Raw genomic sequence first — 110,297 nt, 5'->3', positions numbered from 1 at the left:
CACAGTCGGAGGGACCGAGACAACTGCAAAATGACGCAAGAGTGGAGGGCGCCGCGAGGGGCGGGGGAGGGGGCCGTGCACCAGGCAGGCCTGCGACACACTTTGGATTTGGTCACGTCTCAGCCAAGGGTCCTCGAGCGAGTCCCCTTAGCTCTCTGAGCTTCGATTTTCTTCTCTGTCAAACGAGAATCGTTATAACCACTTCTCAGGGTTATTGGGGTGATTGAATGGCCGGGCAAATGAGTGGTCCAGAGAATTTAAAAATGTAATTATTACTATTTTTAAAATGTTAATCAATGCCAGGAATATTTTGACGATCCTCCTGGGGTGGTTTCAGCGTGTTTATTTCCTGGTCCTGCCCACTTCCTTCTGTCATCCTCAGCCCTTACCTCACCACCGCCCTCCCTGCCCTGCCCCTCAGCAGCCAACTCATCGCTCTGGCCCCTCCCCCTGCCCCTGAGCCAGGGAGCAGCCCTAGATGCAAAGGGCCAGGGGACACACTTTCTCTTTTTCTTCCTTCTGCTCTTTTGACCTCCGCCCTCTCCCTGACCCATCTCAGACCCTTTTTCTCACCTCTGCAGAAGGAGTGAGAATGAGATCAAACCAGCCTGTCACCCATCCCAAGCTTATTTGCATGTTACACTGGATATTTGCATGTTACACTGGATTAAGCTGAGACTTTACTGCTTGGGGAGCAAGCCGAGGTACAGGAGCCAGAGACCTGGATTCAAATCCTGAGTCTGTACTTCCTAATTGTGGGGCCTCGGGGGGAGTCATCGACGCCTCTCTGAGCCTAGGCGTCCTCATCTATAAAATGGAAGAATGATTCCTCCCCAGCGGAACTGTCGCAGATCCCCGATGACATGGCCCCAGGACCTTAAACAAAAGGCCTATGCCCTTTCTAGGACACACGCCTTGGTACAATTGTACGACAGTTTTTCTAGTTATATAATTAAGGATGGAATTACCGGATCGTGAATAAAGCTGGGAAAACTGGCGATTCAAATAGGGAAACAATACCCCTTAGCACGCATGAAAATCAATTCCAGGGGGATCGAGGCCTTTGTAGTGGAATAAAAGCCTGAAAACTCCTAAAAGAATTATTCAGCTATAAAAAAAGGAAATCCTGTTATTCGTGACAATATAGATGGATCTTGAGGGCATTATGCTCAGACAGAGGAAGGCAAATACTGTGTGATCTCATTTATAGGTGGAATCTTAAAAAATACCAAATTCATAGATACAGAGTATATTATAGTTGACAGGGTCTGGGGGTGGGAGAAATGGGGAGGTTTTGATCAAAGGGGACAAAATTTCAGTCTCAGGTGAATAAGTTCTGAGGATCTTATAGTCACTGCACAGTGACTATATTTACAATGTTGTATCTTATACCTGAAATTTGCTGAGAAAGTAGATCTTTCACACACACACACACACACACACAATGGGAACTTTGTGCGGTGATGAATGTGTTAACTAACCTTATTGTGGTAATCATTTCACAATACGTACGCGTATTAAATCGTCACATACACCTTAAACTTCCACAATGATATCCGTCAATTATAGCTCAATGAATCTGGGGAAAAAACTTTTAGAAAAAAATACAGACGATATTTGTGATCTCAGAGAAAGATTTCTTAAGCAAAATACAGAAAGTCCAACCACAAAGAAAAAGATTGATACATTTGACAAAATTCAAATAATTTCTGTTTACCAAAAGAGATGAAATGACAAACCATAAATTTGGAGAAGATATTTGTAACGTGTAATCAATAAATGATTAGTATCCAAAATAGAAAAAGTAGTCCTACAAGTTCATGGCTCCCTCTGGGTGGGTTGGGAGGGAGGGCTACACAGGGGCTTCTAAGGTAGTAATGATAATCTAGTTTCTTAAGCCGGGTGATGTGTTCATGAGTATTCTCTCTATAATTCTTTAAATTATACACTTGGGTTACACACCCTTTTTGGTGTATATATTACATAATTAAAAAAAAACTGTACTTAGAGAAAAGGCTGGAAGAATTCCAAATGAGATGGTATCTCGGCAGTGGACTTATTTCACTTTCTATTTTTCTGTATTTTTAAAATATTCTTCTGTGTTTTTATGGTAAAAGAAGTACTAAATTATAGCGAGACAAAAAGAGATGAAGAGAGCTTTTCCCTCAAATGTGCTCAGAGGAAAAGGAAGTGAGAAGAAATGGGTAAAAACTTCGGGCTTCCCCTAATTCTGATAGTAGCAGAAGATGACATTGGAATTTTGAGGCGAAATGCTAATGAAGCGATAATGAGTTTTAACTGTTATCCAACAATTCCTTTAAAAGGTGAGTTCCCGAGTCCCTCTTCTCAGGAAGTCCCTGCCAGTTTCAGGAGTGGGCAGCCGATGTTAATGCTTTTTTGAAATAAGAGAGGTAACCAAGGAGATGAAGCCACAAGGCTCAACCAGCTCTTAGCAGGATTGATTTCAGATAAAGACCTTGGCACGCACCCCCTTTCAGCAGCCTTAAAGACCAGATGAAAGAGAGGAGAAAGAGGAACATCTTGGAGTTAAGAGAAATAGTTGAGCTAGAAGATGGTTTGAGGAAATCGAATCCAATGTTTGCCATCCATTCGGATAATACGATTACCATTTAACTCATGAGGTCCTCGGTCCCTCTTTCGTATTGTCACGTCATTTGCCTAGTCCCTCTGCCATCATCACTGAAATGCCCCACACGAGATGAACTCGATCGTTCACTCTCGAAGAAACAGCGCTGGTTGTACTCCACACACCTGCGGCGGCACCCGCCATGTGGGGCAGGGTTTGTCCGGGGCCTGGAAACACAGGTGAAGGAGACGGACAGCTCACCTCAAGCTCACCTTCAAGAGTGGGAGGCAGGTAGAATGGAAATTAGAATGGGATGGGAAAATGCTTTGGTGAGACGTCGTGGGTCACAGAGGAGAGGCATCTAACCCAGCTTGGGGGTGACAAGGAGGGCCACCGAGAAGGGATGGCTTCGTGTGCCGAATCCTAAAGGATGAGTTGCGATCCACTAGGCAAAGTGGGAACAGGGCGAAGAGCCGTCTTCCGGGCGGGGAGGACCGTTGGGGTGAGGATGGGGAGGAGAAAAACAGCGAGGATGGGCGCAGTAGTGTGTTTTTTTCTGGAGTGTGATGAGAAAAATATATATTTGGTCTTCCGTTTCCGGCACAGAGGCACAGAGCTCTTAAAACCCTTGGAATTTTCTAAGTGATGAGAACAATAAAGGTGTTTTGCTATTCATAACAAGCCCCTTTCAGCTACACCTGAGTTTATGTATGTTAATAAATGACTTTTGGAAAGCCCCTAAGGATGGTTCCCTGGGGAACCAACGAGGTGATTGGAAGGTTGGAACTAAACCCCCACCCTCCCTCGCCTTCAGGAAGTGGAGAGTGTCCCGCCCGCGGGACCGGTTATTTGGTGGGAGAACCGAGGAGAACCCAACCTAAAGAGGGGTGACACGGACGAGAGAAAAGAGTGGAGGCAAGACAGTATTCTGATCAAGCCTCAAATTTTATTTTTGGATAACAAACATATTTATACGGCAAGAACAAAGGGGGGCAGGCAAAGGGTACCTGTTGCAATATGATTGGTCTTCAGCTGGTGGTGTGAGGAGCGGTAAGGACAGGGGGAAGTACGAGGTGGGGGGGAGAGCAGGAGACTATCAGCACCTTTGGTGGTCAGCCAGCTTCTCGGAAAGACTTGTTTATCATGGGTTTGGTTCTCACAGCCTGAGGGCTTGAGAAACCAAGGGCGCAGCTCCCAACATCTCCTCCCTTTCTATTTTAGAAAGGTGGGCCTTAACCGAGTGGGGGAACATTGACCTGGTTCCTCCTGTGGGCTACATGCGCCCATCTATTGTTGGCTCTTGGTATCTTTTGGGGAGGAGAGGCAGAGCCGGTTTTAGATTGTGATTTGGATACCAACCTCTATGCAAACCAGGTATGTTCTCAGGGAAGGACAGAGGGGACCCTCTAGTGGGTCTTCCCTTGCAGTAGCTTTGCATCTGCACCCATCTCGATGCCCATACCTTCCCTTGGTCTATCAAAGGTGAAGGTAGACATTTCTCTGTCCCTTATGTCGTCCCCGTAGGGAGAGGGGGAGGTAAGTGTCTGGCAGTCCCCAGTCTGGGGATGCTCCCGCAGCTAATCTGCAGAGGTCGACCGTGAAGGTGGGCCAAGGGGTGGTAGCGGCCGCCAAAGAGGACGTAGAAAGGGCAACATCGCCCGCCTCGTTAATGATTTGCCATGTGTAATTAAATATTTGATGAGTATGGACGGAGGCAAAAAGTCCGCAAAGCAGGAGTAGGCACATTATTATATGCAGGTGCAAAGAGTACACGCTCCTAAGAAGAAAAGTGTAAAGAACAGCAATCCTAATCTGTGGGTAAGGGGAATATTAGAGTCAGTGCAGAGGAGGACGAGAAACAGGAGGAAGAGCAAAATTCTCGTGAGGAGGAGAGGGGCTGGAGACTATCCTCTGCAATGCATCTCCGGAGGACGAGGCGATTATCTGTAAGAGAACAGAGGGGAAGCGAGGTCTCAGGGCTGTGGATCCCTGGACGGATTATAGAGTTTTAGTAGCCGGTCAGGTAACCACCGGGCGTTTTGAGCCTGATTATCATAGATGCAAGCGTGTCCCTTTCCCCAGATAAGGACAGGGTCAGGGCCCTGCCATTTATTGGTGAGGGGATCTTTCCAAAGTGCTTGTGTATAATCAGAAGCGGTGGCCGGGTGCCAGAGACGATCAGCAGCTGTTTTGCCGCAGGCGTCTAAGGTTAGGAAGTTAAGGACAAATAGGGCATGATTTATTAGGGTTTTAGGGCTGGCTCTTGTGTTATAAAGGGCAGTATTTCCGGACTGTATTTTAAAGAGCATATTTTTTAGCGTTTGATGAGCTCTCTCAACAATGCCCTGTCCTTGGGGGTTATAGGGAATACCCGTGATGTGTTTTATTCCGAGCTGCGCGCAGAATTGTCGGAAGGAGGCGCTAGTGTAGCCTGGCCCATTATCAGTTTTAAAAACTTTTGGCTGGGGGATGACGGCCAAAAGAGCTATGACATGTTGAATAACATGTTTGGTGGCCTCCCCGGTTTGGGGGGTGGCATAAATGAATCCACTATAGGTGTCTATAGAGACATGGATATATTTAAGTTTTCCAAAGGGAGGGTGATGAGTAACATCCATTTGCCAGAGTTCTCCAGGAACTATCCCCCGGGGGTTTATTCCCAGGTGAGGTTCAGGTAAAAGTGTCAGACAACCCTTGCATTGACGGACAATCTGGCGGGCCTGTTCTCTGGTTATGGAAAATTTTAGGCGAAGGGTATGTGCGTTGAGGTGATGTAGAGCGTGAGCTCGTTGTGCGGCAACAAAGGGGGTGTCTTCCTGGGCGGCAGCAATCAATTGGGTGGCCTGGTCTACTATATTATTTCCCTCTGTGAGAGGCCCAGGTAAGCCTGAATGAGCGCGAATGTGTCCAATAAAAAACGGAGCATTGCGATTAATGATTAGTTTTTGTAATTTGGAAAACAAGGGGGAAGCATTTGTGGAGGGACGTATGTAGGGGACTGTTTCAAGTAGGGGTACAGAGACAGCTACATAGGCGCTGTCAGTATAAAGATTGAAAGGAACCTCGCTTAGGAGTTCAAAGACTGTAATTATAGCTGTTAGTTCAACAAGCTGTGCAGATTGGAAGGCTGTCTGTATACGGGTAACCTGTCCATTAATACTAAAGGCTGCTATGCCTGAAGAGGAGCCGTCAGAAAACACGAGCGTGGCTCCCGCAATGGGAGTGGCTTTGGTTCTCCGGGGAAAAACAATGGGGGTTTTCTGTAGGAACTGAATTAATCTGTCAGCAGGATAATGATTATCAATTGTTCCTTGGAAGGAAGTGCAACTAATCGCCCAGTCATCATCGTTTTGAATTAGCCATTGTACCTGAGCTGTATTATACGGGGGGGTTATAGTGTCAGGGTCCTTTCCAAAGAGCTTTAAGGCTGACTCCCGCCGCGAGATTAACAGCCTGAGATACCTTGGAGGCAAGGGGGTCTATGGCCAGATGCATGGCTTGGGACATTTTAGAGGTGAAGGGATCAACGTCACGGCACATGCGCAACATTTCATCAAGGGTCTTATCTCGCGTCTTTCCGCGCAGCACCGCGCGGCAAGAGGCATTGGCATTTTCGTAGGCCAATTGTTTAACGAGCCTGTCATTAGAGGCTTCGCCCCCGAAGGTTCTTTCCGCCGCCTCTAGGAGCCTATTGACAAATTCGCTATAATCTTCTTGTGGTCCCTGAGTGATTTTTGTAAGAGGAGTAGTCGCAGCCCCTGAAATAGGGAGTGCCCTCCAGGCCCCAAGCGCAGCGCTAGTGGTCTGGGCGAGGAGTGCAGAAGGGAACCTTCTCTGTTTAGCCTCCGCGGAGGTGGCAGGGACCGCATTGGGCCCCTCCCTGTGGAGCTTATCGTTTAAGTTACGACCTACTTTCTGCCATTTTTTAGGGTGAATTTCAGGTCCATTAACAATGAACTAAGGGCAAACCTTGTCTATAAAAAGAAAACACTTAATAAGATCCTTTTTCTTAACTCTAACTCCTCTTTCCCTAAGAGATTCTTTTAGGTCTCGAATAAAGACCGCTTCTTTAGAGAGCTTGGGGCCCATTTTTCAGGGCGAGGCTCGTTCGAGGGCGGGGGCCCTTTTACTATGAACCAGGGACAGACTTCATCAATGAAGAGAAAAAATTTGACTAAATCCTTCTTTTTTACTCGGATTCCTCGCTCCTTGAATGAGCATTTTAAGTCTTTTATGAATTGTGCTTCTCTGGACAAGGTTTGTCCCATTTTTCTTTGTTTTATTTATCTAAAAAGAAAGAGGGATAGGAACTGAGGAAGTGAACATAGGTATCAAGGCAAAAAGGAGGAGAAGGGAACTTAACTTCTCTCCCGCGTGGGCAGCCGGTTAGTACAATCCGCTAACACGGACCCCCTGGGGTGCGATGCCTACGGACGTCCCGCCGGCTGTGCCTTTGGGCATAGACAAGGCTCTTTTACAGAGGCGGCAGAGGAGGGATTATACCAGAGGTCTCGACGTGGGCAGTCGGTTGGTACAATCCGCCAACACGGCTTCTCAAGAGGCGAATCGCAGACCTACAGCTCTCTCCAGGGCGGAGGGAGAGGTCTACGACCGGGATGCCCTCTGAGTGGACGACTTCTGCCTTAAAGTCGACTGACACACTGTATTCTCCCAACTCAGAAAAAGCAGCCTCTAACCTCAGGGGTGGATGGCTTGTGCCGAGAAGCGGGCTAGAGAGAAAAGTCCCAAATCCTTTGAAAAAAAAGGAAAAGACAAGAGGACCAAGAGAAGACAGAGGGAGTTTATGCTCAACTCTTTTCTCCGTTTAAAATTTGTTACTTATGATCCTAGCAGTCCGTGCCGAAACTAAACTAAGGCGGATGAACACTCACCGAAGACGGCGATCTCCGGTGAGCCGAAGACGAGGACCTTCCATGAGCGGTGAAAGGCAGTCTTCCCTGAAAAACTTCTTCTCTGAAAAACTTCTCCTTAACGAGCTGCAGCCTCTGTTATTTCGTAGTCCGCCTGGGTAAGGGTTCTGCACTCGGGCCCCACGTTGGGCGCCACCTGTCCCGCCCGCGGGACCGGTTATTTGGTGGGAGAACCGAGGAGAACCCAACCTAAAGAGGGGTGACACGGACGAGAGAAAAGAGTGGAGGCAAGACAGTATTCTGATCAAGCCTCAAATTTTATTTTTGGATAACAAACATATTTATACGGCAAGAACAAAGGGGGGCAGGCAAAGGGTACCTGTTGCAATATGATTGGTCTTCAGCTGGTGGTGTGAGGAGCGGTAAGGACAGGGGGAAGTACGAGGTGGGGGGGAGAGCAGGAGACTATCAGCACCTTTGGTGGTCAGCCAGCTTCTCGGAAAGACTTGTTTATCATGGGTTTGGTTCTCACAGCCTGAGGGCTTGAGAAACCAAGGGCGCAGCTCCCAACAGGAGAGGGGCTGGAGATTGATTTCGATCACCAATGGCCAATGAATCAATCAATTATGCCTTTGTAATGACTCCTCTACAAAACCCAAAAGGCCTGGGCTCAGAGAACTTCTGGGTTGGTGAACTCATGGAGAATCAGGGGCAGCAGCTCCCCATGGATGGGATGGACGCCCCACACCATTTCTCCCGTACCTCGTCCTCTGTAATTCTTCACCTGGCTGTCCATCTGGATCCCTTATAATCAACTGGTAAACAAACGTAAGTAAATGTCTCTCTGAGTTCTGCGAGCTGCTCTAGCAAGTCAGTTGAACCCAAGGATGGGGTCCTGGGAGCCTCCCATTTAGAGCCGGTCACTCAGAAGCACAGGTGACAACTTGGACTTGAGAATGGCATCTGAAGCGGGGCAGTGTAGTAGGACTGAGCCCTTAACCTGTGTGACCTGATGCTGTCTCCAGGTAGAGAGTCGGAATTGAGTTAACTGCTTGGAGTGTGGAAGACACATACTGAATGAAGCATTGACCACAAGGCAGGGCTTGGCCAGGGGAGGCCGGAGAAGTTTCAAAGAGCCCTGTCTAGAAGATTTTTTTCTTACTGGGTCGAGGGACTTAGACTCAGTCCCTTGGGTCCTGGGAACCATGGAGGTTTTTTTTTTTTTTTTTTTTTTTTTAACAGGGAAGGGAGGTGGCTAATTTGTCCTTTGCATTATGATCAATCTGCCATTTAAATGACACATTCGATGACATCATAAGCCAAAGAAAGTTTAGGGCACAAACCACAGGCAGATTAGGTAAAGGGCAGGTACGATTCAAACCTGGGGAGAGGAATCCACGTCTGAATCTTGCCCTATTACTCACCAGCGGTGGCACGCCACTTACATTCTCTGGGAGCAGAGGGGACAGGAGGGGGACTGAGGGGTGTGTCCAATGAGACACCACACGTGGGAATTCTGTGCAAATCTGTATCGGCTTGAAAAGAAATCCCCCAGGTATGTTGTGAATCCAAAAAAAATAAGTGGCAGAATAAGATGTATGATACGATTAATCCGAAAAGGCAAATAAAATCGAAACATGCGCACGAAGAATGCGGAGGGAAAACGTTGGAAGGATTCACACCAAGTTGAAAATAGGGATTACCTCCGGAGAGGTGGAAGAAAACCGAGATTGGAGCTAGAGGTCGGAGGGGGATTTAGTCTAATCTGTAAAGTTTTTTACACAGAAAATGTATCTCTACATTACTTGCATATTTAAAAATTAATTGTAAAATAACCTCACAGAAGCCCTTGACGGAGAGCTGCTGTTCAGGAGGCATCCTCTCCCTTCCGCTCACTTACGCGGTGAGACTCGGGGTCTCTCCAGGTCCATTTCCTAATTCACCCTAATTCCAACCCCGGTCGAAGTTCTCAGCTATTTCTGGCATGTCGCAGCCACTCAGGAAATATCTGTGGAAGATCTTCTCTGACACAGTTAGTGCGTCTCTTGGAAGTGGGTTAAAGGTCTCCACTTAGCCAACCCCCAACCCTGAGGTCTCCCCTGGGGGCCCCCTGAGGGACTGGACTCAGTCCTCAGTAGGGTCCCTGAGGACACCACGGCTCCTCTAGCCTGGTGGACACTCAGCTCCTTGGCATTATGCGTCTCCCATCTCCATTCCAGCCTCGGAGCTCCTGGCCGGGCAAGCCAAGCGCTGCCCGCCTCCACTGCTGTCCCGAGGAAAGGCTGGGTCTCCCCTGGCCCACCGAAAAGCCCAGGCCAGTGAGAACCTTCATCACTGGGGGGCGCCTTTGCTGGAGGTGGGGGAACCAGGGAGATTTTGCTCTCCGTTGTGGACCCTTTTCCCAGTTTAAGTCTCTCTTTTAATGTTATAAGTTAAATAACTACTATTGCTTTAGTTAAAGACTGAGTCCATGAAAACAAACAAAAAAGGTTTCACAAAAGCCAATTCTGTTTCAATAACTCCGATTTAGGCCAGACGAGCATTCTCGATGAATGTATGATTTGGGGGAAGGGGGCAGGGCAGAAAGAACACTGGTCTTTTGATGACTAAATTTAAGGGGTGGGCGTGTGACTCTTCTGGAGAGGAGGGCACAGCTGGTGTCTGCAACCAGAACGCCTCAGCACTTTCCGGGGCTCAGCGGGGATTTCTTAAATTTAAGTCATATAGGAAGTCACGTCTAGGGGATGCTAAAAATGCAGTGGTTTTGTAGAGGAGGCAAAAAAAAAAAAAAAAAGAAAAAGAAAGAAGAGAGAATAGAATAAACTCACAGAGCGACGGGAGGCCTTGGTTATTCTGACAGATCTCACTTTGATATAGACATGAGACCAGAGAGGGCAAAGTTGGTGGGGGAGGGGAGCTCTGATATGACCACAGAATGACCACTTGACCCTCTGATTATGCTGTGAAGTGGACACTATCGCTATTTTGCAGAAGCATCACGAATGAATGGTCCCCAAGTGACCCAGACAGGAATTGACCGAGCTTGGCTTGGGATCCTGACCTCTGACCCAAAGTTTTCTTTTATGCCCTGACCTCACCTCTTGTGAAGTTCTTAGGCTTACAGTAAGCCAGGTTTTTGTTTTGCCTTTTTCCATTTGAAGGCGACTTGGAACACGCGGGTCTGGCCGGAGACACCTGGAATGTATTATTATTGGGTGTATCTGTATTTATCATTATTTATGGGGTACCCAGCACTTATATGTGAATGGAGTTACTGTCCCATTTGCTGATGTATCATTGACTTGCAAATGAACGAACAAACACATGAATACCGACCTCTAATCCCCGTAGATGACCAATGTGTAGAGGAAGAGGCTGAGACTCAGGGAAGCGAAGGGACTTATTTCAGTGACTCAGAAATCACACCCAGAGATGCCCGGGTCTCCTTTTTCTGTTTCCTCTTCAGAGTCAAGGCCAGTTTGATACCCAGCCAGTCTTGGCCCACCCTAAGGAAGCACAGCACAGTCATCGGCCAGGAGCACAGACCCACCTGCCCCCGAACCCCCAGCCACACCTCTGCACCACGACCCACACACGAAGGCTCCCCAAGCTCCCCAGGTCCAGCCAAGGAGGAGGAACGGGGGGAAGAGCACATGCGGAGGGGGCAGCCCCAGAGCCCACGGCACGGACCCAGCCCAGCCCCAAGCCACACCACAGACAGTGGAGGAAGGCGTCCAGGTGAGCTCCAGGTGAGAAAGAAATGACAAAGGTGAGCAGGTGGAACTGAGTCACGCAGCCTGTGAAGCCGATGGCTGGAGGCAGAAGTTAGCCCTGTCTGGGCGACGGACCCCAAACTCCTGAGCGTCACAGCTCTTGGAAAGTATGGAGAAAATGCCACACCCTAGGCAGACCAGGGGTCCACTATCTGTTAGAGAAAAAGGCGCCCTTCCTGTATGCGCCCCCTCCCTAGAGTTCTCCTCAGAGTGAGAAAGGTGTGGACAAACTGCCATCGTATTGAGCATATTCTATGTGCCCAGTTCTGTGCTAAGCTCTGGACCTACATCGAGCCACGTAGGATATTAGCATTACTCAGTTTAGCAATGAGCAAACCGAGGCACAGAGCGGTTCAGTAACTCGCCCAGGGTCACACAGCCAGGAGGATGGAGGAGCCGGGACTGAAGGGCATCTCCACGTGTTCACCAACCCAGGTTCGCCAGCCGGGAGCTCTCTGAGCCCTGTCTTTTATGGGTTTTAAGTTTTGAGTAATTCGTTACACAACACTAGATAACGAAGGCACCCAGCCTGCCTTTCTCCCCCTGACTAAACACCTACTTATTCTTTCGGTCTCAGCCTAGACTCTTCCTCCTCCTGGAAGCCCTCCCTGACTTCCTGTATAAGATACCTGATGATATAGCCTCCGAGCATCCTCCCCGTATTTGGCAGTCCTCCCTTCTGAATCAGTGTGTGTAGGATGAAGCTGATTGTACCACGGGCTCTAGGGGTCAGCCAATCAGCACACTCCATTCTCTTGGAGGCCACTGTTCAGGGCGGTGACCCCAAGCCAGGTCCCTGGGGGTCAGCCAAGGAGTCTTTACTGGAAGTATCAGGAAACGGGTCATCTTTATCCGGAGTTGCCAAGCAGGAGAACGTCAGCCTGGAGCTGCAGGCAGACATTTATCCAGCATAAAGGACAAGGCTTGACAGGAGATCAAGCCAGAAGAAGGAGGAGCAGCCTAGGTAGGGATGGAGAGAGAGATTCCGATGCCATGTGAAGGTGCCTGGATTCAACTGTGCTTAAAAGCCGTCTACCTCTGGACTTTTCCCTTTTTCTACCCGAGACAGTGTGCCTCGACTTGAAACAACTTCTGTCACCCTCAACTGAGAGAGGTCAGACCAATTCATCCCATGGGTAGAATTAGGGACCCTCTCCTGGCCTCCTGGACCTCTGGTGCTGCCCTTACCGCTGTACTTAACATACAAAAACCGCAGCCCCACGAGGACTTGGTGCCCCGACTCTGGTTTTTGTAATGGCGCCAGGCTTTCGCCTACCTCCTCCCTCCTTCTTGCAAACAAGGATGCGTCATCTTCATTTCTACAGCCAGAGGATCTGTCATAAAGAGGTGTTTGGTGAATAAGTTTGAACGAATGAATGAACCTTCTAGTTGGTCAGAAGACTTTAATAGAGCAAGAAAAGAGAGTTTGGTCATAGGCCTATCTTCTGCAAGGCCCAAGTCACCCTTGAGGCCTCTCTGAGCAGACAAAGAATTATTATTTCTTAATCTCCCTTTATCCAGACCACGCCCATGGAACACAACCCAGTCTTCTATTACAGAAAAACAAACCCGAGCGAGCCATTCTTCTGCCTGAGACAACTTTCAGTGACGTGTTTGACTGGAGGGGGCGAAGGGGAGTGAGCGTTTGCATCCGGGGAATATTCTACACTACAGAACATGCCATTGTTTATTGGTTCATTCGGCAAGCATTTAACTAGCACCTACTGTGTGCTAGGCACACTGCGCATGTTACTTCATCTTCACAGCAAGTTTTCAGGGTCATGTATGTGTTATCTGTGGCCACATAACAGGTCACCCCAAACTCAGGGGCTTAAAACAACAAACATTTGTTATGTCACAGGACTCAGCTGTACAGCTCAGCTGGATGCTTCTGGGTCAAGGCTTCCCATGAGACTGCAGGGCAGCAGTCACCTCAGAGCTTAACGGGGGTGAAGTGTCCATTTCCAAAATCACTCACTTGCTTGTTGTCAGACCTCAGAAGATTCCCTCGCAGGCTCACACTCCGGGGCCTCTCCACAGGGCTACCTCACAACATGGCAGCTGGCTTGCCCAGGGCAATCGATCTAGGAGACAGTGAGAATGTCCAAGACACACTCCACGATCTTTTTATGACATAGTCTCAGGAGCGACGTGCCATCACTTCTGCTATTAGAAGTGAGTCAAGAAGTCCGACCTACACTTACGGAAGGGGATTACGCAAGGGTATGAATGAACACCGGGAGGTGGGCTAACCGGGGTGGCGGTTTTGGAGGCTACCTGCCACCTACCTGTGGCAGGTAAGGTATTATTATCCTTCATTTCACATGCAGACACCCAGCTAGTTAAGCAATGTGTCCAGGTCACCCAGTTAGAGTATTATCCGACTGAAGTGGTTTTCCATTTTACTAGACCAGCTGCGGGGAGGGTTTCTATTAATTACCTTCTGCTGTGTAACTGATTACCCACAATTTGGTGGCTTAAAATCGACACTTATTATCCCATAGAGTTTCTAAGGGTCAGGAACTCAGAAGCAGTGCGGCCGAGGCCATTCCTTGCCACACAGACCCCTCCGTAATGGTGCTTGAGTATCTTTATGACACAGAAGCTGGCTTCTGCCAGAGCGAGTGAGTCAAGAGAGCCTAAGCCTAAGCAGAAGCCTCAGTGCTCTTCATGGCCCAGGAGGAGTCATACATTGTCATTGCTGCAACGTCCTGTTCACTGTGGGAGGTGATTACAGAAGGGCATGAGAGTATCAGGAGACAAAGATCACCAGAGGCTGGCTGAGCCTATAATGGGGACCTGGCTCATGCCACATATAGTATTGGAGCTAAGTCAAGTAATCAACTAGTCTGGGCAGGTATACTAACCACTCATACCTGTTTCAGGTACGAGTGCGTGAAAATCCAAAATAACAGTAACTCAAACGAGATAGATGTTTATTCCTCTCTCGCTTAGATGTCTGGGTAGGTGTTTGAGGACAGGTACTGTGTAACAGTAACAGGGACCCAGGCTCCTTCCATCTCATTGCTCTGCTCTGTGTGGCCTCCACCACATGGTCCAGGAGGGCGGCGTCCACATTCTGGGCAGCCAGATGGAGAAAGGGACACAGAGGGTAATATACTATCTCTGAAGCGGCTATAAGATGCTTGCTTTTATGTCTCAATGGCCAGAACTTAGTCGAGTGGCCATACCTAGCTGCAAGGGAAGCTGGGACATGGAACTTTCGTCCTAAGCACACAACATGCCCAGCCAAACACTGGGAGCTGGGTCACCATACAAATATAACGATGATAGTGAACCCTATCTTGTTCGCTCTGTGCCAGGCGCTGACCTAACTCTTTAACGTACATCAGCACACTTCACATCCTCAAAACGGATCTACGGAGAAGGTATTATTGTTGCCCTTATTTTCCAGATGAGGCATGGAAGCGAAATAAATTAGTAAGTAAATGGACAAGAAGCCGGACCATGACTCCATGTAGTTTGGGTCCAGTCGGGGCTCTGTTCACATGGTTAACAGTAACAGAGAAAGGGAGAGGCATTATTGGGAGACCTGTATGTTCTCCGCCCATACAGCAGGGTGGGAGACAGAGAAAATGCTCTAGGCAAAAAGGACAAGTCATGCAAAAGTTCCTCCTTCTCCCATCTCCAGGAGCTAGGTCCTTCGTCAGAGCAGTGCCTCTCCAACTTAAATGTGCTGACGAGTCTCTTGGAGAACATGCGAGATGCATACCTACTTGATTAGATAGGTCTGGGCTGGGGCTGAGAATCTGCCCCATGATGCCCCAGCAGCTGGCCTGTCTGCGGACCACATTTTGAGGAGGGCTGGCCTGTGGTCAGATGCCCACCTCTGCGCAGGCCCCACAAACAGTCCTTCGGGCCCAGTGGCTGCTCGAGGCCGCTTCCCCCTTCCTGCTGACCCCAGGTTTCCAGTTAAGGCTGAGATTTCCTCCTCTCTCCTAAGAGAGTCAGGCCCCCTTGTTAAATGAGTGAATGAACGAATGAATGAATGAAAAGGGAAGGCCAGAGGTCAGAGGGCAGGAGAGGCCAGTGATGAGGCCGTGTGCATGCCCCAGCGGAAGTCTGGTTCTCAGCCACCACCACGTGCATCCCAGACCCTCCCAAAGGAACAGGTACCATCATTTCCCTCCGCTTACAGAAAAAGAAACCGCCTGCAGGCCCTGCTTTTCCAACACGGGCCCCCAACTTCCTCCCCTGGGATTTTTCAAGCCCCTGGTCACCTCGGAGGTGGGACCAGTAACAGACTCTGGAGCAGTTCAGAATGAGCTTCCTCTGCAGGGGTCTGGTGCGTTCCCTCAGCCATCATCGCCTCTCCTCCAGGGAGGTGTCGATGACTTGTGAATTTCGCAGAAGGGGGAAGTGGGCCCCTTTAACTGAGGCTCAGAGAGGTCCTCACAGGCCAAGTCAGAGCAGGTCACGCACAGCCTGTCTCTAAGACAACCTGCAGGTCCTGAATATGTTGCAAGGCGGAAGCAGAGGCAGCTACCAGGCCAACCACAAAAACTTCAGGTGCCCGAGCCCCTTCCCAGGTGCCGGACATGGCACTAAGCTTTCTCATTTGAATCTAGGAAAAACACCTTCTAGTCATCACCGTCTTCGTGCGGACGTGGGGAAGGGTGGGGTTCAGAGAAGCCAAAAGTCTTCCAGAGAGGCACAGCAGAGAAGTGCCACGTGCACTTTACACTTCTAGGGCTGCCCGATGCCCCCCCTTCTCACACCGTAGAGGCCCTGGCTCGCAGCCAGGCTCTGCACGGCCCAACCCGGACCGTTCCATTTAATCTACACAACTCGAGGAATCTGTGTTACAAATGCAAAGAAAACCCGGAGACTCAGAGAGAAAGAGGAAAAGAAGAGAGTGAAGGAAAACACGGCGCGGGGCTTGGGGGTTCCCAGCGCCGCCAAGAGCCCCTCCCCCCAAGGCCTGCCCCTCCCCCTCGCGCCCCGCGGGCCCCTTTAACCGGCCGGCGGAAGGGGCGTCCGGTGCCGGTGGCGCCCAATAGGCTGCGCGGAGCGTCACTTCCCGGCGGCGGGAGGCGAGCGGCGAGTGTCCGGGCCGCGGGCGGCCGGCGTGGGCGGGGCGGCCGGAGGAGGCGTTGGCAGCCGGCAGGGACCCACGCGGCGCCGCGGCCCGCCCGGCCTGCAGCGCTCCCACCCCGGGCGGTGACGGCACGATGCCCTTTGACTTCAGGAGGTGAGTGTGGCGACCCCCACCACCGGGAAGCCCCCTCCGCAGGCCCGAGGGGCGCCTGGGCGCGCCGCGGACCCTTCCCGCCGGGCACGCAGAAACGTACCCCGGCTCGATGCATGCCTTGGCAGGCCCCCGGGGACCCCGGGGCGGGCCGCCTGCCGCACACAAAGCGAGCCGGATTGGCGGGGGGGCCTGCCTCTGCAGCCTCTCACCTCCCGGGCAAGGCCACCCCACCCCTCCCTCCGCGGAGCCCCCTTCCCGGCCTGCTGCCTCCCCAGCCCGTCCTCACACCTCCACACCTCGCAAACCCAAACCCGCAGCCTCCTCCCCACAAACTGGGAAACAGACTTGCTCCCGCCTCCAGATGGGAGTACACAAGCCATCATCCCCATGCCCCCCTCTAGAGCCGCCCCTCCGGCTGACAGGTCCGTCCTAGGCACCTCGGATCAGGAACCCCAGGGGTGTTCAGCCCATCTCGCCAGGCAGGCGGCAGCTGGAGGGTTTTAGGGTTCCATAGGCTCAGGCTGCCCCAGGCGGGGCAGAGCAGGAGACCTCTCCCTCAGCCAGTCCTGGTCCTGTGCTCTGGGTATTGGGGTGCCATAGGGAAGGGAGGAAGCCGTGGAGCTGGGGACAGGAGTCAGCAGAGGGCCCAGAAGGGTCTGGCCTTGGCTTTCTGCAGTGATCACAATGGGTCTTTTGTGGATCCAACTGCCTCATGGTCCACGCTGTGCTGGGTTAGGCCTTCTGGAAGCCGTCCTCTAACGGGGTCTCCACCAGACTTCCCCTCAGAGCCTGGAGCCCCTGGGGATACCCTGGCCTGAAACAGCACACTGTGGGTGTCCAGTCAGGAAAACAGCTTTCGTGTGGGCAGGGACTGACTGAATCCTGGCTCCATCCCCTCCTCTGAGCAGCTTGCTATATTCAAGAAGTTAGCCTGTTCTAGAAGTTCGGGCGAAGCCTCTGGGTTCAGACCTCCCCTAAGCTGCTCAGCGGGGTGAAAGTGTCTGAGCCCTCTCAGAAGCTCCATGTCACCGCCTGTGGACTCGGGAAACATTAAGCCACATCCCTCAGGACCGGGTGCGTGAGAAGCCCGTAACTCAGCTTGCAGGGTTTGCAGGGTTTGCAGCTCAGAGGTGGGAGTTAGTGGACGAGCAGCTTTTCCGTGAGGCAGTTTCCTCATCCACAAGACAGAGATTCTGGTGCCCGCCTCACAGGAGGGGGCTCTCCATCCCCGCCTGCTCCTCCCCTCCCTCCAGGTGTGAAGTCAGGGTAAAGTGACATCCTTCCCAGGAAAAAAGCCTGGCAGTGACCCCCATGGCAGGTGGGCGCGGTGGGGGTTAGGCCTGGAGAGGACGTTGGCCTTGGACCTCTTGCATTGGCTGACGTGGTATTCTGCCCGTCCTGGGCACTGATGCCATGTCATACCCCTTCCATGCAGCCCCTGAGGCTGGCACCGGACAAAGCACTTGCAGACACAGGGCAGTCACCCCTCAGATGAGATTCGGGGGGACAGTCCTCATACTGGCACGTTGGTCCCTGGTCCTTCTTCCTAACCCCCGGCTTCGTCCCCATGGGATTCAGTGATTTTGACCTTGTCGGGGGGAATCACTGCTTTTGATCATTTAATGCCTTCAATCTGCCTCTGATACCCGGGTTTTAAGAGGAGGAAGTTGAGTCCCCAGGGCTGAGGGTCTTGCCCCAGACCTCAGGGAAGCCGGACTGAAGGCTGGGCCAGGGTCCCAGGTCACGCACAGCTCCTCACCTCATACCCCTTGAGTTGGATGTTGGAGTGTCCAGTGCCATAGGTACCCCAGCTTAATGAGGCGCTTTAATCAACTCCTTGGGGGTGTGGGCTCCCCACCTAACAGTGAGATTGAGTTCGGCACTTCACATTCACACCTTGGAGGATGAGCCGTTTGTGCCCAGTAACCTGCCCCTGAAGATCTGTTAACTCCAGGGCTCAGGTTCTAAGGAAGGTTCCACCGTCCCAGGTAGGTACCTTCCTCTTCAGTGTTCATTTATCAGACCTGTGCCAGGCTCAGCCCTGTGCCATGTGACCTACCTTGTGGAGCTGGGAGATGCATGGCCCCTCCCCTCTGAGCACTGGCAGGGAGAAGAGAGGGGGTATCATGGGGTCCATGAGTGGGGGGCCCATGTGGGGCATTCTCTGCTACGCGGGCACTGTGGGGTGCGGTGTGTCACCTGTGAGAGGGCTTTTGAATCTCAGTTTAAATTGAAATCATGGCCCAAGGCTGTGGGGAGCTGGTGGAGCTGGGATCTGAGTGCTGGAGGGCTTGGAGGTTCCCAGGATGCTGTCCCATCTCTTAAGAACCGTGGGGAGGGGCGTACTCTGACTGGACCCCTCCCCCACTTCAGGACCTGGAAGAAAACCAGACTTCCTGCTGGTTATGCTCTCCTTAAAACAGAATCAGGAGGCTTTTGCCCCTTCTTATCAATATGCTTTGGTTTTTTTTTACTGCCTGTGGGGCTTTGCCACTTACCTCCGGTGTGTTTTTCTGTCTGTGAATCCGGAGGTGACTCCAGTACCCACTGTCGAGAGCTTTAAGTAAGATAACAAGCATAAAGTATTTAGACACAGAATAAGCCCCCAATCCATTCTGGCCACTGTTTTCATTGTTTGTATTTTTTTCATTTAAGCAACTGTATTTCCTCACTCTGTATCATTCACTTAAGTATTATACTTATTCTCTTTCCCCCTCCCATTAAAACCTGAGCTCCCTCGGGCAAAGATTTGTATCTGTTTTTTTCGCTGGTGACTCCTAGAACAGGGCCTGGGCCAGACTGGCCCCTTGGAAATGCCTCTCAAGCTCAAGGACGCCAGAGGCAGGGTGTGCTTGGCTGGCCAACTCTCCCTTCACAGGGCAGCTTTTCAGCTATTGGTGGAGATTCCTCCGCTTCTTTCCTTGAATTCGCTGTAAATTTTGGGGGGTGGGGGAGGAGGCAGGATGCAGAGGGTGGACCCTGGACCTTCCAGGATGACTCGTGTTTGTTTTGCTCCTGTTGCATTGTCTCATTCACCACCGGACCTTGCAGCGTGGAACTGGCCATGTGACCCAGATCCGTGGGCGTTGGCCTGGACCAGGCCCAGTTCCGGCAGGCAGGGGGTCGTGTACCACCTGCCGCCTCCTGCCCCGCAGCCTAGGCCCAGGGGAGCCTCCGCACTGCTTTCTGAGAGACAGAGATGGCTAGCTACCCCACTACGGTGGTCCCCAAGTTGAAACCCCAAGACCTGGCGTGTGCTGCTACCTGCTACTGACCAGCTGCGCCCTGGGACCATTGACTTACCTTCTTAGGGCCTGTGTTTCTTCATTTCGGAGGGGGGCGTAACCTTCATTGCCTTACCTGGTAAGGTAAACAAACGTAGGGCAGATGCGATGGCCCTGTCAGGTAGGGCTGGCCACCTAATTTGTAGGGGCAGAGTGCAAGATGAAAATGCAGACCCCTTTGTTGGAAAAGTATTAAGAGTTCCAGGATGGTGACAGCAGAGAGTTAAGCTAAACACAGACCCCCTCTGAGCATGGGACCCTGTGTGACTGCACAAATCTCACAGCCATGATGCCAGCCCTGTTGCAATGCCTGTCACTCTGGCCTCCCTCCAGGAGACCCCAGCCCTCCGGCCCTGAGCGAGCTTTGCAAAACTGACCTGATTTTTGTCATGTCCTGGTTACAGCCTCAAGCTGAGCCCACTGCTCTGGGATCCATCCTTGCATTCTTTAGCTCCTCATGTGGCCTTGCTCGAGGGGACCTCTGCGGAGCCTTATAGCCCTCCGCCCCCCCCCCTCACTCCTTACACCAAGCAAAGCCCCAGCCACCATGGGGCTCTGCAGCCAGTATTTTGAGTTTACTGAGCACTTACTAGGGCCTGGCACTATTGAAAGGATCTTTATATGTACTTCAACTCATTGAACCCCCCAACAATCCTGCTGGGCACACTCTGTTCTCCGCCTTCACAGATGGGCCAGTCGAGGTGCAGCAGAGTTAAGGACATGGTGGGGAGCTGGTGCTGAAGGCGCTGGGGTTGGAATGCTGCCGTCTGGTCCCCAGCCCCACCTGCACCCCATTTCTAAAGCTCTCCCATGTCGTTCACTGAGTTCGGAGAGACTGCAACCTCCTCTAATTGGAGTCATTGACTTTTTTTGTCCCTAATCCTTTCCTAGCAGTGCTCATAGAGAAGCTTAAAGTCATCAACCTTTTTTTTTAAAACTAGCCTCGTGGTCGACACCTGAAATTTTCTCTAAAGGCCCCCCACTGCCGGCTCATACCAACTTAGAGCATCTCACTCAGGGGGGTCCAGGCTTTTTCCCTCTCAGGCTACGGGGGCTTTAGAGGAAGAGCGTGTGTTTACCTGCACATCTGGACCCAGAATGACGTGGAAACTCCTGAGGTGGCTTGGGTTCCTGGCCCTGATACCCTAGCATCCCGAGACCAGGCTCTCGTCAGCTGCAGCAGCCTTGTCAAGTTTCACTCCCCAGCTGGGAAACCTTCCCTACTTTATTTTGGAGTCGCCGTAGGCGGTTTTCCTCAGACGTCGGTGAGGCAGGCAGGGGGCGAGGAGGGCATTTGGGGTGAGGTTTACCGGCTCCCTCTGCATCCCTGGAGGACCACTCTGGCCGTGCATTAGCATCACTGGGGGAGTTTTTAAAACCCCCCCCCCCAGACTCAGGCTGCACTCCAGACCCAGCAGACGGGCTCTGAGGGCGGGGAGCCCAGGCCCCCCGTGATCTGAAAGCTCCTCCCGTGGTCCCAGCGCGTAACCATGACTCGGAGAAGATGGCTCAAACCGGGAGACCCGATAGCAACCAGAGCCGAGAGCGCCACGGCCGCCGGACTGGGGAGCAGGCCCTTGGGGGCGGGCCGGGGAGCAGAGTCTGGGTCCCGCGTCGCTCCCGCGTGCCCTTCGGTGGCAAGCCTGTTCCCTCCTCTGGGACGGTTCTCACCAGTAAAGTGGCCGATATCACGGTCGTCTCTTTTCATCGATATCCTTGCTCCCCAGAGTGTGGTCCCCAGACCAGCAGCTGCAGCATCACCCAGACAGAGCCTGTCGGAAAGGCAAACCCCGAATCTGAATCGAGGTTAACAAGGGTCCCCAGGTGGTTTGGATGCACAGTGAGGACGAGGCCCCTGCCCCGTGTGACTGTCTGGCCTGGGCATCTCTCTCATTCCGCACGCCGTCCTTCGGTGTCCGCGGCTTGGAGATTCACGGCGCATGCTCACTCACTAAAGGCTCTGAGAAGTCCTGCATGAAAGGACCCAGAGTCCCTTGGTTCATTGAGCTCAGCTTTTGCCAAACTCACCGTCTCAGCCACACTGGATACCTTTTCTCAGACTGTAGTTTGGGAAACGGCCCTAGCTGATCCATTCGGGAAGTGGTCATTAGTCCAATTGTCTGTTGTCAACTTTAGCATTTAGGTGTGTTGTCAACTTTAACATTTAGGTCTGTTGACTCAATGACACTGGCTGTATGTGGCAGGAAGAAGGACAGGACAGGACAAAGCCTCCAACACTTCTGTGTATTTGCTTTTGAAAGTCCCGACCCTGGGCTGGGGCAGGGAGGACTCAGGTTGGTCCTGTGTACCGTGAGCGCTAGAGGAGACGGGAATGCTGCCCCGATCTCCCGACCTCAGCGACGCTGGGTCCCCCCGAGGGTGCATCGAGGTCCCCGGGGACCTGCACATGCCTGACAGTGTAATCCTCCGCCCTTGAAGGCCAGCCTTTCTCCCGGAGCCTGCCGGGCAGCGTGGCTGGACAGGAAGCGAGATGGGTTCGAAGTAGATTCCTGTTCTGTTTAGCAAAAGGTGGGAACCCTATTGGAGAGGAGAGGCAGTTATTACCCGTAAGTCTCGTCACAGGTCCCTGAGACACGGGGGCGGCCTGTGTGGCAGCCCTCTGTGACTTAGACTTTCTTCGCTCTCTGACATTCTGGCCTGGGGCTTGAAGCTCTGGAGGAGGAAGGAGGCAACGCTATTCTTATTAGCATCGAACTTAAAAGTCGATCGAGCCCCACATGATAGATAGAATTATTAGGGATTTATTTTCTTTATTTTTTTTAAAAATTAACATACAGTAAGTAAAATTGACCTTTGCGGGGATATACTCTTCCACGAAATTTAAGACATCACGTAACCACCCCCCGCATTCTATTGACGGAATGGTTTTATAATCACACCGTTCCTTCGATTTTTTATAAAAACTGCGGCGAGCACACTGACAACGAGATCTGCCCTCTTGACAGCTTTTTAAGTGCGTCGGACAGTGACATGGAGCAGGTCCCCAGGACTGACTCATCCTGTGTGACTGAAACTCTGAGGCCGTTGAATAGCAACTTCCCCTTTTCTCTTTTCCCGCCAGGCCCGACACCCACCGCTCTGCTTGCCGTAAGTCTGACTGTTGTAGACACGTCACGTAAGCGGTATCATGTAGCATTCGCCCTGCGACTGGCCGACTTCACCTAGCGCGGTGCCCACCAGGCCCATCTGTGTCGTCGAACATGGCAGGGCTTCCTTCTTTTTTTTTTTTTTTCAAAGGTTGAATATGATTCCATTGTGTGTGTAGATCACATTTTCTTTATCCATTCATCCACACGTGGGCGGCGAGGCTGTTCCCACGTTACTGCGTACAATGCTGCGTCGAACGTGGGGGTGCGTGTCTGTCTTCGAGACTCCGATTCCACCTCTTTTGGATAAATACTCAGGCACGGGCTTGCTGGATCGCATGGCAGTTTTTAATTTTCGACAGACCTCCATACTGTTTTCCATCGTGGCTACACCCAGTTCACCAACGGTGCACGAGGCTTCTCTTTTCTCCACGTCTTAGCCAACACTGGTTATCTCTAGCCTTCTTGATGATGGCCGTCCGTACAGCTGAGGGGTGACATCTCATGGTGGCTTTGATTTCCCCCGACGATTAGTGACCAGGAGTGAGGCTGAGCACCTTTTCATCGGCATGTCTTCTTTGGAGAAATGTCTCTTTAAGTCCTTTGTCCAGTTTTTGATGGGTATTTTTCTGTTTGTTTTTTTTTTGTTTGTTTGTTTGTGTTGTGGAGTTGAAGGAGTTTCTTATGTATTTTGGATATTAACCCCTTTTCAGACATACGGATTGCAGGTATTTTCTTTCTTTTTACTCTGTTAATTGTTTCCTTTATTAATTCAGTTTTAAAAACAGGAAGCCCAGGGCACATAGCTGGGGAGGTGCAGGAGCGGGACTTGAACTTGGCGATTCCGGAGCCCAGGCGCCTCACCAGGGTGCTGTCCTTCCTCGCCGGTGCCTCGGCGTTGTTGATTTTTATGATTCCCCACCACCAGCAGAACTTTGTGGGACCCTGGTGGTATTTGGGCTGTTGTGATGTGTCGCTGGGTCCAAGAGCCTATTCATGGTATAGAGAAAGTGTCTCCACATCTACAGGGGAAGGTGCTCCGTGGGGGGGGGCCGACCCTGGCCACCCCGCAGAATGTCCTACGCGGCGAATCCCTCCCTCCGAGGGCTGCCCACGCAGACTGCTGGGAGGACACGGCCAGGCCGCCCTGGGAATGGCTCTCACATTGTGCCCATTGGGCAGAACTCTGGATTTGAATCCCTGGCCTGTGTTCCCTGGCCGTGGGCCCCTGGTCGAGACACGGCCTCCGTGAGCCTCAGTCATTGTCATCTGCAAGCTCGTCCTTTCCTTGCACGGTTTTTGTAAGGTTGGGATGGGCTCGTGCGGAATGCCAGACACATGTGCTTAGAAAGTGGGGGGAATACATTTGCCGCCTCCTGGCTTTGCCCCGCGGCCCTGGGAGACCTCAGCGGAGGATTCACCGGTAGGTAGATGTGGTAAAACCAGGGTCCCTCGGGGGTGCAGGACCAGCGAGTGACGTGAGGACACCTGGAGAGATTAGATCTGGAGCCAGACTCCCTTCTCAGTGTCATCCATATGGTGGGAGAGGAAATGGTCAAACGAACAGTTACCCAGCCAGACGCCGCATGGCCCAGGCAGGCGCCTCGGTGGGCGCCTGGGCCAGGTGCAGGCTGCGGCCCACTGGAGTACAACGCGCCGTCAGGAAGCGGGTGCTGTCATGCGGCTCTGTGGCCTGTGGCCGTGCACAGTCCCCAGTTCTTCAGGAAATGAGAACGCGGTTGGCGATCGCTTCGCTCCCAATTTCATTTTTGTTGAGCAGCATGCTGGGCCACACCCAGTCTCGCTGAGGGCGGACGATGACCTGTGTGTCACACAGGCTGGCCGGGTGGAATGGACTTGAGGCAGAGGCCACAGGCTCTCAGGAGGTGGTCAAGTGGAAACACAGACTTGGAGCCGGAGGCCGAGGGGCGAGGGACACACAGGTTTGGACAGAGGTGGCCTGGGGACTCCCCTGCTCCAGACGGCCTGGGGCTGGCGCTGGACCCCGCTTTCCTGTTCGACAGTCCCTGGGCTGGTCAGAGCCCAGCCTGAGTGACACTCTCTTGCACCAGACCCTTTAATAGCTTCAGTCCCAAGGGGGTCTCTTTCCCACGACTTCCCAGGACTGTGCCGTGATTGCGCCAAGGCCCACAGTAGCCCCCATTGAACGAGTACCAGGCTAAAGGCCTTTCTTGGATTCCCCGTGTTCACCCTCGCGTCAGGTAGGAGCCGGATGTCATTCCCATTCACGTGATGAGGATGCAGGGCACGGAGAACGGGCAGGACTTGGCCGAGGCCACGCACGCCGCAGGCGACGCAGCTGAGACTCGAGTCCGTGACGCCAGCGCTGGCTTCCTTAAAGACACTTCCGTGCTCACGAGGGGAGTGCTATCGCCTGGATTTTCTTGGGGCCACTCCACGGACACCCCTCATGTCGGCTGCCTGCCATCTCCTTAGTCGTATTTATAGTTTGTTGCCGTGGAAGCCCGGGGGTCGGGGCTCGGGGTCACTGGAGAGGGAGCCGGGCTGGGGGACGAGTTCCCGTGCACCGCGCACATCTGTGGGCAGGAGATGACCCCTGAGGCTCAGCTGGGGAGGGGGACGGAGGGGTGCAGCCCTCCGGTGGAGCGGTGGGGCTGGTCTCTGGAGCCCCCGTCAACAGGCCAGGAGCCGGCAGCAGAGGTAGAATCATCTGTTCATTGAACATATTCACTGAGGGCCTACTGTGCGCTGGGCACTGTTCTAGATGCTGGCGATGAAGCACGAAGCCAGACAGACAGCTCCTGCCACCCAGCCTCATGGGACTTACGTTTTCATGGTGGTATCTTGCCTCTTTCTCTCTCTCTCTCTCTCTCCCTTAAAAAATTAAGTGACCCTTTTAATTTAGAATAATTCAGACTTACCAAAAGGTGTAAAGATAGTGCACGTACCCGCATCCAGCTGTCCCTGCCGTTCACCGTGTATTACCGCATCCGTCACAACGAAGACCCTGACTTCGGCACGGTACTGTTAACTAAACGCCGGCGTTTCTTTGGCTGTCACTTGTTTCCCGTGACTGTCCTTTCGCTGCCTCAGGGTCCAGCCCCGTACCCCACACTGTATCAGCGGTCGCGTGCCCCCGGCCGCCCCTGGTCGGGGAGAGTCCCTCAGCCTTTCTCGTGCCTCGTGACCCGGGCAGTCTTGGGGAACGCCGTCCAGGCATCCCTTAGACCGGGTTATGAGTGGGGTGCCCTTCTTGGCACATCCCGTCGGGGGTACCTGGTATCCAGGTGAGGTCACTGGTGGCGTTGACCTTCAGCAGCTGGTGCAGGCAGCGATGGCCAGGCTGCCCTGCTCTGGGTCCCCTCCCTGCAGGGAAGGGGGCCGCCAGCTTCCAAAATCCCCGTGCGGTTTCACGTGACTTAACAGTGCCTCTTTCTGCTTCGTTGGCGCAGGACCCCCTGCATGTCACTTCTGAGGAGGGGTCCTCACGACTCAGAGTGGCCTGAGCCTGCCACCACTACCCGTAGTCATTCTGTACGCCCTGTGCTCTTTGAAAGAAGAGTCAACAGCAAGGCCCAAATGACTAGGAGTGCGTCACAGTGCAGGGAAGTGTCTTAAGGGGTGTGCGTGAGACTTGTCCTAGAGCCTTCTAGGCCCCTTACGGCAGACAGGGCGGCGAGCCTGTCTGTGCTGATTCCTGTGGATCCAGGAGATGGCTGTTGGCTCAGGACAAGACGGCATCTCCCCACCCACTGTCTCTACCAGCTGGAATCTCTCCCTCCCTACTCAGACAGCCTCAAATAACACCTCCTCCATGAAGCCCTCCCTGTTCTTCCTAGTGGGGCTGCACCGGGCTCTCCCGCAGCCCTCCCTGTCGGTGCCGGCCCTCCCGCCTCTGTCTGGCTCCGTGCCGCCCACCACCCTTGCTCCCTTCCTGTCTTGCTCACAGGACTCCCGGTTGTCATAAGATCGCACTCTGACTGTCTTCCGCAGGCCCAGGCCAGGGACTAGCACACAGTCACACAGTCAGGGCATGGCAGTCCCCGAGCGATGTGCTTAGCAGAGGCTCTGTGGCACTGTGGCAAAGCAAGGGCTTTGAGTATGTCCCACAGTCCTGAGTTCGAGTCTTGGCTTTATGACTTACTAAACGTGTGACTTCGGGTGAGATGCTTCCCCACTCTGGACCTCGGCTGCCTTATTGAAAGTCAAGCCTAATAACAAATCGTGCCTGGCTCCCAGGACTGTCATGGGGATTAATCGAGGTCACCGCTGCAAAGCCCTTAGGACTGTGCCTGGCATCTGTGAGGTGCTCAGTAATTATCTGTTACAGAGTAAAACATCAAGATATCCAGGCTATCACAGAAGATTACTGGGCTGGCAAGAAACTGAACTCAAGAGACCTCCTTCGTATTAGGCTAAGTCACCTAATTCTCATAAACCTGACCGTCTCAGGATCATAATGCAACAAACGGTTCATTTCTCACTCATATACAGTCCCATGGCGGGTGGGATGTGCTGTCTGTCACTGGTACCCAGAGACCCAGGTTCCTTCCATCTTGTGGCTCTGTCCTCCTGGTGGATAAGCTCATGGCCTGGCAGTGAGGGGGAAGAAAGAGAGGACACAGAGCGCTGGGTGGAGAGTCTGGATGTGGGGCCATCGCTTCTGTCCTTGAACTGGGGACCTGGCCGCACGCACCCTGCTCTAGAAGTAGTCAGGAGATGCGGTCCAGCCATGCGCCCGGGAGGAAGAGAGAAGGACGGGCTTTGATGCTCACATCACCGTGCCTACCACGGTGACCTCAGTCCCTCTTCAGCTTTCTGGTACCATCTTCATAATTTGGGGGCATATTCGTACATAACGTATCATTTAGTAATTTTTCTTTAGTCAGTTTTTGAAGTTAACACTTTTATTTATAAAAGGTACCTTTGTAACGTCTTTGACAATGGAAAAGCAGTATCGCTTGCCGTCACCAGATGCAAAGGACTGCAGGGTGTCCGGCCTGGCTCGCTCGTGCCCGCTGAGGCTGCCGCGTCTGTTAACGGGGTTATTAGCAAGCGCGGGAGTGGGGAGCCTCAAGACGGAACAGCACCGCTCTGAGACTGTCCCCTTATGTCCTCGGAACAGGTAAATGAGAAGGGAACGACTTTCTCACTGTGACGTCCAGTGTCATTTAACCACCAGGTCCCCAATTGCCCCAAAATCACCCACTGGTGACATCGGTGCCATGCTTTGGGAAATGCTGGCATAGGGGACAATGAGCTCAGAGTTTGGACGCAGACAAATCCAAAACTTGGTCCAGGAAGAGGTGGGTGACAATCACCCTTTCACCTGGGAGCACTTTACAGTTCGCACCTTGATCTGTCAGGGAGGACTTAGTGGTGTCACTTGACCAATGGGGAGACTGAGGCCCAGCGCGGGGCATGACCCCCCTTCCCCAGGGCCGTACAGCAGACGCGAGTGCCCTTTCCACTGTCCCTGGCTGCCGTCCTCGGTCTGCTGGGCGGTCTCCCTGCCACAGGTGCGACCACACTGGGCAGGGTCAGGTACATTCACGCTGGCCCTCCCGTCTCTCTCCCCATCACCATCACCTGCCTGGTTACAGGTGGCTGTGTTTGCACAAGAGTGCTGGCCTGCTTTGAGGAGCCAGGAAACCAGCAGGCGGCCCTGGGCGTGCTTGGGAACTTGTCACCCATTTGCTGGCCCCGTGGGTGACCCAAGATTTGTCTGGTGACAGCATCAGTGGCAACCGTTCAGCTGTGCGCTGTCGAAGGGAGGGCCGTGGGCGTCCGGCCTGCCTTCCCGACATTGTTTTGCACTCTTGACTCGGGTGGGGTCTGAGTGGTTTGCTCACGGGTGGAGGAGTCTGGCTTCCTGTCCCGCTCCTGGTTCCCATCCCCTGATTGTCCCTCCCACCCACCCCGACGGGTAACAGCACCAAGCCCCACCCACTGGAAACAGGCAGCATGCCTGGGCCCTCGCTCTACATAGCTGAAAGGTATTGTCATTCCTGTCGTGGGGACAAGGAGGAGGCTGAGGCCCGAGGAGGCCGGCCTTGCGCGTTCATCCACCCACTCATCCATCCATGCCATCCGTCCGTCCACTCACTCACAGATTTACTGGGGAGGTTTCGAGGGGGAAAACGAGGCTGACGTTGTCTGTGCCTTCACGGCATCTCCGGGGAGGTGAGGAAGATGGGCAGGTGACAGTGAACAGACAGTCGCACAGACGGTTCTTGTCTGTCGGGATGTGTGTGGAGAAAGAGGTCAAGGAGCTGAGACAATAAAGAGTTTGCGGAGAAGGCGCTAACCAGGCAGACTTGGCCGGCCCTTTCCCTCCCAGAGGGTCTCCCCAGATGACCTCTTCTTCAGTCTCACCTGGGTCACCCCCGGGGGGTCTCCCCGGACACGCCTGGGCCTGTCCTTCGGATCCCACAGCGCGAGTGCAGTGATTTCGTGTGTGCGGTTCATCACTGAACAGCGCTGCCTCAATGGAGGCTGAGCCCTCAAGAGCGGGGAATGACTCCAATTGGTCATCACCGGGTCCTGGTGTGGAGTCCACGGTTTGCACATAGCAGGTGCTCAGAAAATATTTAGGAAGTGAAGGAAGGAGGCAGGCAGGGAGGGAGGGGTCAGTCGAGTCAGAATCAGATCCCAAGTGTGTGGTTGTGGGGCCCACGCTGCCCCCACCTCACACCTCCCATGAAACAGCTCGGAACCCCAAATGAGATGGAACTCCGCCCACCGACCAGGACCTGGCAGAGGGTCCGGCTCCACCGGGGATGGAAATCGTGTGGCTGTACCTCTCTGTGTTTGGAAAATGTTTCTAGTTTTCTCCTAAGGGTGTGATGCATCGGAAAGGATTGATTTCTCTAGAGATGGACGTGGAAAGTGTTCCCTACGGACCGTGTCCTGAGGAATTGGGAAATCAGACTTACTCGGGCCCTGGCCGAAGGAACGGTGGGTGGCCGGCCGCCTGTCGTAATGGATGCTCCCAGGTTCCCCCCACCCGCCAGCTCCACTTACAGCGTGAAAGGCACGTTAGCCCCGGAGTCAGAAGAAGGGAAGCTGGGAGGGCGAGGACCCCTGCCATCCCACCCTCACCCCGACATGGCGGTTAGGCTTGATGGTTCGCATTTTGAGGAAACAGAGGCTCAGAGAGGTCGGGGGCCTGGCCCAGAGTCACGCAGCTGGCAGAGCAAGAGAGCCGAGCCTTACACTCAAGGCTTTCTCGCCCCCAGGAGGCAATGCTTTCTGTCGGGCCCCCTGTCCCTGGAGATCCATGTTTGCCTGTTTTTCAGGTTCAGTCCAGCAACTCTGTTCTCTCTAGAAGGGCAGGTTTCCCTAATCACCTCCCCCGCCTGACCCTCCATCCCCCAGCCCAGTCCAGTCGGCCCAGGATGGGCCTGGGAATCTGACTTTTCAAAGTGTCCTCGGCGATTCTAAGATCAGGGGAGCTGGAAGGGACCTCCCCATTATGACCCAGGTGTAATTCTGGAACTGAGTACCACAAATCTTAATTGACTTCGTAGCAGTGATCGCGAAAGGGTCACATGGGACTCAAGAGTTTAGAAAGGCCTTAGAAGAAGCGTGTGGTCTGGGGACAATCGTCTCATCTGCGGATGGGGACACCGAGGTTCAGAGGGGTCGCACAGCTGGGGAGGGCCCACAGGAACGCAGCCCCTATGCACTCGAACCCCATACCGTTTCCTCTTTACCGCGGGGGGCATTGGCCTCGGCGAGCGAGGTCCTCGGGTCCCTCCTAGGGACGCGGCTGTGGGTTTTGACCCCTTTCGTCACCGGTGCAGATAAAGTGGGCCTGACCTCTGCACTCCGAGAGAAGCGAGAAGCCACAAGGGCTAGGCAGTTGTGGGGCGGGCGGGGATGCTGGGAGTAAACATTTACCGGGTGTCGGGCGCAGTGCCGCACACTGGACATGTGTCATCTTATTCCGTTCTCGCAAGCCCAGGAAGCGGGCGAGGAAGCCAGGTGGACCGATTTGCTCCAGGGAGGGTGTGTGCAAGGTTCCAGGCTGATGAGAATCAGTAAATGCGGAGGGCCCGGGGGTGCATGGGGCCAGCCCCTCTCCTCCTTTAGGAGCTGGGGGGCCCAAGGCTCCGAGAGCCGAGGGTCCTGCGTGAGTTCGCCCAGCGAGCCGGGCGGCGGGGGCGCTGGCTCCCCTCCCCGGCCCTCTCGACTTTCCCCAGCTCGCCGCTGTGAAACTAGGTCATGCTTGAAGCCAGGTGGTTTGTCAGAGCTGAGTTAGGCCTGAGTCAAAGGAGGCGTGAGGAGGTGCACCCATCGGCCTCCTGCCCGTCCTGCCCCACCCCACCCCGGGTCAGGCTCCTCCAAGTGGGGCCGCACCGGCACGTCAGCCTGCTCGGAGCTCGCCCGCCCCGCACGCGCCCGAGCGTGATGAGTCAGGCTCCCGGACGCGGCTCGTCCGTGAGCTGTTGGGACCGACGGGCCTCGGAGCCGGGGCAGGTCCCCCCGGTCCTGGCGCCTCCGGCCACGCGCTGTGTGTGCTCGGGCAGCTCCCGTCCCCTCTCCGAGCCTGCTTTCTGGCCTCCGGATGGGAACATGGGCTCTGACGCCCCAGGGTGCCATGTGGAGTTAAGGAGCCTCCTCCCCCGCACCCCCCGCCCCAGCTCCGGGCTCAGAGTGAGCCCTCGTTCATTGTCACAGCCCCTCGACTTGCCTTCCGCCGTCTGTGAAACTGCCCGACAGGCTGCGCCTGTGGAAGCAGAAGTCGGCAGCAGGCAGCATCGGGTGTTGGATTCCGCCCCGTCACAGATGTGGTTATTTGGTCCTCACATTTAAAACAATTCTCTGCATTCAACGCCAGCATTTTCAAATGAGGAGATTTCACATGAAAGTCTGGATTTCCGGTGCTGCTAGGAAAATGGGGCTCCCCGGCCACAGGACAGCACACGGCCGTTGCTAAGGAGCAACCACGGCTTGTGGTTGGGGCTCACACTCTCAGCTCCCCTCATGCACAAGACCTGTACCCTGCTTCCTAATGGGCCAGTTTCTGGGGACAGGGTAGTTTGAGAGGGAGCATGGCAGAGGTTGGGCTGGACAGAGCCCTGGGACCCTACGACTGGGCAGGGAGGTTTGTGGGCCGGAATCAGAGGACCTAGGGAGGTGAGTCGAGTCAGGGGCTCAGGCACCCCAACAGGTGCCCTGTGTCAGCGGATTAGCCTACGGGACCTCGTTTCTGCTGGCTGATGTCATCTACCCCAGACCACGCCCTCTTCCTGGGGGCCACAGCCAGCCGTGGACCCCTGGGACCCAGGTAGGAAGGTGGTCCGGGAGATCTCCCTTTGGAAGGAGCCAGTGGCCCCTGGGACACAGCAGAGACCAAGGTTTGGAGCTCGGCATCCAAGTCCCCCACCATTGCTTGGTCACTGCTGGGTCCCCAGAGCCTAGGACAGTGCCAGGCAGGTTAAAAATGTGTTAAATAGCGAATGTGAGCAGCCTTCTTGGGTCTGAATCGCAGCTCTCCTACCCGTGGGCTCCCTGAGTTGCCGGCACCTTCCTCACGTCATCAGCGGGGGTGGCGATGGGTGCCTTCCTGTCCGGGGGACAGTAGAGCTTCAGTGAGATAGCGTGGGTGATCTGCTCAGCACGGACCCCGCCGTGCTAAGCACCTAGTGCGTGTGGCAGTGACTGTTACTTAGTTTGCACGGGGCATTTCTGCGGTTGCATCTTGACAGAGGCTCCCCCATGGGACTCTGGCCCTGCGGGCAACAGTGTCCCGGCTGTCGTTTGGGAATCTCTGAGCGTGCTGGCGGAGAGAGGGCACGCGGGTGTGACCTTGGGAGAGGACCCCAGGGGAGAGCCACCCCTGTTTGTGAGAGCAGGGCCCGTGTGCGTTTGTGGTCACGTCTTTGCTGAAGGTCCACGAGGTCAGCGCCCCAGCCTGCGTCACGCCGTGGGGCCCCCTAGTGAGGGACACGGGATGGGACTTGGTGTCCACCCTCTCACCAGGCCGAACCGGTTCGCCTGGGAGGAGAATGCACAGAAGACGGTAGGAATGTGCCCTCAGGTGCCTCGAGAGCGTCTCCTGGGCAGCGAGAAGTCGAAAAGGTCGAGAAGTGGTGCCTGCAGCCCCTTGGGGTATGCGCCGGCCCCCAGGAGCTCCCTCCCCCAGGAGCTCCCTCGCGGCCCCAGGGGCTCCTGCAGGGGAAGCGGAGGGGCTGGTTGGGCTGCTCTGAGGCACCTCCCTCGGTGGAACGTCGCCAGCTACCTCCTGGCTGTTTCTAGAACATGTACCCAGCGTTTCGCGGGCTGGATCTTCGTGGAAGGTTCTGGACGGAAGGGAAGAGTGGGGCAGTGAGGAGTCCCCTGCAGGTTTCGAGCGAGGGTCACGGTGGTCTGCACCACCCCCCACGCCGGGGCTTTTAGTCACGCACCGGAGGAGCGACAGAGGACTGGCACTTCGCGAGACCAGAATCCTCACATTCACACGGAGGAAGGTCGCAGGCACCGGCTTGGGGAGAAGCGGGGAGCCTTTGTGGAGCCCTCGGCTGCCGTGTGCCCGTGGGGACTGTCCTCCAGGCGCCCCCTGCGGACTCCAGGAAGAGGCCGTCGTCTTGGGCCCTGCCGTGTGCCCAGCAGATCCCGGCTGATACCCACCGCAGGACGCTGCACAGGGTCCAGGGAAGGAATAGGTTTGGGCGCTTGGGAGGGGCTTGCCCGGGATGACGCAGCTCCCGCCTGCCAGGTATTTGGGGCCAAAGTCCTTGCTCCCCTGCCCTGTAGGTTACACCAGGGAGAGCATGTCCCTCCATGTTTCTGAAGCACTTTGGATGAGTACCATCAGGACAAGTTTCACGTACAGCTCATAGGGCCAAGGGCGTGACTTCTGAGGCTCAGGTCACCTTCTTCTGCCCCCTAGTCCAGCCTCCCTTCGCAGCTTCCTGGGTCCCCCCAGGCCTGGGGTGGGCAGCACGTGGCCTTATGCAGGAGGGCTCTACTCCCCGCCTGTCCCCCCTGTGACCCCACGCCCCAGTCTATCTATGGGCCTGGGGTTGAGGCAGGGAGGGCCGTGCCTGTAAATACCAGCCTCCTTACATGCGCATTTTTCTTCTATGATTTTTCCTGTTTTGATGAAACACTGACTGCTCTTGGCTGTGCAGGTTCCCAGGAGGGGACCGAGGCCCTGGCCGGGCCCGCCAGCCGGCCATTCAGGAGCTGTGCTCCCCGCCCTGCACCCCGCCTGCATTCCGCTGGGGCCATAACCTTCCCGCTCTGTGTGAATGGGCCCACCTCAGCCTCCCCCCGCCAGTTCCCAAGGCTCCCAAAGCCGCCCCCGTTATCATTTTTCCCAGCTGACTGAATAAGCCTACATTCCAGCCTGAAGTTGGCCTCGCCCCCTTCCCTTCTGTTTTCCTCCTCACCCAGGGGTGTGGGATATAGAGGTCGCGGGCCCACCCCATGGCCACCTGGTACACAGGCTGCCCGTGGGGAAAGGACAGGGCTGGTGCCCATTGAGCCCATTCGCCCGTTCATTCACTCGTCCGTCCGTTCGGTCACTCAGCAAGTGCACCGAGCACCTGCTCCGTGCCGGCGATTGTTCTAGGCCCTGGGAGGAAGAAGAGTGGCAGCGAGAAAGTGTCACCAGAGTCACGGTAGCGTCCACCTGCCCTGTGAGGTGTCGTAGCCGCTTTCACCGGCTCCACCTTGCAGGTTAGAACCGAGGCTCCGAGGCGGACCTCACGCCTTTTTGGCCGAGCCGAGCGTGGGCTCTATGGCAGCCATTGCTCTCTGCCTCCGTCAGGTGTCCTGGGGCAGGGGACAGCCTGCCCCGCTGGACGTGGTGGCCTCCCCTGAGACCAGGGCACGGTCAGTAGATAGCTCCGGGATCTGGAAGCCAGGTGTCTCTTAACTCCACAGTCATTTCCTTGGGGCCCTCGGTGGCCCATTGGGCTGCTGATCGTGACTGCTTCCCCACCCCGCCCCCCGCTGCATTTCGGGCCTTCCAGCTGGGCCGTGCGCACAGGACTTGCCTTCGTCACTCCGCTCTGCCGGAGGTGCTTTTGTCGAAAGTGTCTGTCCTAAGTAATTCCAAGCTTCAGATCTCACCCAGCCTCTCCTCCTGCACATCTGTTCATTACTTATACATTCTTCCACTAAAAAAAAAAAACACTCATGCCGCGCTGGGCCCCATGACAGGGGACGGGAGGGGCAGGTGAACTGGATGTGTCCCTGTGCTCGGGGAGCTCACAGGTGTGAGGGGGAGGCATGAGACCGGATGGGAGTAGCCAGCGCTCAAGCAGCATCCTCAGGGCACCTGGGCCCCACCTCCTCCCACCTAGTAGCTCCTGTGACCCTCATGGACACCCCCTAGGAGGTGGGGAGGAGCTCTTATTATGCATAGTTTGTAATGAAGCCGAAGCACAGAGAGGTTGACCGACTTGCCCAGGGTCGCCCAGCTCGTGGCAGAGCTGGGATCTGAACCCGGGCTTGCTGGCTCCCGAGTCTGTGCTCTTCACTCCAGCCCCGTACTGCGTGGCCGTGAACTTGCTAGATAAAGAAATGGGGCCGGCACGTGGAGATCTGGGAACTGCCAAAGAAACGGGCCGCTCCGAGGCCCGTGTGGCAGGATCGCGGCTAGCCCGGATGGAGTGGTCCTGGGGCCGGCGCCGAGCGTGGGTCCCGGGGTCCGGGCAGGGCGAGGTGAGGGGCGGGGCGCGGGGTCCTCGGCAGTGCAGTGCGAGAGCCGCAGGTGGGGCTTCTGAACGGGCTCGTGTGAGGAAGCCGTGCAGGGCATGAGCCACCCCCGTGCTTCTCCGCGCGCATGAAAACATCTCCAAAGCCCGAGCCCGAGCTCAGCGGGGCCTGGAGTCCTTCCCGCCCGAGGGCCTGGGCCAGGCCTGGGCGGGGGAGGAAGGGCCTGGCCGGGCCGTGCTTAGGCCAGGCCAGCCTCGGCTGGAGTCCAGCTCTGTTGCTGGCCGCCGGCCGCGGGGGTCAATCTGGGTGACACTCGGTCCGCCCTCCTGGACACTCAGTGCTCTGCTTCAAACCCAGCGCGGAGAACAATCCAGAACCCTCCCCTGGGCCTGCAGCGCTCCGCGTGGTCAGCCCCGCCCCGCCCGGCCCGGCCACCTCCCCTCCCTGTGCGCCGGGCACGCCGCTGTCGCTACGCCCTGAGCATTGTCACTCCCTCCTCGGGGCCTCTGCCGAGCGCTGGCCGTCCCCTGCGCTTGGAACGGCCGCCCCAGCTGCTCCTGCCCTGGCCACCTCGCCCGAGGCGTCCCATGTCGCTCTCTCCCAGAGCCCCTGTGTGCTCCTTGGTTGCTCCGAGCACGCTTCAAAACAATCACGTCTCCTTTTTTTTTGTGAGTCAAACTATCTGTTCTGTGTCTCCTCCAGAGAACGTAAATTCTTCCGTTCCTGGGCCTCGCCTGCCCCGTTCTCGCTCCCATTTCTCCACCACCGTCCGTGGCCAAATGAATGAGTCTCTGTTTCCTCACTGGTAAAATGGGAAGCGTCTTGCCACGGAAGCTGCCGTAGAGATTCCACGTGTGTATTTAGGCGATGGTGCCTGGCGCAGCGCCTGGCGTATGTAGGTGCTTCGGACTGGCAAACGGAGACAGCGTCGAGGCCCGGGCGTGAGTGGCCAGCCCGGTTTGGACCCGGCGTGGACGGCAGAGCTGTGTTCCTTCACACTGCCAGGCCAGCCTGGTGCTCGCCAGCGACGAGGTGAGGGAAGGAAAGAGGAAAGAAGGAAAAAAGGAAAAATCCCGGTGTGCAGGGGGCTGAGTTTCAGTGAAAACAGAGAAAGAGATGGTTTATCTCTCTCAAGGCCGGCTTTGCCCACTGGGAAATTTGCAAGTCCTGGGGACTTTTATTTTTAAGACCAGGGAATAAAAGGCTGGGGTCACAGGTATTTCGATGAGTAAATGTAGAAAGAATGATGGAATTTAGAAATCCCTGTTAGGATACCACAATAATGATTGCTCCAGTTAAAATCCACTAGTAGTGCTAAAATTAGTGGGTGAAAGCTTAAGCAGAAATCGGATACCTGTATAGTCTCAGAGGTATCTCTCTCCCCAGATATTTAGTCATTGCAATGGAGAAAATAGTAACTTCCAACAGAGAATCCTGGTGGATTCCATATGAGGCCAGTGGTCAAAGCTAACATTGCCAGTCAAAGGCCATACAGCCATCGTGTCCCCCGATGTGGCAGCTGACAAGGGTACATCACTGTGGCATTCTTCCCAGAAACGCACATCCTGACGTAAGGCACCGGAAAATATCAGACAAACCCAGTTTTGAGGAAGATGCTACAAAATAACGCACACTCTTCGAAAGCGTCACAGTTACAACAGACAGGGGAAGACTCAGAGCTGCCCCAGAGCGAAGGAGGTGCAGGGAAGGACCCGGCGTTGACTTCTAGACCAGAAGAGGGTCTAGTGGAACGGCCGGCGAAATTCGAGCGACGTTCCTTACTTCGTGAGCAGCGCCATACCACGGTTACTGTCTTCGTTTTGAGCATTTTTCTATGGTTTTTCTGTGGTTCCGTGAGCTGTGAACATTTGGAGAAGCTGGATGGAGGGTGTGTGGGAACCTTCCATTCTATTTCTGTAGCTCAGACGATCGCGAAATAAGAAGCGTGGAAGGACGGCACGAGATTAAGGGCAGAGGGGAGGCTTCGTGACGCCCGCCAGCCAGGACACGCAGAGGAGCCCGTGTCCGTGAACAGGCCTGGTCCTGGTGACGGGAGCCGTCTCCATGGGGTTTTTAGCAGCTGGGCGGTGGGCTGGCCTTGACTTTGCTTTTCCATAAGGGGACCTGTTCCTCCCCTCCTGAGCTCTGCCGCCCCTTGCTGAGCAGGGGGGTGTGTTGTGGCCTTTCGTGACTCGTCGATGTGAGGTGATGCCCAACCAAGGCAGGACTCGCCAGCCACAGAGCCGGAAGTCCTCAGTGGCGTTTTTGCCAAATTTCAACCGCTCCTGGGTCACTTTCACATTTTTTTGCCATCTCTACCTCTGCCCATACTATTATAAATTTTATATTTAATTTACATGGGCCCACTTAAAAACAAAACTCGAATAGATGAGTTAAAAAATGGTAGACAGGTGACCTCATCCCTAGAAATGGAAAACCAGCATCGGCTGCTGTGAATTCAAGGTATCCGTAAAATTCAGAGCAGCGAGAAGAAAGTTCTAGCTCGGGACTATCGCCGGTGGCAGGTCCTGAGCTGGAAGCCTGCTCTTCTCTGTGTTAAAACGTGAGGTTATAGATGGTAAAAGACCTGCTAGCACCAAGTGAGACTTTCCTCTAGACTTCGTTCGCAAGAATTGAAGTGGGGCGGGAGTAGCTTTCTCACTGGGTGACCCGTGCTGTTTGCCGCCCCGGCTGGTTCCACCTAAAACCGTCTTGTGCAGGGCCACTGCAGAGCGCCCCCTGAGCCCCCCGACCCTTCCTGAGAGACAGGAGACAGAGGGCCCTAGGTCCAGCTGGCCACACTGTCAGACGGGGTGGCTCTGACTCCCCCACGCGGCCCGGCCCACCTCTGGCATCCAGCCCCAGGAATTTTAATCTGACCATGTGTACGTAGGTCCAGGTCTAAAGCCACTTCCTCTGGGCAGCTGCCCCTCACCTTCCTTCGACTTCAGGACACTTTGGCCCTTAAAAAGAAAAATCAAACATCCGACTTTCTTGGAAATATTAGAATTATTCTTATGGTGCATCACTGTTCCTACTTCATTCTAAGAACTGGGCTTTGTTGAATTGGTCCCCGCAATGTCACAGAGCTGTGGGCGTTCAGCAGAACAGAGCTTTTTGAGGTCTGCCCTTTGTAAGAAATACATTGTATCATGCAACCGAGCACATAGTGTATAAAAACTCAAGTGTTTCCTTTATTACAGTCTGTGCAAACAGATATTTTCTATTCTATTGTCTAATTTTTTTTTTTTTTAAGAGCTGGTTTGCAGCTCACTAGAGTGATTCCCCACTGATCCGTCATAACCTGCAGTTTGTAAAACATTGCTCTAGAGGGTTAAAGCGTGGATCGTATTAGCAGGTCCCATTATTTTGAGCAGCTGGTAGGTGCCAGGCACAGTGCTGAAAACTGTCCTGAATCCTGACCATGTTGGCACATCAGACCACTGAGTCTCAGAGAGGGACATCACTTAGCTTACCTCACGCAACAGGAAGGGGCAGGACGCGGGTTCCCACCTGGCTGCCCATGTCCTTTGGGCCTTGGGACACGTCCACTGCGTATCTGCCATTGCACCTTTCTCAGGATTGTCCCCAGAGGAGGTGTCAATAGGTACACGAATGACAGAACCAAACATCAAGTTGGCCATAGGAAGAAATTAAAAACGGCCTCTTTACTGTCGCCCAAAGCCTGTAGAAAGTGGTTCCCAAACCTGGCCGATGGTCTGACTTTTCTTCTTCTTGAAGCTTTAATTAGCTTTTGAACTGAGGTGTAGCTGGTCATAAAGTGCTCGCATCTGCAGCGTGCAGCTGGATAGCTTTTTACATGCGTACGCGCCCGCACGGCCGGCCCCAGATGGAGGCACGGATTCCCAGCCCCCCGGGGAAGCTCCCCTGGGGCCCACCTGGTCAGCACGTGCACCGTTGCTTAGTTTCGCCTGTCCCTCCGAGTGACGCGGGTGGAATCCTACAGTGCATGTGTGTGTGTGCGTCGGTCTTTTTTAATTCAGTGTGACATCTGTGCGTTTCACCCACGTCGTGTACATCAGTAATTCATTCTTTTTGGTTTTGTAGCATCTGGTTGTTTTTTTTTTTTTGGTACTTTTAAGCATTTTAAGAACGTTTTCGTAGACTATTCTAGAAACATCGAATAGCACAGAGAATACTCTCTACCCACCTGTCATTCTAAGAAGCCGACCGTAAGCCTCCGTTTTCCTCTTCCGCTTTGACGTTTCCGTCCTCGGCGCACCTGCACCCCACCCCACCCCAGGGTAACTAGTCTTCCAAATATGGCACCGATCCTTCCCGTGCACGCCAGTAAGTATTTACTACCTGGATAGTAACGGAGCCTTAATTCGAGTGTGTGTGTGTGCGTGCGTGCGCGTGCACACATGTGTACTTTTTCTTTTTTGCATCGCTCAGCCCAGATTAAAAAATATTTTTTTAAAAAAATGTTCCAAAGCTTTCTGGACTTCAGAAGCTCAGTTCTGGGCTATTGAGGTCAAGAGAGTTGGAGCGGAGTCCAGAAGGAAAGGCCAGCTGGGGAGAGGCAGAAAGAGAGAAACGGGGGGTAGAGGCTGAGGGGGGGGACAGTGTTTGGAGTTGGTGCCCCCAGACTGTGTGAAGCAGCTGTAACTCAGGGATCCAGAGGCCCTGGCCTTCGTATCTCAGACCTGCGGGGAGCTCACCGTGCCCCTCATTCTGCCCTGACTTCCTGGGTCCACTGGTACCACCTCTGCCAAGCCAGCCCTCAGAGGAAGCTCTGGGGGAGGCCACGCTTGTCCTCTGGACCTCACACCCTGCAGCCTCGATTCTCGTAGTCACAGGGAGTGGCGAGCACTCACTCACGAGCAGATGCTAGTGACGTTTGCAGAATTGATGCCGGAGGAATGAGTGAACGGGCAACAGGGCAGCCGCGGGGCGGTGGGGAGCCGTGCCAGGGGCATCTCTGCAGATCCCAGGCTTTGGGGAGTCGGGAAGCCAAGGGCTCCGGTCTCGGCCCCAGTGCTCCTTAGCCATGCCACCTCCGGGGACCTTTCTCTTCCTCATCTGGAAAGCGAGGACCGTGACAGTCCCTCTGGGGGTCACTGGTACTGCGTGGTCAAGATGTGTTACAGCACAGACCCGTCGGGGTACAGGTGGGCCTCCTCGTGGGCGGGTCCCACAGATGAAGGCGCAGGAGCTGTTGGACAGGGTCACACTTGAGCCGATCGCCTGATGCCACCCCTTAACCATCCCTGCCACCCCCCGCCCCGTGTGCCCAGTTCTTCCCTCAAAGGCCACAGGAGCAGTGCTGACCGGCTTGGCCACTGACTCCGCCTTTCAGCCCTCTGCTGTCATTCGACACCAAGAAGACAGCCAGCCAGGCCTTGGCCGGCTGCAGAGGTGCGACTGCCCCGGTCAGTCCTGGCTGACCTCTGCTGTGTCCTGGCTGGACACGGGCGCTCGCCTCCCCCACACTCACTCTGCTTTGAAGTCCGGCCTCCTGGCTGGTAGCGACCAGCAGGCCCTCGTCCTCCCCCCCCCCCCACACACACACACACTCTCACTGCTGAGCCCTGCGTTCCGCACTCAGCAGACCTGTTCGCAGGAAATCTGAGGACTCTTCCTCACAGCCTGGAACTAAGCTTCCATGAGTGCCTACTGGGTGCCAAGGGCTCTTTCTACATCGCAGTCAGCGATCACAGTTGTTTCTCAAAACCACGCAAGGGGGGAGATGTCATCCCTCCCCCTGCTCCCCCCTCCCCACCCCCATTTTACAGATGAGTAAACAGGCTGAGAGAGAGCTGGCCGGTTGCCCAAGCTCGGTCAGGGCTCAGCCCCAGCCTGCGTGAGCCCGAAGCCTGGGTTGTCCCCACTTCACATGCCCCGTGCTGCTTGGTAGAGGGAAAGCAGAAATGATCCCATGAACGGTAGTGACAGCCACAGAACTAGGGACAGATGATGACGGCCGCCAGCGTCTGCCACGTGCTCGCTGTGAGCCATAAGCGGTGCCTCGCGAGTGCGTCCACGGGTAACCCTCACTCCCCTGAGGTCGTCCGTCTTATCATCCCCGTTTCCAAATGAAAACCCTGGATGTTCACAGCGAAATCTGTCCCAAGGCGCACAGCTAATGCGTGAGGAGGTAGAATCCCGCACGCCACGCCCCGGGGACTGAAAACACCGGGTACACCGCGGGACATCCAGGCGCTGGAATGTGATTAGCGCTAGAAGAGCAAGAGAGAAAAAAATGAACTGCTAAGCCCCGAAAAGATAGGGGGGACCTTTCATGCATATTACTGAGTGAGAGAAGCCAGTCTGGACAGGCTGCGTACTGCGTGGTTCCTAGTATATGACATTCTGGGGAAGGCGAAGCTAGGGAGGTAATTAAAGGTCATCGGTGTTTGCCAGGGGCGGGGAGGGGTGGGCAGATGGCTAGGCGGGGCACAGAGGATTTTTAGGGCAGTGAAAAGCTGGACGATACCAAAATGATGGATGCATGTCATACATTCGTCCAAAGCCATCGAACGCAACGGCAACAGCGACCGACCCCTAATGTAAACCGTGGACTCTGGGTGATAGTGACGTGTCATTCTAGAGTCATCCATCGTAACGAGTGACCTGGTGGGGGATGTCGATAATGGGGGAGGCTGGGAGAATCTCTGTACCTTCCACTTAATTTTCTGTGAACCTCCAATTGCTCTAAACGATAGTCTTTTTTATTTTCAAAAAAGCAAATGGTGCACAAGGTACTTGGCACTTGAGCTGCCACCAGCCTCACCCCCTGGCCTGTGCTCTTCTCCCCCACCCCGCCCCCAGCCATGATGTGAAGGCGGGTGGGGCTCTGCAGGCCGGGGGGCTTCTCTGGCTGGGGTATCCATGGGCTGCTCTCTCTCAGGAGTTCTTCCAGGCCTGCTGTCTGTCAGGTGTGGTTTGACGTCCAGTCTAGGAGTGTATGCTGTGCAGGGAGGCTGAGGGGCTGGCAGGGGGCGGATCGAGGAAGGAGGAGGTGAGGGAGGCTGGAACCACATTCTTTGGTCGCCCATCCCCTGGGACAGCATGTGCTCAGGCTGGCCTCACCGCTGCCAGGGCATTGCAAAATTCAGGCCCCAGTTGAATCAATGTCCTTTGGAAAAGTACATTTTGCTCAGGAGCCAAGAAAAACTGAAGACTCTGCAGCCGGCACACTGAAGCCGAGGGCCAGCGGTGACTCACACCGCGTGGGAGGGAGGAGGGCTGAGCCCTGGGCAGGCCACGGCCCTCGCGTGGGCCCAGGCTCCCTCTGGCGCCAGGCCCCTCGAGGCCTTCCGTCGTCCTGTGGGCAGCACACGCAGGTGGCTTCGTTAGGGCTCAGACCCCCGTCGCTGTTCAGGAAACATTCTGTCCCTAAGAAGCCATGGATCCAGTGAATCACGATAAAAAGCAGATTTTCTCGTTGACTTGCATTATTGGTTTGGAGATGACTTCTCTCTAAGATAAGGCTTTGGTAGGTAACAGTTCCAAAAGCCTCAAGATTTAGGGACCCCTGGCTGTCACGGGCAGAGCCCCAGATGGAACTCATGGATAGCCTCACTTTGGACATCAGGAAATTCAGCGCGTGCAGCTTCCTGGACCTCAGTTTTTCTGCCTTAAGAGTGGGCCCGGACTGTGTCAGCTGTGAGACTACCCAGGAGGCGCGTTCATGTCCCCACTCCTCGGTCCTGGCAGACGTTACTGACCCGCCTCAGCCCTCGCACACTGAGTCCGTCTGTTCTCGGCCTCGGCCGCCGGCCACTGAGTCCACAGGTCAGACCTGGGCCGCAGAAGTGTTTCACTTGTTTTGCATCTTGTTGTGTTTAAACAGAAAGGTAGTTGCCATCATTTTTAAGTTGGTGACTTCCCTTAAGGCCCCAGATGTCTGGTTCCCGTGATCGGGCCACCCTGGGGTTCCTTGTTCCAGCCGCGGGCTAAGCTGGGAGAATTTCTACCCTCATTAGATGAGCTCCGGACTCTCCAATTTGCCGCAGGCCCCGCCTGGCTCACTGCTCTCATTTCCGGTACCTGCCTGGCCTCAGTAGGCATTTTCCTACTTGGGAGAGTGTTCTTCTTTCACTGACGTATAATGCCTGGCTGTCCCTCTCTCCTTGGGTAACATGAGCAGCTAGGTGATCAATGCCCGGGCCCATTAATTCATTTGGGGTGCTCCGTGCTTCCTGGAACCTTTTTCAGGGGGAATGGTATTTCCTATCTGTGAATAATTACTCCCTGGCGGTTTGGTTTTATATTTCCATTTTCCCACGTAGGCCTTTCTTAAAGCGAGGGCTCGGATACGCCGTGAACTGCTGAGGAAACCATAAATTGAGGCAGATGTTGGACGTGGGGCGTAGGTTGGAGGTCCCCACCCTTCCCTCTTTCCCCCCACCCCTGACCCCCCAGCTTCCCTTAAGCCCCATCTGTGAAGTCCCACTACTGGTGGGTGGTTAGGAAGCCCAGCGGCTCCCTCAGGGGACTCACCTGCACATACATCTCAGGTGAGCTCCGCCCAGGAAAGACCCACAGTCTTCCGTGGCTCAGTGGGCCTCATGTCACTTGAAGATGAGGCTCCTTCCTTAAGATTGTGTGCCAGGCACTGGGGACCCCCAAACCCATAAGACCAATTTCTGCCCTCGAGGAGTCCACAGCGTTGCGGGGGAGGTACCAGTGGTTTTAGTGAGACAGAGTGGGCCGTGCGGTCTGCACGCATTAATGACACGCACCTGTGCCAGGTGACGGCCGGCACAAGCTCGGGCTGTGGCAGCCCAGAAGAGGATTCCTCAGCTGGCCCGTGGCCTGATGGAGGCGGCTTCCTCAGAGAAAGAGGTGTGGGAGCTGCGATTTGAAGACCTGCCTGGGGCCTCTGACCTCACCTCCCACTGCAGCCGCACCAGCCTCGCCGCCGTCCGGGCAACCTGCCAAACACGCTCCCCGCCTCAGGGCCTTTGCACCTACTATTCTTTCTACCTCAAATGCTCTTCCCTGGACACCCGTGTGGCTGCCTCGCTCATGTGATTCAGACCTCCCTTGACGTGTCGCCTCATCCGATGAGCCGTCTCCGATTCCGCCTCATACCCCATCTCAAACAGCACCCACATTACATCCTGTCGCCTGAGCCGGTTTCATTCTCCTTCTTAGCGCTTACCAGCAGTGACACGTGTGAACGCATTTATCATTCATTCCCCTCACGAGGACGTGAGCTCGGCGGAGGCAGGGAGCTTCGTGTCTGACCACGCTGCAGTCCTAGCGCCCGGAGCAGTGCGCGGCCCACGGCCGGATGGACTAGCGAAGGCGAGACAGAGGTCACAGTGCAGTGAGGCCGGAGAGCGGGGACCGAGGCGACCCCTCCAGAGTGGGGTGGGTGGGCAGTAGCGTGGGGAGGAGGGGCACAGAACACGCGGGGGGCTGGCTAGGCGAAGACAGGACTAAAGACCCCCAACCGTCCTCGAGTTTTCATTTATGACGTGTTTATTACAGAACAGCAGAAAAGCACTGAGATGTACCCAAACGGAAGTGGCCACCAACTCGCCTCTCCCCCTCCGGCCAACGCGGAGGACACGTTCATCCCATTCCTTTGCCTTTCTGCATGGGCTTGTCGGGGGGCTCTCACCTCCTAATTTGTGGGCCAGATCTCGCTTTCTAAAGCACGCAGCTGCACCCAGCATGGCACAGTAACTTCTCATCCGGACTCATGAGGGCGCGGATGGCAGGTCTGCCACCTGCTGACTGAGGACCTTGGGCTTCGGGAGCCGTGTGCCTTAGCAGGGGCTGTCACCCCGCCACCCCCACCCCGGGTCTCCTTTTACCTTTTTCCTAGCCTCGTCTCTGCTTGTCTCCCTAGGCTCGGGGTCTCAGCCAGAGAGCCCCCGTCTCTACACAGTCTCTGTTGAAGCATCAGCTTCTTCTGTAAAAAAGGGAATGAACCTAGTTTGTGTGTCTTGGATGATTTTGAAGAGCCAGCGAGATGACATGAGCTAAGAGGCTGGCTCGGTAAATATCCCCTTTCCCTTTCTCGCGACACCAGATCCCTCTCCAGCTTTTTCTCTGTTACACTTTCCTCGCCCTGCGAACCTCCTCAAGCCTCAGTCCTGTCCGAGGCCTTCACCCCCAGGCCTACCCAGAACTCAGCCTCGATTTCTCAAGGTAGCCGAGAACGTTGTCCAGAAGGTGGTCTCATGGCACAGAGTAACCTTGAACCCCGTGGGCAGGTACGGGCAGAGGTCCAGGGACATGTGGGCTCCCCACCCGCCCCGGAAGCGGGCCCCTGCCCCAGGTCTCTTGTCCTGGCTGTCTTTCCCCTCAACACTCTCCTCTTATACTTAAAAACACTGGCACGAATATCTCCTTCCTTTTAAATCCGTGGAAGGCTGCGCCCTGGCGGGGAGCCACGGGCATGAGACTCCAACCCCCAGAATAGCTCCTGCTGCTCAGCGTTTAAAGGCCGTCTGTATTTTTATCCGACGATGGGTCACTTCTGACCCCCCTCCCCCCGGCTCATGTTCCACTCCTCTAAGAATACATTTCCATTTATAGCGTCAGCACTGCGGCCGTATCCGCGTCCTGTTGCGGGGCCGGCGGCCGTGGCCCATGCCAGCCATTTGGAAACACTCTGGGGACCTTGCCGTCCCTCAGCCTGCGCCCTCTGCGGCCTTGACAGCGGGACGCCTGACTCCCGGCCAAGCTCAGGCCTTTCCTCTTGCTGTGAGAGCCTGAGCCCTTCGGGCCGTCACGGGGGGGGCGCGGCACGTGGGGGCGAGGAGACCCCCTGTCCAGCTGTGCTCTGCCAGGGCCCCGGCGCGGCACCACACCGCAGTGCGGGACCCTTCGTCCTTCACTCGCTGACCAAGCGCCCGCGGCCTGCTGTCTGGCCAGGCTCTCTCTCCATGGGCACAGGAGGGCAGCGGTGAGCGCGGGCAGCCACGGCCCCCCGGGGCCAGCGTGGAGCTTTGGGGAGGCCGCAGACGGATGGCAGAGGGTCAGCCCAATCCTGATTCTGCCCCCTTGCTGGCCCTGCGAGCTCGGGCAAGGGGTCCAGCCCCTCCGAGTCTCAGTTTCCATCTTGGTCGCCGATACCCGGTAGGTGGTGGGAAGGACTCAGTGGGACAGGCTAGGTCAAGTCTATAATAGGTAGTGCTGGGCCGGGAAATGCCAGGCCCCTTTCCCACCCCTCCCTGGACCTGTGGTAGCTCAGGTGGGTACAGAGGCGAAAGTCTGGGGCAATAAACTTGCAGTTGGAATTACACACGCAGCTTCCACCTCTCCAGTTCTGGTGCTACATCTCCTGAGCCGCGCTTGGCACAGCACAGATTCCTGCCCGCCTCCCCCCGCCCCCCACCCCCCGGTTTGGTTCATCCCACAGTGGAGCCCTGGAAGCTGCCAGTCTAGCCAGCGTCCCGGGATTCCGAGGCCCGCGGGCCACGCTTTGAGAAACGCCACCGCCTGCTTCCAAGTCTCTCTGTAGACCAGCTGGTGCGCGGTGTTTCTCCAGGCCCTGGGGGTAGAGAGGGACTTAGAGGCAGGTCCTTGCTCTCCTGTACCTCATGTGCTAATGGCAGAAGTGGGCAGCGAGCAAACCCACAACGCAGCCTAACATCGGGTAGTGACCGTAAATGCCGTGAAGAACAAAGCAGAGTAAAGAGATCAGTGGGGCGTTTTCACAGGTGGCCAGGACAGGCCTCTCCGAGGAGGTGGCGTTTGAATACAGACCTAACGAAGTAAGGGGGCAGATCATGCAGATATCTCAAGGAAGAACATGCTAGATGGAATGGCACAGGCCAAGGGCCTGAGGTGGGAGCAAGGGAGAGATCATGTTACGACGCAGAGCTGGCAGGCTGAGTGTGCCTGGCCCGGCTGAGTGTGCGTGGCCTGGCTGAGTCTGCCCACTGCTGAGGGCACGAGGGCCCTGTGTCATTGTCCTTTGAACAGGATGAGAGTCTTCTGCAAAGCAAGAGCGATTTGTTACTCATCTCTGCTTCCGGTCGCTAGAGAGCTCTATACAGGTATTTACTATTGTGAAAAATCCCGAACTCTAACAGTTAGGTAAAGGGCGTGGTCTGGCCCGGGGGGGCCTCTGTCCTTCTGCCGACGGCCCATCTGAAACACGCCGAGACTCCCGATTCGCTGGGTTTGCTTCCTCGCTCGTCGCCGCGGCCCCAGAAGCCAGCAGCACAGGGCGTCCCACCGCTCCTCAGGCACTTGGGCACGCCAGGAGGACACAGACCTAGAAAAAACCCGGGGACCTCGTCTCATTCCGACACAAAATGCTGCTGCCCTTTCTGTGTTTCACTCCGTCCGCAGGTGGGCAGGTGTGGATTCCACAGCCCCCAAGGCGCCTCCGACCTCTGCCGTCTGGGACTCCGACGGCAGCTCTCATGTGGGAAGCCCGTCGTGTTTTGGTCTGGACGTGTGCAGTGTGATTGGCAGGCGGGGTGGGTGCCTCTGGAAACGTGTGAGCTCTCGGAGGACAGGGGGCCACAGCTGTCTTGTTGACTTTCTCCTGTCTCTCTGGAAGTTGGCACAATAAGTTAAGGGAAAGAGTCGACTGTGGGAGTTAAAAGAGAAGGGGCCTGGACACAGACCCCTGGAGGTATAGCTGGGTATTGGGGAGCAGAGGGACAGGAGCAGACAGAGAGGAGGCTGAAGAACGAGGCTGCTCTAGATGGTCAAGAGGAGAGAGATCCAGGTGACTGTCACCAGCTCAGTGCAGAGCCAAGGCTGAGGAGAGTCAACGGCTCTGGGGCTTACTGACTCCCGGGTGATCTTAGCTGGAGCAGGCAGAGAGAACGGGGGAGGGGAGCTGGCGTCAGACTGCGGTGGGATTGGATGGAAGGTGGGTGTGAGGTTATTCCAGGCCAGCCGTCGAGAAGCGTGCTGCGTGCTTCCTGTCACGTCACGTCGAGGTACAGAATAACTGGTCGTCTTCTCTTCGAGATGCTGAGATCGGTCATCGGGTGCAGGTGGCGGCAGCCTGACCCATGTGATACAGTTTCCCATCATGGCTGATCGTTGCCTGGATCCAGCCTTCTTCCCTCAGAGGATGCGCAGTGGTGATTTTTCTAATTCCATTAGTCCTTCCGTGTTAGTCTTTGAAATTATTTTATAAAGTAGAACTTTGCCCTCATAATTATTTGGTTACCTAGAAATACACTTTGCATACAAAATAAATTAGAATAAGCGCTTTCCATTTATTTTCCAATTTCAGAAAAAATGAGTTGGTGCCCTACTTTCTCCAAAGGTGTCCATGAGGCTTTTGTTTGTTTGTTTCTGAAAGTGTCAGGAACTCAGACTGCTTAATGTATTTGGTGTGTTTCAGTCATGGCAATCATTACAATGTTTCTTTTTCTAACAGCTTTACGGAGGTATAATTGACAGTGAGCTTCACATTCGTAAAGCGTACAGTTTGAGAAATTTGACGTACGCGTGCACCCATGAAAGCCTCGTCGCCATCAAGAGTGGTCATATCCATCACCCCCCGGAGTTTCCTCGTGTCCCCCACTCTTCCTCCCTCCCCAGGCAACTGACGCTCTCCTGTCCCTCCAGATGGCTTTGTGCTTTCTAGAATTTTATGCAGATGGACGCCTACCATATGTACCCCGGGTTTTTGTGTCTTTCATTCAGCCTAATTATTTTGAGAATCATCCCTATGATTGCCCGTATCAAGACCCCACTGCTTTGTAGCGCTCACAGCTATCGTGTGGCTGTGCCATAATTCGTCTACGCATTTGCCTGTACTGGAGATGGACGTTTGTGTAGCTTCCAGTTTGTGGCTATGACAGATCAGGCTTCCGTGGATATTCGTATCCACGCGTGTGGATGGGGGTGCGCTCTCGTCTCTCTTGGGTGACGGCTGGATCCGACGGCAGGAATAGGTTGGACTCGTGAAGAAACTTGCAAACTTTCTCCCGCAGCGTTTGTACTACTTTTCTTTCCCATTGGCGGTGTCTCGGCATTCCAGTCGCTCTGCGTCCTCTCCAACACTGGGCACGACCAGTCTTTACCGTTTTAGCCGTTCTAATAAGTCTGGAGTAGTATCCTGTGGTTTTAATTCACGTTTCCCCAGCGACCTTGATGTCGGTTAGCATCGTTTCATGGCGTCATTCACCCTCACTGAGTCTTTGGTGAAATGTCTGTTGAAATCTTTCACCCGGTTTTCAGTGGGTCATTTATTTTTTTTATTATCGAGTTTTGAGAGTTCTTTACATTTGCATGTAAGTGTTTTTATCAGATGTGTGGTTCACATCTATTTTTCCCCGTCCGTTGCCTTTCAAAGAGTAAAAGTTTTTAATCTCGATGAAGCCTTACTTATCGCTTTTTTTCTTTTACGGATCCTGCTTTTAGTGTCTTATCTTTAAAAAAAAAAAAAAGGAAAAGGAAAAGAAACTTGGCCTAACCTAAGATCATAAAGATTTTCTTGTTTTCTTCTAGAAGGTTTATGAAGTCAGATCCAACTTTGTTCTTTTTCAGAGTTGTTTTGACTATTCTGAGTTCTCTGCACCTCCATATGAATCTTTGAACCAGCTTGTCAGTTTCTACAAAACCACTCGCTGGGATTTTGTTTGGGATGAGCTGAATCTGCAGATCAATTTGGAGAGCAATGCCTTCTTAACAGTACTGAGTCTTCTGGCCCATTAACACAGCAGATTTCTCCCTTTATTTAAGTCTCCTTTAATTTCCCTCATCAATATTTCATAGTTTTCCATGTATGTGTCTTGTACTTTTTTTTTTTTGTCAAATGTATCCCTAAATATTTAATAGTTTTCATGCCTCTGCTGAGAGTAATAATAGGAGTAACCGTTTGTGTTAGCTTTTGGTCACACCTTCTATTGTTTCTTTCTGAAGATGCAGCAAGGATATAAATTTATTTTTATCCACTTCCCCCACCCACACACACACACGTTAAATTGAACAGAACGCAGCGTTCCCCAGTTCGCTTTTCTTTCTTTCCGTATGGAGACCTTCCCCCTTCCCCTTCACAGCTATGTCACCCTCCACCCTACGATGGTCTGTAGTCACGAGCTGGTCCCCGGGGATGGACGTTTGGATGGTCTCCATTCACTTGCTATTACAGCTGGCACTGCGGTGAATAGCCCTGTGCGTACGTCATTTTATGTTTTCACCTGGAATTTACTGAATTCCATTAATGGGCCCAGCCCCGTATGACCCACGGGGGATTCGGGAACAAACCTGACCCATCCCAGCCCAGCAGGAGTGGAAGACCCTGCAGCCATCTCGGAGCTGCGGCAGGAATATATATAATTCTGTCTGTCTGTCTGTCTGTCTGTCTATCTATTATCTATCTATCATCTATCCATCTATCTAATCATCTATCTAACCCATCTAATCTATCTATCTATCTATCTATCATCATCTATCTATCTATCTATCTATCTATCTATCATCTATCTATTTATCATCTATCCATCTATCTAATCTATATAATCTATCTATATCTATCTATCTGTCTGTCTGTCTGTCTGTCTGTCTACCTACCTACCTACCTACCTACCTACCTACCTATCTACGCCAGACTTGGTGGCTTTCATGGGAAGTTGGGGAGCAGGGAGGGCAGGTCTTTGTGGTCAGAGAGGGTATTCTGACATGGGAGAGGTCACAGGTGGAGGCGATTGGAGCTAGGAGGCTACCCTGTAGATAGAGACCTGTACATGGACACAGAGGTCTCGGGGGAGAACCGCAGAGGCTGGGCTGGAGGAAGAAGGCCATGCACGCGTCAGTGCTGTGTGCACTGAGGGTCATCACCCAGACCTGCAAACGAGGGCTTGTGGCGCAGTGGTTAGAAACAAATGCCGTGGAGCCAGGGTGCAGGAGTTCGACTCTTGATCCTGCATCTTGGCAAGAATGACGGTGCCGGCGGCAGGGAGGCCCTCACAGTGGGGGCAGCAGCAGAGTGGCTGATGTTGCTATTATTATTACCCCTCCCCCAGAGCTCCTCTGGAGACAGCCGTCTTTTCCCTCCCTTTTGACAGAGGGAGGAGTGCTGTGAGCTCATATCAGCAGTTTGAATGTCAAGGGCAGGATGAGGGGCGGGAGGTGAGCATTGCTTCTAGGGCTTGTTAGAGCTGGAGCCTGCAGGGCTGGGCCCTGGTGCGTTCACTTACCTCTGTGTGCCTTCCAACACGTGCACACGCGTGCGCGCGCACACACACACACACACACACCAGTGGTTCTCAGTAAGCGGGAGGAAATGAGCAAGTGAACAAGCAAGCGTTTTTCACCTCACTCCCTGGCCCTTGGCACCAAGGGCTCTGACGGGCTGGTGGGCAGGGCCGCCCAGGCCCGCGCGCCAACTAAAACCCTCGCTGGCTATTTCTGGGGGTTGAATGACCCACCGCTTCCAGCGACTTGCTCCTAAATGGCGTCTAATTTCATTAAGCTTTGGAAACAGTGATACCGCAAGCGCCTGCTTGGTAGCCACCCACGTATGGCCAACCACAGAGGGAGCCGAGATTCGTCCACGAGGGCAGGGGAGAAGCGAGGTACCAAGCAGCAAAAGTTAAAATAGCAAAGCTGAGGCATTCCGCTATGAAAAGAAATTACAGAAGAAATCCATTAGTCAGACATTTCCAGCGGCAGCCTTCCTGCTTGGGAAGAGGGGAACTTATGCCCGTTTATTTTAGGCGAGGTTATGCGGTCATCCCCCACCCCGTGGGCCCCATGCGGCCCGTAAAACGAATTTCTATTAACTGGATCCTACGTTCTCATCGACGGCTAGTGCCGATGTATGTTTTATCCTAAGGAGTAATGAACTTCAAGGCGCGGATTCAGCACCTTTTTGATTAAAACGGTGACCCTTCTGTTTGCTGTCCATTCGTCAGTCACAAATCCAGACGGACTTTGTTTTTTTTGCTGTGGGGTCCTTTGCCCAGTTCTTTCTGAGCAAACTCTGCCTTCTCAGGCACAGAGCAAAAGGGAGAAGGGAGACTGCTTAATCCAGACCCCTGGTCTCCACGGGGACAGTCAGGGCCGGGGCCACGACTTCACCCAGCAGGCCGGCAGGCCACTGGAGGCCTCTCAGAACACGGGCTCCGTGGGAAACAGCTTTCACGTGTGAAAATATTGGTTTGCTTGTGACAGGATTTCTCCATTTTAGTGCTGTGGACGCTTTGGCCCATAATTCTTTGTTGTGGGGGGTTGTCCTGTGCATTGTAGAGTGTTTATTAGCATCCTGGGCCTCTACTCACTAGGTACCAGTGGCATCCCCAGAGAGACCACCAAAAATGTCAAATGCCCTTTGGAGGACAAAATCGCCCCTGATCGAGAAGCACTAGCATATGGCTTTTCAAGAGCATGCGAGAAAACAAGGATTGTACCAGCTTTTTATTGGCTTGTTTTTTGTTTTAAATATGCTGAGTTTAATTATACCTCGAACTGGGCAAGTCACTCCATTGGGGCTTCCAGTTTCTCATCCGTAAAATGAACGGACTGGACACTGAGTTTCTGGGGTAGCAGTGGGGGGCGTTGAAGGCGGGGGCCCCTGTGGGGTCTCCGCGTTCAGATCCCATCCTAGCAGGTGATCAGCCTCTTGCCCAACTTGCCCTGGTTCCTTATCCTGTTCACCTGGCTCCTGGCATCCAGGCCAACCTTTCTTAAGTCCAGTTGATTATTCCCTTGCTTTAATTTAAGCCCATTTGGCTTTTTTTTTTTTTTTTAAGTGAAAATTTCTAAATATCCACAGAAGTAGAAGAGCCCCGAGGACTGGTCACTCAGCTTCCCCTCCATCCATTTCATCGTGATCTTGTTCCTAAGGCCAGCAGCCACTGGGCCTTATCTCTGTGCAGATTTATTCACAGACTCATTCATTCAGGTCAGTTCCCCAAAGGCCGTGACCGTGCAGAGCTGGGCAGCAGGGAGGCCCAGGTCCTGCCCTCGAGAAACCCACAGCCCGGCGGGAGGGCAGGGAAAGAGCCTTTTTTTTTTACTTGACAGCCATCAAGGATCCATTTTTTTAGCTCTCTCTGTTCGAGGCTAAGCAATTCCAGTTCTTCAGCCATTCTTCCTAAGAAGTCTTTTTCCACCAAGTGGTCCCGGGTTGTCCCCGCATTGCTGGGAAAAGCAGCAAGAACATAATCAGGCCCGGATTCAGATCCTTTCTGTGGCACTTCATAGGTGTGTGAGCTTAGCCGAGTCACCGGCCTCTCTGAACATCGTCTGTAAAGTGGGTTAATGGTCCCTAACAATCAGGTTGGCTGAGAGGATTGGATGAGAACATGCTGGCCAAGGGCCTCGCACGAACCTGGCACACACTAGGTACACACTAAACATTCCTTCTCCCTCCCCCACTCTCCTTGCCCTTTCTGCCACATTCTCTTGACAGTGAGTGGCCACAGCTCATCTCCTCACCCCACCACCGCAGCAAGGGGCTGACTAATGTAAGCCAAAGAGGACGGCTCACTTCCTGGCCTGTCACATGCCTGGGTTCTCACCACCCCGCCGGTGGCCCATTCTCTTAGTGACATTCACTGCTGACTCACCTCGGCTTGTGGTCAGCTCTGAACCCGGGGTCTTTTTCAGCTTTCCCTTTACCCCACTACCACTTTGTAGCTTGGACTTAGAGCACGGGACTGGGATTGCCATTAGAGAACCTTCTGTTTAGGTGACCCCTAAACAGGGCCCCCCGACTGGCAGCTTCGCGAGGGCAGGAACCTCGTCTGCCTTGACCACTTTCATTTTCCTGCCATCCACGACACTGCTGGCGTTGCTTAGGAAATACTCGGCAGATATGTAGTAAATATCTGTCGAATGAATTAGTGTTTTGAACTGGTGCTGGTCTTCCGGGAGATTCCCACTTGCTGTGAGGCGGCATCTTTGGAAATGCACGTAAACAAAATCTCAAGACTCTAATTTACCAATCATTGAGCTCTAACCCGATTCCCGCAAGCGTGGACTCAGTCGGACTTGCCTCCGAATCCCAGCTCCGCTAACTGTGGGCGTGGCGACTCCGGGCAGGTAGCTTGTTATGGCCGAGCCTTGGTTTCCTCCTTGGGAAAATGGGACGTCAGCATCAGCCCGGGTGATTGTGAGAATCAGACGCATCCGTGAAAGAGCCCCGCGCGGCCTGGCAGCCATCTTGGTTTCGCGCGGTTCACTCCCTTCGAAGCACCTCCCTCCTTTGGCTGCCGTTGCCTCCTGTGGTCTGGTCCAGGTCTAACCTCCTCTCTTAGACCTTGGTTCATCCAGCCTTCCTCCCTCTCCTCACTCCCAACAAAGGCGCAGCCTACCCGACACCCAAGACACTCAGCGAACGTTTGTCAAGCCAGCTCTTCAACCTCAGATGCCTGCAGGGACCAGGCATGCGTGAAGAAAGCAGGCTGGGATGGGATTTTTCCATGAACTCTCCTCCTTAAGAAGGTTTTAAAATTTTCCATTAAATTAATTTTTTTTAAAAATAATTTCAGACTTGCAAAAAAAAAAAAAGTTTTGCAAACATAATATGAAAACTTTCCGTGTGCACTTTACTCAAATTTCCCCAAGCGTTAGCATCTTACATAACCAAATGCCATTATCGAAACCAGGAAGAGGACGCTGTAGTGAATAACGGTGTCCTTCACTAATCTCCGGATCTAATTCAAACGCCGGCCCTTGTCTCGCTGGTGTCTTTTTTCTGGTCCAAGACGCCCCAGACGATTTGGTTGGCATGTCTCTCTCGCCGCCTCCGGTCTCTGACCGGGTTTTTTTTTTTTTTTATTTCGTCTTTTCTCGCCTTTATGACTTTCGGACTTTTGACAAGTGCCCGTCATCTCATCGCATGGCCCTCAGTTTGGGTTCGCTTGTTGTTTTCTTATGATTCATTTGAGCTCGTGCATTTGAAGCAAGATCCCCGCGGGAGTGATGTCAGGAGGCACATGACATATCTCCTCACCGGTGACACCCACTTGGTCGCTTGGTTACGACGATGTCTGCCTCGTTTCTCCTCTGTAAAGCTACTGCTTTTCCTTTTGCAATGAGTAAGGATTTTGTGGGGAGGTGCTTCGAAGATGCGTAAATGTCCCATTCCTCACCAAACTTCTGATGTATTCATTTCTTTATTTTTATCCATATACATTCTTGGCTTCTGGTTTTAGACAGCGGGTTACAATCTATGACTGCAGCTGTTGGTCTTCATCTTTATGCTGTCCTTTCTTGGCCGGTGGGAGCCCCTTTAAGCTGGCTTGCCCTTTGGATACGTCCCCATCATTCCCTAAGTACTCATCTTGCTTTCTGACGAAAGACGATACTCCAAGTTCTTCTGGTTCATCAAGTTCACCTTGTGTTTTCCATGCCCAACCTTGGAGTTAGCCATTTCTCCAAGGAGCTGCTGCTTTTAAGGAAAGAATGATATTTAGAAGCCAGACATGCCCGTTATCACGTGGCTGTCACTGTCCCTGGACCCCCTCCCCGGAGCGAGCTGGGAAACAGATCTACATACGACGCGTGTACATACGATGCGTGTGTACACCCACGTGGGTATTTCCGTGTTTGTGCGTGTTGACAATCACGAACTCATGGCGATTCTGCTTTTCTCTCTACACGGTCCTCCCTTCCCTAACAGTGGCACCTGGCCCGCGTTATCCTCACAGCGTTTCCGTATTCGATCAGTCCTCCCGTGTGTAACAATCCGCCATCTCTGCCTCCTCACCCTTAGGGGGTTCTGACGCTCTGCCCTGGGCCGCCCCCTCGTCATCACCCTGAGCGGCCTCAGACTTCCCATAAAACGCTCGGTTTTGAAATGATGATTCATATAGTTTTTAAACTATGAGGCCCAGTTTCTGCCTGTGGGCCCTGGGTGGTGGCTGGTATGAACTGGACCAGGGAGCCGGATGGTCAGCCCTACCCACCTTCCTGGGGGGGGCTCCCTTCAGTCCCCTTCCAGCACCTCATGCAATGGATGCTGCCTCCAGCACACGGGGACCAACCCCGCCCTTGGCCTCTACTGCTCTCCTCGCCACCCGGGCTCCTCTTTGCCCGCTCCCGTCCTTCCTGCCATCCTCCCGCTCCGTTCAGACATCGCCTCCCGTGGGAAGCATCGCGGCTTCTCCCAGGCGCCCTCCCGGGTTCTCCGAGGCCCCCAGCTAACCCCATGGTGCGGTTCCGCTGCCTTCCCCTTCCATTTCCTTTGTCTCTGCTGCTGCTGAACGACAGGCCCATGGCGCCGATTTTATCCCCACGTCCCAGTGCCCAACAGAGGCCCAGCACATAGTAGGGCGCTCATAAGTGTCCGTCAAATAAGGGTTAATAATAGCAGTACTCAGACAACGCTTCCTGGGCCCTGGGCCCTGTTCTAAGTGCTTCGTGTACTCTAAGTCATTCGCCCCTGACCCCTCTGCTGCGAGATACTGTGGTTGCCACATTTTACAGGCGGGGGAACGGAGGTACAGAGTTGTTAAAGAAGTGACATACGCCGGGTCGCACAGTGGCGGAGTCACATTTGAGTCACATCTGGGCTGACTCTGCAGTGCCTGCTCTTACCTCTCATACACCTCTCTCCGGGAAGGGGGGCAGGGTCAGTGTGTTCAGAACAAGGGAGGTGAGTGGGTATGGATTGTTGAGTCCCACGGACATCCGCCCCCCCATCCACACTCCCAGCCCCCACTTCTAGTGACCTTAGGGGCCCAAGCACCTGTCCGAGCTGGCAAGAGGGAAAGTGAGTGTCACCTTGAGACTCATTTCTGCCCCGAGGTCTTAGGAAACCGAGCACGTCCCTCCCGCTACTTGAGCGAGCGCGCACGGGAGTCGGGCCTCGGGTCTGACGCAAGACTTCCGCGTCACCGCCCTGAGCGAGCAGGGCGCCAACACTGTTTCCCCATCACTGAAGTCACCAAAGGGGAACCGCAGGCAGCCGCGTCACCCCCGGGGCCACAGCAGCTGTGCTTCGCCAAGCCGGGCTCCGCCGGAGGCCTGGGGACATCGTGTGCGCGCTCAGAGCTCATGGGCAGAGCTCACGTTGTGAGAGCTGTCCGCTCAGGGTCAAGGGCAGGGGAGAAAGCCAAGGGCGTGAGGAGCCTCCTCGGAGAATGCTCTCGTGTTGAGTCTGCCAGACGTTTATTTCCCTCACTCTTCTCAGGAGCCTATGTGGGGTCTGGGAGCAGCGGCCCCATTTTTTACAGATGAGGAAACTGAGGCTCAGAGAGGAAGAAGACCGGCCAAGATTCGAACTCAGGGCGGTCCGATGCAGGCAGGGCCTTACCTCTTATTAAACTGGCCAGGTTGAACCCCATGGAGTCCGTCTGACTCCAGAACCCCCAGATCCTCCCACCACACGCCACGACCCCCCGTCTGCTCTGATGGGATCCCTACCAAAGAAGGAGCCTGCTCCGTGTCTGGGGCAGAAACCCGCGTTAGACATGACCGTCACAGTCACAGGCTAACGCCGTGGGGCCCCCGGCAGGACTTGCTGTGAACTCGGTGCCGTGGAGTGGAGGAGACTCTCTGAGAAGCGGGCCCCAGGAGCCAGGGCGGTGGGAGCAGAGACGGGAGGGTGGGGTGGAGGTGGGAAGGGGAGAGGGGTGGAGAGGTGACCCGGGCAGGGCCACAGCAGGGCCATCACCGAGCTAGGGGAGTGCCCGACTCCCAGCGCCGGAGACGCCCGCGACCCGGGGGTTCGGTTTATTCCCTAAATGCCTATTGAGGGCCTACTATGCACCAGGGCCTCGCCGGGTCTGGGATGGGGCAGGGGACAAAACCTTGCCAGGCCCCTGCCCTCACAGGGGTGACATCCCGATGCAAGGAGGCCAACCAAGGGGCGTAAACAAGTGACGCTAGTCAGGGTCCCCCTGGGTGCTGTAAGTGTCACTAGGAAGTGTGACAAGGGTCAGGGCAGTGTGTGAGGGGCTTGGGGGGGGGGTCCCATCAGGGGGGCGTGTCCCAAAGGCCTCTTGGAGGAGCGGGTTCTTCCCAAGCCGCGTGGCACCCCTGCCGGCACCGTTTCCCCTGAGACCCACCCTCTACGGCCACCTCACTCCTGTCCCCTTCGCTCTCTGCAGGTTTGACATCTACAGGAAGGTGCCCAAGGACCTGACCCAGCCGACGTACACCGGAGCCATTAGTGAGTAGCCTCCCTCCTCACCGTTGCCCCTCACCCCTTCCCCGGCCCCGACCCCTGTGCCCTCCATCCCCGTGAAGAGCTGCCGGGCCGGGCAGGAACGGAGAGCCAGGCGGAGGGGCGGGCATCTGCCCAGGCCCTTCGTCCAGTTCCTCGCTTCATCTCTGTCCTCGCCGTAACCCGTGTGCACAGGCAGCGTCCGTTTCTGGGAGGACACACGCGACATTGCCAGTAGTAGCCCTGGGAGAGGAAGCAAGGGCCCGGGGACCAGGCAGAGACGTTCTTTTCTCTTTATGCCTTTTAAACCATTTATGTTTTTGACATAAGTTTTTTAACCAGTAAAAAATAATAATAATCTCACCCAGATTTTGGTTTCTAAATGCCATTCTTCAATAAAAGGACCCCGGGCTCCCTGGAGAAATGGCTGATTCCGGGGCTGGGCAGGAAGGGTACAGAGTAAGTTTGGAATGCGTTGTGCAAAGTCGTGCCCGGAGGGGAGGGGGAAATGGGCCAGCCGAACAGAGGGACCGGCGGGGCAGGGACCAAAGAACAACCCGGGGGCAGTTCGAAGAACAAAACAATAATGGCATTATTGGCTTAGAAGCCAGAGAATTAAGAAGAAGGTTCCGTGAGTCCACCCCGATCTAAATAAATGAGAAAGAAAGGGTGCCTCTTCCTTACAGAGGAATTCCAAATGCTGTACAGGCTCCGTCCCTGTCCAGGAGCTAGAGCTGGGCTGGGCTTCGCGACTCGCGCTTTGAACGAGAAGAGAGCGGAAAAGAAAAAGCCACAGTGACTTGACGGCGCAGATAGTACCCTCACGGGGCGATGACAGTTGGCATCGGCCCGCGACGTGTGTGCGACGGGGGTGTCACGTCCCGATGGGACGGGATCCATGAGATCGTCCCCCAAACCGCAGCCCAGTCCCATCCTGAGAGGGCATCAGACGGCCCCAGACTGGGGAGCGTTCCGCAGGACCGCGGACGAGGACGGGTCTCGAAAACCCAGGAACGGCCGAGGAGCTGTCACAGCTTCGAGACTGAGGACACATGATGCGTGAATATGAAGTGTGGCCCCGGATTGGTTCCTGGAACAGAAATAGGGCCTCAGTGGGGAGACCGGCCATCTAAATAAGGCCGTCGCTTAGCGATAGTATTGTCCTGTGTCATTTTCTCCCTTATGACAAATACACTGGGGTTATGTAAGATGCTAACATAAGGGGAAGCTGGGGGGAGGGTGTATGGGAACTTTCTGTGCCGTCTTTGTATCTGTTATTACCCCATAATAAAAAGTTCATTTAGGAAAAATGAAAACAAACCAAAAATGTCATGTAAGCGGGAATAACTTAACCTCATTTTCTAGATGAGAAGATGAGCTCAGAGAGGTGAGGTGACTTGTCCGAAGTCTCTCAGCTCGCAAAGGAGAGGCTGGGGCACGGGTGGGCCTCGATGCACCTGCTGGCCTCTCCAGTGCTTGGTGTGGGAGCGGGACCCTAGTCCCCCAAGCTGGGCAGTCAGGCTGGAATCCACCCTGCCCTCCCAGGGCCGGCCATGGTCGGGTAGGGGGATGACCTTGGGGATCAGCCCGCCCTGCCCCGCCCTGCCCAGCTCTCCCTCCCTCCCTCCAGCTCGGCACCTGGAAGCCGCGGATGCTCGCGGATGCTCGCGGATGCTCTCTTGTTTCCCGGGTCTCCGCGTTCCTGGGGACAGAGCAGCCACGTGTCCCACTGCTTGCCCCACAGGCTCTGAGGTCCAGCAGAGCTGCGCTCATTCTCCCGTTTAGCAGCTGGGTGACCTTGGGCAAGTCACTTTACCTCTCCGAGTCTCAGTTTCTTGACCTAGGGAATAAAGGACATCGTGCCTGTCAAGTGCGGCCTGTGTGCTAAGCCCTCGGCGCATGGATGACACACACTCCCCACCACCATCTCCCTGGAGACCACAGCCCACGAGTGTCTGTGACCACAGACATTGTGACACTTTGCGCCTTTATCCCCGCAAAAAGGATATTTGGGGGACATGAGAGGAAAGGGGCCTGTTCTTCCATTCGTGCAACTAGTTTATGAACCCCGGGGGTCCAAGGAATTCAGTGAGGCTTCCTGTCCCCTGTCTCCTCCCGACTAACAGCTCAAACCTGTTCTTTTCGGTCCCTCACGGTCCCTCCCTGTCAAGTATGTTTAACAACCAGGTGCGTATCCTTCTAGAATTAAAAATACGTGTATATTCTGGCTTCGACATGCCGATATCTTTGTTTAAGCACAGACGGGCGCACGCCGTGCACCCTGTCTCCCCTGCCCTGTGTTCAGCCCACCTGTCCTAGACGCCTCCATGCCGGCCCTTCGTTGGTCCCCACGTCCTTCTTCCCAGCTGCGTCATATTTCGTTATCCGGGTGACCCACGGTTTATGTAACCCGCCTGCCGAGGGCGGACGTTGCCGCTGGCCGTGAGTTGCTCTTACAGACGCCCTCGTACGGGCACATCTGTAAGGTAACTTTCCTAGAAGAGGAAGTACTGGGTCGAAGGGCACGTGTGTTGTAAAGTTTGGAAGATGCTGCCAAATGGCCCTCGGGAGACGGCCCGTTTTGTAGCCCCGGCCACGGCGTGCACGGCGGCACATCCCCTCACACGAGAGGAAGGTGCGAGGGCCTGGGAAGCCGGCCCTTGGCTGCCGTTGATTGCACAAATGTTTTATGAACCAGGCCCCATGCCAAGTGCTGGGACCGTGCTGATGAATGGGCTTTGGTCTTTGTCCTGGAGGAGCAGACGCAGAAACACACCGTTTCGTTATGTCGTGAGAAGCACTATTAATTGAAGGAACTGGCCACGGCGCCGGAGACTCGCAGGTCGGGTTTGAATTTTCCTCCCCGGCTCAGGCAGCCAGCCGTGCGGCCTCGGACCAAATTCGCTGGCTTCCTGGAGTCCGGGTCTTGAGTCCAGCGGCCCCTTTGCTGGCTGCGTCACAGCGCCCACTCACGAGCATTCTCCTGGGGTTTCATCCTGCCGTCCGGTGCCTGAGTCAGTCTCAAGAGTCCGGAGGCAGAGAGCCTTCGCGTCTTGCCCAAACATGGCTTGAAAAATCCTCCTCGGTATCAGAGGTCTTGCTGGCTGAAAAGCTTGCCACCTGCCTCTGCATTTTTCATTCATTCATTCATCCAACGAATATTTATTTCTCACCTCCTCTGAGCTAGGCGCTCTGCTAGACCCCAAGGCCACAGAGATGCTGAGACTCCGTCTCTGTCCTTTGAGTGTGGGGACGGGGGTCGGGAGCAGACGCAGCCCAGGTGATTAGGGCCGTTGGACGCCTGGGTTTCAGCTGGGCAGACTCGGTGCTCGCCATGTTCGCCTGCCCGGGTTGACCAGGCTTTGTCCCGGCCTTGAACAAAGCACACAGGTTCCGGAAAGGGGCCTCGCCGGCCCTGTCTCTCCACCTCCCATCTGGACAGAGCGAGACCCTGGGGGGCTCGTTTGCAAGCCCGGGGCAAGGAAGGCAGCGCAAAGACTGGACTGGTCTGAGTCAGCACTGACCTTCAAAAGCGCTTCCTTGTTTTGTGCTTGACCATCATCGCGGCGTCCCGTACGTCGCTAGGGCGGGAGGCGTGAAAACGGTTCTGAAGCGTGAGTCCTACGTGACGGGGCACCGTTCAGGATTCGGGTGAGGGCGTTGGGCCCGCTTGGTGGGGTTCTTTTCCAGGACTAGTCGTAACCGCAGTCGGCGGGCGAAGAGGGGGAGGGGCAGGAACTGGGGAACTCGGATTGACAGCTGGGCTCCTGCAGCGGATTCTCTCAGCAGCTGGAGAAGACGTTCGAAATTCATTGCTAGGCCATAAACACAGACAGACATGGCCGCTCTGTACAAACTGGTGTGACACCTGCTCAGACATAGCTTGATGGGCGAGCAAAGCACTGGCTGGAAGGATGTGTGCCTTATGCTGCTGTTTGCTTAGAAAATGTAAAAAAAGGATTTACGTTTATGCTCAGCTGCCCGCGGAAGGACACAGGACCGTGGGGGCGGCACCCCGGGCGGGGGGCTGTGGGTCAGGAGCGAGGAAGGGACTCACACGGGCTGCCTTGTGACCCGGCCTGAGTACGTCTCTCATCGTGTATGATCTCTTTCCCAGAGAAAAGGAAAACCCTCTAATGCTTCCCCGTGCCTCCTTCTCAAGGTTTGGAGGACTTGGGGAGTGAGTCTAGTATCCCCCCATGTCTTGGTGTGGTTTCGGCAGCTGGATGGGGACCTTGGGGATGTCCTCAGCCCGCCCTTCAGTTGGAGCCTGAGCCCTTGGGGTTCCTTTTCTCAGGGCATTGGCTGTGGAACACACAGGTTCCAGTCTAGTTTTGTGGGCCACCACTTTGCGACCTTTATTCGTGTGTGTGTGTTGGGGGGGGAGGATCAATCCACACAGGAGGGTCAGATCAAGACCCAAGGTGGCCCACCTTCCCAGGAGCAGGGTTGCTTCATGTCAAGGTTAAGAGTAGGAAGGGGCTTTGGAGGGTGTGCGGATGGAGAGCCTCTCCGCCTCCCTCTCAGCAGCTTTCCTCCGAGAGTGGGGGAGTCGGGGGGTGGCCCGCCAGCACCCCTGCCCTGCGCCCCTAACATGCGCCTCTGCTGTTTCTTCCAGTCTCGATCTGCTGCTGTGTCTTCATCCTGTTCCTCTTCCTCTCAGAGCTCACTGGATTCTTAACGACGGAAGTGTAAGTCCTACCCCCACCTTGGGGCATTCCAGAGCCTACCCCCCCCCCCCAGGAGAGGAGACAGGATGGGCTTTAAAGCGGAGACAACCCTCCGAATCTTCCAACGCCCCATTCGCAAACTCGTGGCGTGGGCCCCTCCTCTGCCTCTTAAAAGGGTTTTAAAGTCGGAGCGAACGGGGACGCTGCCTTGCTAAAGCCGAAGAGGAAACCTGGGTTCCGTGGGGACCGAGGGGAGGGGTCCTGGGTCTCCAGATGAACAGAAACCATTTGCTCTCTTTGCCATCCCTTTGTTCGGCCAGGGGGCGTTTTCCCCCTCTGAATCATCACGGGGTCATTGGATGCTAAAGCTAGGGGTGTTCAGAGAAGCCTGCAGCTTCCCACCCGAGGGGGCGAGGTCGCTGACATCAGAGCCCGGCCCCCTCGCTGAGCCCCCTGCCCGGTCCCAGGCCCACACAGCACAGCGAGGAAGCCGTGTGGGCTTCCTGGCAGCAGCTGACGCATTGTGAGTCCATCCCCGGTTCCTAGTAAATGTTCTGGGCCATGTGGAACACAGATGCCATTGGAGTTATTCAGTCGTGGCCTCATCGGACGCCCCTCTGAGATGGAATCAGACCCAGGCTCTTCCTGCCTTGGCCATGGGCTCGAGGCTTCCAGGCCTCTTAGTTTCCATGTTTACAGCCCAGAAAGTCATCACGGGGCAGGGCCCTCCTGGCCGCTCGCCCCTCTGATCAACACTGGAATTTTCTTTTTCACTCAATGGAATTTATTGGTTTCCTTTGCCTCCCTCTCAGGCTCAAGACAACAGGACCCTGAAAGCATGCTTAGCCGAATGGGCCTCGTTACTGCCTGAGCATAAACAGATGGCCAGTGAGGCCGTTGTCCTCTTTGCAGAGGAGGAAACCGAGGCTCAGAGAGGGAGAGGGGCTTGCCCTCAGTCCTGCGGCTCGGAGGGGGCTCCCGCAGCCCGCCGGGCTCTCTCTGACCCCTAACTTGTTTCTAGATGTAGCTCCCAACCCTGCACTGGTGCGGGAGCATTTGCCCTGTCCCTCTGAACCTGGCTTGAACCCCGACGGCACCAAAGCCCAGGAGGCCTCGGCCAGTGGTAGAAAGAGCACCGGACAAGGCATCGATGGACCCAGGCCGGTCTCTGCTCGATTACCTCTTTGCTCTGTGAGCCTGGGCCCATTGCTGAACCTCTCTGGGTCTCAATGTCACCAGTCAAACAGGGGACAGTGAATCAGAGTCACAGCCCCCTTCTAGGTGTGGGGAGGCTTATCCGCTTCCTGAGGCACGAACCCCTGCCCATGCAGGGCTCAGAGAAGGGACTCTGTGTCCCACCGCATCACACATCGTGCCCCCAGCGGGGGACGATGACCTGTCCGAGTCGCACGTCTTCATCTAGGGGTCATCCATCATGAGCTGCAGGTGGAAGGAGGGAGATGAGCAAGAGATTGAGACTTGCTGGCACTTTGAAGGACCTACCACGTGCCAGGCGCCTGCTGATCTGTCCAGGCTGCACCCTGTTCCCTGGGAGGAGGGTCGCCGTGCAGGCCCCTCCTGTTCTGAGCAGGACGAGAGGAATACATGTGTCACAGCAGCAGGAGGAAGCCCCGGCTGTGTCCCAGGCCCCCTGGCGGGAGGCGCCAGGGCACTGGCAAGTGCAAAGGCCCCGAGGCAGGCATCCCCTGGTCTGTGTGAAGAGCAGGCAGCAGGCTCGTGTGGCCGGGGCAGAGGGAGCAAGCACGGAGGGTAGTAGGACATGGAGCAGGTGAAACGGTTCGAGCCAGGCCCTGTACCCTGCAGCCTATCTGCGGGACTCGTCCTTGGCCCCAGGCCCCCAGAAGTCAGGGGCCCGGTGTGCCTGGCTCACCGCTGTGCGGTTCCGTGCTCAAAGGAGCCAAACATGCCGGCGGTGGACGCAGACGGTCAACAAGCAAACGCCACTAGAATGTGTCGACACATGCCTAGGACCCTGAAGGGAAAAACGAAGCTGATCAGGAGACGGGGAAGGTGTGTGCCGTTTGGCGAGGCCGAATCAGGATTGCAGGCCCATCCCAGAGGGGTGGCAGGTTGGGGTCCAGACCACGGTAAGGCGAGTCGTAATCATTTTGCCGGTGGAGGGTCTCACCTTCCACTTGTGAACACGACACCCAGGAACCGGGGCAGAGCCTGCGTTTACCTGACAGGTGCTTACTGTAACGCTTGAGATACTTCACTGGCCACAGAGCCGGATCTCTTGGTGCATTTGCTTATTTCGTATTTGGTCCCCATCTAATACTAAAAAGGCAGCAGGGCTGCCCGTCGCCAGCACGTAATAAACGCCCTGTGAACGTTCATGCCTTTGTCGCCTCCCTGGCCTTCTTACCGACCTTTGGAGGGATGGCTCATTAAGTCCTTTGTCGGCTCAGCCTGTGGTGAAGTAGGACACGGAGGCAGGCGGCCCCGGGCGGGTACGTTTTGACGTCAGAGCTCGTGCCTGGAGCAGGTGAGGCCCCACCTGCTGGGTGAAGGGCCACCCTGGCAAGCCCGGGCGGCTTCTGTTTACCCAGGGCCGGGCTCTCTCCTTCCCCATGAGCACAGTGTTCCCACCGCCCTGACCCCCCTCCTCTCCAGGACTTCCTCTTCCTGGCTCCCGGGGGCATCCTGGACGCTGGTTCCACCAAGTCCCTGGAGAGGAAGAAAGAGGAGGGCGAGGAGAGGAATCAAACCACGAGGGGCCATTCGTGGCGTGTTGGCCTTGTGTGCGGCCCTGGGCTAACACGGCGGCTCCGTTTGCAGCGGGAGTGGCTGGAGTGAGGGGGTTGGAAGCGGGGGTGAGCAGAGAGGCCGTTCAGGGCCGGGCTCCATCCGTGACGATGCAGCGACCCTCATGCCCCCTTTCTCTCTGCTGCCACATAACCATGGTATAGAAGTCTCCCAAAGGGAGTCTGCAGGGGTGGGGGGACCGAGGACACCTCGGAAAACTCCAGAAGGAAAAGGCAATGCTCTTTTGGGGTCTTTCCTGCAGCAGAAGCTTGTCTGGGAAGCCCAGCCGATTTGGGAAGAACCGAAGGTCACAATTCTTGTCCTTCTCTGGGCGGCTGGCCGTCCCTGGCAGCTGTGTGACCACAGTGGGTCAGCTCCCCACCCCCTGCGGGTAGTAACCCAAGGAAATGAGGTCACCGCTGGTTGGATCAACATCGCTGCAATCCTGGCCTGTGGTTATCAGTGACATAAGCCGCTATTCTGGCCTGGCCCTGGGGGAGAGAGGCCTGTTTGTTTGGGTGTTTGGACTCTAACCTGGGCCCTGGACAGGCCATTAATTATCCTTGGGAAAAGGGCCCCCCAGGGTGCTCCGAGGACTGTTTCCAGAGGAGCAAATCCCTCCGCTCTTCCTCAGAGAACATGGCCACAGAACATTCCAGCCTTTGCCCAGGCCCTGGCTGCTCTTAATTAACCTAATGAAGATTTAGTATAAGAAACTGTAGTCACTGGAATTCTCCATTGATGATTTGCAGCATGGTAGAACTCATGATCATTTCAAGTCCTGATCTATAGTAGGCGACCAAGTGGCAGCCACTCAGGTTGGCACCGTGAGATGATCAGCTGGTCCGATCATCACAAAACCCCTTGAGGTAGGCACTGCTGTTAGCGTTAGCCCCCCCCCCTTTGCAGCAGGGGAAACTGAGGCACCAAGAGGTTAAGACCACAGTGAGGTTAACAAGTGGTGGGACCAGAGTCGAGCCCAGGTCTGTCTGACGCCAGAGCGTCAGCCTTACCCATCTTCCCATCCCTTTCTGCCCAGAGCATTTCGGAGTCCTGGGCGCCTGGGAGCCACGGCCTCTCGGTCAGACGTGTGCGCCCTCCCCAGCTGAGGTGGGCAAAGCAGGCAGTCAGCCACCCAAAGGGGCCTTGGAGGTTATCTTGCCCGGCATCCTCACACATTCCCCCCAGGAGGCCCACAGTAGGGAGGCCGATAACTTGACCAGAAGGACGAGCTGGACAGCTCTCTCAGAGGGCAGGTGGAGAGCCGCAGTCGTGACATGGAGCAGTGTGAGGCCCGAAGGCTTCTGAGCACAGAGTGCCGGCGTCAGGTCGGTGCCTCAGAAAGCTCACCTCTGGTGAAGATGGGTGTGGGGCAGGGTGGCCCTAGAGGCCAGGGCCCAGGCGAGGAGGCTGGACGATGACCCCAGGCAGAGCAGCTGAGCGTCCTGGGGCGACAGCTGTGGAGACGGGGTGGGGACAGGACTGGGTGTCTGCGAAGGGCTGATTTGGGGACAGTGTTTGGGTACTCCCGTGGCAGCATCTGACGCCCCCGCCAGACAATAGCTTCCTCAGCGCAGAGCACGTGCTCACAGCCTCCGTGCCCGGAACGAAGGGGAGGTGACGGAGTGGGCGGCGCATTCCAGGTGGGGGCGCCAGACAGCGTCGTCGGGGAGTCGGGCGGCCGGCGTGGGAGGGGGGTGGGGGAAGGTGGTAAGCCTTGGCCGTGCAGGGAGAGAGGGCTGGGGAGGAGCGGAGCTGGAACGCAGTGGAGGGCCTTGAAATTCTCGGCCGAGGCGTGAGTGTGCTGACACCTGTGGAGAACTATTTTATTTGCTTTTGGAAGAGCACTGGAATAGTTGGGATTCCCGCCCAGCGTCCGCGACCTCCGTGTTTAATAACTGGATTTAACGGAAACTTACGCAGGGGCGAGGCGCGCGCAAAGCAAGGGCCTGGGGCGGGGGCGGGCAGAGGAGGGACGCAGGGCCTGCGAGCGCGCTCTCTGGGACCTGGAGTTCTGTATCCCGACCATCCCAGGTGTGAGCCCGTTATTACCTACGTGGCAGGCGGAGGTGACAGGGAGGCTTGCGGGGCACAGGGGGAGGAGACTACAGAGCATGACCGTGCCCTGCGGCTGCTCGGGCCATGGGGCAGGGGGACAAATAAGGATGGTGACGCCTGCACCACAGGTCTGCTTGGGGGCCGCTTGCCCCCGACCGTTTCGCTGATTCCGATCCCATCCGGTGCAATGCAACGCAGAGAGCGCGGCTCCGGCCTTCGGCGGCTCCAGGTGCAGACCCCGCCTCTGCGCCGTCCTGGCCGTGTGACCTCGGCCAGTCTTTCCCCATCGCCTCTGAGCCTCGTTTCATCCTCGTGAAGAGAGCAAAGCAAGCCCCGTGAAACACGGGCTCGGTCCGCGTTAGAGGAGGAGGTACCACGTGCGAAGGCCACCAGCGCTGCCTGGGAGCTCGGAGCGGGGGGCACATCTGCTTTGATCAGTCATCGGGAAGGTCGGGTTGCAGCGCCCCCACGGCGGTGCCAGGAACTTTACAACACCCCCTGACCCCGCGCCGAACCCTCGCCACGCTGCTGCGAGGCTGCGAGGCCAGCGCCGTTGGCCGGGAAACCGTGACGCGGACGCGGACGGCAGGTGCGGTGGGCGTTTCCCCCCTGAGCACGCGCTGTTTTCTGGGGTCGCTCCACATCCGTGGTCGCCTCCGCTTCATCTCCGGGGAAACGGAGGCTGGCGAAGGCGGAGCCCCTTGGCCAGGGTCGCCCCGCCAGCAGGTCACAGAGCCAGGACTGGAACCCCGGGAGCTTCGACCTCTGCCGGGACGCCTCAGTCTCTCTTTCCTGCGGAGGGCTCGCGCCCGGCCCCCGAGAGAGAAGCGAGCGGCGCGCACGCCCCTGCCCCTTGGACACCAGCTTCCGCACAGCCCCGGGAGGCAGCTGGAATCCTCAGCCGTTTTTCCTTTTCTACTTCCTCCTTCCTTTTCTTCTTTTTTTTTTTTTTGTTTAGTGGGATGTACATAACTTACAGACAGCAGCAAACTGTACAAATCTTAAAGGCGAGGCTGGAGTGTTTGCCTGTATTTAGACGCATGTCACCATTCCCCCATCAAGATGACACGTCTCTCCACCAGCCCGCCCCGTTCTGACCTCTGTCGCCGTAGGCTAACTTCGCCCATCTTTAAACATCACAGGAAGCTTTCCCAGCTGAGGGAACCGAGGCTCGGGGAGGTGGAGCAGCTTGTCCCAGGTCCCCCCACTTCGTCCTGGCAGAGCCAGGAGGGGAGCTCACGCCTGTCCGCCACTGCCCCCTGTGGGTCTTCTCACTCACCCTCGCTAGTGACAGGCAGAGTCAGGCCCGCGAGAGTCCCCAAACAGCAGTGAACCCATACAAAGCGTTTATTTTAGCAACACACGGGCTTGTTTCTGGCCATCCGTTCACCTTTTAAAGTCCGCTCAGCCCCAGGCGGTGAGGTTGGCTCGCTTTGGCAGGCTGTGGCTGGGGGTGGCAGGAAGCCAGCACCCTTGGAACATTGGCCTTGGACACAGAAGGTGGCTGCATTGACCTCATCGAGTGGGTGGCACAGGCGACTGACCTGTGTTTATCCCACGGCCCAGGGCCGTTCGCAAGGGCTCCTGGGAGCAGCAGCCAGTTCTGGCTTTACAAAACCAGACCAGCCCCTGGCTCGGCAGGTCAGGCCTTTTCCTCACCCCCCAGCACCTCAGCCCCTTTGTCTGGGCCGCTCTGGGGAGCTCGGGCCCCCGCGAGCTGGGAGAGGCCTCCTGGGGGCCTTGAGGGTGAGCTCACCTTGGCGCCACACCTAGGGCTCACCTCGCTCTGCGCTGAGGTCACCTCCAGAGGATTGCCAGGGATGACATCATCCCACAATCCCTCGGTGACAGGCAGAGGCTCCGCCTCCCAGGTGGGAGAGGTGAGTAGCTTCAAGGAAGAGTCTCACCGGGCTGGGCAGGGAAGCTGGGGGCTCTCCCTCCGTGACCATTCTGTGAATCACGCAGCATCCCGTTACTCAGCAGCCCTCCAGAGCTGCGATGGAAGGCCAGGGCAGAAACTGGGTGCTGAAGGCTAAGGAGGAGCCCTTGGCTGTGGAGAAGTCAGTCCTCCTCCAACGTAACCTCCCGTGATCCTGTTTCTCCCCTCCCGCTGGCTCATTCGTTCTTCCTGTTCTTCGATGTGGGCCAGCGCTACGAGCCTGCCAAGCACACCCTGTGGCCTCACACCCTGTGGCCTCAGAGGGCCAGGATCCCCCTCGTTCTCTCCCTGGACCCCGGGGGCTGAGGACAGGAGGAAGGGAGGCCGAGTGGGCCCTGGGGCTCGGGCAGAAGGCAGACCTGGGCTGGGATTGCAGCTTATCCATTTCCTGTGGTGTGGCCTCGGGGGTGGGGCTCACCCTCTCTGAGCCTCAGTTTCCTGCTCGTATAATGGAGATCGGGATATTTCGCAGGGGCAGATGGGATGACGCGGGTGCCCATGGGCCAGATCGGGCCTTTCCTGGCTTAATGGGCTGGAGGCCTGGCAACCTGAAGGCCGAGCCGGGCCCGTCCCTTGCTCGTGTCCAGGGTCATCCTCGTTCGTGACCCCCACAGGGAGACAAGCCCTAAGCCCTGGCCGTGTGTTTGAGCCCACCATTTCTGGTTAAATGAGCACCCACGGTGTCACACTAGGGGCTAGGGGCACAAAGGCAGGATCTTAGTAAAAACAATGCCCTGGCCCCGGCCTGGCTCATTCTTGCCCAAAGAAGTGGCTGGCGTGGACGGGGTTCTCGCAGAGTCCGGCCGTTTCGAGCCTCAGACCCTTGACCTGCAGCCAGTGCCCGGGGCCGCCTCAAGCACGGCCCGCACTGCCCACTGGGCCGGCCTTCGGATTGGGCTCCCTCTTCCCATGGGGAGTTACCTGGGCCCTAACACGGCCACCTGGTGTCCAGTCAGCAGCTTCTCGGGGATGTCTCCCTCCAGCCACCTCAAGCTCGGCACAGCCACGCGGAGCTCAGCGCCTTTTCCTCCCCACCTGCCCGACGCACAGTTCCAGAAAGCAACGTGGCCGTCTGCCTGCATGCCTTCCCCCTCCCGGCCCCACGCCCCGTCCGTCAGCGAGGCCTGCCTCTCCATCCCCACCGTCCCCAGGCCAGGCTGCCATCTCCTCCTCCGTCTGGTCTCCCTGATGCGCAGTGGCCCGTGCAGAGAAGGAGGGAGCCTCTTAGGGTGCCGCCTGACCTGCCCCCCATTCTCTGACACTGCGCCACATGCCCGCTTCCCTCTGCTCGATGCGGCGGCCTTCACTCCGTTTCCAGACGGTGCATCTGCCACGCCCTCTGAGGGTCCTCCCTCCTCAGCCTTCAGACCCAGTCCATCTGGTGGCAGAGACGTTTTCCCAGCCACCTTCCCCAGAAGCCAGTCGCCCCTCCGTCCCTCGCGACACCCGCGGCTTCCCATCGAAGCAGTAATCGCAGTTGGTGTAAAGTATTTATTTATTTCAGAGACGGTGGTGTCTGTAAGCCCGTGACGGCAGAGACTGCGTCCGCCTGGTCTCCCCCTCTTTCTAGTGCCCGATGGGTTAGGCACTCAAAAAGTGTGGAATAAATGTGCGTTGCTAACTGATCCCCGTGTGGTGCCATTGTCCCCAACAGTAAGGTGTCGAGACCGTCCGCGGAGCCACCTCCCCCCCCCCCCCGCAAAGATGTCCACATCCCTGTCTCTGAAAACCTGTGAATATGTAACCTCATGTGGCAAAAAGAACTTTACCAATGTGATGACATCAGAGGTTTCGAGATGGGGAGGTGATTCAGGGTTATCCAGGTGGGCAGGGTGAAATCACAGGGCTCCCCTCCTGTAAGAGGGGAGAGAAGATGCCATGTGGCTGGCTCGGAAGACGCAGGAAGGGCCGTGAGCGGAGGCGGCCTCCAGAAGCCAAAGGAGACAGGAAAACAGGTTCTGCCCTGGAGCCGGCGGGAGGTGGACAGCCCCGCGGGCCCGTTCTACACGTCTGGCCTCCAGAAGCAGAAGATAATAAATGTCGTGTGTCCTTTCAGGCCCTTAACTTTGTGACGATTTGTTACAGCAGCCACAGGAAACTGATACATTAGTATCTCAGACCTGGTGGCTTTGTCAGAGCTGGGACATGAAGATCAGCACCCGGGGGGTCCCCGACTTCCCAGTGGGGAGGGCGGGGAGCTCAGGAGAGGAGGGAGTCAGGTGCCGTGCGCCCGCCGCTGCCAGCCCTGGCTCCTCGTAAGGGCAACGGTTGTCATGTGAGAGTTCACATCACCCCGTTCACAGCGGCAGGGCGGTAGCCCCATGTGACGGATGGTTTCGCGGAGGCGACATTATCCGCCCGAGCTCACAGAGAGCGTGGCAGAGGCGGGAATGGAACTTGAATGTAATTCCGAATCTGCGCTCCTAACGCCACCCCAGCCCCCGCCCCCCTTCTCCATCTCCGTGGGAAGGCCACCGTTTGGAGATGTGAGCAGCTGCCCCGTGCCTCGAGCAGGCACAGGCTCCCCCCAGAGGGGAGTCCAGGTTACTGGCCGAGCAGTCACCAAGCAAAGTGGTCCCCCTGGCCATGCCCTGCCGCTGGGGCGGGTGCCTTTATCTCAACACAGCCTTCTGTGCTTGTCTCCCTCAGCGTGAACGAGCTCTACGTCGATGACCCAGACAAGGACAGCGGAGGCAAAATTGACGTCAGCCTGAACATCAGTTTACCCAATTTGCACTGCGAATGTGAGTACCCCCAGCAGCCCCCTGCTCCGGCGGGGCGGACGGGGCAGACCGCAAACACCAGGGACAGGAGACCGTCCCCACTGCTTTGGCGGGGAGAACGTGATCGAATGCGCATGCACTCGGTGGCTTTCTGGAATAAAAAGCACAAGAAACCGCCAACGGGGGTTACCTCTGGAGGGCGGCCGTGCCGGGGTGGGGGGGGTGTCTCTTAGGTCAGGCTCCTGAGAAGCAGAGTCTGAAGTCTCTGCAGGTGATTTATCGAGGGAGGACTGGCCCTCAGGAGGAACCTGTAAGCACCTAAGGGGGGCGAGGGGCCACAGAACGACACCACGGTTTGTCCCGCCTGGTGGCAAGGGACCGTTCCCCATATCCTCGATACCATTGGCTGATCTCTACAGGGCGATGCGTGCAGGTGAGGGGTGGGGGTCACCCAGCCTCGCAAGCAGGGAGACCTGCGACCAGCCAAGAGTGGCCACCTGGGCAGGGACACGGCTCTGAGCCATCAGCAGCCGTTGGAAATCTTCCTTTCTTTACTTCACACTCTTGTTTATCTGTTCGTTTCTTTGTTTCTACCCAGAGAACACATCACTTGTATAAAACGAACCCCACTGGAAGTCTGGTGTGGAGTCACATTCTGGCTCCTTTGCGTGCCAAAACCGTGTGTCAGTCTCCACGTCTGTAAAACGGGCCGAGGGCACGCTATCGCCTGAGGTCGTGGGGAGAACCCGATACGCTGGCTTCTAGACTGGTTCGCCGGCGGGCTGGGTGTCTTTTCCCGGGCTGGGGTTCCGGCCGTCCCTCTGCCCCGGCCGGGCACATAAGCCGGTGCAGATGCCGGCCCTCCCCTCCTCCCACCCGCTCCCTCCTACTGAAGGGCAGAGCATCGGGGACGTCTGCAGGCAGAGATAGGGAGAGAGTCAGCCCCGTTACCGCTTTTGGTGAGAATGACGTCACGATTTTGAATCCACAGTGGGCCCCGAGCCAGGGACCCTATTGGAATAAATGGGTTTTATTTTTATTTTTCCTCTCTCTCTCAGAAAAATAACTCATGTGGTGGCTCCTCCTCAGAAGTTGGTCATGTCTCTCTGGAACAAGGAAATTTTCAGGCCAGAGGCTGTGACCAGCGGGGCAGGGGAGGGAGAGGATGTGGTAACAGGCTCCGTCCCAGCTCCAGGCAGCCGCCCAAGAGAGGCCGGGCAACCCCGGGCCGCGGCTGCAGCCGGCCCACGGGGCCCTGCCACTCCGCAGGGCTGTCACCCAGACCTGCCACCTGGACCTGCCCCCCCGGACCCGGGCCACTCCCATGAGAGCCCCGTCCCCGGCTTTTCTGTAAAGAACCTCAGGTTTTTGTGATGGGAAAAAAAAAGTACATGCTCATCATTGTACCTTTGGAAAATCCAGAGCAGCAGGGAGAGAAGGAATTGCTCATCGCCCACCCCCACGACAGCGCTGGTGGACGCCCGAGGCCGTTCTGCCGGTCGTGGGCAGTCCCCTCTGCGCATTTCTGAGCCCCGCTGAGGTCATGCGGCTCTGCAGCCGTGTGTCCTCCTTTTACAAATCATGCTTTTTGTTGTTTGTTACACAATTAATACCGGAATGTCTTTCTTTTTTAAAAAGAGATAACATGTTCAAAACACGGAAATAGACTTAAAAAAAAAAAAAACAGTAAAAGTGACGCCCGTGTTACCTGCGGTGCCCTCCAGCCCAGAGGAAGCCTCCGCTGGCAGTCGGGGTTCCCTTCCCCCGTCCCTGTGTCTGTCTGCCTCGCTGTCCGTCTGTCGTCTGTCGTCTGCAGACGTAGATCATGTTCGGGTTTTTCTTTTTACACAATCGGGACCCAACTCTATGGGACCTTCCTGGGGTTTCTCGTTTTTTTTGTTTGTTTGTTTGTTTGTTTGTTTCTGGCTAATATTGCAGAGCTGCTCTTGTATTACTCATACGGTTAGTGAAACAATGACCACAGCGGGCATTTACTCCGCTCGGGGACCGGGCCGGGCCCCGGCCTGAGCCTGAGTGTTTCGGCCACCTTAGTGCGTGAAAATGAGAGGTTCTCCGGCAGCGGAGCGGCTACAGGGCGTGGGCCCTGGATGTTGCCTCCGGGGTTCTGATCCAAGCTGCACTGTTTCTTAGCTGTGAGATCTCGGGCCAACTACTCAGCCTCTCTGAGCTGCGGCGACCCCTCATCCAGGATGGTCTGGTAATACTGTCGCCTCCGCAGAGATATTCAGACGATGCATTCTTACCAAAAAAAAAGGCACTTAGAAGAATGTATAGCACATAAGTCAGTGCTTGTTTTATTTACTTATTATTTTTAATGCCCACAGCACCTGGTCTTCCTACGTGGTCTCCCATCCAAGTACTAACCAGGCCCGGCCCTGCTCAGCTTCCGAGATCAGACGGGATCGGGCACATTCAGGGTGGCGTGGCCGTAGACTGTTTTAATTTTTCTAATCTTCACTAGCCTAGGGTTGAGGAGGAAACCGAGGCCCAGAAAGCTGAGGTAGCTTGGCCGAGGTGCCGGCTCAGAGGCCACATTCTTAGCTACCGCCCTCATGCCACATGCGGATTGAGCCTGTTCCTGTACCTGTCCCGGCGTCCCAGCAGCAGGGGGATTGGGGGGGGGCTGTCCCACTGACCAGCCCCCTGCGGACAGGCCGTCGAGATGCTCCCGGTTCAAACGAGGTTGCCCGGAGCAGCCCCGCACACCCATCTGGCCGTGTGTGCCTCGGGACGGACTTCCGGCGGGGAGCAGGGCCGCCGGGCCCGCCGGGGGCCCGCTCGCGCCCCTTTTTCCTCTGCCGTCACGGCGTCAGCCGCGCCCACGCGGCACAGGCCCACGAGCGAGCGGCGCCCTCGGTGGCTGCGTCAGGCTCCCCTCTGCGGGCGGCCGTCACTCACTTCACGTCTCCACTGAGGAGTCGGGGGTTGTTCCCGTTGATTTTTCCCTTTTCGGCTTGGCTCGCTTAAAAGATTACCTCCAGCTGTTCTCTCTTTAGATTGCAGCCTCCCTCCTAGTGTTGCTTTCAGGGAAATTCCTGCGTTTCTGTGTTTCTGTCGTTTATCGGCCCCCCCCACTCCCCGCCCCCTTGCCACTTGGAGCATCCCAAGGAAAGCGGTCGGCAGGCACAGGTTGGGAAGCTGAGTCACGGAAGTGGTCAGGCCACACTGGAGTCGAGGACCAGGACGCCAGGCCCCAGATTTGCCATTTAGTGTACTGAGGAACCCCGGAAAGTGCCCAAGCTCCCAGAGGGCAGAGCTCGGAGGACTGGGCAGTGGTAAAGGAAGGCGTGAATGAATGGGCGAGGGATGAATGAATGAATGAATGAATGAATGCCTGAGCCTGTTCACCCGTGAACCCAGAGACGGTCTGAGACGCAGGAAGGGTCCACGTTTATTGAGCACTTGCCGATTCCTGTGCATCAGACCCTGAGCTAAGCTTTCTCCACACGTGTTAACTCTTCGATCCTCGTGATGTTCCAAGGAAGGTTTAATTATTATCACCTCATTTTCCAGAGAAGGAAACTGAGGCCTCGGGAGGTCGAGCGCCTCAGGCACGGCTGGTTGCACAGCGGGTAAAAGGCAGGGCCAGGATCCCGGCAGCCTTTTGACCCTGACCCCCTGCTGCCGGCCTGCAGCCTGGCGTCAGGCAGAGTCGTCACCCCTGCGGCCCGCAGTCCTGCACCTCTGGCCCCACTGGCTGCTGCCTTCCTGGCTCCTTCCAGCTGCGGGGGGCCTGGCTCCCCCTTATTCTGGGGCCACTTTCTCCTGCTCCTTGGCCAGCCGACTTCCTCTCTGTGCCCCTGGGACCCAGACCATGAGCTCCCGGAGGGGCCGCCCCGTCCGTGCCGTAGCGTAGATGGAGGAGAGGTCCCAGAGGAGCGGGCCGCCCGCTGCTCCCGGCCACGGTGACGTGTCTCTCCTTGCCTCCCGCAGTGGTTGGGCTCGACATCCAGGATGAGATGGGCAGGCACGAGGTGGGCCACATCGACAACTCCATGAAGATCCCCCTGAACGGCGGGGCGGGCTGCCGCTTCGAGGGGCAGTTCAGCATCAACAAGGTACAGAGCCCCCCCAACCCGACCCCCGCCATTTATTCACCCCCCTCCCCACCATCTTCTTCCCCGGAAAACGGTGGCGGACGGCAGAGCGGCTCCCCCACCGCCCCAGATAGAAGCGACGCCCCCCAAGTCATTCGACCTGCCTCAGCCTCGGATTTTACATCTTTAGCTTGAGAGTGGGACGATGATAGTCATGTGATGATACCCTCCACGTCACGCAGTTTGCGTGGGAAAGGCATGAGCTATTACATATTCATTCATTCATTCCCCATTTTTCCGAAGCTCCTTCCCGGTCCCAGGGCGGGTCAGCGGCTCTGGGGCGGTGCGCTGAGTCAGGTGGGCGGACTCGCCATGCTGCGGAGCGTCCACTCTAGTGGACGGTGACTGAGAGTCGGCGCCCAAACCGAAAAGCCTTCGAACCCCGGCCGGCCCGCGGGCATCGGGGCTCCCCTTCTGTCCCCCCGCGTCCCCATGTTGTTTCATCTTTCCGACACTTCGGTCACACATGCCACGACCAGCGTGTCCACTCGCTGCGGGCCACAGCTCAGGCCAGCCTCTGCCCCCCTCCCCCGCAACCCTTGGAGGGATGGGGGTTTGCGCTTTTAGGGAGCATTAAGTCAAGGGGTGCTCGGTTAAGAAAGCCCGCCGTGGCTGTGGGCGAGGTCTGCAGCGGGCCCCCCCACCCGCCTTTCGCCTCCCAGCACCAGGCTCGCACTTGCCCCCGGGCGCCCTCGTCTGTCCATCAGGAAGTCAGCCAGCAGCCCGAAGTCAGCGTTCACGTGCTTCGAGCTGTACCAGCCGCCCACGGCACCCCCGGACTCCTCGCTGAATCACTCAGGCCCTCAGAAGGCGGGCAGGATGGGCTGGTGTTTGGCGCCTGGCTCCGTCTATATGTTTTTTAAAATCCATCAGAGACACTGACGTAGGTTCCTAAGTCACAGGCTCTAAAAGCGTCGTCTTTCCTTTCTTCGGCTCAGTGTCTGGCATGAGTCAGCCACCTGTGACGGATCCTGAGCGGAGGGGGAGTCGGTCACTGAGTCACAGCCTCGAGGGGCGGCCGCGGGTGGCAGCTGTGCGGGAGCCAGCCTCCTCGGCTCACTTAAGTCCGGGAGCGAGAGCCCCAGGCCCCGCACCCGGCTCTGAACGCTGCCCACGGCCCCGTCCGCAGGAGGCCCCATGTCACCGCACAGAGAAACTCTGAGGGACACGTACCTGCCCTCTTGATTCCTCGCTTCCGGGGGTGGTAGGCAGTGGGGGGTTTAGCCCTGACCTCACCATGGGAATTTTTTATAATACAGATGTATCCAGGTGCTACTTTTATAAATACAAATGAAGTTAAAAATATTTTTAAATACAGTGGGCATTTCCCCATGCCCTGCCCGTGGACATGCTGTTCTGTCTTCTGGGAGAGTCCGTCCCTCGTGGCTCCGATGGCAAACATGGCCGTCCTGCGAAGCCAACCCAGTGTGACAGCTGCCACGGGCTTTGCAGTCATCACCTCATGCAACCCTCCCCATAACCGTTTTGTGGTTATCATTCCCGTTTTGCCAATGTCGGGAAACTGAGGCACAGAGTGGTGACTGACCGTGCCCCAGGCCCCCCAGCTAGGAAATAGGGGCAGACTGGAGCCTGCGTGTGGTAATTAGGGCCCCGAAGTGGGTGATGCTGTCCCTCCTGGGACATCTTGCCAAGTGGTCATTCCTGCTCACCCCAGACCCAGTGGGTTTCCCACTCATCCGAACCCCCGCAGCCCAGGGCCCAGGCACTGTTGAAGCTCACTCGACTGTGAGCTTGCTGACCCTGGGTGATGTTTTGTCAGCCAGGAACTCCCACGTCAGGCCCTAGCAAAGACAGGAATATTCCCACGAGAAGTCCACAACTGTGTATTTGAAACAGACGTCCCTACAAAGTAAACATACTCTGACGGACCCCGGCCGAGCCGTAAGCCACGCTCTTTCTGATGGCCGACAGTATTGATTTGGAGTTCGAGGAAGCTCTGCTGGTCTGCAGGCCTAAAGGTCGTCCCCCAACCCACCGTGGGGACAAGAGCCAGCAGGGCGATGGTGGGCAGCTGCCGTTTCGAGCCCTGGCCTTGCAGCAAGCGCTGAGCCGGGTGCTTTACGTGCAGGCTCCCCGTCCAGAGCCCCCGTAGCCCCCTCGGGGAGCTACTATCTGCGCCCCGTGCTACAGGTGAAGAGCCTGGGGCTCTGAGAGGGTCAGTGGCTGCTCCAGAGTCCCGTGGCTGGGGCCAGGCTGGGATCCAGATCCTGATCTGTCTGACTCCAGGGCGAAGCCCTGCGCCCCACCCTCTGGGGCGGCCCACCAAACCCCTGGGATGCGCATCTCTCCCCAGGTGCCAGGCAACTTCCACGTGTCCACACACAGTGCCACGGCCCAGCCACAGAACCCAGACATGACCCATGTCATCCACAAGCTCTCCTTTGGGGACACACTACAGGTGAGTGGGACCCGCTCAGGGTGGCATGGCTGGGGGTGGACGTACGGGGGGCTGTGTCACCCAGAGCCTTCCGTCTTCCCCGGGCACAGAGGGATGCCCTCCAGAGGGGGTCACCCCCTTCGAGCCCCTGCTCCGTCACACTTCTGAAGGAAGCTGCCATTTCATTAACCGTGCACTGACCTCGGGACCTGGGGCCGAGACCTGGGGCCTGGGGCAAGGGACTTGCTTTTCACGAGGAAGTACTAAGTGCCAGTGCTTTCTCTGCGTCATTCCTGCAGCCTTAGGAGGTGAGAGGGGCCACTGCATTTTCAGACGTGGAGCTGGGCCCAGAGAAGCCACTCGTCCAGGGTCCCCCAGCAGATCCGCCCGACTCCACAGTCCAGCCCGCTCCCTCCACGGCCCCCTCGGCCTTCCTGCTCAGGGCCCACGTGCACTAAATAGGGGTAGCACTATGAATGAAGTATCCTGAGAGTCCTTGTCATTATCATGATTGAAAGGGCCTCCTCCAGCAGGCCCAGCCCAACGATTTCCTATCAGGCCAGCAGCACAGAGGCACCGAACACTGACCACCCGATCTGCGCCAGGGGCAGCCAGGGGACCTTCGGCGCCCCCTGACTTCTCCACCCCTCGCCACTATGAAGTAGATGCTCTTACTCACTATTAGCCAAAGGGGATGAGTCCTCAGGGGGAGGTGACCGTCCAGCCACAGCGCTGGGGCCGGCAGGTGAGGGGAGCTGCAGCCAGGGCACACAGGGCCCTGACGGAGGCAGGTGGCGGGGGGGGGGGGGAAGAGGGGAGGACGGACCAGGAGGGACGGGGAGCGGTCCGCACTGCTGTGCGCCACTGGCAGAGCGGGACAGGAACAAACTTCTGCTTTGTTGTTCTTCAGGTGGAAAAAGGATTTCTCTTTCAATGCAAAAAACTTAGCTGAGGGTCCATCCGCCCATCCATTATCCATCCATCCGTGCAACGAATATTCGTTGCGCACCTACTGTGTGCCAGGCCTCGTGTACACACTTTGGCGAGGACGCGTATGGTCCCTGCCCGTGTGGGATTTACCATCTAGAAGGGAAGACAGACGTTAATCAGACAGTCACACAAATGAATGTGAGGGACAGAGCGGCACATAGTAGTTGCCCAAGATCGGTCCTCTTGGGTTGGAGACCAAGTCTTCAGACGGACAATCCCAAGGCAGCAATGGACAAACTTTCTTTCCCTTTGGGCTTGTTGAGAGTGTGCCACCTGAGGCTAAGGTCGCCACTGTCCCTGGAGTGGCCGTCTCTGCAGGATTCGGTCCCCATCGACCTCCCTGGCCTCCCTCCTTCCCACTCCTCACCCCACTTCCTTTCTGAGGCCACACGGGCCTCTGTCTGTTCCTTAGTCTCCAGGCTCATGCATTTGCATATCGCTTGCCTGGTTAGCTTCCCACTTTCCTGCAGATCTTGGTATCAATGTCACTTCCTTCAGGAAGTTCTCCCGGGTGTCTAGCTCAGCAGCCCCGGTATCTGGTGTGCCGTATCCTGCTTTAGATTCTCCTTGAGGCTGACCTGGTTTCCCGTGCCCTCAGAAAAGAGGTGGGGTGTGGCCTTGAGCCCTTCTCCGCAGCAGCCCCTGCAGCCGGTCACACACACCCAGGCCTGCTGCTGTGACGAGCGGTTTCTTTATAACTGTCACGTGTCCTCTGCAGCAGACAGGGTGGGAGGCCAGCCACCCTGGGCCCCCTTTCAGAGAGCTGTGGACATCTCAGGAGGACCGTGCCGGGCTCCTGATCTTCCTTGGCTTGAGTTTTCTGTGCGGCCTAATGGAAAAAGTCCAGGCTCAGGGTCCGACAGACCTGGATTTGGAGTTCGCCTCTGCCGTTCATCAGTGTGAGATGCGGGACGAGTGTCCGTGCTTCTCCAAACTTAATGCTCTTCTGCAAAATGGGCCCAAATGGCACATCATTAGGGACAGCAAATGAGGTGACACGAAGTACCCAGGACAGAGTGGCACATCGTAGCTGCCCAAGATGCGAAGCCAGTGCCGACCACGCACCAGGCCTGTGCTGTGTCTGCGTCTTGCCCCCCACAACTTGTCTACAAGACGGACCCTGACGGATCTCTATTTTGCAACGCAGGCGGGGAACCCAAACTGGGTTGCACCTGGCTGCCCCCTCACAGCCAGATCTGGAGGCGGTGGCATCCTGAGGTCACTCCCCTCCCTGTGCTTCTCCACAGGTCCAGAACGTCCATGGAGCTTTCAACGCTCTCGGGGGAGCAGACAGACTCACCTCCAACCGTACGTACCTCGGCTGGGGAGAGCCGCTGGTGGTGGGCTCCCCGGGGCAGCAGAAGGGGCGTGGGGGCGGGGAAGGGGCGCGGACCGAGCACTCGCTGTAAGCCAAGCTGTCGGAGCTTCCGGCCCACATTACGGAGGAGGGAAGGGAAGCTTCTTGTCTGCAGGGAACGCACGTGGCGGCCCCAGGGACACCGTAAGTGCTCGGTGAATACCTGCCATGACCCTCATTCCTGTTACTGTGACTGTCACGTAATTGCTCTTAGCCGAGCTGATCACCTCGGGTCCCACAGGGAGTGACGGCAGAGTCAGAATTCACCCTCGACCACGTGGCCCCATGAGAACAAGTCTGCAGGTGGCTTGGTCAGGTCCGGCCACCTGGGCCACCTGCCCTGCTCCGTCCTGTCTTCCTGCTTGAGCCCCTCACACCCATGAATGCCCCCTACCTGAGCCATCTCCCCGCTGAGCCTCCAGGCACCTCAGAGCACGGTGTCTTTTTTTATACACTGGCAGAAAATTGCACGCACCTACTCACGGGAGTGCACGCACACTCAGGGCCTTTGTTCGTGTGCACGGTGCGGGCCTGGGAGGCCCTTCTGCTCAAGCAGACCCGGCCCTGGATCCTGCAAGGACAGGTTACCTATTTTAATTTCCTCACCTGAGCTCACCTTTTTCATCCATAAGGCTTTTCTTGTCACTTCTTAAAATACATTCTGCTCTCCAATAGCCAGAAAGCCAAGCAGAAGAAAACGTCTCTCCATGACCTGCCACCCCCTGCCCGCCCCCCCCAGCAAATTGGGTTTCTCATTTCTCTGTCATTTTTTCAGAAGCCGTTTTTTTCACGGTACAGATAACAGTTTACCTTCTGAGTTTTCTGCTTGGCCTCATGATGTAATCACAGTTTGTGCCCAGTTTTTTCCAGTGGTTGGAGGCACGGGACAGCTCTGCCATGCTGTATTCAGGCAACGTCTTTTCATGGATAATGTCTGTTGTTTCTCGTTTTTCACCATCACCGTTCAGGCCTGTGATGTTGATGCCGTTTGCTTTACGTCACCCAGTGGTGTCCCAGCAGGGTCTGTGCCCTTTCATGCCCCCTCCGGCCACGTCTGGGTGTGCAACAGGACCCCCCCTGTATTCATGCAAATGTCCGATTATGATGGAGGTGACCCTGGATGGCGGGCTGGTCCTCCTCGCAGTTCTGCGTAAGGGCAGCCTGTCGTCCCACGGTCCCAAGGTGGCGATCCACACATGCTTGCAGTCAGCATGAACCCCCTCAGCTGCCTGATGTGGGAGGAGGATCAAGCAAGGAAGGCCCCAGAGTGCTCCAGCTGATAGAATGTGTGGGCAGAAAACCTCGCCTGCTCTGGGACTTGTACAAACGCCATCTCAAGCTGGCTTTGTGGAAGGAAAAAACACATACAGTCAGGCAGCAGGCAGCCGGGCGTAGGTAGGGCTGGCTCTCATTTCCCCAGCTCTCAAACTCAGCCCTCCCCATGCCCCCTGCTGGGCCTCCGCCTTTGAGGCCCCTCTGTTCCCAGGTCTTCCCGGGGGGGCTGCTTCTTGTCCTTCAGGTCTCAGCTCACATGCCACCCCCTCAGAGAGGCCCTCCCTGACCACCTCATCTGTCTAGAGTAGCCCCTACTCCTGGTAACAATCCTGTTTTTCTCCTAGCGCATACCACTCCCTTCGAAGATACCCAAGACTGATCTGTTGGTATTTGAGCTGTGACGATTGCATTGTGGTGGTGGTTTTGTTTCGTTTTGTTTTGTTTTTTTTTTTTTAAGGAGTTCTTATCTTTTAAGGAGACAAAACTAAACTGGATGAGTCGCTGCGATGTCTGGAATTAGCTTCGAAATAAAATGGGGGAGGAGGAGCGATGGGTAGAGATGAAGCAAAGCTGGCCGTTGTTCTTCGGCGGTTCTGGGGAGCGGATACATGGGCATTGGAAATACGACGATGCCCTAGTGTTTATACATTTGAGCTTTTCCCTAATAAGCTGTCCGAAGGGCAAGAGGGAGCCAGCAGCCCCTGGGCAGGTCTGCTAACAAGGAACCGCGTGGGTGTGCTGGGTGCAGCGTCTCTAGCGGACTTTGGCAAATTGGGTCCAAGGCCTTAAAACGGCCATTACATCTGAGTCATCACTTCTACTCACAAGGGGGTGAGCTCAGGAAATAATTAAGAGAGCGTACAAAGATTTAGGAAAGTCGATGTTCGTTAGATCACTGTTTATGAGAGTGATAACGAGGACGTGTCTGCATCTAGCCGGGGGGCTTGGTCGAGCACGTTGTGGGTGGCCGCGCCGTGGGACGTGTGCCGCCGCCCCCCCCCCCCCGTGACGTGTCAGAACCTCACTGGCATCCAGGCAGCGGGCATCTAGGGAGTACCTACTAAGTGCCGGTCACCGTGCCAGGGGATGTGGCGGCGTGCGAAACTGTCACTGTGGAGTGTCCGTTGTGTGTCTTGGACCTGAAATGGCACCTGTGGTGTTTGGTTCTTAGCAGAAGGTTCGGTGTGATCCAATTTTAGGAAAACATAAGAGTGTGTGTGTGTGTGTGTGTGTAAATATAGATCTGGCCGTTTATACATAAGAATGCCAGTCCACGGTTTTCTGTGGATGGTGGATGAATGAGTGATTTTTTCTTTACAGTCATCTGGCTTTTGTACAAATTTTAATAGAACTGTTTCTTAAATTAAACTTATTGGGGTGACATCGGTTAACAACATTATGTAAATTTCAGGTGTATCGCTTTCTCACACAACATCTGCATAGTCCATCGAGCGCTCACCACCCAAAGTCTGGTTTCCTCCCGTCACCATACATTCGACCGACCCTTCCTGTTCTCCCTCCAGCCCCTGCCCCTCCGGTAACCTCCGTTCCGTTCAACAAACTATTGCAGGTGTGAGTTTTGTACCTACAGGCTTTCAACCCGGAGCAACGGGCGCTTGGAGCACCGTATTTCAAGTGTGGTCTTGGGCTCCTGGTTTATATCATGCGGATTCTGAGCCCCGTCTCCGGCCCACGAAGTGGGAACCCCTGGGGGTGACGCCAAGGTGCCTGCCTCTAAAATCCCGGGTGGCTGGTGATCCTGCCATCCGCGGGCCACTGTGGGCTCGAGCAGGCGGTGTCAGAGTCTTCGCGGACTTAACCCCGAGGCTGCAGGGCTTTACCCAGGCTTTCAGAGGAGTTAGGTCTCGAGACAGTTCAGGAAGCACTGTCCTTTCCTCAGTGAGACTGTCGGCAGGAAGAGGCTGTGAACACCCTCTGCATCCTCTACCTCTTTATAAAGATGAGTCCAAGGGCCCAGGACTGACTCAGGGTTAGTCACGGTGGTTCTAGAAGGCAGCAACAGAGGGGTCCTTGAGTTTCTCTCAGCGTCCAGAAGGTCCAGAGAAGCCGTGCCTCTCCCAGGTGATAGTCGGCCGCTTCGGGCCAGCATGCTGTCAGCCGAGTGTTTGATCCTGCTTACCTCATGCTTATCAGAAGCTGATTCATCTGTTCTCTCATTCATGCCTCTGACCAGTCATCCCTCCCTTCGTTCATTCATTCAATAAGCATTTGTCACTGTCCGCTTTGTTCCAGGCCCGCAGCTGGGTTCTGGGGACACGGGGATGAGTAAGGCCCGGTCCCTGCCCTCCGCGGCCCCGCCATCCAGCGGGCGGTGAGGGCGAGAGTTACCGTGGAATACGACAGGGCCGGGCGGAAAGAGCTCGATCGCCCGTCATCTGAAACTAATCAGTTCTCCACAGATGCATTCTTCATGCTTCTGGTCGGTGGGCTCGCTTTTTTTTTTTTAAAACTTAAACCCAATGTGTATCAGAAGTGACAGTATTCAAACAGAGACCAGAGCGTGCACAATGAAATGTGATCTTCACCAACCACATCCTGGCTTCCCCTCCAGAGCCTAGAACGGCTAATAGTTCTTTGGGTATCTTTCCAGAAAATTCTTCTCCGTATTCACGCATATAGAGAACGGGAATCGTCCCTTCCCCCCAGTCCGCGGACACGCGCTGTTCACCCTGTTCCGTAACTCGCTCCTTCTCACACAACGGTTCCCCTTGGAGAGGGGCCCCTCCCGGCACCCAGCCTCCGAGGATTGCCCCATTAACGGACATTGCGCGTTGTTCCCAGAGTTTGAAGACTGAATACAGGAGCACAGATCTTGACAGGGGGAGCCTTTCAATTCCTGGTGTCACGGGGAGAAAACAAAGAGGGGTCACTTAGTGACGAAAATGTGGAGCGCGAGGGCCGCCCCTCCGCCCCCCTTCCCCGTCCCCCGTCCCCCTGGCCGTACCCAGGGAGGCTAAGGCTGAAACGAGGCGAGCTGCCGGCCGGGCAGTGCGCGTCCCCTGCTTCACCCCTCCGTGTCCTCTCCGCAGCCCTCGCCTCGCACGACTACATCTTGAAGATCGTGCCCACGGTTTACGAGGACAAGAGCGGCAAGCAGCAGTATTCCTACCAGTACACGGTGGCCAACAAGGTACGCGGGCGGCGGCCCGGCCCCGCCGCGTGCAATCGCGCCCTCTGCTGGCCGAGAGCAGCGGCGACAGGCGTCTGGGCCAGATTTCCACTGGGGCCCTTCGCGGGGACTTTCCGGGGGGGCTGCCCTGGCCAGGCTCTGTCCCTGGGTGAAGATGGGAGGCCAGTCTCAGAGTCAAGGGGCGGAAGTCTAACCGGAAGACAGGGTGTGATCTGTGTGAGAAGGAGCAGGCAGGTGGCCTCCCGCAGAGGCCCCAGGGCTGGCACATGTCTCTACAGCCCTGCCTCTGGCCTGGCTCCTTCAGACTCAGGAGGCGGGCTGTCCAGCACACGACAGACGCCCTGGCTCCTGGGGCGGAAGCGCTTTATCTGAAATCACAAGGCTTTCGAATCACACGGGATGGCCATTGGTTAACGGGGATGTCCCAGCACCCCAACACTCAAAGTCAGAGCATGGTCAGAGCCAGCGGAACGGGGGTGACCAAAGTCAGTGGCTTCAAGCCGAGACAGCCTCAGGCTTGCCCGGGGCCGGCCCTGCCGGCGGACGTGAATGGAGGCACGTCGGTTGACACACCCCGTTACTGCCAGGACCCTCCTCTTCCATCTGTTCCAGAGCTGCCCAGACCCCTTCTAAGTGATGTATTGTTGAGCTCCGCTGATAGTAATAGTAAGAGGAGTAGCTGTCGTTTACGGGGCATCACAGTGGGCTGGACATCAGCCGAGCTGTCTGCCCGTCATCTTTTTCAGTCATCGTGACAGCTCTGACATCGGGACCCTTATCACTCCCATCTGACATGTTTAGCCACTGAGGTGCTGAGAGGTGGCCGTTAGAACTGGGTGTTAGAACCGGGTCCTCCTCGGGCTCCAGAGCTGGCCGCTGGCTCACATCACCAGTCCGTCCATCTGAACAAGGGACGAGAGTCTGCCGGGCTGGCGGCTCCTCCCTGTCCGGCGACTCGGGGTCCCCGGCTCTGACCCGCCCGTGCTGATGTTCTGATATAACTCTCTGAAAGGAAACCTGTTTCCTTTCATCTCTGTTTCTTGGAGGGACTGTCGCCCTCACGAGCCGACAGCATCTGACGAGTGGGAGAACGTGGGTGCAGTCCGGGCAGGAAGAGCAGGAGCCGCGGAGCAGATGGCCGGCTCAGTCACTAAGTCGCATGACCACTCTGCGCCTCAGTTTACTCATTGGTAAAATGGCGCCTACCTCGTAAGGTTGCTGTCAAATGAGGCGATGCTTTCAAAACCACTTGGCGCACAAAGAAAGCTTTAAGTACATGGTGCCTACCGCTGCTGTGTTTCATTTTTTTTTCCTCTGTCCCCCGGGCCTGGGCTGTGACCCAGACAGTCACCCTGCCCATCAGCTCTCCCTGGAGAAAGCTGAGCTTCCCCCGCGGCTTTGGCAAGGGCCCCGGAGCCAGAGCAGCTTGCTCAGCTCTCTCGGTGGCCTTGGCCCCAGCCCGCCCTGCGACTGTGTGGGGCTGCACCCACCGGGGCCGGTGGCAGTCCAGCAGACGAAGCAGGTCTCTGGCTTATCCCTGGGAGAAGCCTTGAGCTCAGGCCCAGCATCTGGGGTCGGGGGTACCCCTGTGGTTCAGCTCGGTCTCCATTCATAGACAAATGACGGAAGCCGAGGTTTTCAGCATCCTGAAGCACCCAGACTGGAGAGGACACTGTTCACTCAGCCCCTTGGCATCCTTTTATTCTCAGCCAGGTGCCTTCCCCTGTAGGCCTGTGGTGGGGCCGAGCCCTCTGCCCGTCCAGTTCTGTGTTCCTTCTTTGAAGAAGCTCACTCACCATGTGGCCTTTATACTTCTCTCTCTCTCTCTCTCTCTCTCTCTCTCTCTCTCTCTCTCTCACACACACACACACACACACACACACACACCTGCACACACTCCTTGGGATGTCACGTGTGGCATAGAATGTCCCCTCCTTGCGAAGCCTTCCAGATGCCCCGGGGAGACTGGGAGCCTGGTCATTCCTTCGCGGCCCCCCAGCCCTCCGCGTACCCCTGTCCCAGGCCGTGCGACGTGGCAGGATTGCGGGCGTCTTTACATCTGTCTCCTCCCCAGACCGCTCGCTCTGGGCGCGCGCGGCAGGTCTGACCCCACTGGGGGTCCCCAGCAGCCAGCATGGCGCCAGCACAGGGGAGAGCTGCTCAGCAAACCGTCGCTGAAGAAATGAATGGGTTTCGTGTGGCCCAGGAGTCGAAGGGGGAAATGGGCCTTTACGCCCACCGAGCCCAGATCTCATTCGTCCTTTTCCATCTCTGCTCTGATCCGTATTTTTGATTCCGGGGCCGCTTCCAGGGCGTACGGTCAATTCCCAAGGAGCCCAAAGGGTCAAAAATGTGTCCGGCAAAGGCGGCCATCCAGATGCTGCTGGTGGCGGGGGCCACTGGGGAGGGGGCGTGAGAGGCGGCCCCATGGGGTCCGGCCCCCTGGGGGAGGGGGAGGGAGGAGAGCCCGTTCTCACGTTCTCACGGGTTGTGGGGCCCTCTGCACTCCAGCCCCCCCTCCCCCCGCCTCCGTGAGACGGGGTTCGGGGTTCGGGTGCCTCATCTCATCCCCGTCCCCATGTCTCCCTCTTCCTCCGCCCCAGGAGTACGTCGCCTACAGCCACACCGGCCGCATCATCCCTGCCATCTGGTTCCGCTATGACCTCAGCCCCATCACGGTCAAGTACACAGAGAGACGGCAGCCTCTGTACCGGTTCATCACCACGGTGAGTGGGTGGGGCGCCTGCGGCGAGGGGTGGGGGGGGGTGCTGCGTCCCTGGGCGCCCCCCCCCCCACCCCGGCTCTCGAAAACACAGGGCTCCGCCCTCAGGGCTAGGTGCTCAGGCCGTACCCAGGAGGCTGTGATCCCTGGGATGTTCAGAAATGTCATCGGGATCATGTCAAAATCAGTGGTGTTTCATCAGGAAAATATTTTCCCGAGGGGAATGCCACTAAATCAACTTAATTCCTTAAGCAGATCTTCACATGGCTCGATTAGATGTTCGTGGTTTTCTCCAGTTGCTCATTTTTATGGAAATTATTTTTAGCAGGGCTCATCCTTTTCTGTGTTAATTTTATAGTGAGGGTTTTGTTTTTTTTTTTCCATGCCTGTTCTCCAACGCTAGCTGCTATCGTCTGGCTCGTTCCTTCTTTCCTTCCTTCCTTCCTTCCTTTTCTTTTCCTTCCCTCTCCTCTCCTCTTTCCTGCTTGTTCTCCTCCTTCTTTTTTCGCCATCGTCCCCACCAAGTTCAGTTTTCTGTGGGGCAGCTTTAAACCGATGTCGGTTTTGTGTTCTGTTTATTTTTTTTGATGCCGATTGTTTCTGTCGGTTTTAAAACGTCCTTGGGATCGAAACAGGAAGGTCACCGTGTCCTGCTTTAGCCAAAAGGCCTGGAGATGTTCGATCCAGAGTCAGCTGAGGGGAGGACAGGGGCGATTATCTCATCGCAGATTTGGAAACTGAGGCCTAAAGGTTCTTATCCTTCTACGCCTCTCATACGTGTAGTGATGGCTGGGGTCAGGAGTCCAGTCCTGGCGCCTTCCTGTCCCGCTCTGACTAGGTTCGTGTTAGTCAGGACTCTGTTACAAAAGAGACAGGCCCCACGTTGAGCTGGCCGGAGACGTGTGCAGGCCTCGGGCGTGGCTCGACCCAGGCATGAATGTCGTCTAGAATGGGTCTTTCTCTCTCCTGCTTTCCTCTGCCCTGGTCTCATTTTCAAATAGAATTGACCGATAGAAAATGCCCAGTTCTCAGTAATTCCGCCCCCCCCCCCCCCGACCCCTGAGTCCTAGACAGGCTGACACTATCACTGGCCCGGGGAGGGAAGGGACCAGTTGACCAGCCCCACTCAGATTGTAAGGACAAAGACGGCAAGAAAAAAATCAGGTTCCCGTTCCTGGAGGAGGGAAGAGCAGGTGCCGGGAGACAGAAAGTTCAGATGTCCACGACATGGCCTCCATCCCAGCCTACGAAACAGGAATAATAATCCATACTCTCCCTGCCTCCCGGGGCCTCATAGGACTCTAAGGAGATGCTGAAAAGATCACAGTTATCGAAAGCCACACGGCTCCGAAGGCTGTCAAAAGCAGCCTTTTCTGTTCTCTGACGCCATAAAAAATTTGAACTTCTGTTCAAGGAAGTTAACGTATTAATGTAAGTTAGCGCATTAGCTAACGAAGTTAGTGTATTAACATAAAGTTAACAGACTAGACATAGATAGCGAGGAGACACACAGGCCACACGTGCAAGAAAGGAGTACGTTTCCGAAGAATCCCTACAAATCCGCGAGAAAATGTCAAGCGATCAACAAGGAAAACGGATAAGGACTAGCTCCGTGCAGGGAAGACCACCCTGGGAGGGAAAGGGTGCCCCAGTTGGCCAGGAATCAGAGCAACAAGGTCTGAAACAACGAGCCGGTTCCATCCGGTCAGACTGGCAGAAATGAAAGCCCCGCGTGAGCGAAGACCAGGAGGGCGCGAAGCCGTGGGGACCGCGTCCGCCGTCGTGTGCGTGGCTGACGTGCGTCAGCCACTTTGGAGGAAAATGCACAAACCCTTTGACCCAGAAGGCAGAGAATTCACGAGCAGGTGGTCGAACCCGAGGTCCCACGGGGCGGTGGCCGAAGGGGTCTTGGCACTGACCCTTATCCCAGTTCTCCTACCCCATACCCGGAGTAAGACAGGAACTGGGGCGCAGTAGGTGCCTCTGCGCAGGTGAGGTCCGTGGCCTTGACCGTGGCAGAGGGACCCCTGTGCCCCGACCTCACTGGAGGTTTGAGAAGGATCTCCACGTCCCCGTTTCCGATCGCTCCCGTAGTGCCCGATGGCTGAGGCTCCGCGTGTCGAATCCCCTTGGCAAGGGGCTGAGAAACGAAGCGACTTCATTTATTCACTTATTTACTAGAATTTGCCGCATGCCAGGCCCTTGCCTGGCAGCAGGGAAGGCTGAATGAGAGATGCTCTCTGCCCTCAAGCGGCCCCCCGGCTGGTGGGGGAGCTGGGCAAGCACACAGAGAGCTGCGGTCCCATCCGGCGGGGGCACCAGTGGACCTGGGCGCCAGGCATGGTGGCGAAAAAGAAGCGAGCACAGTCCTGTCCGTTTGGACAGTTCCAGGAAGGAACCCCTGAGATGGGTCTGGAAGGGCGAGGAGACAGTTTCTAGACTGACGCGTGCAGGAGAGAGCGTCTAAGCAAAGGGAATACGGTACGAGCCCCATGTGGCCCGTCCCGTGAAGGCCACATGGCCTCTTGCGGTGGGAACGGGCTTCTGAGAGCTGGAGGTCCCAGGAAGTCACAGGGGAGGAGCCTGTCCCTTATCACCCAGAGGCCAAACGCCTCCAGGACTGGCTGCCTTTGGCCACAGGCCTCTCCTCCATCCCTGCCCCGCCCACCTCCACCTGGGCGTGAGCCGGGCTGCAGGAAACCTCCACCATTAGCCTGGTAGTTTTTCTCAAGGCCCCATGACCCTGTCTTGGTTGCCATGGCAACTGTGGGGTCAGCCTCTAGTGAGCGCCGGCTGTCCCTGGCAGATGGCGTCATTGTGGAGCTTCAGAGGCCCTTGTCACAAGACAGCAGATGCGGGGGTGACGCTCAGTCGCACGTGGACACACACAGCTCGGAGAACCCCCGGCAGCCCTCGCAGGGCGGGCCGGGGCCAGGACGGAAGTGCAGGCACCTGCTGTGACTTCTCCCTCTCTCTCGTTAAAATGGAACACTTGTGCACAAGGCCCCCAAACCCTAAATGGGGGCTCTGCAAATAGCTCCTCAGAGGGGCTGCTGAAGTGGGGGCGTCGTCAGGTGGCGGCTGCGGAGGCAGCTGTGGGTGGGCTGGAATGAGGGGTGGGTGCAGCTGGGGATGGGGTGCGGGGGGGGGGGCGCCTCCCGGATGCAGTTCTCAGTATGATGACGGCTGGCTTGTTCGGGGTTGGCCCCTCCAGGGTCTCGCGGTCTGGGGGGAACCGGTTCACCCCCGGTCTGAAAGGAGGGTTTCTCCCCCCAGAAGTCTCCGCCAGGCTACCTGGGCTCTTCTGGACCCCCCGGGCACCTTGCTCAGACCTCAGCCTTGTGCTATTCCAGAAAATTCCACCACTAAGGGAATTAACAGATGGTGTTTAACAACGTGCAAGTGATCCCCTCCAGAGTGCCCCTCCCACACAGGCACATTTGTCTGTCCCCTGCCACTTGCTGAAAGCCCTTTCTGGAGATGGACTTCAAGTGGGTTGTGGTGACAGATTGGATGGTTTCAGAGGTGTCTCATTGCTTCCTGTGTGTCTTTGATTCTATTTGGAGGGAACGGCCAGAATTAACAAAGTACCCAATGGGGCCGTGATGGCCGTGACAGTTTTTGCCCACCCAGAAGTACCGGCTGGTGCTGGCTCGCGCTCAGCAGGAATAGCCGAATGATGCTCTTTGCCCTCAAGGGGCCCTCGCCGGTGCCGTAACCCCCCAGACTTTAGATCGCGCTGCGTAGCTGCCAGGCGTGATTCACCTGCGTCCTCAGCATCCGGCACAGGGCCTGTCCTGGACGTAGGCGCTCAGAAACATGCAAGGACAGCAGCTTGCAGAAGTGCTCGTGTAGCTACGCTCATTACGCATTGACTGTGTGCCAGGTAATTTTACAGTTCTCTCCTTTACCCCTTCCAGGAACCGTCCAAGGTAGATGATTTCATTCCTAATTTGTATGTGAGTTCATTGAGACCCAGAGAAGCAGAGAAACTCCTCAAAGATCACATAGCCAGGGAAGGGCAAAGCTAGGGCTTGACCCCCATCTTCCAAAACAACAGCTCTTGAGGATGTTCCAACCACAGAGCCCCCAGAAGCCATAGGGCCCCCAGTAGGGCACCAGGATCATTCAATAGCAGTGGCTTCTGTCCTGGGAACCAGGAAGAAGTATAACAGTGGGAAACAAGGCAATGTCGTGAGCATGCGTGATAAAGTCACAGTCATGGTCATACAATCCATAAAAAAAAAAAGTGAACTGCCCAGACTTGTGGTTTGCAGGTTTTCCTGCCCATATCTGATTACCGTTTGCTCATCTGTTTGGGTACCTGCTAGACTTTGCCATAGGCAAAAGGCAGCAGGTGCTTGGGTGGAGGAAGAGCAGAGGGGGCGGTAAAAAGAAGTCAGAGGAGACAAACTTAAAAAAGCAGGTTTTTCCCTGCCAAGACGGCGTGAGCTGGGAAAAGGCCGGCTTTGCAGCTGGACTGACACAGCCGCCTCTGCAGAGTCCCCATTCTCCCCGACTCCCACTCCATCGGGGTGTCTCTCTTCCCTGGACCATGAGCCTCAGGAAGGCAGGGCCGAGCCTGCGTCACCTCCGGTCTCCGGGCCTGAGGCAGCCCAGGCGGACGATAATAAAACGGGCCTTAAACACCGAGCTAATGCATGGCGGGATGTGTACCTTGGTCCACCCGCAAGACAATGCCCGTTATCTGAGGAGCAGGACACACCCAAAGGAACAGCTCGGTTATTCGGATAGTCTGGAAATGTGCGAAGCACTCCAGTCCAGATCCTTCCAGATGTCTGAGCAGAGCGGGAGCTTCCAGAAAGCTGTGTACCAGAGACAGATGCTCCGGCCGGGTCCGAACACTCATTTCTCAGTTGGAACGGGAGCTTTTCTGAGGCAGATTCTGAGGTGTTTAAGGACTATGAGAATTGGACGTTGATACATGTAAAATTTAACAGAACCGAGAAAACAAAATATAAAGAAGCCATCCATGCACGGGACAGGGATTGAGGGGAGCCTTCGGGTCAGGCCGAAGCAGGTGGTCTCGCAAGAACCCCAGACCCGGATTCTTGTTGCCGTCACCTGCTTGGTGGCTGTGTGACCTTGGACAAGTCCATCCCTCTCTGAGCCTCTGTTTCCCCATCCATGGAGTGGGGTCGCCTCATGTCCCGTAGCACTTGCAAGGACCGAATGAGAAGGCAGAGAAAAGTGCCATCTCAGGTCTGACACATAGTAGGTGCTCAACCAAGTCAGGTGTTTTTCAGGGGGTGAGGAGGTGGCATTTCGCAGCGGCAGCCCATGTAAAATGGGTGGGGAGAGGACTCCACTCGCCCCCTCTCCACCCCCAACCCCTGCACTGGATGGAGGATGGGAGTGGCCGGCGGTGTGACACCCCGGCCCCCGCCCCCGCCCTTCCCGGGCCCAGTCACTGGCCTCCCTTCCGAGACGGCCCCCACCCTCCCCAGCCGCTGGCACCATGTTCTCATCGCCGGCTCCAGCCTGTCCGCCGCCAGCCTCGGATGGGCCTCCGATTCATTATTTATTTCCCACACTGTGCTTTTCCACAAGCTCTTCAAGCGCTGCTGACCAGACGAGGAAAGTGAATGAACGGTCCGGTCCGTTCCTCGGGCACTTACGGGACCTAGACAGAGGTCACCTCGGCCCGTACGGTGGGCCCCATTTTACAGATGAGGGAAACCGAGGCTCCCTCGGCCAGGGTCACAGAGCTGGGATCGGACCCCAGAAGCGTTGACTCCAGAGACCACAGTCTCCCCCCCACCCCACCCCTTGGTGGCACGTCTGTCACACTTCTTCATCGCACACTGCGGAGAAGTGAATGGGGTGGGGGGTGACAACGGACAGGGAAAGCGTGAGTGCCGGCCTGACAGCAGAGGGGTGCGGCTCTCCGGCCAGCGTGGCCGGAATACGTCCTTTCCATACTACAAGGAATTAAAAGCTATAATTAAAATGCAAGGGAAACACACACACACACACATACACCCTTCTTTTCGAGGTGGACAAGCTAGCTTTGTTGTAGCTCTGGGAAGCAGGCAGGAAGCTGGTAGAGCCGCAGGGAGGTGGACCCTGCGGAGAACAAAGGGGCATTATCAGGACCGCCGCCGAAAGCAGCGTGAGGCGCTTCCCTCAGACTCGCTGGGGCCTGGGCATCGAGGCGTCCTTGTTTTCGGTTCTGGAGCTGGGGCTGCTGACCACAGCAGGCGTGCGTGTGCTGGCTGTGGTGGCCCTTCCTGGCTCGGTGGCCCTGCTCCTTCCTTCCCCCCTGTCTCGGGGCCTGGTCAGGAGGTACGAAGCATGGCAGTGGTGAGGGGCCAAGGGGACAGGCATTCCAGGGCGGCGTGGACACTGTCCTTCAGTCCCACAGCTGACCTCGGGTGAGGATTAGCCTTCCGCTTTGGAAAGGTGGGGAAACTGAGGCGCAGGCAGCTAGGGGGATGCAAGGGCACACACTGGGAGGCGCCCCGGCCCCCCTGAGTCTCCTCCACGCCCCCACTGCCTTGGGCGTGAGATCTTGCTCCTTTCCCGAGCGAGTCATTCATTCATTCATTCGTTCCTTCGTTCGTTCGTTCGCTTGTTTGCTCTCACACTAACTTGCCCACCCCCCACTCGTCGTCCTCCCTCGGTCACTCACTCCTTTACCTAGTGACCGTGTCCTGAGTGCCTCCTGCGTGTCCCCTCTCCCGTGGGCTGTCGAGTGAACGAGAGTTTAGGCGGTGGGGTTCGGTAGGGCCGTGGGGAGCTTCCAGGCGCTCCCAGACCCGCCGAAGAGTGGGAACCACCTCTGGCCGAGGTGCTTGGTCCCCACAGACGCTTTTCATCGCAAACACTTCTTGGCACTTACCTGAGGAAACACCTTGTCTGTAGGAAGGGCCCTCGGAGCACTTGGCAGCTGCAGAGAATCTGTCTATGGGCCTGGGACACCTTTGCTACCCTGTCTTTCCGTGAATTGACTTCCCTGCTTAAAGAGCCAGGTAGAAAATGGAACTTGAGACCCAAAGGCCTGATCTGGGGAATACGTGATATTATACCCATTGTTCCTCTTAGGGCGGGTCTCAGAGAGGTTTAGAAAATCTGATCTTAGCAGCCAGGTTGGAGCCTTCTGATCAACTGAAAGATAAGATTGGGGACCGTATACCGAGCACCATCTAAGTGCTAGGAACTCCAGGGGCGTTTCCTGCAGTCTGACAACTGGTAAGGTAGGGACTTTCTTCCCTGTTTGTAAGAAAAGACTAAGGTCCAGAAAGGCCCTCCCACGGCCAGAGTGAGTGACAGCCGCCACTCAGCTTCCAAAGGCCTATTAGCTCTTTCTGCTCCACAGCCCGGAAGGTCCCGGCGGACTCCCCAGTCCTGACCTCACCCCACTCTGCTCAAGTTCACCTGCCCGGCGTCCACTGAGGACGGTCACACCTCCCGGCCTCCATGCCCCTTGGAGGCCCAGGTCCCCTTGCTCTCCTGAGTGCCACACAGTAGGCTGGGAGAACTACGTGTCGTGGGCCTGGGCACTCTGTTTTCGTTGGTCTTCATCTCGGACCTGTCTCCTCGGGTCAGGGAACTGCCGAGTCACTGTCCTTTGTCACCATCCTTGTCACCATCTCTTTCTTAGTCCGTTCTCGAGATGGGCTTCAGCCTCCTAACGTGTGGTTGGTCCTTTTTGCCCCCTGCCAGCCAAGGAATCACAAAGGAAGCCCGAAACTTGCCACCTGCACTGTAGGGCCCAAGTCCAAAGACAGACAGACCATCCGGTGCCACCTCGTGGCTGCTCTCACTTCCCTGTGCTTCAGACGTGGGGACCGTGACCTTCTTTGGACAAGGGACGGAGGGATGGCCATGATTGATCACCTCCTTGGGCGAGTCTAGATGTGGTAGCCTCCTGGTGCTGGGGTTTCTGTGACCACCCAGATGTCGGAATCCGGGGAGCCCCATGGCCTGAGAGCGCCCTGGGACCCCCCCCTCCTCAGGACCCTGCTTCACCTCACACTGGTCTCTGCCTGTGGATATGAGTGTGTCAGCATCTCAGGGAGGTCACTTAAGTGCCCCTTAAACGTGGCCTGTGGGGAAGAGCAAGGGCTCCGGAGGCAGACGGGCTTGGCTCTGCGACGCTGGCCATGCGACCTTGGAGAAGTTGTGTCCCTCCCTGGGCCCCACGGGTGCGCGAGTGAACAGGCTAGGGGCAAAACAATGGGGGGCGGGCCGCGGCAGCAGGAGATGCGCCGCGAGGTCTTCCGGCTTTCGAGGCCGTCCCCCTCGAATGTGCCAGAATTCCCCCTCCTCAGAGGACCCGTGACCAGCACCCAGGCCGCTGGGCTAGGCTTACACAGAGCTCGCCACAGAGCTTCCTCGGTTGCTTAGCAGCTTCCAGGGCCTCAGTTTCCCTGCAGCTGTGTGGGGTTTTTTGTGGACCTCAAGGCATGTGTCGCCCCTTCTGCCCCGGGCCGGCCCCGTGAAGGGAGGCTTCAGCCTGGGCACCAGGTGTGTATGAGTCATAGGGCTCCTCGAGTTACAAAGTGTGTAGATGAATATAGATATGTGTGTGTGTGGTTATTTTTTTATTTTTTTATTATTTGCACTTAAGTCACATTTTCCTATGCTCTGATCCAAGCTCTAAAAGCCTTTTGTGGTATAAAAGTCTCCCATCATCATCTGATCCACTCCACCAAAATAAACCAGCTCCCCTGCCGTCATCGTCCTCGAAAAGTGCCCCTCTGTCATGCCCCGAGGCTGGCAGGCGGAGGCCTTGCCCGCTGAAGACACTTCATCATAATCCCCCCAGCGCCCCCAGCCTCCCCGCCCCCCGGGGGCGCCGCTCCGGTTTCTTGGGCTGTTATTACGGGAATGCCAGCTGCTCCACTTACCACCCATCAGCACAGACCCGCTCTGTCTCCCGGGCCTCCGCTTAGCTCATCGCGTGGAAATATCATCTCAAAAATAAACGCCGGTTCGATCCGCTCGTCCTCCTCGCCTCCGCCGTGTCTCCTGGCCTCGTCCACTTGGCACCGGAGGGGCCATTAAGGCGCCGCCCTCTCCCAGAGTCCTCCAGTGGTCGGGTGTCCGTGGCCAGCTGGCCACCCGGCGGTGCCTTCGGGGCAGTCTCGGGCCCTGTGGGGCTGGCCAGTGTGGCTGCTGGTCATTCAAGTGCTGCTTAAATGTGGCCTGTGGAGGAGAGCGAGAGCCCTGGAGGCAGACAGGCTTGGCTCTGCGACCTCGGAGAAGCGACGTCCTTCTCGAGGCCGCATGGGTACCCGAGGGAAGTGGTACCTCCCCGCTAGGTATACGGGGTGCTGGGCGGTATACAGTATGTGCTCATGGGAAAAACACATTTCAAGTGTCCTTGCAAACCATCTCCGAACTTCTTCTGTCTCTCATCGTCCATATTTTGATTCTTTCATGGCACCAGAAAGCAACTCGTAGACCAGCCGGAGGATTTCGAGTTGGGTCCGTCCCAGTTCTGACCGTTTCAAAGCAAAGCAAGGAATTCGGTGGGGTGTGGGGCGTTTCGTGCCTGAGGAGCAGCAGCGTCGTGTTCAGAGTGCAGACCGCACAAAGTTTTGCTCCCCCATCCGACCAGCAAGCACTGTAGCTTTACGCAAGTGAGTCACGAGAGTCTCTGTGCCTCGGTGTCTTCGGCCATAAAACAGGTCTAAGAAAAACAGTCCTTGTCTCGTTGAGTCGGCTCACGGATTCAGTGATGGGAGGCACGGAGCATCTCAGACCTGCGCCCCGCACAGAGTGTCGTGGAAGCGCTGTCGTGTGCTGGTCATATCGTTATCACGTGGCAGGAAGTTAGGGTGCACGGATATGGGGGTGATGCTCATCATCACCCCGCTATTACAGCAGTTCTTAATCAGGAGCAATTTTTGACCTCCAGGCGACATTTGACCATGGTTGGAGACATTTTGTCATAACAGAGAGCAGAGGGTGCCGCTGGCATCTCACGGGTGGCCCCCCAGGATGCCAGGACAGCCCCCCGCAGCAACGAATTATCTGGTCCCAAAAGTGAACAGCGCCGTGAGCGACTTCGCTCTAACACGGGCTTTCCGGTGGCACCGCAGGCCCCCCTCTTCCCTGTACCGCTTGCCTTGGTGGTAATTCTGCTGGTGGAGCACAAGCTTCTGAGAACGAGAAGATTCGTTTCTTGTTCCGGTCCATCCAGGCCGCTCCCGCCTACCCAGCCCACCCCAGATAGCAGCCACGGGCAGCGCCGAGCCTGGACCTGACATGTCAGACCCAGGTTCAAGTCCTAGGATTGTCACTTGCTGGCCATATGACCCTGGGCCAGTGGCCCCACCTTTCTGTACCTCTATTTCTTCGTCTGCAAATGGGATTGTAAACAATCTGATCAAATGAGAGTAGAAGTTAAGACCACAGGCTCCGACGTCAAGACAAACCTCAAGAGTTCAAGTCACGGCTCTGCTACCTACTGTGTGACCTTAGTTACCGTGTCCTATGAAATGGGTCTAATAATCTCCTTCCTCATCTGGAAGGTTAGCAGGGGAATTAAAGCGGCTGATGATTAGGACTGTAATCTTGTTAAATTCGTCATCCGTCAAGTGGGGTTTTGAGTATGTTCCAGACTCACTGGTTACCACATGGTGGGCGTCACGGGGCAGAGTGTCTGCGCTTGCTGAGCTCACGCTCTCGTGACCTGGGAGGGGACCGGCCTGGGACTCGGTCCAGCGCTGACCTGTGACCTCCCCCGCTTTCAGATCTGTGCCATCATTGGCGGGACCTTCACCGTTGCTGGCATTCTGGACTCATGTATCTTCACAGCCTCAGAGGCCTGGAAGAAGATCCAGCTGGGCAAGATGCATTGACGACCTGTCCGGCCCGATGGCCGAGGACCCAGGGAGACCGCCAGCCCTGCCTCCAGCGCCCTGTCTCCTCCTGCCTTCTATCTGGCCCAGGATCTGGCTTCGTCCCAAAGCGGGGGTGGGGGGAGGTAGTGGGTGGCTCGTGGTTTCGCACCTACCTCTTTGCCCCATGTTTAATTTTAGACGAATCACACTGCCTGAAGTTGTGGTGCCCCCTGCCGGGGGACCCGAGACCAGAGTCAGGCAAGGGGTGCTCGGGGATGTTGGGGACCACTCCCTGGAGGGCTATAGTCCCTTCTCTCGTAGGGGAACAGCCCAGAATCCATGTGGACCAGCTCTCAGCCAGGCTTTGACAATCTCACAGCCCCCACCATTTGGACACACTAATCACTCCATCCCCCCCAGGCAGCCAACCCACAGGCCTGGGCTGTCAGTTCTGGACCAGGCTGCCCAAAGGTACCCCTTCCTCCCCCGGCGCCTTCCACGAATGGTACTTCCCAGGCAAGCCCCTGAGATGTGACGCTGTAGATGGAGCCCTTGCTTGCGCTCCACCCCTTCCTGCCCAGCGGAGAGCCACAGCCTCAAGTCCTTTACCCCCACCCCTTTCTTTTCTCCCAAGAAGCAGATGCCCACTGTTGGGCAGCCATGGTGGAGACTCGGGTCTCCCACCAGTCACTGGGCGGGTGGCGGGTTTTCCTTCCTCTCTTCACTTTGATCCCCTGAACCCCCCTGCCAATGTGCCTCAGCCCCGATGCTGTGTGACAGCCGCGTCTCTCGGAGGGGCTGGTTGTGCCTGGGAAGTCATCCTTTGAGAACCAGACCCAGTTTGTGCACTTACGTCCAGACAGGAAGCATCTTTCTCTGCAACCCTAAAATAATCACGTCTCGGCCTCTCCCAGCCAGCTGCCATCAGTCCCAAGGCCTTAGGTGGGGGAAGCAAAGCAAACCCACCCTGATCTTATCTGGACGTCGACCTTCTGGGCTCCCAAGGGGTGCACAGTTCTGGCCCACTCGCCGCTGAGCCCCCCACCCCCAGTGCCACACACCAGCATGTTCCAGGTCCCCGGGGCGGCTCCATTGCCTCTCCCCTTGCTCCTGAAGTGGGTCCTCACCCCGTTGCGCCCCCTCCCACTTTCCCTTTAGTCCCGAAAGGGAGGGGCAGTGGTCCAGGCACGACTTCTCGCACCCCCCGCCCTGGAATTTCAGGTATGCCCTGGTGTCCCAGGGACAGAACCACCTGCCTGTTTTCCATTTATATCGGGATTCTTTGAATACTTTTGTAATTAAGGGGAGCGCCCAGAGGAAGGAGTTTTAATTTATCTATATGGGTAGCTCGTGTCTCTGCCATTTGTAATCTTTAGCCCTGGATTCCGCATAGATGAGCTTCCCAGCTTGCATATGAGTCGACTGACGTGTGTGCGTAACTTCATTTGGTTATTTCTGGTATCTGCAGCCACTTAAATGGATTGTTTTCACATCTGTTCCCCAGTTACAGAGAAGAGTCCCTTCGGTGTATGAATATTCGCCCCTAAAGAGGGTAGACAGGGCGTGTGTGGTGTACACAAGAGTCGAAATTCCACTTTTAAGCATTCTTTTTAAAAAAACTTGAGTACAAAGGGGATGTCAGTTTCCTATGGAAGAGACACCTCCGACCCTTTATTCTTATAATCAAAATCTCAAGGGGAAAAAAGGGTTTTTGTTCTTTCCCCCACTCATTGGGTTCAAATAGATTAAACGGCTGATTTTCAGAAATGTCGCTGTGCGTTTCTTTCTACTTGATTGTGGCTAGGTGGCCTGGAGGCTCAATCCCAGATCCCAGACGGAAATTTAATTCTAGCAGAGAGGATTGGGAATTATGGGAAGCATCTCTGAAGGTGATCAGAAAATCATCTTCTGGACTCAGCGCTTCCTTTGCTGAATCCCTCCGGAATGTTCCAGAATCTGCCATTTTCTAGCTGTGTAGCCTCAGGCCACGTCTTTAACCTCTAGGTGCCTCAGTTCCCTCAGGTGAAAATGAGAATAGAAACAGAATGATCGTGTAGGGCTGTTGCAGAAATTAAATCTATGATACATGCAAGTAAATTATACCAAATCAGAACGAGCTCAGGTATGCAGGAAAGTGAACCATGGTGAATTTTCAAAAACGGCGGTCGTTTCACATCGTCATTCCCAAAAAGAATATAATCATCTCGAGAACAGAGCTAACTTCCCCACAGTTTTGAGCCAAGGTGTTTCACACATTCTTGATTTCCGAGGACCTGGCATTCCTTTTTCAACTTTACGGTCAGCGAAGAGAGATCACGATCGCTTATAACAAAGGGACTTACGTGGATATATGCCATCCTGCTGTCCAGCCCTTTAAGGTCCTTACTGGGACAGCACAAACGGGGGTGAACCCGCCTGCAAGACCCTCATCATCGACCTTCCCATTCCTCCAACGTCCTGTCTGCTACTTGAATTACTGTGACACTCAGAGCCAGTGCTCAACAGTAGTCTGCCTACTGGCTGTCAATTATGTGTGTCCCCTGACCTGTTTAGGCCCGCTGTGCTCTGCCCTGTAATGATGGGACAGCCTATGAATTATGATTGAGAAATGAAAGAGTCTAATAAAACTAAGTTGAATACTTTGGAGAGACCTGTTGAAGGTAAGTTGCCACCCTCTCCTCAAAATGCTGCTGAATTCAATACGCACAGGACCAGTGTAAAGATTTGAGGACAAGGGGCGTCCCCGGGGATTCAGCGTTCACATGAAAAGGGTCCAAGTTTTTACTCCACGTTATTAAAGAAACCAAAACCTGAGACTTGGGTTGGTTTAATGTCAGGAAAACGAAGGAGACTCCACCAGGGGTTTCCCAATGGAATGAAAACACCTTGCTTCAGGTCAAATGGTCGGCGGATGTGTTTTAAATTGACTTTTAAGGTGTGTATGTGTTGTTTTTGTGATTTCCCCCTCAAACCAGTTCTTTCGATTGTCTAAACAAGTGCAGATTACAATGTCTTCTTGTGAGAGGATTTCTCAATCAGGATTACAGAGCAGGTACATTTTAGTGGAGGTAACGGGTTGGGGACAGTGGTGGTTCAGGCAGGAATGGCTTCTCCCGGGGGAGGTGTCGCAGTTGCAGCAGAGGTGACATTATCAGGTCACACCCGTGAAGAGAAAAGCTTGTACCTTGCAGCCCGTGCTGCCCTGGGGTCGGGGTGGGGGTCAGGTACACAGAGGGAGTGCCAGGCTCGGAAAGAAGTGGCACGTGGCTGTGGCGCTCGTGAATGGTAGCTGCCGTCCGTTTTCATTCACAAACTAATGTTTGTGATTCCCGCCCGAAACAATGATACGCATGTTCTCAGTGTGGCAGGCCACACCGGTGGTCCTAGTCCCTTCTGAAGAAACCAGTTCATCAGCTGCTCCAACAATAGAAGTAGCCAGCGGTCCAGGAATGTGCGGGACTGTGAATAGGACATTAACGGAGAGCCTAGGCTCCCCCCGCCCCCAGCAGTTGCCTTGTGTCAGTTATGTAGGATGAGCTCATACACTTTATTCTGACCGTAATTATTTTTATGGTAATCCTCGTAATAGCGACCAATGGCTGGGCATCCTCCACATGCCAGACTAGGAGTGATTGTTAAGGTCTTGTCTGTCTTGATCCTCACAGCAAAGCTGCGAGGTGGGTGTTACCTCATTTTTAGGAGGGACGAAACAGAGTTAGTCATGTGTCTCGGCCACCCAGCCAGCAGGTGCTGAAGTTGGAATTCAAACCCTCAGCCGCCTGACTCCAGGGTTCTGCCTCGGCCCCCAAGATCTGACTGTGTCAAAAGGGGAAAAATGAGCCTCCTCCCCACCAAAAAAAGGGAAAATTGAAAGTAGTGAGAATACTTTTATGTTTTTGTTTATTTTCTTTTAAATGTCCTGCAGAGGAAAGCTAAATGGAATATCGGGGATCTTCTTTAAAAATGTAAAACCCTTAAAACGTGATTTTAATTACACAAATAATACATGCTCATAGCCCCATTGGAGGAAAATCAGAAAAGAGCAAAAGATTAAAAAGGGAAAATTAAAATCACCTTTAATCCCACTAATTAGAGATAATCACTGTTAACATTTTAATGATATCCTTCCATAAACAAAATGGGATCATGCTGTTAACGGTATTTTGTAGTTGGCTTGTTTCCTTAACAGACACCTTTCGATTTTAATAACTTTATTAATTACATTTATTAGCTGCAAGATAGTAATAACCATGAGCATCTAATGCTGGGTCCTTGTCATGCTCTACTCCTATCTCATTCAGAACCTGTTTCCTAGTCTGTAAAAGGGACCCTTCTCCAGAGGGTTGCTTACCAGGTTAAACTAGGTAATGTTTATTAAGCTGTTAGTGCAATGCCTGACAGTAAATGCTCGGCCTAATAAGATTAGCCATTACTGTTCATTTAATAATGTCTACCATCTATTAAGTGCTTACTTTGTGCCGGACATTGTGTTAAGGGTTTACTTAACCCTGACACCAAACCCACGTGGGAAGCACTATCATTCTTCCCATTTCTCAGATGAGGAAAGTAAGTGACCAGGAAGCTAAATATCTTATCTGAAGCTTCAGAGCCAAGAAGTGGAGGAGATCTAAACCCAGGCGATCAGAACCCAGGGCTCACACACTTCCTCACCACCCACCATCACCCTCTGCCTCTGAGACATAAAAATATCCCCTTGGCATTTTCTTTGTGCCAGGCACTGTGCCAGTCCCTGTGCATGTTTGCCAAGAGTGGGCATGTGGCAATACCGTAGCCAATCCCACCAAGTCCTGGTTAGGGGGGCTGAGCCGCCAAAGGAGCATGCAGAAGCTAAAAACAAAACAAAACAAAACAAAAAAGACAAAGAAAACAAAAACAAAAAACCCCAAAACCTCACGCAATCCAAGCACAGCGTTGCGTGTGCTTACATCAAGAGCAGAAAGTTTATAGTTTGTGTCATCGGGAGTTAATGGCAAAAATCTGAATGTGAGGACACCGTGAGGCCCCTGGAGATAAGGAATAGTGGAGGACTACCATTGAGCTCTATATGTCAGACACTGTTCCAAACATTCTAAACGGATTAACTCATTTCGTCCATAATTCCACGAGGCACCTACTAAGATGTCCCCACTTTACAGATGAGGAAACTGAAGCTCAGAAACAAACAGGAAGGCGGCTCTCCTCAAACCTTTGTGCATCTCAGAATCTTTGGTGAGGGGTGTGCTTGCTTTAAATCCCCATTCCCTGAGGCCGACCTGGACCTGTCTGGTTTGTAGGACTGTGGAGGAACAGGAACATCTGCATTTTGAACAGGCTTCTCGGCGATTTTAAGAAGCAAGTCAGCAGATTGTATTTGGAGCATCGTGATGTTTAAATCACCCCGATAATATGCCGAGATGACGTCTGCGGAGAATAGCAAGGACAAAGAAAGAGTTTCGGGGTAGGAAAGAGGCTATTGATGGTTACCTATTAAAAGAACATCAAGCCTCTATTGAAGGCCCTGCAAAAGTATGTCCCGTCTCCCTAGGGGCGCCATCTTTTCGGGGTTCTGGCGTGACCCCCAGCGCCGCTTACCCCTCAGATGGTGCAGGCAAACGATGCGCTGCGATCCCACCCCAAGCCGCAGGGGGCGCCATTCAGCTTTGTTCCCAAGGAATGGGTCGCCGCTTTCTTTCTGCGCTTGCGCGGCAAGGACGCCTCACTTCCTGCCTTGCGCGTGCATCATCTGAGTACTTCCGGCGCCAGGCAGGTGAGTAGAGGTAAGTGCATCTTTCGCGGACTGTAAAGCCCTCCTCTGTGTAGGACCCTTGCCCGCCCGCTGCAGACCTACCCGCTTCCCTAGAGATCTCTCTGCGTGACCCCAACCGTGCATTCTTTAGCCCAAGCCACCCTCCTTCAGCCTCAAGACCCCAGTGCCGCCCTCTCCCCACGACTCCTCTGGTCAGGCACGCGCCCCCATGTGCGCCTTACTCAGTGTAACACCCAGACCCTCACATCCCGCATCCCGCTCTCTCAGTCGCTTTCCAAGGCCACCTCTTCCCGTAGAGCACTTGTGCAGGGGGTGGGAGGTGTGTCCCGGCACCCCACTGAGCGCCCCTTCGCTCCCTCCCTCGTGACTTTTTCCAGACGGTCGCCATGAAGTTCAACCCCTTCGTGACCTCGGACCGCAGCAAAAATCGCAAACGCCACTTCAATGCCCCCTCGCACGTGCGCCGGAAGATCATGTCGTCCCCGCTCTCTAAGGAGCTGCGACAGAAATACAACGTGCGCTCCATGCCCATCCGCAAGGACGACGAGGTCCAGGTACGACTCCCAGCTGCGAAGCGCGCGGGCGCCGCCCTTGCCCGCCGTACTTGGACGTGGGGGAGTGATAGACTCCCTTGCCCGCGGGGTCGTGGGAAGTAATGTGACCCCGCAGATGTGTTAGAACTCAGATGGGGCCCAGAGCGAACGGAGAGCGCATGCCCAGCTTACGTTAAGAGTATTCAGATTCAATTCTCTAATAATAATAATAAAATGTATTTTAAAAAGCCAGCATGCCAGCCAAGCAAAACTTTGCCTTTTGATTTAGCCACATGGCTGCCAATTTGCCGGGCCCCGCTTGGGATGGCTGCTTGCGCCACACTCTGCAGGGGTGACCCCCTGGTCAGCGTTGCCGACCCAGTTGGCCTTCTAATTGTTTATGGAAATCTCCAGTAGACTGCCTCCAGTTGCCTCGAAATTCAACATGTTGCAAACTGTTTTCTCCTAAAATCTGTTTCTTCCCCCATGTTCCATGCCCTGGGAAAGGCATAGTCATCCAACCAGTTGCCCAACCAGACTCTGGATGTCATTCTCGCCTCTTTTTTTCACTCTTTTCAGTCCAGCCGATTTAGTCCCATCCACCTCCTCACTGGGCCAAGTGTTTGTCCAGCTGTTCCTTTGGGCTCCTTTTATTAACATTTTTCTTCAGTCTTGGTGATACTTAATAAGGGCTTTTTCACAGACTTTTCCATGTGAGAATCTCTGGTCTTAGAGTGGTGGATTTTCAGTGAGGTGTGGCTGTTCTCTTTTCAGCGTGAAAATCGCGTTGGCAAATAAGCTGAACTACCTAGGTAGACGTAGGAGTATTGAGATTCTCCAGTTCTTTATATGTGGTTCTTCCTCTGTGCTTATTAATGAACACCTTAGTTGTGGCTACTGTTTAATATGTTCTCGCCTTCGGAGAAACCATAATTTAGTTGATTTTTAAAATTTTCCAACTGGTTGAAGCATGAGCAGATTTTTTACAGGAAATAGCTAATGAGATTTTGATTTATGATAAGAAAACCATTCAGGCGGAGAATTTCCACCTGACTTAGACTAACACAAAGCAGATTTATACCTAAAGAACAGCTGGTTTTTATCTGCCGGAATTAATCTGCTTTTGTATAAAAAGTTGTATGTTAGCCTATGTGTTCCTGATAATTAGTTTCCTCACTGTAACGTTCATGCATTAGAAATGGGAGAAATTCTCTTGTATTTTCTCTCAGGTGGTTCGAGGACACTACAAAGGTCAGCAAATCGGCAAGGTGGTACAGGTGTACAGAAAGAAATATGTCATTTACATCGAGCGAGTGCAACGTGAGAAGGCCAACGGCACAACTGTCCACGTGGGCATTCACCCGAGCAAGGTATGGCCTGGGACCGAGCAGCGGTAACAGCCTTGCATTGTGCTACTGTAAGACTTATCGACATGTCAGCACGATTTACACGGGTGGCCCTAGCAAAGACTTCAGAGGGAGGTCAGGCAGGCTCAGTTGATTCAGTGGCTTAGTGATGGGATCCAGATTCTTTTCTCGTCTGTTTTGTCATCTTTGGTGAAGACTACTTTCTTCAGTCAGGTAGCAGGGGGGTTGCAGGCATTCTAGATGTCACTTCCCCACCAGATAATGTCCAGATGGAGAAGAGAGACTATTTCGTCCTGGGCCCTCACACCCATCTAGTGGAATAAGCTGTTTTTCCTTTGCACTCCCATTTTATACACCGTATTGTAGGGTCTCTCTCCTCCAGAGTTTCAGATCCTCCAGGTAGAATAATTGGGGCCTGCTTACCCTTATGATCTCTGTATTGCCCAATAGCTGGCGGGAATGCAGGTGTTTCTTAAACAATGCATTTTGCCAGCCAAAGGATGATACACAAACCAGAAACGTATTGGTTGTACAATTTTTCCCAACCCAAATGACATTTCATGTCACTAAACTATCTAAACATCTCTTAGGTTCTCGGGAATTAGGGGGCAGGAGGTTGGGGAGCAGAAGGAACCTAAGCTGTGCTTGTCAAGGCAAACTCTTCTATACAAAATAATCTTGGTTATAAATCCTTTCCACTTAAAAAACAAAGATCTATTTGTTTTCTCCAAATAGGTGGTTATCACCAGGTTAAAACTGGACAAAGATCGGAAAAAAATTCTTGAACGGAAAGCCAAATCTCGACAAGTTGGAAAAGAGAAAGGCAAATACAAGGAAGAACTCATTGAGAAAATGCAGGAATGAACATAACCTGTCGTGCAACCACGGTTTAACTGTAGATTATTTTGCCTGGTTTGTATTCCTTTGAAACTTTTCAAAATCTCTGGAATACTTTGTTCCCTTCGTGTTTTGTTATTGATACGTGGCTTTGTAAGTCTACTTTTGCTGTTTTGATTAATTTTATGAATAAAAATTGGAAGTGTTTCCTAATTCAAAATGGAATTCACATTGTTCTGTAGATAAAATCCGTCTTATTAATTCCCAGTCTTTATATGCATAACCTACTGAGCAGCAGCATAGCAAGTGTATGATGACCCTGCTCCTGCCGGGACCCTCATGCTGATGGGGTGGACAGGACAGGGCTAGTCCCTCACGCAGGGGTTTGTCCCACTCAACAGTGGTTACAATGTGAACTGGCACTCGCAAGGCCCCACTGAGTGGCTGGTGCTGCTCTGTACACCCCTGTCTCAGGCCTGACAGGTGGCTCTCTGGCTAGCTTCCGCTCCCTCGCATTCCGCAAGACCAAATGGGGTACAGCTCCCTGACAAGGCTGCCCACGGCCTTGACTTTGCAAGTGCCATTTCTATGCAACTGAAATGCTCCTCCTCTGTGCTGGGGCTAACTCAGAAAACTAATGTCCCGTTGGCAAGAATTGGCTCACAGACAGATTTTGTCCTGTTGCTTTGCATGATTTTTAAAAATTATCTTCAAACATTTAAAACATAGGAGCTCCAGTTCTTGTTCATCATCTGGCCGCGTGGGGTTCTGATCCTGCACATCATGAGTCGTGTGAAGCCAGAGGCTGGCTGCTCCCTGTTTAGCTTACTCCCTCTGCCTGGCCCCCCATGGCGTCTGAGTTTTAAGACTCCAGATCTAACTTATAATCAGTCTTCAAGATTTAGCTCCAGAGCTACATCTGAAATCCTGCCTTGCCCCTGTGATAAATCATCTGTTAGTTAAAATGTATCATGTAAACTTGAGAAATTACAGATTAGGATGTATGTCAATGTATATACACAGCACATGAAGTAGGTGCTGCTCACATCACCTGTGCTAGCACGCTGAGCTGTGTCCAGTCAGTATAATGACTACGTCAACCCAGTAAGGTCTATAGTTTGTTTTTTCTCATTTGAGTTTTGTCTTTATTCTCAACCAACATGTTTGAGGACCCAAAAACTTACATAAAAGTCACATTTCATACTAGATTAAATTTATTGTAAGGATAACATATTTTGTTGCCCGTTCTGGGCCCTAGGCTCCAGCCAGTACTCTTCATCAATGAATTTATATTTACTAGGAGTCAGACTTGGCTCGTTTTCAGCAACTTGTTCAGTATGTGATATAGATAAGAGCTTCGAGAGCTTATTACGATAGTGCATGTAAAGCACAGAGTGTTCAGCAAATTTTAGCTATTGTCTTGGAGGATAATGGAAGTGGGTTCATTCGTAGGGGCAGAGGGAAAAGCTGTTCTCAAGGGAGTTCAGACAAATGCTAGTTCTTGAATGAAGGGGGGAGTTTAAGGACAGCAGTATTGTGTTATGGCTGCTGCAGGAAATGTGGTCAAGAATGCCAGATGGGTGGGCCTCCCTGTCAAGGTTCAGGCCCTAGGATATTGGCGTATTTCCTGCAATGACTGAATTAAGCCGTTTCCTACTGACCTTTTCACCAAATCTGCAGATATTCATTCACTTGAGTGGGTCTCGTGCTATTTGGGAAGGCTCCAAACTCTTAAACTTCAGATAACTGCTTCTGAATATTTGCTTTCATCCCACACTCAGCCATGAGATGCTCAGCTCCAGAGCTCTCAGTGTGACTTGGGCAGGCAAGTTAATAGAATTTTCTGACAACCAGACAGAATTCTGCTAACCAAGGGTCCATGGGACTCTGCCAATGCTGCAGACATCAAGCAATCCCCATCTGCTGGTGGTTTGGGTCTTTTTTCATTTTTTTTAAGCTAGTTTTTTGTTTGTTTCATTTTTTTTTTAAAGAAGTAATACTTAGTATAGTACAACAGAAAAAAATACAAAAGATAGACAGTGAAAAGTTCCCTTGTCACCTTGGCTCTCCGTCACTCTGTTCTCCCCAGAAGCAGTCACTTCCCAGTTTCTTTTGTATCCTTTCAGAAACAGTCTGCGTGGGTATGACTGGGTGTTTACTAAAAGTCTGATCCATGGAGAAGGTCACATGAGAAAAGCAGGTGGTCCAGATTGAAACAGCTATATGTGAATGATCCACTGCCTGAATACCTTAATTACAATATTGACATACACAAATGTTAGATAAAATAGTCTTTGTTCATCAGAA

The 110,297-nt window shown here is 55.2% G+C and overlaps 2 protein-coding genes and 1 non-coding gene across 3 annotated transcripts; 2 read left to right on the top strand and 1 right to left on the bottom strand.

Annotated features, from left to right (window-relative positions):
• The first annotated feature begins 16,296 nt into the window (after nucleotides 1-16,296).
• On the top strand, nucleotides 16,297-101,253 carry ERGIC1 (endoplasmic reticulum-golgi intermediate compartment 1). Its single transcript, XM_016145103.2, has 10 exons — nucleotides 16,297-16,443; nucleotides 58,450-58,511; nucleotides 63,124-63,196; nucleotides 72,588-72,682; nucleotides 76,616-76,740; nucleotides 79,094-79,198; nucleotides 81,415-81,475; nucleotides 85,850-85,950; nucleotides 88,554-88,676; nucleotides 99,397-101,253. Exons 1-10 carry the CDS (start codon nucleotides 16,424-16,426, stop codon nucleotides 99,502-99,504), a joined length of 873 nt encoding a protein of 290 aa, XP_016000589.1. The 5' UTR covers nucleotides 16,297-16,423; the 3' UTR covers nucleotides 99,505-101,253.
• Nucleotides 74,998-75,116, bottom strand: LOC118605999. The gene has a single exon (XR_004952292.1). It is a non-coding gene; the product is annotated as a 5S ribosomal RNA (ribosomal RNA).
• Nucleotides 101,254-105,159: 3,906 nt separating the features above from the next.
• Nucleotides 105,160-108,215, top strand: RPL26L1 (ribosomal protein L26 like 1). Its single transcript, XM_016145104.2, has 4 exons — nucleotides 105,160-105,263; nucleotides 105,631-105,807; nucleotides 107,016-107,156; nucleotides 107,889-108,215. Exons 2-4 carry the CDS (start codon nucleotides 105,640-105,642, stop codon nucleotides 108,015-108,017), a joined length of 438 nt encoding a protein of 145 aa, XP_016000590.1. The 5' UTR covers nucleotides 105,160-105,263; nucleotides 105,631-105,639; the 3' UTR covers nucleotides 108,018-108,215.
• The last annotated feature ends 2,082 nt before the right edge of the window (nucleotides 108,216-110,297 follow it).

Source organism: Rousettus aegyptiacus, unplaced genomic scaffold (assembly GCF_014176215.1).
Source record: "Rousettus aegyptiacus isolate mRouAeg1 unplaced genomic scaffold, mRouAeg1.p scaffold_m13_p_7, whole genome shotgun sequence".
NCBI classification, from domain to species: Eukaryota; Metazoa; Chordata; class Mammalia; order Chiroptera; family Pteropodidae; genus Rousettus; species Rousettus aegyptiacus.
This window is presented reverse-complemented; position numbering and strand designations above follow the sequence as displayed.

What these genes read in the sequence shown, in the direction of transcription:
- ERGIC1 (XM_016145103.2), top strand. Translation starts at nt 16,424, where the DNA reads ATGCCCTTTGACTTCAGGAG. An exon ending in GACGTACACCGGAGCCATTA is followed by an intron (nt 58,512 to 63,123) that starts GTGAGTAGCCTC and finishes TGTTTCTTCCAG; the next exon opens with TCTCGATCTGCTGCTGTGTC. An exon ending in ACCCAATTTGCACTGCGAAT is followed by an intron (nt 72,683 to 76,615) that starts GTGAGTACCCCC and finishes TGCCTCCCGCAG; the next exon opens with TGGTTGGGCTCGACATCCAG.
- RPL26L1 (XM_016145104.2), top strand. Translation starts at nt 105,640, where the DNA reads ATGAAGTTCAACCCCTTCGTGACCTCGGACCGCAGCAAAAATCGCAAA. An exon ending in GCAAGGACGACGAGGTCCAG is followed by an intron (nt 105,808 to 107,015) that starts GTACGACTCCCA and finishes ATTTTCTCTCAG; the next exon opens with GTGGTTCGAGGACACTACAA. An exon ending in TGGGCATTCACCCGAGCAAG is followed by an intron (nt 107,157 to 107,888) that starts GTATGGCCTGGG and finishes TTCTCCAAATAG; the next exon opens with GTGGTTATCACCAGGTTAAA.